Source organism: Semicossyphus pulcher, unplaced genomic scaffold (assembly GCF_022749685.1).
Source record: "Semicossyphus pulcher isolate SPU_LCO1_2020_fin unplaced genomic scaffold, fSemPul1.0.p SCAF_8, whole genome shotgun sequence".
Lineage (NCBI taxonomy): Eukaryota > Metazoa > Chordata > Actinopteri > Labriformes > Labridae > Semicossyphus > Semicossyphus pulcher.
This window is the reverse complement of record NW_027211759.1, coordinates 29,045,077-29,146,518: the sequence shown is the minus strand read 5'-3', so window position 1 is coordinate 29,146,518 and position 101,442 is coordinate 29,045,077. Positions and strand designations below refer to the sequence as shown.

General features: G+C 41.5%; 4 protein-coding genes across 6 annotated transcripts; all 4 read left to right on the top strand.

Moving 5' to 3' along the window:
* The first annotated feature begins 9,480 nt into the window (after positions 1-9,480).
* On the top strand, positions 9,481-16,883 carry LOC138613501 (monocarboxylate transporter 2). The gene is made up of 5 exons (XM_069687192.1): positions 9,481-9,706; positions 10,193-10,336; positions 10,407-11,068; positions 11,626-11,866; positions 16,705-16,883. Exons 1-5 carry the CDS (start codon positions 9,481-9,483, stop codon positions 16,881-16,883), a joined length of 1,452 nt encoding a protein of 483 aa, XP_069543293.1.
* Positions 16,884-30,750: 13,867 nt separating this feature from the next.
* wfdc1 (WAP four-disulfide core domain 1) lies at positions 30,751-48,645 on the top strand. Of its 2 annotated transcripts, none has more exons than XR_011309719.1 (7): positions 30,751-31,240; positions 45,387-45,582; positions 45,765-45,848; positions 46,469-46,609; positions 47,220-47,279; positions 47,368-47,430; positions 47,511-48,645. XR_011309719.1 is itself a non-coding variant. In XM_069686613.1 (7 exons), the coding sequence occupies exons 1-6, from the start codon at positions 31,148-31,150 to the stop codon at positions 47,427-47,429; spliced, it is 627 nt and encodes a 208-aa protein (XP_069542714.1). In that variant the 5' UTR covers positions 30,751-31,147; the 3' UTR covers position 47,430; positions 47,511-48,645. The 2 variants fall into 2 exon arrangements, 1 of the variants encoding a protein (XP_069542714.1); XM_069686613.1 differs by having other exon boundaries at positions 47,220-47,270.
* Positions 48,646-70,114: 21,469 nt separating this feature from the next.
* Positions 70,115-82,545, top strand: dyrk4 (dual-specificity tyrosine-(Y)-phosphorylation regulated kinase 4). Its single transcript, XM_069686307.1, has 14 exons — positions 70,115-70,249; positions 72,862-72,945; positions 74,357-74,509; positions 74,616-74,766; positions 74,989-75,152; positions 76,040-76,176; positions 76,918-77,058; positions 77,838-77,976; positions 78,168-78,249; positions 78,380-78,552; positions 78,639-78,699; positions 78,870-78,999; positions 80,007-80,188; positions 80,773-82,545. The coding sequence occupies exons 1-14, from the start codon at positions 70,226-70,228 to the stop codon at positions 81,048-81,050; spliced, it is 1,899 nt and encodes a 632-aa protein (XP_069542408.1). The 5' UTR covers positions 70,115-70,225; the 3' UTR covers positions 81,051-82,545.
* A 739-nt stretch (positions 82,546-83,284) lies between these two features.
* On the top strand, positions 83,285-100,565 carry ndufa9a (NADH:ubiquinone oxidoreductase subunit A9a). 2 transcript variants are annotated; one of them, XM_069685904.1, is made up of 11 exons: positions 83,285-83,346; positions 84,630-84,803; positions 85,194-85,291; positions 92,309-92,400; positions 92,533-92,674; positions 93,204-93,306; positions 94,300-94,370; positions 95,191-95,267; positions 97,050-97,145; positions 97,416-97,482; positions 100,302-100,565. In XM_069685904.1, exons 1-11 carry the CDS (start codon positions 83,292-83,294, stop codon positions 100,470-100,472), a joined length of 1,146 nt encoding a protein of 381 aa, XP_069542005.1. In that variant the 5' UTR covers positions 83,285-83,291; the 3' UTR covers positions 100,473-100,565. The 2 variants fall into 2 exon arrangements, with proteins under 2 accessions (XP_069542005.1, XP_069542004.1); XM_069685903.1 differs by lacking the exon at positions 100,302-100,565 and adding an exon at positions 97,641-97,904.
* The last annotated feature ends 877 nt before the right edge of the window (positions 100,566-101,442 follow it).

Here is a 101,442-nt window from a genome sequence, read left to right as displayed (position 1 = left end):
GATCATTGACTAAGCCATTTTTCGCAGAACACTGAGAGTGGAAGGTGCCGAGGGCCAGTTTTAGAGAACCTGACTGGCCTAAAAATGAGCCCACAAAAAAAATGTCTTTAAACTTTCCTTAGCCCTGGAACCAGCTGTGCAGAGTTTACAACCAAGCAGTTCTTCTAATTAAATCATCAGAGACCAATCAGGCTCTGTCATGCTGCATATATGAATATGATTTATGGCTTCAGAATCACATTTCTTACTGTCTCTGAGAAGCAAAAGTGTAAGTACAAATCATTCTGTAAGCATTTGCAACCTGATGGACACACAAAAGCACCAAACTGGCTTTAATCGGAATAGATAAAAGGAATCACTGATGAGGTCACTGATGAATATCCAGCAGGATATTAGATAAGACTTTTCTTTTATAGCATTATAATATACAGAGATGAATGAAAACAAACAGGGATTTGCAGGACGTTTGGCTCCACACTAATCAGAGAGCAGGAATGAAGTCCGGACTGTGAGCCTGCCAGTCGATGCTCGTCTCCTCCCTCCCTGCATGATTACCACCTCATTGTTCCTCTACAATGACCTTGGCTCATCACACAATCCGTGTTTGATTGCATCACACACACTCCCCGGCTGCCTTGTTAGCTTTTGCCGCAATTACTGTGTTGCATGTGTGAGTGGCCGGTGGACACATTCAGGGTGCATCAGTATTCAGAGATTTTCTGTCTTGTGTGACATTGTTATTGCTCTGTGCTGTTTACATCCACAGATCTGTTTTGGTGTAAATAAAAATCTGACACCCTACCAGCTCATGATCGCATTACTCGAGGCTGGTGTTGCTTCAACTGTTGAAATGAAAGTCATTTATCGTAACTTTCTTTCATTGTCAACCAGGGCTCTGATCAGGATCAGTTACTAAGAATAAACAGCCAAACTAGCAGCTTGCAGAGGCTGTAATAAGGTGCAGTTATGCTTTAAGCTAAGTGCTAACGCCAGTGGCAATGCACATATGTTTTTTAGGTATAATGTTTACTGTTTTAGTCCTTCAAATTAATCCGGATGGGAACATGAATGTCTGCACCAAATGCCAAGAAAGCCCATCCCAACATTGTTGAGACATCTCACTCACCTCACAAATGACAAGTACATGGTGGCAATAGGGCTGCTAGAAGGTTCCTGGTTCGAATCCCTGTTTGGACGTAGTGTGTTCAGTTTGCATGTTCTCCCTGTGCATATGTGGGTTCCCTCCATCTGCTTCCTCCCACAGTCCAAAGACATCCTTGTTAGGTTCATTGGTGACTCTAAAATTGCCTGTAACAAAAACAATAACAATAACTTCATTGATCCCCAAAGGGAAATTCACTTGTCTGGCATCTCAGCTACCATTTACTGAAGAATTAAAAAAGTCTGATGGCTGTGGGTACAAAAGATCTTCTACATCTCTCCGTCCTGCAGCGAAGAGAGAAGAGCCGTCCACCACCGCTGTTTCTTTGGTCCATCAAGGTGTTATGAAGTGGATGATCTGTGTTGTTTAGAACGGCCTCAACTTTCTTCAGTGTGCATCTCTGCACCACATCCCCCAGTGAGTCCAACCTGGCTCCAGTCACAGAGCCAGCTTTTTTCACCAGTTTGTCCTGTCGCCTTACATCCTTGTGTCTTAAACTGCCTCCCCAGCAGACTGCAGCATGAAACAGAACACTTGCCACCACAGACTGTAGGTGTGAATATGAACGTGAAAGGTTGTCTGTCTCTATTACCCCTTTCCCGCCCAATTTAGCGTGTTGACAGCAGTCTTTTTTCCCATTGCCATTGTATTTTCTGCTGCGTCACCATCTGACATCACAAATCGGCCACAAAAAGGGTTAGTTAACAATAGTATGCACAAAGAACTGACATTATACTCTTTGGTAAGCAGCATGGAGGCCAGTAAAGATGTTACGGTGGTTAGGTCTTTATTGTATCTATTACCCATTCAGTCTGTTTATCAAACTTGGCGCCGACAGAATTGGAACGATGTTCGGGCGCTGCTTGGCGGCAGCATCTCACCGGAAAGGAGATTAGCGCGTCGGCACAGGTTTTGTGTTCCCATTAATGCCGATTGGATCCGAGGTGATAATTACCCGGGTCTACTGCAGAGTCATTTGACCCAGGTCTGAATGCCGATTGTAGCCTTTCACACTAAGCAAAAAAGCCAGGTGTTAGCGGGTTTTTTGACCAGTGGGAAAGGGGCTTATGTGTCGGCCCTGCGATTGACAGGCGACCTCTCCATGGGGTACCCTGCCTCTGGCCCAATGGGATAGGCTCCAGCCCCCCCATGACCCCAAACAGGATAGGCAGTATAGATAATGGATGGATGAATGGTGGCAATATAGAGGAGTCAAAGGATCGTTAGGATTTTTCCTCTGGGATCATGAAGGCCGTTGTTTAAGTTAAAAAAACTTTGACCTTTTGATTTGCCATGGACCAGAAATGACCTCATGTGTCTGAACTAATTTGTCTTTGAAACCATCCAATAGTTGTTGAGGAATTAAAATGTTAGACAAACCAATAAATACTGCCCTCCTTCGAGCCATAGCAGCAGTGCTAACAGGGCTAATCTCTACTCTGCCCTTTCCATACATAAGTAGAGAGAAGAAGCCGACTGTCAACAAACTCAAATAGCTTTCATTCAGAGACATGGAGTTAAAGTGTATTTCAGAGTTGTTGCATCACTAACTTGCTGAAATGCTTATGTTTTCAAATTTTTGAAAAAAACAACACAGGCTTAGTCAGCAGTATTTTCTCCAAAGCTGGATGCTGAAAGTCTCAGAAATAGCTCTTTCATGTGTTACTTTCAAACATTTTAAATATGCTCGCTGAATGAAAGAAATACTGCCAATTTGGTTGTGCAATAAGAACCCTGATAAAAATTTAATGGTCTCTGGGAAGGCCAGCGCTATGGCTGCATTTCTTTCACATGACACTGTATGAACGGCCGAGTGTAGCATTATTTCTTCGGACGTTTAGGGGCAGTTTGGACAGACGAGCAAGTCCCTGCTGCAGAAACCGTTCAGACATGAAGCCAGATAGAGTGAAACCTCAGGACCTCAGCCGTCAGTGAAGGAGACAAACAAAAAGACATCAGAAGAGTCCGTCCTCCTTTGAACACACAGCTAATAACATTTCTCACAGTGCCCAGTGTGTCAGGCCTCTGCAGCATGTATTCATTATTCAGAGGGTGTTTCTCTACCTCTACAGTATACCACTGCCCTACCCTTCCCAGTCATCCCCACCATAGATTTATAATTTATCAGCCGTTCCTATGAATCTTTAATTGTTTTCAGAACACCCGCTGGGGATGTATAATTCAATGTTCGGTGGACCAAAAGCGAGCTTTTTCATGAAACTACCGAAGGGTCCACTGAAAGGCCGGGATGATGTTATGTAACGCAGAACTATTGCGGGGATCTAGACCCATCTAAATTATAGTCTGGTGGTTGGACAGGTGCAGGGAAAGAAGATTGATTCTTTTTTTCCACCCCCTCTGTCTGTCTGTCTGTCTGTCTGTCTGTCTGCCTGCCTGTCTGTCCGTCTGTCTTGCTAAGCTCTAATACCCAAACAGATCAGCGACACAGTGACCTTCACCAGAGCACAGAACCCAAACAACACTTAAATCTCTCAGACTAAAAGTGTGATTTGTCTCACAATAACCTTTAGAGCAGAAACATAAATGTACAAATCCACTAAATGGAACATTGTACTGTTTTTTATGACTGTATGAGAAGAAGATTTTTAGCACTTGGCTTTGCATTAAAAATACAACATTATACATTCAAAAGCAGACCAATGAGTCACCCAAATACTTACATTAAAGTGGTTTAGTATTGTGATGACAGTTCCAGAAAACCTAAAGTGATCAATAGACCATGAATAATAATTTGTTGTCCTTTTAATGCAAAACTACTTTTTCTTTGCTGCTTTCTGTCTGCTGACTCAGGCGTGCAGAGAACACTTGGCTTTGCAAAGATGCTCCAAGTAATGATCTGTTACCCCAGCGCCATCAAAGAGGCCGTTCATACACTGAATTTATTGTTTTGCAAAAGTTTATTGGCAGGCTGTACAGCCGAGGCAGTTAGAGGGAATTTATGAGACATTTGTCCGAGTAGTTTGTGGGATAATGAAGCCATCTGAGCGTAAGATGTCCATCTTTACCTGTTTGTGACTCAATAAAGAGCGGACAGATCTTAGCATGGTAATTCAATAGCATTTAGAAATTAAAAATGCATCTTCTTGAATCTTTCTTATCAACAGCATATACATGTAAGCAGTATATCATGTATATTGTATTTTTGCTTGATGGCGAGCCAAACATTAAATGCTTAACATCTTCAATCAGGAAGTGGAGGGCTCGAGTTTGTTGAGTGCAATCTTGAGAATTATCTCGGGAGGACAATGATGAAGATATTATTTGTGTAGTTCTGAATGTTTTTCATTTATTAGTGATTTAATGGTGAGACAGCGTCACATCTTGGCTCCATCCCTTGTTTACAAACTAAGAGTAAGCGTGCACTCCGAGCACCTTGTTGGTTTGCTTCGGTTGGTGACACATTTTGACACATTGATCATCAGAGGACTTAGCTGCCTGTGAAGCAGCAGGGAAGATGTGAACATGGGAGGCCTTATCACATATGAAAGGACTTTCTTGGCACCCCACTGTGTTGACTTGCTACATGTAGAACATTGTCTCCGTTATCTGAGGCAGTAGCCTGATCTCTGACTGAGGGGGTTTATTATGTGCCACTTAATATTGTTTTCTATTTCTATGAAAAGTTGGCATTCACGGTGCGACAATTCTAATTTTCAAACCCATCCATACATTCATACATTATCTTCCGCTTATCTGGGGCCGGGTTGCGGTGGCAGCAGGCTCCATAAGCCCCAGCAATGTTTTCCAGCCCCTCCTGGGGGATCCCAAGGCGTTCCCAGGCCAGACGGGATATATTATCCCTCCAGCGAGCTCTGGGTCTGCCCTGGGGTCTCCTCCCAGTTGGACGTGCCCGGAAAAAACTTCCAGAGGCGCCCAGGAGGCTTCCTAACCAGATGCTTGAACCACCTCAACTGGCTCCTTTCGATGTGAAGGAGTAGCAGCTCTACTCCGAGCTCCCTCAGGTTGTCCGAGCTCCCTACCCTCTCTCTGAGGCTGAGCCCAGATATGTATCCACGATCTGCACTGATCCGCCTGTCAATCTCACGATCCATTTTACCCTCACTCGTGAACAAACCCACATGACCTTTATGTTGCATTGTTGCATAGCAATGATCAGTATGAGCAGAACATTTGACAAAACACTCACTTTACTGCTTTGCCCTCATATGAGCCTTGAAAACTGTCTTCTCGATTGACTGTTCACTGAACCCTGTTTCTCATTCATAACTTGGTACAGCTGTCCTGTCAGGCTTTGAATTTCTGCAAACTGAAGAGGTGTGTAGTAAGAGAGATGCTCAGTAAAGAGTCAAAAGCCAAGAACACAACAGTCAAAGTTTAAGGAATGTATTAAACACTGTGTTTTATCTGCTCTAGCATACGCTGCAAACGTCAGCATGTTCAGCTAACTGGCTTATTACGTACAGAAGCAACACATACATTGCGTTACTCCCAAAGCAAACAGCGCACTATAGGACATGACGACATCATTTGTGTGCTTACATCACTTTATACCAGCAGTGTAGGCTATTATTAATTCAGTATGTTGATGCCAGTTCTAAACACTATCAAGTTTAGATTAATGCCTCGACTCGATCCTGGTTTGGGAAAGTGTACATCCCAGAAACCGAGCCCAAACATAAAACCTGAGAAAACACCAAGTTTGTGTTTCGTCCATCCTGAAAGTCCTTTTCTTTTGTAAACTAAAAATGAAATATACAGTTTGGAAATATGAACAACAAAACAATCATTACTGTCTTGATGGTAGAAGGAGAATAGTCGTATTGAAAATGTTCCCCAATGCCTGGTTCGTTAAACACAATATCAGGCTGATTATAGCCTGACCCGACCGACTCCGGGGCTTCACGAGTGTGAAAAGTTTGGGTGCTAAGAGACATTTATGTCTAAATGATGTCACTGTCTATGTCAGCCAAACATCTGATTTGTCAATTTAACTTTACACTGCACTTTAGTTGTGACAAAACAAATTGGACAATCAGATTATTAAATGTATATTGATTGTAAACTGGCAGGAACATTTGCTTGTTTCAACTCAACCAAAAACTTTTTGTTTTGGTGATGTGGTTGCACGTCATTCTGATGTCCTCCGGTGTGTGTCGTCCTTTTTCCACGTGTCATGTTTTCCGTCTTGTTTTGCTTCGTCCCAATGTCTCGTCCTTCTGTAAGTTACATTTTTGTTTAATGTCAAAGTAGTGTGGGCTTATTTTAGATACACTTTCTTTTTGTAGGCTGTGTTTAACGTTATGCAAACTGCCTCTGTCAAAAGTTTGGATTTCTTTACGTTTTGTATTCACAGGGCAGGTGAACATCTTGAATTGATCAGCATCTCAACTTTTTAGCTTTTAATTTCTGACCCTTTTATTTGTTTCTGATGGTGAGCTCAGTAAAGATTTTTGAGCGACAAAGTTGTCTTTATTGCAGAATAATAGAAGATGAGTATAAGTAGCTCACAACTCGAGTATGGATCAGACCAGTGTACAGAACGTAGCTGCCTAGCTGACTGAGACAGAAGTTCACAGCTCTTCACCCCAGACAAGACCACTAACTATATCTCTCCTAGACAGAGAAGCAACAGTAAATCATGCACAAGACCCTGGAGAGGAACAGACACTATATCTAAAATAATTATAATTTTTGATACATCTTGTGATGCACCTGGACACATCATCAATGATGTTACCCGGAATCATTGGGTGTTCCGGGTCTTTCAACAATTGTACACCCTCACCCAGGCGACCCAGTCGGGGTTGATTAGGCCCCCAGGCCTCAAACCAAGGGCCAGATGAGGCCTGGGCCTCTCCAAACACCGACAATTTAAACTCTATACGTATCTAAAATCTGGATACAAAAACCTATTACAAGTAACTGAAGTCACTCTAATATGAGATGAGAAAAAGCAGGATCTGATGCAACAAGGTTTATTGAGTCCAAAACAGAACCACAATACAACCAGAATCTAAGCCTGGGCAATAGAGACTGAATAAGCATTCACAGAGCATGGTCTTATGTTCCCTAAAGACCCCCGCATGGGGGTCTCACACATGCACAGAAACTCCCATTTTTTAATATTGCGTCTCGTCTCGGATTATTTTTAACCGTGTCAACGAAACTGACCTTTTAGCCATTAGCTGTTTGGTTTCGGTGTTGTCTGGTTTCTACTTGTGTACAAAAAAAAACCTGCTATTGTCTGAAAAACAGCTGACTTGTGACACAGTTATCGCTGACCAAAGGTTAGGGTGGATTTTTTTTAAATCAGTATGACAAATCACGTTTTAGCATAAAGCACATTGATTTCTAACATTTTACTTGATATATGTTTTAGCATGTTGATTTCAAACATTCTACTTGATTCATTCTACTTGATATATTGTTATAGGTTCTTCACTCTGATGATATAGTTCAATTTCACCTTCAAGGTGGTTGTACAGGCTCTAAGAATTTGTCCAACAACAGCTTGTGTCCAGGTAGCACTACCCTACCCATGGCTCTCCTCTCCTGATCCACAGCCACCTTGAGGACACTGCTCCCTTCACCTACTGGCCCCTGTGATCCCAAGCAAATTGTAGGCCCTGCAGAGGGCTGGCCTGCAAACCCACCACTTTTCCACAAGCTCTGTGTACTTTGCCCTCTTCTTCTCATTGGCCTCCTTGATGCGGTCCTCCCAGGGAACGGTGAGTTCTAATAGAATGACCTGCTGATTCAGCAGATTAACATAAAATATCCTCACCGTCATTACCAGTTTTCTTTGAATATATTTTGAGGAAGGAAAATTGACGTTGATAGAAGTTTCCTTTAGATCTTCTCTCGCTCTTGACCTCGACTCACGTGCACACACAAAAGCTTACTAAACAGAAGCTGAAACTTTGCCCTGCTTTTGTCTTTGTCAGTGTCGACACAGCGGGGACCCCAAGAGGTTACAAAGGTCTGTCCGGGTTAACTGCTCGTGTGCACGTGTGCTGACCATAACCTGCCCGGGATTTTACACATGTGCTCTCTTTGTCACTTCTCCTCGTCTTTGACCCCTGCACTCCTAAACTGGAACGTGATTTCTCAGAAGATGACGTGTCACTGCTGTCAGGTAATGACACCACAGCTGGAGAGCCAGCCTGCACAGGAGCATGAAGGCCTCAATTTGACCACAAAAGGTAGGGTTACATGTTATTTTACATAGCGTGCACACATTCTTTTCATTGTATTATGATTGTTGTCATGATCTAGATTTTGATGTAGATCTCGTTCAAACCAATCACACAGGAAATGCATGAAAATCCTTTGTACAAGTTTGAAATCAGTCTATGAAGCTCCATTCTTATTATGTGTGTTGTGTATTATACATCAACAGAAAAAGGAAATGAGCTTAATCCTATCATTCCTGCTAAATCTAATCTGCTTGCTGTGCTGAAAAGAAATGACAAGCAGCTTACAACATCCTATACACCACATTTGGAGCTGTTTCCTCCTGTAGATGTAAACACGGTTGTTTTTAATTTCTCACAGGCTGCTTGAGATTTCCAAGAACTGCCTCCTTCTGTCATAAATGATCAACTCTGCTTCAATAAAGATGGATTTAACTGTGAAATGTCATATCCACTTCCTGGAAAATTCATTTATAGACCTGAAATTCATAAAAGCTTAGAGACCAGATTATGATAAACGTTGGTGCCCAGTGTTTTACTGATCAGTTCATTGCAGATTCATTAGATGAAGAAAAGACTCTTGGTGTAAATAAATAAAGACTTTTGTGCAGCAAATGTGCAGTCTGCTTGTTGGAGAGCAACAAAGAAGGGGAAAATGTAAAAGGAAGTGCTCTTTAATCAATGTTTTTATAATGCAATACGTTACAACACCAGTGTCATGAAAAATAAACGAGCAGTGGCTCTGCTGTTTTTCATGAATGAAAAACTCACTCTGAATAATGAATGTATTATTATTTATCTCCATACAGGCGATTGTATCTTGTTTTAGCGAAGTGATATTTTACAATGATCCAAATAGACTGCACAGTAGTGCAGTGGTTAGTGCTGTCTCCTCACAGCTGGAAGTTTCCTAGTTTGACTTCCAGTTCGGACGTGGTGGGCCTTTCTGTGTGGAGTTTGCATGTTCTCCCAGTGCATGGTACCCTCCAGGTACTCCGGCTTCCTCCCACGGTCCAAACACATGCTCATTGGGTTCATTGGTGACTCTAAAATTGCTCATTGGTGTGAATCAGAGTGTGAAAGGTTGTCTATCTCTATGTGGCTCGCCCAATGACAGCTGGGATAGGCTGCAGCCAGATCACCATGGACTCCCCTGTGAGGGCGAGGCTACCTGAAGCACCAGCAGCAGCCCCTGATGGAGGCTTTGCCTGGTTCATCCTGCTTTCCTGCTCCCTGGTCTTCGGCTTGACGTTTGGGGTCATTAAGGCGTTTGGTGTATTCTATGTTGAGATAAACCAATACTTTGACACCACCGCAACAGGAACGTCTTGGATCATCTCGATTGCGGTGGCTACCATGCACGTCCTGGGTGACTATCACAATCTTTTTCTCTTAAAAGTACTTACATCTTTGTGGTTTTTTCCTTTTCATATCTCTCAAAGTCCCTCCACTCTCTTTGACCTTGAGGTCAAGTCATTTTATATGACCTTGCACACGTTACTTCTGACCACCAGGTGGCTCTCTCCTACATCTTAAAAGACAGTTCCAAAAAGCCAGGTCTGTTCTTGTGTTGAATTGTAACACCCCAATTAAACAAGAAACTTCTCTTTAGCCTCTTTAGCTTTTCCAATAAATGAAGACAACATGGCCAAATATATTTGTGGTGAAAGTAAATGTCTGTTTTCACAGAGAATATTTGTCAAACAGGATTTTATTTTAAGATAACTTCTTCAAAATGCATCTTAAAAACAAAACCTCTAACCTGCTGAGTATACACCCTGTGTTACCCTAAATAGAATGACTGTACATGTCCTGATTAGGATTATTAATGAATGTTCCGTGTGTCCCTCTGCAGCTCCTGTAGCTTCTGCTCTAAGTGCTCGCTACAGCCATCGCTCTGTGGTGATAATGGGAGGACTGATTTGCAGCATAGGAGTTACATTTGGGTCTTTTTCTCGTAACGTGGTTGAACTCTACCTAACAGTGGGGTTCATAAACGGTGAGTGGTCAAATTCAAACACAAACACACGATATATGCATAAGATACTCAGTGTTTTCCTTTGCTGCAGGTTTCGGCTTCGCATTGACATGGACGCCCACAGTGACCATGCTGGGCTTGTACTTTGAGAAGAGGCGTCCGGTGGCAAACGCCTTGGCCAGTGCTGGAGAGTGCGTCCTCACCTTTGTCCTTACGCCCCTGTTTCAGCTGTTGATTGACAGCTACTCCTGGAGGGGTGCTTTGCTTATCCTGGGGGGGCTGCAGCTTAACCTGTGTGTGTGCGGGATGCTACTGAGGCCCCTAAAAACCCCCAGAGATGTGACTCGTGAGGTCAAAGAACAGGAGGAGGATGACTCTGCAGGGGCCTCTGCAGGGCCTCTGGGGAGCAGCGTGTCTGCTGATCAGGGGGCTTGTCTTAAGGACACTGAAGAGATACATAATTCAACCATGACAGACTCAAACAACAGAACTAAGAGGGCTGATCTGAGGCCAAAAATCCTTCACTATGTAGATTACACCCTCATCACCAATCCTCGATTCATGCTCTACTCAATGTTTGGAGTGTTTGCTGCTCTGGGTTTCTTTGCGCCCGCTCTGTTCCTGGTTCCGTATGCTCGGAGTAAGGGAATTGAAGAATACCAGGCGGCTGCACTCATGTCCATCTCTGCAGTGTTGGACCTGTTTGGAAGGGTGTTCTTTGGCTGGGTGGCAAACTTGAGACTGGTGGAGACAGTAAGTTCAGTTTAATATCTAACTTGAGCCACAAAGCAGTCCAAAATTCACAGCCTCTGTATTTGCACCGTGTCGCATAGTGCATGTGATTTTATTAAAGGAAAAGTTGACATTCAAGGAAATATCTTATTGATGAGGAGATTGATACCACTTTCATGTATGTAACAAACAACCTCAGCATAAAGACTGGTACCAGGAGGAACAGCGAGCCTGGCTCTGAGCAGAAACGTAAAAATTCTGCAAGTTTTTGTCAGTCAGAGGATAAATAATCTCCTGGACTTCGAGAAATAGTCCCAGCACATACAGAGAAGGCCGACCTTTGGAGAGGCCACGTTAGCTGTTTCTCTCTGCTGCCTGTTTTTTATGGTAGGCTAAGGTAGTCAACTTCTGGTTGCAGCTTTAATATATGCAGTTTAACTCTGCAAGAGAGAGAAAGAAAGTATTTTGCATGTTGCATGTAAAGAAGCAAAGTACTGCCTGCAGGAAAAGAATGTATGGCTGTGGAGGCGACTGACAGCTGATGCACAGTCTGTCTCCTGTGTCGATGTTCCCACCAGGTGCAGCAGCTGACAGTGACAGCGATTCTGTTGGGTACTGTGCTGCTCCTCTGCCCCCTGGCTTCCTCCTTCTTAGAGCTGGCTGGTTTCAGCGCAGTGTACGGCCTGGTGTACGGTGCCACGGTCGCCATCCACATCACGGTGCTGGCCGAGGTAGTGGGCGTCCACAGGCTGGGGAGTGCGCTGGGGTTCTTCATGCTCATACGCAGCAGCGGTGGCCTGCTCGGACCACCCATCGCTGGTGAGTGAGAGAGATGCTTTGATAGTCAACTGCAAGTACAGACTGTTCCTACTGTGCATATTAGATAGAAATGGATTCCAGCTTTGAGTTGTTGCTGTAAAATTCCCTGTGATCTGTCCCACCATGATATCTGTCTGCAAGCTAAAGCAAGAAGCTGCACAGAGTAAAAAGAATATTTCACTCACAGTTTGTAACATTTCTGTGAGCGCCGGAAAAAGACCCGAATCATTTGCTCAAGGTTACAGCGTCATTTTCCTGGGCCTTTTCTTCCAGCACATTAAATCTCACACACTTGATGTGCTTATACATTGTTCTGCATTGTAACTCCAGCTCAGTGAGCCCATTCACCCAAAATGAGATTTTTACACCTCCATGACATGCAGCACCTCCCTTCAATTAATCATGAATTATGTCAATGATCCGTCCCAAAGGATCCAGGGTTTTTTATTCAGAGAGCAACTGTGCAAAAATTCTAATATCATTCTTCTTTATGGATGTGTTAATTTCACGGCTGATTGCTTCCCAAAGATTCTTTTTTTCCCCAATGACTCTCCTTTATGCTTCACATGAAATCTGTCCATATTCACTCACTGTGTCCTTCAGAACATAAGAACAAATGTAATGCCATAGTCGCATGAAAAAAGGAGTAGAAAAAAATAAAGCCTCTTGTCATTGCAGAATAGATTTTTTCAAACCTGATGCTTTGGCTACTCAGGGTCAGCAGTAACAAGTGATAAACACAATCTGCAAATACTGATTGCTTTCAAAACCCCTAATTCATCCAATCTATGTTGCCTCAGGCGGACAGTCTGCAGACTTCCAGAAAGCCAGTTCAGATCATGTGGGCCAGAAATAATATTTGACCACACCAAGATACAGAAAACAAATGGCCAGCCTTTGGAATCAGCCATGTTGAATTTATTAGCTGTTTGCACACCCAGCAGTCACAAAGCAACATAATCATTCATTCAGATTTGTTTTCCTGGCCACCAGGCAAACTCAAGTCAAATATTCACTCTCCTTCCACTGACTCTGAGGGTAAATTGTCTGGCCCTACAGCAACTTAATGGTCCACTTTGTTCACCAACGAGTTGTTAACTATTAATGTTTGCCTCTTGGTGCATACCAATGACTGTATGTATAGATGGACGATGAGTCTGAGTCTCCATCTGCTGTCATTGTATGGAATTGATGCCAAAATAGTCCCCGTGATAGGCGCTGCCATCTTGCGATGGTGACGTCATTTGGAGCCAGGATTGCACAGTACAGATCGCCGCAACTTCTGCTAACCAAAACACTTAACGAAACTTCCTGAAAAAACAGCAAAGATCCCACACGTTGAGGCCTTTAACAGCTTCTTGTGTTGGTCTGAAGCAGACGTTCACAGGTATGTAAAGTTCATTGACTGTAGTGTTAGTGCTAGTTACGTCTCCTCTTGCTGTTATTCCACTACTCTGCTAATCTGGAAGAGATCACTGCAGGAGCTGGATTTGTCAACAGTGCTGTCAATCATCCTTTTTACAGCATACATCATTTACGGTGTAAATCAGCATGATAAGAACTAACTATAACGACAGAAACCATGTGTGACGTGTATTTTGATTTTATAGTTTGACTCATGTCCCATCTGTTAACAAGGAGAAGGCGGGCTTTATGACCTATATTGCAGCCAGTCAGCAGGGGGCGATAGAGAGGCTTCACTTTTAGGGAGCTGTCATGTCAGCCATCTTTTATGCAGTCTGTGGTGCAAACAGTAGGTTTAACAAAGCTTTTCACTGGCTGATTCTGCTGGATAGGTCACTGATGACAGCTGTGATAGTCTAAAAATAGTAAAGTTGTAGGGTGTAAAATAAATGATGCTAACTTGCTCACTTGCTGAGGGAACTGTAGAGCCAAATGATCTGTGGGTTAATCACTACGAGCATAGTCGAGTGATCCGTAGTTTATCTAAAAATATTAAAGCAGCTTTAAAGTGGTAATCTTGAACATTTCACTTTCTTTCTCTTTGGTGGCACCTATGGTGATAAACAGTAATAGCAGGAGCACACTTCCCAGATATCCAGACAGTGCTGCATGTGTGACGTCCACGGCTGGCAAAAATTGTAACTCTTGATTTTCCTGGCTGACGGTCGCTTTCCTTTTTAGACTGTTTACCTTCATCTGAGCGTCGAGTTTGTTTCTTTTTCTTTGGATTTTCACTTCTTTTTGCAGTTGTATCTGTAGTCATTCATCTTTTCTTTGTTTGTTCAGCCATAGTAGATTACTGTTTACTCGCAACACTTGCAGAGACCAGAAAAGCAGCCGCTTAGCTCCGCCTACCCTCTCTGGCAGACCAACCACTGCTGGCTGATGGAAAACGTGTCACTAACTGGGCGCCGCTTGGGATTTTTTCAGTGAAAGTCGCCACAGACAGCCAGTCTGTAATACTGCAAATGCAAAGGCTTTCATCAGTGGGGCATCGGCTCAATCACCATTGTGTTACCTCATTCGGTGATAGATAGTGACTTAACAGACATTTATTTGCATGAAAATCTTTGTTATTATTACTTTAAGGTATGAGCAGATTCATAAAACACCCAGAAAACATATGCAATAATATGAACACCTTTTGCACAAATCTCATCCCTCTTCTCTCAGTATAAAAATCGTCCTTGTCTGCTTTTCATGTACATTTAGTAAGAAATTAAGGATAGTGAGTCATCTGCTTATCTGTGAACTTGTGAGTGTAGGTGTTCTTCTTTGGTAATATGCTTGCACTTACTCATTAATCTGTTCTATTGTGAAAAACAAACAACACTTTGGTTACTATTCAACTTAAATTGCAAATGAAATGGCCCTGTTGTCTGTTGTCCTCATCCAGAAGAATAAAGTCTTTATTCATACCCTCTGTGTGCAGCCACACCACCCACAGCACTGTCCTACACACCAGCGAGCATTTGAACCTGATTACTGAGGTTACGACCCATTTTCACACACAACTCCAACAAACAACAGCCGTAAATAAAGGCTGAAAAACACCCAGCTTGACTTTGGCACCCGAGTAAAGCAACTCCTGCCAGCGAGTGTCCTGCCTCAGAGCACAACCAGGGAAACCTCTCCAGCAGAGTGGAAACATAACACATTCACATAATTTGGTTTGGATTCGTTTGATGGTATTCATGGATTTCCAAGAAGGGTGTTTGTGGGAATGAGGGATTTTAGTGTAAGAGGCGGTCAGGCTGCTATTCTTTCACTCTGCAGGACGCAGATGTAGAGGAACCTGGACTTTAGTGCAGTATGTATTATCAATTCTGTATTCAGTTTGTCCTGTCACTGGTTTGATGTATGAGGAAGGCTAGAAGACCAGAAAGACAAGAAATACTTGTCATTCCCCTGTTCAGTCATCCTTCTTCATTTCCCATGTAATATTTCCATTACTCTCCATTTAATCTCTATTTATAGATTTGTCATAGAAATGTAGAATCTGTAGGCAGTGGCGTGGATTTTTAGTATAGGAAGTGTTCTCGTTTCCACTCGCTTGTAGTCCTAGTATTGACCAGTCACGTATCAGCAGGCTGCCACGTATGCAAGAAAAACAGGAGAGCAAAAGCAGGCGGAACGTAATACACCGTAATGTCATCCCGGCTCAGCTTCATCTGACAACGATTAATCTTCTTATTAATCTCTATAAACAGACTGCAGCAAGTTCAGCTGATAATCCGGAAACATCAAAATTCAACTTCAGATAAATTCCCTGGTCACTGTGTCACGAAAGCCGTTCAGCATTTAGATTTCCTGACTTTCTTGAACGCATCAGAAATGATATATCCGCCCTCCGTTCAACAAACTTCATGTTAAAGTAGTTTTCTTCTCCTCTTGAGGACAGACCTGACAAAGCTTCATGTTGACTTGTTCCTAATCTGCATCATGATGTTGTTATTTCAGCAAACTGAAGAGCCGTTAATTAAAGTCAGTCACAAGAAAATCTGTTTCTGTTTGGGCTTCATCCCGCTGAAGTAAGCCAGAGTGCAGCCTCTGTGTAACTTACTGTTTATAGTGAAACTGAGACTCAGCACGAACGGGCTCTCCTCTGGGGGATGTAATGAACCAGGAGATGATGCGCTGACATATCTGGAGGGGAGAATTTCACTTCACTTTGATCTGAACACACAGTCGCTCCTCAAGCTGCTAACTAGACTGTAAACAATGCAGCTTACGGAGAAGGAAGTCTCGGCTGTGAGTCCTGACTGCTGGTTTAAACCGGACACACCCGACATGTTCACAGTTGTCCCCAGAGGCTGTATCGCAGTCAGACTAAAGCAGAGATTGGAAGTTCTTTGAAACCTCCTAGCTTGGATCAAAGGTATCTCAATACAGGTAAATGTTAGATTTAAAATAATGCTATTAGCTGAAAGTGACCCCTAATAAAGTTAAGACCTAATTAAAGTGTTCTATTTATAACGTTACATGGTCCCACTGACACAGGGGCTATTTCTAACTTCTTTACTGTAGCGCTCAGTACTTTGCTCACTTTGAAGAGCAGAGAGTTGATGGATGTTGAGGATTCATCAAAGCGTTCTAATTATGTTTCCTGCACGGGAGGACCGCACTGGCATTACTGCCTCAGGATAAAATGAATGTTCATGTTCGTGCAATCCTTCTTTTCCTTATCTCTGCCTCTGTTTTTTTAGGTCCTTCATAACCATCTATCTTTAAATGAAGAGAGCATAACAGCGATTTAACTGTGTGTGGCCAGAGGTGTTTTACAGTCAGAAACACTGAACGCTTTAATTAGACTTAAAGGTTGTAAATACATGAATGTGTCAGGTTGAAAATCACTCACACACTTTTTCCTTCAGGTTTCCTCATTGACAAGATGAGTGATTACGGGACGGGCTTCCTCATGGCAGGAGTGGCTCTCATCGTGTCTGCTCTGTTCCTACTCCTCCTGCATCAGATGAACCACAGGGGTCAGAGGTCAACCACCAAGAACCATAAAACACCAAAAGCTGAAGCCAAACAGCTGGACACGACATGAACGGGAGAGAATAAGTAAAGACAGTTTGATAGATGGAAGAACTGAGAAAACTATTTTGAAGACTGAAAAGTAGGGTTTTATTTAGGAGTTCAGCGGTCTCAAGTCAAGTGCTGTCCGTCTGTCTGTCTGTGATTCTGTGGATGGTTTGGAGTAAGTATCTCTCCGTCACACAGAGCAGAGAATGTGTTTGCTAGCAGAGTCACAGTCTGCAGGTAATCTGTTCTGTTTATTATCAATGGACAGGCACTGAAGGGGAAAGAAATGTTGCATAACAGAGGCAGAATCAGTGAAGTCATACCTCAGGTGTTTTCACAAATAAGGGACTGTTTAAAAATGATTAGAGTGGTAGTTAGAGCAGGTAAGTGGGGGGGGGGGGGGTGGTCACTTTTGAACGTTACGCTTAGCTCTGCAGGTGCATTTTCAGTCAATTGGCTATTTGAAGCCACTTATCAATCTTATATACATGTTTATATATATTTTTCAATTTACACAAGAAACCAAATTCCCTTTTTGTAAACTAAGAGTTTAGGTGTAGGTGTGAATGTGAACCTGAAAGGTTGTCTGTCTCTATTACCCCCTTTCCCAAAATTAACGCGTTGACGCAGGTTTTTGAGACCCGGTAAGACCCGCTAATAGATGACAATTGTCTCTGTTCCCACTGCCAGTGAAGTATCCTCCTTTAAGTCTCTTTTCTGCTGTGTCACAAACGCGCCGGAGACAGGGTTAGTAAACAGTGAAGATGTTACGGGGGTTAGGTCTTTATTTCTATTACTCATTCAGTCTGTTTATCAAACTCAGTGATGACAAATGTGGAACGATGTTCAAGCGCTGCTTGGACGGAGATGGGCGGCATTTGTAGCTGAGATGACGAGGAGTCGTAGAAGTTACCGACGGAGCATAGCATTGCGCCGGAAAGGGGGCGGAAAGAAACACAAATGTGGAATCAAATCACGAGCACGACATCTACAAACCAAACAAAGACACTCAGCTCAGAGAGGCTCATGTCGTCCGATGAAAATAGACATGACGGAGGGGAGACCTCCAGCATTGGAGCCGAGGCGATAACTACCCGGGTCTACTGCAGAGTCATTTGCCGGGTCTGAATGCCGATTGTAGCCTTTCCCACTAAGCAAAAAAGCCGAGTGTTAGCGGGTTTTTTGTCCAATGGAAAAGCCCTGTGATTGACTGCTGATCAGTCAATCACCTCTTTTACCAATGACAGCTGTGTTCGGATCCAGCCCCCTGAACCCTGAACAGAATAAGAGATGTACATAATGGCTGGCTGGAGGTATCTTTAGTTAAAAGATCTTTACTCTGGTATAATTTGAAGATATTTAGAAGTCGGTTGCAGCTATTCACTCCTCTCTACCTCAATAATTTTCATTCAGTCTATAAATGGTTTGTATAGAAATAAACTTACTTTCAAAAAACACTGCAGCTACTGGAATATCTAAAACTAGTTTTACTTTAATTGTTGTGAAATCACTCTTTGTTTGTCTTTTTGTTATTTGTCCTTTACTGCATTATTGTCATGCATAATACAGTATACAGCAGAAGATAGCTGAATTACAAAGTGAAAATGTGTCTTTGGCTCCCTCTGGTGAAAAGCTACTGGTATTACATAGCTGCCTGTTACAGCTGCATGAATGAGCTGAGCAGTGCAGATGAATGCAGAGAGGGAACTTAAAAAGATGTAGACCAAACAGACAAATTACAGTACGTTGCATCAGTTTTTGGTTCAGTACTTAAATTGAATGCATTTTCTTTTGATGCTGCAAGATAAATTCATGAAGCATGCTACAATTTATATACAAGCTGATTTTAGAAACATGACATGTTGAATAAAGTTGCTGAAGCGAAATAATAAGTTAAAAATGGTTCATTGAATTTGGATACCGTTGCAGCCTGAATCCCAGTGAGAAGGCTTTCCTTCACTCCTCCCTCTGCTCTGAAGCAGAACGTTTGGTGTGTGCAAGCATCAAGAAAACAAGCCTCGGGATCTCAAACCAACAAGCAGCAGATAAACATCGTCAACCTGGTATAATGTGAGTATAACATATAGAAATAAACATGTCGCTCTGCATAAATCTGAAATAACAAACTCCAAACCGAGGTTTACAAACAGTGGCCCACACTGTAATCCACACACACACACACACACACACACACACAGTTAACACACACTCGTACACACTTGAGGAAAGAGACTGCAGAAAAGAAAAACTTGCCACAACAAGGGATCTGCTCACAAAATACCACAAAGCTTTGATCCGGCAGACAGGAACTGAGACATAATCCATGTTTCATAGCAGCTCAACATGAAAACCAAACACACAGAGACACACATACACAAACACACACAGTGTGCCATGGGTGACTGCATGGAGAGGGAAGAGACCACCTATTATCAGAGAAAGGTTCAAAATAAGCAGAGGTTTCAAATCCTTTAAATGAACCCAACATCTTTTGTTACTGGATACATGAGGAGGGTTGATCTTTTGATTGCACATCAGCCAGCCTGAAATCCGCAAACCTCTGTTTACTGTGCTGCACTCAAAGTCAACGACTTAGCAACAAACAAAGCATGAAGACGCTGAGTCACATCAGTCTAAGATAATACTTTTTTTTAACTTATTTTCTTAGCTGAGGAATTAATACATGCTCTATAACTATAACTGGATGTTCTTGATCTTGCATGACGAGAAAAACTCACCTTATAAAAACAATCTGATGAATTCTTCTGTGGATCTGGAGGGACCTTTCCAAAGATTGACAATGATGTCATTGCGACGTGATCAGAGTAATCTAGGCTTGGGTTTAAGAACTATTACCAACATATTTACAAACAGTTTTTAACAGAGTGCATGAATAACTGGAGGTCTGGAGCTTGAAGAAGTTGCTATTTAGGAGGCCAGGAGGGTCTGATGAAAGTTACTAGAGAGTTGGGAATTGCATGATTTAGCCATTTTTAAGCTCCATGCACTCAAGGAGCTGGAACATTTTTCAAATATTTCTTTTGCAAATCCTCTTTACTTTATGACACATACTAATGTTTTTTCTTATTCAGAATGATGTAAAACTGGTGAGAAGTCCATGAGCTTCAACTTCAGGCATGTAAGTGGGAAAGTTTTCATTTTCACCTTGTCTACAACCATGAACTATATAAAAGGAGTGGACATAGCCGATGGTTATTGGTTTTTGGACGACTGTTTTCAAAAGTTGCTGTTTTGGATCATCATTAGACAAGAGAGTGGAGCTGGAGAGGATACATGTTGCTACTATAACAGTCAGAATATAGTAATTGTACTATTAATGCAGTACTAAATAGCGCCACAAGGCGGTGTCTTCTTTTGTTTTGGTTTTGTGCTAGTGAAGCTTGTCACACTCAAGCGGCAACCTCTGGTCTTAAAAAATGAAGCCAATGCTCAAGTGCAAAAAAGTGCAGTTCCTCGAGTGTCCACTTGAGGCGCCAGAAAACAAGAAATAACATTACAGCAGGTGGGAAAATGCCAATTTTTACAGCAGAAATAAACATGTTTACAGCCTGGTTCAAAAAACGGTTTTGTTATAAATAGCTAATTTTATCGTTCAGGATAACTGTATGGGGGATGAATTCTTTTATAACAAACAAGTTTTAATTATATTTATTTTAAATTATAGGGGCCATCACTTGATTGACAGGTGGATACTGCTGGCTGTCTGCTAGACTTCGACACAGACACACAGACATTGAACTTAACTTCTGTTTGTGTAGTTGGAGCCTTTTGGGACAAATAATCTGTCTCTGTGGGATTTAAGGAACTTTCTGTTCATGCAGGAAGTCTGAGCTCCAGTTCTCCAGCTTTCGGTGAGTTAAATGCAGGACTTTTTGCATTGATACATTTTTAGCACTAAGTAGCAGGTATACTGTGCTCACTATAGCTCGCTTGTTAGCCTTTTCAGTGTTTATCAAACATTTATTTTTTTAATCGTCGGTCAGTATATAGGAGTCAGAAGTGCTTGGCTTTTCCGCAGAGAGATTACAGCGGACCATAGTGACGAAAGGTTTGGTTATTTCCCCGTCACGCATGGACTCACCGCTATCGTAACAGGCGAGCGAGCAGCGAGTCCGCTACTTCCGCTACAGAATCTCCTCTGTGGGAAACACAAAGTCAAACTAGCTCATTCATTATTTACACAGTCTGTGGCTAATAACCGCTAGCTACACTGAGGAGCATATAGCCTAGCTTCATAGCTGTAGCTGACCGATTCATGCGCTCCGCCTCTTTGCCCGTCTCTGGATTAAGACAAGTTACTAAATGAACATCATGCTCTGTTGAAGAAGACTTGATACCATCAACTCATTAGGAAAATGTTTACTGATGTATGTAATAGGTTCATTTTCTCATCTACTTGTACAATCCGACCACTTTTTGCAACCTCTGGAGTCACCCCCTGCTGGCCGTTAGAAGCACTGCAGGTTTATAGCATCACTTTTTAGAAAGAGAAAGAGAGGAGCAGATGGATAGAGCATTGTCTACGTTTGACCTTTTCAGCATCAACTCCAATAAAGCAGCAAACGCGGGAAGAGCTTTGAAGTCTAACTCGAGTTATTGAAGCGCCTCCCGGCTGCTTTGACCCCACAGTCAAACCCCTGGGCTCGGGGTCGCTATAGAAACAGCTGAAATAGTTTTTCCAATTTTTTTTCCTCTTGTGTTTTTTTTTCAGCCGACCTTGCTCCCGGGGGTCATGTGGAGGAATGCTGCACTGCTACCTGAGTTCAAAGCGCTCAGTAGCTGGACGGGAAAGAGGAGAGGTGAGAGAAGAGGGAGGAGGGAGGTGAAGAGGGAGACATAGAAATGAGGGGTGAGAGACAGGGGAGAACCAGCTGGAAGACAGTTGGGAGAGGAAAGCATGAGGAGGTAAACTTAAAACAGAGGAGGAGCACAAGTGGGGGAAGAAACAGCAAGCTACAGTAGAAAAGGAAAAAAGAGAATAGAATAGAATAATAAATAAGAGAGCGGAAGAGGGAGAAGGAGAATGACAGAAAAGAAGCGATTACTGTATGCTGGGGAAACCCTCTGAGCCGGCCCAGTACAGTCAGACCCTGAGCTGGTTGAGGCCTCGACAGGATAAAGGATAATGGTACAGAAATGAAAAAGACATGAAAGGGCAGCAGTTGAGATCGGGCATGGCTCTAACCTCCTCACTCATTAGAGGAAAAGTGACAGACATGGTGGTAATGAGGAACGACTACAGTAGCTACAGGGGGTTCAGCTTAATGAGCATTACTAGCAACCTGAACCCCCAACCACCTCTACCGCAGGCAGAGGAGCACGCTGAAACGTTGGGTTACTGCATTACACACGGACTGTCTCGTGTGTATAAAGCCTGTTGCTAAAATGAGAAATGATTATGTATGAGGCTTCAGGCTCCGAAACACTGTCAGGATATAATCTACATGCAGAAATAATGGTGTTTTTATATTAAAGACCCCCTCCAGTGAAAATCCAGTGATTCATCTTGTAAACATCTCCATGTGGTGTTCTTCATGTGCTACAAGACATATCAGGGACAACATCAGCAGTCATCTCCATGGCTGGGCCTGTCTGCTTTTAAACTGCAGTGTACCAAGGACAGGCTGAACAACACGTTTTCAGATTGGCAGGTTTGAGACGTCACAAACCTAAGGAGCCAATCCCGTTAATGGACGGGGTGACGCTATACATATCATTATGTGTAACCTATGGCAAGTCCTTTGCGATGCGCAAGCCAGCTGTAACCGTCATCAGAATTTTTGCAAAATCACTACTGACTACTAACGTTAACATTACTACTTCTAATTACTACATTTCAAGCTAGATACGTTTCAACAAGTTGCCTCTAAACGATGGCAGAGATGTGTTTTGTTTTCACGACGGAGGGGGCCGTTGTAAATTTGCATAGTGGGCGGGGCCTATGCAGAATTTTTTTAATGAGGGAGAAGGAGGAGATGGCTTTTTAAGATTTTTATGTTATTTAAACAGATTTTGGAGAAAAAACATATCAGACACAATCTATTAGTCCAAGCAGAGCATTTTATCTGACTCAAAACATGAATGGAGCGGGTCTTTAAATTGCTCAATGCGCAAGATTTTGGCAGTTCAAGCTTTAGATTTAAAGAGTGGTTGGCATGTTTGCTCAGCATCCACTCCAGACCAGGCTCTCTCCCAGTTACAACTTGCTTTTAATGCTGTTCAACCACATTTTTATAATCTCAAACTACAAAATCAAGCTCACGAAATCCTCCTTCAGTCTCTACTTTCCAGGATACACAGATTGAGTCTGTGTGTCAATATAAATACAGCTTCGGAAAAAAATTAAGAGACCACTCCAAATGTTTCTTAAATCAGCAACTCTCTCTACATGTCATGGCCAACGCAATCCAAATCTGTACCCCATTGAGAACCTCCTGAATGTGATCAAGAGGAAGATAAATGGTCACAAGCCATCGAACAAGCCAGACTGCTTGACTTTTTCCGCAAAGAATGGCCTAAGATTACCCAACAGCAATGCGAAGATATTCCAAGATGCATGGAAGCTGTATTTAAAAACCAGGCTATTCCACCAAATATGGATTTATGAACTCTTTCTGAGTTAAAACATTAGTATTGTTTAAAAATGAATATGAACTTCTTTGCATTATTTGAGGTCTGACAAACATCTTTTTTGCATTTTTTTAACCAGTCGCCATTTTCCTTTTATTTAAGACCTTAATGAGAATATTTTATTTGGAAGTAGGGAGAAATGTTGTATAGAATAAAACAAATGTTTATTTTACAACACAAACCTATAAATAGAATAGGAATAAAGAACCAGAGAAAAACATATTTTTTGCAGTGGTCTCTTAATTTTTTCCGGAGCTGTATTTTCATTGATGAATCTCTCTTTTACACCACATGTTCAGCTGTTGGTGAAAAGATCTACTTCAGAATCAAATCCAGCCTTTCTTTCGTGTCTAAAGAAAGACGGTTGCTGCCACTTTTATGTCTGTGCTGGACTATGGTGATGTTTTGTACATGCATGCCTCTTCCCAAAGCTTACATGCTCTGGACACCGTGTATCATGGAGCACTGAGGTTCATTTTAAAGCCGTCACTCATCACTGTTTGCTGTACGCACGTGTTGGATCGCCTGCTTTGTCCACACGCAGACTAAAACACTGGCTTATTCTTATTAACAAGCCTAGCTTAGGTATGCTTCCCTCGTACCTTCTAAGCTACATCAGTCAGTAGAGTGCAGGAGCTTCCAGTCTTCGGTCCCAGGACCTGTTCTTACTGTCTGTCCCAAATGACAGAACTGGACTGCGGTAAAGGCTTTAGTTTGGTTTAAGTTTGCTTCTCCCTATACTTGGAACGAATTACAAAAAGACCTGGAACTAAAGGAACGTGTATCATTGGATACTTTTAAGGTGCTCTTAAATAACTGAGGCAGACACATCTGGCTGATGTTCTGCTTGATATATTTATGATTGTGGTTGTTTGAGACAAACATTGACTGTTTTCACTTGTTATTTAATGTCTTTATTGTATTATAGTCATGTATTCTGTGTTATGTTTGTATGTATGGCTGCTCATTGTTTGTCTGAAGCTTTGTTCATGTGCTGCTGTCTGTCTTGGCCAGGTTTCAGATTTCATACATGGGAAATGAGACAGAAGTCAGACAGATGTTTGGTCTACATGAACTCCTCTTCGTCTGGTGTCAATCGTTCCTTACAACCCTCTTCTGCCCTTTTTAAACACGTCTGTATATCTCTTCTCTTCCAACTTATTATTCTCTTACATTTCCCCCTTGATCTTCATCCGTCAACACCAGCCATATTAAAGAAATACATTCATAAAAAGCAATAAACGGAAAGCATACATATTTGACATGTCACAAAAAGATGGAGAAGGAAATTATGAAACTTTTCCATTTCGGTGTTGATGTATCTACTTGATGAGTGCAGTAAAGTAAAGCGGATGGCGCCATAATACTCTGCGTGCCTCTTCAGAGTCAAATGAATCCACAACACAATCTTGTTCTGTCTGTGAATCCATACTTTGTGTGTATGTGTGTGTGTGTGTGTGTGTTTTCCACTTTATCACATCACACTGTATAAACAAGACAAACACACATCCCCACACCGACTCAAACAGCCATTAAGTCAGAGATTTATCTGCCCTCTTCTGCTGCTCGAGGTTTATGTCCTATCAGATACACATTAAAAGTGAATCCTGGGCCGATGTTATTGCTCTCTGAACTTTTCAAATGAGAGACAAGAGAGGCAATAAAAGAGAGTAAAGTAGACTTTTATAGCTGTTGATGTACAGCGCATCAAAGGGAGAAAATTTGTTTGGAATGACTCAAAGTGCTGTAAAGTTCTTACTTTGTGCAACATGACGTATAAAGCTGTTTGTTTTCTCTCTTGGCACAAAACTACAGGATGAAGTCACATCAGAAAAAACAGATGACTGAACAAGAACAGGAGTTTGATTGTATTTTACTTTCTGTATTTGTAACGCATACGCCTTTCTGCATATCTGCAACTACCATTCTCCTCCAAATCCAGCAGCCTGGTTCAAACCAACCAATCACAGCTGACCTCTGAACCCTCAGGCTGACCTCTGACCCCAGCTGACAGCCCTGATTTGGAATGAATGGCTTTGACAGGCTTCTGCTTCAGGGTTCAGCACACTGACACAAGAGCAGCCCACCAGAGAAGTGTGCTAATAAACATTTAAGTAACAATAAAATGATCAATAACCTGCTCACCTGGTTGGCTCGTTTTGCTGCAAAGACTTGTAAATGCCAAAATAATGATAGAATTATTTATGCTGTGTATTTTTAGCTCTGCCATAAATGTGCCTCAGCAGGTGGTGACAGTCTTCTGGTCTCTTGGTCTGTTGTGCTGACTTTAATGTCCCCACAACTATTGATTCACCAACCATGACACTTTGTATAGAAATTCATGGTCTTGTGAAGATGAATCTATCTCTACATAATCCTGTATAAATATAATAGTGGCGGCTGGTGCATTTTTCTCCGCGGGGGGCTATAACAAAAATCAAGCAAACATGTAGTCAACGCCATATAACGTAATACTTACCTTGCTGATAAAAAATAAATAAATAATATAAAAAATATTTTCAAATTAATTTTAAGTCTTATTAAATGAAGGTCTAGGATGTCTGGTGGCGCGGCCACCTAGTGCCCTCTATTGGCCAGCCGCCACAGAAATATAAGGTGCCCAATGGTCGCCTGAGGATGAACCTTGATGGAGAAGTTCTGTATTTTTAAACCTGGGCCCTACTTTATTATTATTATTATTTTTTTTTTTACAAATGTGGGCGTCGAAATGACTAATAGGAACCAAAACTTTTGGAATTGGTCCAGCAGATGGCTTTAGCCGTAGCCACGATGCGGGAGCAATGGCTGCAACATAATCCCCTGGGGCGATTGCTCCGGATCAAATGTATAAATGATAACAGGTTCAAATGCATGTTATTGTGTGTGACATAAGCTCTCTTTTCTCACAGATACCTGTGCTGCAACTTCAGAGGCGTAACAGTCCCGTCTTCTTCTTCGGCTGTGTTAAAGGGACATTTTCTACAGATAAAGATGTTGAAACTTTAGCAGAATACCCTTAGCGGACATGCATCCATACTGTTTTCCGGTGATAACGAGTTATTTCTTTATTTTTATTTATTGATTATTTTCTTGAGACAACAACGCTGCACCACCGTAATGTCAGAATATCATAACTTGTATCCCCAGAGCTGCAAAAGCACAAAACAAACATAAAAACGGGCTTAACTTACCTCATTAGTGTGGGCGATGGCAGCATGGCATGTCCTTCTCTGTAATATCACAGTGCCTGTTGTTTTGTTTTCTAGATGGCTGGAAAACAGAAATAATGGGAAAAATAAGTCGAGATCTCAAGAAGACGACCAGTAGTAACTTGTCACGGGAAAACAGAGTAAATAAATGTATGGATGCATTTCCGCTAAGTGCTTCAGTATTCTCTTCAGATCATTTTTCCAGAGAACCGAGCAGGGCCTGCAGGAAACAAAAGCAAGATGTCTGTGCATGTTGAAGTAAAAAAGCTCTTGTTCTACACAAGCTGCAGTGTGGCCTGGTGGACAGGTGTAATATGGTGGGCATGGCAGTCATTAAAACTGCTTAGCATTAACATGTAAGCAATAAGCATGAAGACGTTAGCATTTAGCTCAAAGCACCAATGTGCGTTCAGATTTACAGAGCTGCTTGTATGACTGTAGATTTAGCTGCTACATATTGTACAAAATAAAAACTCCTCCTATGACAAAACGTTTTTTCCTGTCAATGAATAAAATGTTTTTGTTTGAGTCATAATTAATGACAACTTTAATCTTAGCTTGTTGACATATTTGTGAGCATTCCTCTGTGTTGATTAATGTCATAGTGTTTATGTGTCTATGTCGGAGCAATAGCGATTAACAGAAGCAACAATTACCAGGTTTATACACTCAGAGATACAATAAATGTATGCTGTGTATACACACGACACCTTATAAATCTTTAGGGTACACAGTCACAGAAACCACACACCATCAACAGAGATCACATCTTCTGTCCAGATGCACAGGCTGGACTTCATTAGAAAACACATGCTGCATAAATTCCCATTCAGCTGAACAAAATGGTTCTTGTATAATCGTCACATGTGGCTGAGGAGCCGCACTGATCACTGAGCCAGATCCATCCCTGGACAGCTACCAACTATTTAGTCATGAATCAGACTGGAATAAATGTTGACCATCACGGAGCAGAAGCGTGTTATGAAGCCCGCTGAGACTCGCGGACACTCCACCCTGCAGAAACATGTACAATGTGTGTCTGCCTCCAGAGGACGCCTCACAGATAAAAGGAATTCATGTCTTTGATGAATCTTTGAATCTGTCTCTGATCACATTGATAGTTGGCAGACTTTATGTGAGGTATTCCTTCCTCTCGCTCTCATTTCTGTCTTAAATAACGTTTGAGATTCACACTCTTCTCTCATTCATAACTGTAAGGATGGAGGCTGGGTCCAGACTGAATGCTATGTTTGATTTAGCTTTGGTACAGCACAGTATGCAAGAATGCATGAGGCTGGAATGTGTGAATGTTTCACCCCTGATCCTGTTCATGAATGCAGCTGTGTGGTTTACTTAATATTCATGTATACATTCCAGTTATAGAGGGGAGACAGGATATGGATGATGAACGTGAGAACATGTCTGGGAATATTTGAACACTGTCTACGACTGGAAACTGTGCAGCTGCAGTTTTTCAGCTTTAATTGTGGAAGAACTGAAGAAAGATCAGGGTGTGGTTTAGTTTTAGAAACATGTGACAAGATGATTCAACACAGAGCTCAATCTTGATTTTATTCTCTTGTTCCAGGCTCATCAAACACATGTAGCATGTTGGGTCTCTCTCTAAAATGCTATTTGACTATATCTATTTCTTTCTTTGAACTGTGAACAATCGGTTCCTATGTTGCGATATTATTATTATTATTATTATTATTATTATATTATATTACCGGGGCATCAGGAGTTTCAAACAACTTTTTCTACAGTTTATGTGCCAGAAGAAAAGGCTTTTATAATCAACATGCTTCAGCGATTACCTGAGGTTTTTGTAAACAATCAGAAAATCACAGACATATAAAAATCAATTAAAAAAAACTTTTGCAGTACAATGAATATTTGCTATAAAGGCAATTGTTATGTATTTTGTGCCAAATTCTAACCAAAGTTATTTCAAGACACTTTACAAAAAGAGCAGGCCTAGACTGTGCTCTTTAGTATAGAAATATTCCTGCACCTTGTGCCAACCAGTTTTAGTGTCACTAGAAAGCATAGTTCTGTTGGATATTGATTTCCACATTTTGTGTGCAACACTCGATATGTGAAGAGTTTACTGAATTATGTCTTTTTTAGGTTTTCCCAAATCAAAAATACAGACAAAAAAAACTGTAAGGAATTGTTTTCACATTGTGTCCGACTGCTTCAACATAAGGTGCAAATATCACCACTTTAACACGCTATAGCACGCTAAGCTTTACAAAGCCCCTTTCATAAGCCCTTTTCTCACTGGTCAAAACACACCCAGCTTTTTTGCTTAGTGGGAAAGGTTACAACCGGCATTCAGACCCGGGTCAAATGACTCTGCAGTAGACCCGGGTAATTATCGCCTCGGCTCTGATCGGCATTGATGGGAACACAAAACCTGTGTCGACACACTAATCTCCACCCCCTCTCCGATGCTATGCTCTGTCAGTAACTTCTGCGACTCCTCGTCATCTCAGCTGCAAATTCCGCCTGTCTCCATCCGAGCAGCGCTCGAACATCGTTCCAAATTTGTCGGCGTCGAGTTTGATAAACAGACTGAATGAGTAATAGATACAATAAAGACCTAACCACCATAACATCTTCACTGTTTACTAACCCTGTTTACGGTGCGTTTGTGACGTCAGACTGTGACGCAGCAGAAAAGAGACCGACAGGAGGATACTTCACTGGCAATGGGAAAAGAGACAATCAGCATCTGTAAGCGTGTCTTCACGGGTCTGAAAAACGGGGTAATAGATAAAGCAATTCAATGTGTTTGACAGAGTTAAGAACGTTAAGAGCATTATGAAATATGACAAACAAAACATTAAAATTCAGGATATATTAAAATATTAGCGATTAAATTAAAATAAGTAAGTAAAAGTAGACATACAAGTACAACCTTGCTTGTTCCAATGCTAAGAAGCATTTTAAAAGCCTATTTCATTATTTTGTGGAGCTACAGGTCAGCATTAAGCCTCTTCTGTTGCAAAGTTTGCAAAGTGGACAGAAATAAAAGTTTATTTCCAGTATATCGGCACCATGATAAAAATGAATGCTACCAAACTTTAATTAATGGACAGACTTATCTCTCTGTCTTTCTCACATATTCATTCATGCAGGCTCTTCCACTACCTCTCCCCCCCTCCCTCTCTGTTGTCTCTCCTTTCTCCCGCTCTAACTCTTTACTCTGCCTTTTGTGTAAGTGAAGCCGGGGCCTCCCAGTGACATGAGCCCTGCTCCTGTAAAACTAATAATGACCGAGATTTGTGCAGGCTTAGCATTCTTTCTCCCTTTCAGTGCAAGACACTGAGAGTTCAGCGAGGGGAGGGGACAGAAGGGGAGAAAGGTCTAAGGGGTAAGGTGGGGGGTGAGACAGGGGGGGAGATGTCCTAGTTTGAGAGGGTGCAACTTGTGAGAAGGGGAAAAGGAAGAGAAGTGAAGCACAAGATGGAGAAAGAGATAGAGAGGCCCCTTTCCCTGAAACACAGCACATGCTCTCATTCTTTATGGGTCAATGGCACTGAAATCACACTGCGTCCTCTCCAAACATAATGTACACACACAGACACACACATTCAGGTGTGTTCAAGTATTCCCTGTCAGATAAATCATGCACATCATGTCGCCGAGAAAATCAGGAATGTAAACAGGGATGTTGAACAGTTAATAGCCTAAATGCATGCTGGGACTGTAAGCTAGCAGTCAACAAGTACTTTCAAACCCAACAATTAGCAAGCCATTTATTTTCCCTCCTACATCACCGCACGCAAGCAAAACATGTGAAGCAAAGCCACAGAAGATAAAATACGTCCCCACAACACATTGACAGAACTCTGTCAAATTCACATAAAGATCACCAGATGTGCTGGGAGATGCAACACGAGGGCAAAGGGGAGGTCTCACACAAACTGCCCTCTCTAACACTCTCCCCTCCCTCCTTTCACCCCCTCCCATCCGCTATCCCAGAGACATGTGCGCACACTGTGCCAGCACACAGTTTCAGCTCTTCGCAACTGATGCACAGACAGCTGCTGTTCCTCCCTTCCCCTCCTCTCGCTCCCCTCACTTTTCTCCTTCTTTCATTTCTTTCCTACACTGCCTCCATTCATCCCCTCTGTACTTTCCCCTTCCTTCCCTCTACTTTGTCATTCTGATCTGTACTTTTCCTCAGGCGGATAAAAAGGCAGGTCCTGTTGGAGGGAGAGGGCTTGTGTAATCTCTGGCTGCACATGAGCACCGGAGAGTTATTGCTTCAGCTGGAAAGGCAACATATCAGAGGACCCACAAACGCCTAAAGGACCAACTTTGGAATAAGGAGAGGAAGAAGGAATACCTCTTTGACAGGAAGGGAGGAGAGAAAGGGGGACACAGAAGGAGTTTGGAGTTGGTGTGCAGGACACAGACCATGCCGGGATCTGTGGTGCTGCTGCTGTCCCTGTTGGTCCTGTCCACAGGAAGTGATGCCAGAAGAATCAGGAAAAGAGGACTCAACCATAAGGTGGGACTGCTAATCTTCCTCTCTGCCTTTGTGTATGTGCTGAATTAGTGCAGGTCTTTCTTTGGTTTCTGGTTGTTTCCAGAGTCTCCTGCGAAGTGGAAGTAGGTGAAAGCTCACAGCATTACAGTACAATACCGGCTCTGTGACAGAGAGCTGGTTTCACACAGTGAGGGCAGTTTTGTGGCTGAGGTGAGAGGAGGTTGACCTGGTAGGAGTGCTTTAATCCTGTAATGAACAGTGAAAAGTGGTGTGAATTTCCCATGTATGAATAACTAAGTAATGTGCTGCAGAAACAGGTCCATATTTAGGGACGGTTTATTTCTTGCAGAGTTAGATTTATTCTTATATCTGTCTGGTAGATATAACTCTGCAGAGAGAGGTGACTAGCTTAGCTTAGTGTACACGCTGGATGCAAAAAGCATGCAACAGTTAGCTTGGCTTTGTCTAAAGGAAGTAAAATCCATTTATTAGAACCTCCAAAGCTCACTGAATAATACATCACATGTTTTTAAACTAAAACAAGAGGTCAGATTATTTCTTGGCTGGGAGCAGTGACATCAAGAACATAACTACAACTTTTACATTTTATTGTAGTTTTTGTGTGAATAATACAACCAAGAAACGATTTTTATAATTTAGTTTTTCTATGGATTGCAAATTAAGTGTTATGCTGTTTCCAGACTTTATGCTAAGCTAAGCTAACCGCCTGCTGGCTGTAGCGCTGTATTTACAAGATATGTGTGTTTAAGAGGATTTTGAGGAACTTGTACTTTATGCTCCTTTTTTATTTATACTTTTAGAATAAGGCAAATACATTTATCCTGCCCATATAATGACATCTCTACTGATTGAGCATTGTTTCATCACTTATTTTACAATCATATAATGATGTAACACTTTGTAAAGCAGATTTTGCTGAGTCATTTTTGATTCTTGTTCATATTTCTGGTAATGACTCCGACAATGTGGCGTCTTTAGCTTAAATGGAGGACCTGAAAACGTCTCTCACCCCGGAGAAAGCAACAGTTTGGAGCAGCTTTGATTTTAAAGCATGACAAATCTACACTGACGGGATAGTTTTTCAGTTTTGATGAGCAGCAGAGATTTGAGTTCAACAGGTTGGAATAAGTCGCTGATTTTCCCGTTTCCATATGAGTAACTGAAGTGCACACTGGATGTACGTCTACAGCCTGTGTGTGTTGTAGTGTGTGTGACTTTGTTGTGGATTATTAGGGCAGGAACTGAACTTGCAGACCGGGCCCCTGCTTGTTAACTCAGCTCAGTTTGGCTGATTGATCATCTCTAACAAGGGCTCACTGTAGCGTGCTGCCGCCTCTCTCTCTCTCCCTCTCGTGCTTCAATGTTCTCACTTTCTCACTGGTTTATGCCCTTGTTGGCCTTCTCCCTCTCTCGCTCTCAGCCTTCATCTATCTTCCCCTCTCTCATATAAAGTAGTTACCCTTTCACCTTCTCCCCACCCTGCTTTTTATATCCTCTACCCCATGTGCCTCTCTCAGCATATCGCCCCAGAGTTCCCCTCTCCCAGATCTCTTTTCTCTCGTCGTCTCCTCCCGCTCTCAGAAAGCACCGTCTTGCTGGACTCTGCTTCAAAGCTGCTGTAATTGGAACATGCTGAGACGGCTGTGCAGATGGAGTTTGTCTCTTTCCCTCTGAACCTTTTCATCTCTGCATCTTTCAATCTGTCATTTTTTTTAACCACCTCCCACATGTGCACTTAAACACACACAGCCTCAACTTTATTCATAACACCGGGCCGTGTGGAAAGGCAAATTATAGTCACTGACTATTTAGTGGAATAGTGTTTGGAAACAACATCAAGGCCTGGGTGTGCTCAGTACCTGTCTTGTGTTTATGCTCCCTTTTCATCTCTGAATATGGAATAGTCAAAATTGAGACAAGGCCGAATAGTGATGATGCTTTTCAATATGAAATTTGGACTTCAAATGCTTAAATATGTTTATTGTCACTTGATTATTTGTTTTGCATGCTGGAAAACCTTTAAGAAAATGCAAACAAAAATGATGAAAACTAGAAAGCAGTGTAAACTGGGATGTCTCTGTTTTCTTTTCCTGGAATTTCCTCATTATAAAGCTTTATTATTACAAACATGGTCACCCCAATCTAGACAAACTGCCTTTGCAGGCCTTAACGCCTTCCTACACCTGACTCTTATGTAAAGCTCAGCCAGGTTTCTATTTGACCTCTGGGTCAGATGGTCTTAGGGGTCAGAGTCATGTCTATCTCTTATCTAGACCACAAGGTCTAACAAGTAGCACTTTAAGTTCCTCTTTGGGTTTGATGGGGAAACTGTCTGCCAAGTAAAACATGGCATGTCAAAAGGGGAAAAAAGCATTAGACTAAACTTTCTTTAGCTAAGAGAACATGGCCATGAAGGGAAAGAGAGGTGGGGAATGACACAAATAATATCAACAGGGATTTAAGGTTTATTCTCTCTGGCTACTCATTGATTGGGCTGCACGGTGGTGCAGTGGTTAGCGCTGTCACCTCACTGCTAGAAGGTTCAAATCCCGGTTCGAATCCTGAGCCTTTCTGTGTGGAGCTTGCATGTTCTCCCTGTGCATGCCTGGCTTTCTCTGTCTCTGTGTGTCAGCCCTGTGAGTGACAGGTGATCAGTCCAGGTGTAACCCTGCCACACGCAACCCCGAACAGGATAAGCGGTATAGATAATTGATGGATGCATGCTTAGTGATTACACACAGACAATAACAGATATTTTCACCCGGCTACATTAAAGTAATAATCTCTAAGATTTTGATTTAAATAAATGTCACTATCTATCGCTGAATGAGGTAACACAATGGTGATTGAGCCTATGGCCCACTGATGAAAGCCTTTGCATTTGCAGTATTATAGACTGGCTGCCTGTGGCGACTTTTGCAGAAAAAATCCCAAGCGGCGCCCAGTTAGTGATGTGTTTTCCATCAGCCAGCAGTGGTTGGTCTGCCAGAGAGGGTAGGCGGAGCTAAGCGGCTGCTTTTCCGGTCTCTGCAAGTGTTTCGTGTAAACAGTAATCTACTATGTCTGAACAAACAAAGAAAAGATGGATGACTACAGATACAACTTCAACAATAAGTGAAAATCCAAAGAAAAAGAAACAAACTCGACGCTCAGATGAAGCAAACAGTCTGAAAAGGAAAGCGACCGTCAGCCAGGAAAATCAAGAGTTACAACCGGAGCCAACCGTGGACGTCTGATATGTAGGAAGTGTGCTCCCACAATTACCGTTTATCACCATAGGTGCCACCAAAGAGAACAAAACTGAGGTCTTTGAGATTGAGAGAGACCACTGTAAGGAACAGCAAGAAAAAAAATATATATATTCCAAAACAGTAATTACATTTTGCAGGAACTATCGTGATGCTCATACAATTTTTGATCCACATTCTGGTCGTGAAAAGGTTTCAAAAGACTGACTGAAAGTGAAAAGTTAGAATTCAAAGTAAAACATTTTCTCCAAGCAGCTGCAATACAGAAGTCTGAACGCCCCAAGCACCTCTGTCCTCCTTCCAAAACCATTGCTCCAGATGTACAGATTCCAGATTCCCAAACACACACACACACACACACACACACACACGCACACACAAACACACACACACACACACACACACACACACACACACACACAGAACAGATAATTTTGTCTCCTACAGCCATAACACAGTCTGGCTCAGACACCTGCCTGGGCTTGTCAGTGAGCACGGACAGTCTGAGGCTTCCATCAGAAGTCTACACAGTTTCATTTATTTGATGTTATGCGGGTCATCTGAACAGCACCTGGTATTAAGATGGGGCCCTGCAGATGCTCACTAACACATGTACTTCCTGTTCCTGGCTGTTTGACTTGTCCTCTGGCTTATACTAAAACAGATTCATACTGCTGTTCACTGAAGGACATTTGTAGCTTTTAGGCAAGTCATACTTTGCAAAGATAAGAGCAGACTCTTACGCATAATTTATGTAAGGCAAGAGATTCATAACATGCATTGAACTGAAGGGAATTAAAGGTCACACTTTTATTGTAATGGTTGAGAACCAGATCTTATTAATATTTATTGATTAATATTAATCATTTTTAATAGCGTATCTTCTTACATGTGCTGTTGTGTTTACTAACTAACTTACTTGGCCAATTTCCTTCAGCCTGGTTGGGACATAAGGCTGTGACAATCTTCCTCACTGGAAGCTGTCCTTGGCATCATCATCATCAACCAGTCTTCAGCACAGTCGTTGTTGTTGTCACAGTTTGTCCTAAATCACAGCCCTTGCATTTCACTGCAAGGGTTGTATTTTAGTTCATTAGCAAAATATTTGTCTGAGACAAATCATTGGAATGTAAGACAAATGCAATGCAGCCATGAGAAGCATCTGAAAACGTGTTCACGTCTACATTTAATCAGCTACATTTCAGTTCATTTAAAGAGTTATGACATGGTGGATTTTGTTGTGAGGGTATAGTCCGAACAATGTTTTTGCATTTAGTTTAACTTAATATGGTCTAAATTATTACCTGTGAAATTGGGCCATTAATCAATACTAGGTCTTGACATTTCTGACATGTGAGCAACTACACTTAAAAAATCCGGGAAGCCATTAAACTGTGTTTGAACTTTCACTTATTCATCATACAATTTCCACTATAACTTAATTCTTAAAATTCCTAATTCCTAAGCTAATTAAACAAGTCCGCTGAAGTTTGGAGAGCTTTATTTTCTCTTTTTAATTAGCTTTTATTGGATGTTGTACAATGGTAAACAACATGTCAAGAAAAAGTAAGAAGAGAAGAAGAGCAAATAAAATAAATAATCAAAATACCCTGCAAGAGTCACCAGGCTGCATGTACAAATCAAATCAATGGAGGTTCTGCGTGTGCAGTGGTAGCCAGCCAGTCATCCAGTTTAACAGTAGTCTTGTGAACTGGTGTGTGCAGCTCTAAGCGGGCTAATCCCAGTCAGATGATGTGAGCCTGCTGGTCAGAAGCACATAAGTGGACACTGGAGGAGTTCTCCAAACAGGACGACAGATACACGCACAAAAAACAGATTTTTTTCCACATACATTTCTGCATCACTTTTTCACCTGGAGCCTCTGATGTTCCAGACATTCTTATTACTTGGCAGCAGATTATTTTCACAATTTATCTCTTCAACTACAGGGAGGAAATTCATAGCGAGTCTGGGTATGTGAGATCGCAGACGTGTTTATATCAATAACTCTGCATACCGAGGCAGTCTAAAATGTGGCTGCTGAGTTTACAGAGAGCTCTTTCATGGCCATCCCTGCTACCTCGTATTATGACTGACAGATAGCAGACACTCGTTGAGACTCTTTCCCACCACTAATGAGCTGCTTTCACAGTCACTTTACGTCTGTCCTGTTGTGTGACAAACCACAGCTCACATGGGATCAGTCAGTTCATCTGCTTTTCAAGGTTAGACGTCGCTCTGCTGTTATGTTCACAGCACAAGGACTTTTCCTGCTTCCCAGCTGTGCGTGTACCTGTTTGTCTGTCAGCATGTCTTCACATCACTCATCGAAACTCTCATCTACGGCTGATTTACAGGGTTTGTCTCACAGCTTGAACTGCTGCGTTTCCATCTATCTGCACGTCTGTCTATCTTTCTGTCGAACTGACTTCTGGTTTTAAGACAGGAAATTAGTCTTGACAACCTTAAAGCTAACCAGATGCGTGCTGTGGGCTACTTCATTTAGTAGACATGGCAGATCTGACACATTTGAGTCGACACCTATATGAAAGAATGTTTCCTGTAGATGTGTGCACAACCCTGACCCTGCTGTTTCGTATGTGAGTGTGTTTCTGTGTGCAAAGGCAGCAGAAAATCTCAGTATCTGTCTGAGATCTCTGCGTTGAACCATGAACGGCCTGATCTGAGTACAGTTAAACTGCCCATAAACCACAGAGCAAGAGTGCTAAAAAAGATTGCCAGACTGAAAGAGTAAAAGAGCAGTTTGGGATCATTTGTTACAGCCACCCTCGTGCCATTTCTTTTCAACACCAAGGAGAGGAAGAGAGGGAGAGGTAAAACTCATGAAGATTATAAAAGACGAGGAGGAAAACAGTCAGCGAGAGTGATTCAGACAGAGAGGGCAGAGAGCAAAAACATGCCCACAGATAGACATGAACATCACACACGGGCCCGCTGGCAGAGTCTCTACAGGAGAGCGGCACAGCAGACAGGAGAGTAAATAAACAATGTGGAACATCAGAGAGATGAGTGCAGGATAGTGTGATAAAGCTCAGGATGTGAAGCATGGCGGCCCCTCTGGCATACAAAGACATGAAGGCAGCAGAGAAGAGACAAGACGAGCCTTCAGAGCGAAGCAGCTACTGTAAGAGATGACGACAGACGTGAGGAGAAGCGGTGGAGAAAAGTGGAGAAAAGAGTTTATTAGAAGTAACATTTAAAGAAGAAAAGTCTTAGGCTCAGGAAACAAAACAGTAAAGATACATTACAGAAAGGCTTCTGCAGAAAACTCACACTGAACACACGCACACATAAACAGGAAGGGCACACTTGACCTTCTGTAGGAGACGTCTGTAGGAGACGTCTGCAGGAGACGTTAGGAGCAGATCGGATGTGAGATAAGAGGAGACGGTTGTAGTCATTATGTCATTATCCAATCACAGCGGGCTTTATAGTCCTCATTCATAGATCAAACTGCACCAGGAACCAGTGTGGCTCCACTGAGAGGCATGAATGAAGAGTATAAGACCAAGTTTACAGTGTGTGGAAGGATGTGCATGCAGACAGTTACGTATAATTGTTTTATTTTGTCTTAAGGGGAACTCCTCCAGATGTTCACATCCAAGTCAGGCATGTACTTGTGCATATGTAAAAATAAAGTTGTTTAAAGTCTTTAGTGGCTGTTGGGAGATCTGCCCAGAGTCTGATAAATTGCCTCTGTAGCTCGCCCCTCATTCCTGCTTAAGACTAAAAGCAGGAGCCGGGTTGTTGCTATTTACATAACACGACCAAATCTGCAAACTGATTGCATTTAAGTTGGTAAAATGTAATGCATTGTGTGGTAATGTAGGGTCAATTGGAACATAAATAGAGAATATTTTAATTCTGCCGCATCAATTTGTTGTTTTTACTTATCATCATGAGTCTTAAAGAGCAGCTCCAGTCATGTTGTACGACATTTAAAATGCTCTGCTTGAAATAATAAATTGTGTCTGATATGTTTTTTCTGCAAAATATGTTTCATTACCTTGTAAAAATCCTCCCAAGGCATCTCCTCCTTCTCCCTAATAAAACATTTCCAACCGCCACCTCTGTCGCAAAAACAAAACACATCTCTGCCATCGTTTAATGGCAACTTGTTGAAACGTAGCTCGCTTGAAACTTAGTCATTAGTAGTAGTAACGTTAAGTTAGTCAGTAGTGAGTTTGCAAAAATTACGATGACGGTTACAGTTGGTTCGCGCATCACCGAAGTGGTTGCCATAGGTTGCACAAAATAATATGCATAGCGTCACCCTGTCCATTAACGGGATTGGCCTTAGATTTGTGACATCACAAACCCTGCCAATCTGAAAACGTGTTGTTCAGCCTGTCCTTGGTACACCACATGGAGATGTGTACATGGTTAAACACTGGATTTTCACTGGAGGGGGTCTTTAATGTTTTCAGAGTGGAATGTCACATTGGTGGAGAGTCCTGTTCAAGTTCAGCTGGAATAAAAAAAAGATTTTTTTTAACACTTTTAGATCACATTGCCGAACATTTTGAGAGCCTATTTTATATACGGGGCAAAAAAATGTATTCTAATATCAAAATCCAACCATATTTCCCCCTTAAAACATGACTGGCAAGTGCTTATGTAAGCTGGAACCAACCAAACTGAGCTAATAATATCATGACAGTCACCCATTAATCAATATTCGAATTTTGCAGCAGAGAGCTAAGATTCATTTGTTAACTAGCTTGAAACAGCATGACTCATTGGTTTGTTTTTGGATCCTTTCTAACTCCATCCTTGTTCTGTACCACAAACTATTGGGATTCTACTTGGCTATAATTCATTCACTTAAAAAGTGGTATCTGTGACAGCTTCAGATAATACACAAGGCATTTTAAACTGGACTGCTTTAGCCACTACACAGAGCATACTGTGCCTCAACTTTTTGCCCTGATGGATACTGCTGTCACTGTCAGTGCTTACCTACTTTGATTAAACAAGCTCACACTGAAACATGAAAAAAATGCATGAGGCCCTCTTATACTGAAAAAACTTCCACGCAAAAATCTGTAAACACAGCATTAAGGTTGATGATGTTGAATAGGCACAACACGATCTGTTGAATTGATGCGTGTGCAAGTGAACTGTAGCTTATTCACTGGACTTACAAGGTGTCGCTGCCAGAATGACATAGATGCTGTATACTCGCACTAACCAAAAAATGCATTAATTATTTAGATCTGCAGCTTCACTCTTTTGCATGGAGGCTTTTGCAGGTTCCTTTCATTCCTTCTATTTGGCAGCAAAGTTTTATCATTTGCAAAAAAGTTTCATATATTGTCAACAATATTTAAAGCAGCATTTGCAGTCATATGGAGTAATGTTTATACTAGTAAGTCCAATGTTCACTCTTATTTAGATCTGATTTTGTCTCCACACACTCCCAGGGAAAATATTTGGCTCTTTAGCTAATGAATTATCCACATGCAGGCTACTTGCTTACGTTGCCACAGTGACACAAAAACAAAGGTTTTTTGCAGAAAACATCTGTTTTCATGAGAGCAGCGAACCAAAAAGTATGGAGGTGTGATCGATAACAAAACAATGAGTTGACAGATGCAAACGTTTAGAAGAGCTGAGGGGAACTGTAGTATCGGATGGTTAAGCAATATCACATGAGAGGGAGTGATGTTGCACTGAATATCATCACGGCTGTGATTTAGTCGTAGGCACAAACCGCAGAGGGTCGAAGATAATCACAGCCATGGCAAACAGTTATAAAAAGTAACAATCAATAGCAGATTATTTTTTGTTACATCCATCTCAGCTAGTTCCACAACTTAACTGAAACTGGACTTTTGTTGCCAAGCAACCCAAACGTTGTCCTGCACAGTAGCTGTTTCCCAATCCACAGGCTCCAGCCTTCAGAGGAGGCGGTCCACAGAGGATGCTCCATTCATAGCCTGCGTAGACCGTTAAAGCCAAACTGAAATGTCTGGTCTACCCTTGCGTCATCAAACGCCGCTCCTATCGCCTAGCAACAAGTAGCTAGCGGGCTAACTAACTAGCATTACTAACGTTGTGTAAATTAACCTATTATTTTAAAGATAATTTGTTTTAGGGGCCCTTTTGTTTTCTTAAACATGTGTAACACTAGCTATTCGATTGAGTTGAAACCAAAAACTTTTACATTTAAAAGCGTATATTTAAATAGTTTGAATTGGTGTGCAGTGCATCTGGTATCTGATATGGTGGGCCGGGGAAACGGAGGACGCATTTGTCGGCCGCATCTGAAGGAGCCTTCGACACGCTTCTGTTACGCAATCGGTCTTCAAATACAGCCTTTGAAGGCTGCAGCCCCTGGATTGGGACACAGCTTGTGTGTCTACAGGTTACCACAGATCAGCTGTTTTTTATCATGTACATTTATCAATTTGTTTTAATTTAAAAGGCAACTGAAATAAGAGTCTGCTGTGTGATTCAGAGGTACCAGCTTCATTAATGTAGACAAACACGGCCTGCCATAATGCTAATTAACAGTATTCAGACCACCTGGCTGAGGCGGAGTGATACAGAGAGTAAAAGGTCCCACTGATGTGAATATCACCACTCATAGAAGGCCTCTTCAAATTATTATTATTCAGAACTAACTGTTGTATAATAATTGTTTTTGGATTTGTTGATTTGTCACTATGAGTGACAACTTTGACATTACACAGTCATTTGATCCATTGTTAAGAAAAATGAATTTGTTATCTAATCAAGAAATATCTGAAAAACAAGTTAACATATTTTCAGCGTCTCAGTCAGTAAGCAAAAAGTTTTGTAATTTACCCAGCGCTACAAGTGGTGTGCAATGACAATCATTTATGCAGGATCTCAATTAACTGTAAGAGCTGCACATTGTTCCCTCCATCCCTCCACAGTGTGAATCCCCCCTCAAAGAGCCCTCCAACCACTATGCTGGCAGCTGCCAGAGCAAGTTAATGGGTATTTAAAATTAACCCACATACAGTGTGAGCGATACCAACGCAGCGCCAAACATTTGCTTTCGTTTTTCTGGTTGGTTTGTATGAACTGTCAGAGAGGCTGCCAAATAAACAGCACAGTTTAATGACTGAGTGCAACACGCAGGCTGGTTATCTAACTACTAATCTAGTGTAGAAGTAACACCAAAGTCTCTCTCTCTCTCTCTCTGGGACACCCAGATGAATGGCTGAGGCTGGGAGGTCAGAGAAAGTCACCCGACTGAAAAGATTTACATTCAGAAAGATGGAGACTGTGGTTGTGCTTGTTTTCCAGTGACACAGCATGTATTCTCGGCCTTATGACAAACAACTCTGCAGATTCATAACAGAGGACTAATGATCTATATCTTGAAATATGTCAGTAAATGGAAAGAAACATTTGTCCTTCAATGGTAGAGAATGGGCCCTTGAGGCACAACAAACTTTATTACCACCTGTGCAGCAGAGATTCAAGGAGTTCAGCCTTACAAAACAACTATCCCTGGATTATTCCTCGTTATGTTCTTCAGTGGTTGCTGTAAAAGTGATGTGAAACCAGGCAGTAACATTTTGTTAAAAGTTGTTTGTAACAGTGAGAAGAAAACAGAGAAATGAGCATGAAACTTGATCACAGTGCAGCTTGTTAAACAAAAGCAAATACAGAGTTTGAGAAAATATGAGTCAATGTTTAGTCAAGGGCTGCAGTGCTTCTTGGGATTTGGTTTTTAATATTCCCCATGTGTAAATAACCCAGAACAAATAATCACTGCTTATTCGTAGGCACAGATCTTGTGAAATTCAATACCAACATTGTGAAAGAGTATAAACCCACACATGTCCAACCAATGAGCAGGAATAAATACAGAGTTGCAGCTTGGTAAACACTATTAAACCACAGAGACCGTGGCTGTGATACAGATCCCATTATGTTAGCATCTGCAAAGCATGCAAGAGCAGATCCTCTCTGCAACAGCGTAAAAGTATGCGCATGTGGGCCCACGCTTTGAGTTGCCAAAGCCGACGTAGTGTGTGAAGTGTGTCTTTGCTTGGCTCAGGGTCCCGTGGCCTACTTTCACCCTCTCTGACTCGCATAGGAAGTGTTTGTTCCCACAGTGAATCACCTTCCCGATCCAGGTCAAGACGTGAGCAGGCAGGCATGCATACGAGAGCCAAACCGTCAGTGTCTTTGCTGTAACTCTTGCGTGCTGACAAGTCATCACTCAGATCCGTTGCTGCCCTCTTGTGGTAAAAAAATTAAGTGAAACTCCATAAGCACTCAGTTTCCACTGAGGAGTTTTTTGTCTTTTCACCATGGTAACAACACTTTCCTGGCACATTATCTTGTAATGTATTTATATGTCCGGTGTGATGTGGTGTTTTTGTACATTAGTGTGTTTCTTTTATGCTTTATGCTTTGTCCGTGTGAATGATTTTTAATACTGTATGCATGCGTGTCTTTTTAACCTTATGCACCAACCAGGAGTGGCCACGTCACCTTGTTGTATCCCGTCATACAGCAACAAAAAATGCTTTAAATTCAATCAAATCAATTCAAACAGTTTGGAACCAAATTAAAGGAATTTATAACAGTTGTTCATGAAGTTTAACAAAGATATTTAATTTTGTTGCCTTCAAAAATGACTCTACTGATCTGAAGTACTGGCTTACATGCATGTTCACCTACATTACATCTCTTTAGTCTCAACTATGCCTTAGATTTTTAGCCATGCATGATCTAAATGCATGCATATCTTCAACTTATCTCCTGAATTGTGTGTACCAGAAGTTGTCGAACATACAGTAGACTTGTGGTTCTCAGACAATATCCACCAATGAGTTCAGTGATCACATGACACAGGGTCAGCTTTTTCATTTTCCCAGTACTTCTGGTTAGTATTTAGTGTTCAGTGATAATGACTGACTCATTTTAAGCCAAAATAATTAAACACCTTATCCCCCAGTCTAACTCAGCTCTAAGACCCGTGTAACCACGGTAACAATCAGTGACACCTGCTGACCAGTAGCACCAAATTTTGAACGTCTTTGATGATCCTCTCAACAGTCGGATTAACACTGTTTACTGTTGCTGCAAATTTTTTCCATTTCAGGTTTTGTTGTTGTTGTTGTTGTTGTTGTTGCTACACTCTAGGCGGAATTTTCCAAGTAAAATGCCCTTATAACCTCCAATAGACAAACATGTTCTGCTGGGGTAAATGGACTTGAGTGGTTAGATGCATTACTCGGTCGGCCATTTTTTTTGTTTTGAAAAAAGTCTTAATTTACCCAGAATTCAATGCATCATAGTCCTGCTTAAGATAGACAAGAACTAAACTACTTTGAATGAATTTAGACGTCTATCTGAACTCTGAAGCCATAGTCAAAGTCTGTCTTTGTGAAGCATTTAGCTAAAATCACAGCTCTGCCTGATAAAAAAAAACCTTACAGTCTCAGAGCCACTTGCATGGCTGCAGAGTCTAAATTTGTGTAAACAGCATGACAAAGACATTTGGCTGCATTATTCCAAAATTATAGAGTCAGCTTGAATTGAAGGTGTGTGTACAATTTGTTATCTTTTTCAACTGTTTCCAGGGGTGAAGATTGGGATTTGTGAGGAGGGGTAGCACTTGTCAAATGCAGTTAAGGGAATTTATTTTATTCATTTATTTAGGATCCCCATTATCTTTTTTCATAGTAACAACTATTCTTCCTGGGGTCCATACAAAACAACACAAAACATTCAAGAATAGACAACCTTCAACAACAGAAAAAATGGTTATTTTGGCTTAAGTTCATGTAAATTAGTCCCACTTTCACATACAGAGTGTCATCTTCAGGCAAACTGATTTCTTTTTTAATAATTGCATTTCTTTTTAAAACTGATCTTATCTGTAATTGAAATGTAGTGGTATTTTATTCCACTTGGTTGTTACACTGGTTGTGTATGGATTTAAATACAGCTGTGTGTGTATTTGCAGTAACTCAAATGTAACAAATGTAAAAGCTCAGTACAAAAAATTGCCTTATTTTTTATTATCTTGACTTTTTAGAAAAGTTTCATGGTTGCAGAATATAACAAATACAATAAACTTTGCTGTTCTAGCTAATCTTTACACTTGTGTACCACTATTATTGGCATCATAACCATAAGTATGTATTACCTGTTGTTGTCGATATAACCAGAACATATGTTGTTGTTGTTGCTCTCTTTGCCTGTCTCTATCCTGCATCTCCTTCTTGACCCGTCGAGGCAGACGGCTGTTCAACATGAGTCTGGTTCTGCTCGAGGTTTCTGCCTAAAAGGAAATCTTTCTGCCAATGTGCCGATTGTTGCTAAGTGCTACTCAGTGTGATCCATGTTGGGCCTCTCTTTAAATAACATAACAAAGAGTCGGTCTAGACCTGCTCTTTCTGTAAAGTGTCTTGAGATAACATTGGTTATGATTTGGCGCTATACAAATAAACTTTATTTGAATTTGATTGATTGATTGACTGACTGATATAATATAATATAATATAATATAATATAATTGCATTTAAACAGCAAAACTGGTTCTTCCTTCAATAATCTACTCGGCTCAGCAATAGACCAATATGACATCAGATGGTTTAATGGTGTTGTTGCCTTGTGTGACCTCTTCCTGGCCTGGCATTATTACATAATCATCTACTTAGATTTTATTGGTGTTCCCCCTGCAGCTGCTCATCTACTAAGCACTTGAACTATTCAAGATGGAGCATGTCACAGCTTTTTTATAGACCCTGAACGCCTGCTGATCATTTTTAGAACATGGATCTGATCCTTCAGTTGAGGGAGGGTATTACCCAATACATGAACACACAACATCCATATTCTCATTCCTTTATTTGACATTTCTGTCTTGTTACATCTCTCAGGACTACGAGTACCCAAACCACCCCCAGTCCACGCAGCACCAGAAGAATGACCGGTGTCCACCACCACCACAGATGCTGCCTGAAAGGGCCTGTGAGGTGCCCGGCTGCCGCTCAGACTCGGAGTGCGAGCGCCATAAACGCTGCTGCTACAACGGCTGCATCTACGCCTGCCTGGAGTCTGTCCAGCCGCCCCCAGGTCAGCAGAAACAACAGATTACACACATAGTAGATAACATAAAAGAGAGAGTAAAATTGGACATTAAATGATGTAAGAGATTTGATTTATTTTTGTGCTGTATTGTACTAGGCCTCTAAGTGTTTTCTTGTTTGTAAATAACTGTTAATTTTAACATCCTTGTGTGCCTGTGTTGTGAACAGTGTTGGACTGGCTGGTGCAGCCCAAGCCTCGGTGGTTGGGAGGTAACGGCTGGCTGTTAGACGGTCCTGAGGAGGTTCTGCAGGGTGAGTTCAGCTTTGCCCCAGAAACCAGAACAGAGCAGGTTTCATTTAACACGTCTTGGTTTGTTTTCACCTGTTATGTGTGCACAGATGAAGGCCTTTTGAGGTTATTATTTTACTGTTGCACAATTAAAACTATAAGATGTTTTCAGTCCAATTACAAGCTTTTAGTGATCTTTAACATAAGCAGTTAAAGTCACATTTTGATGTCCATCCTTTAGACAATTGGGCATCTAACCATGATGAAAAAAAACAAACGTTATGAGATATAGCAAAATGCCCAATTTGGGGTGCCGGTTTAGCTCAGTGGCTACAGTCCTCGATGCAGTGTCCAGGGCTCAACCCTGACCCTCGGCCTCTTTCTGCAGGTCATCTCCCACTCTCTTCCCAATATTTCCTTATCTCTTCAGCTGACACCTGTAAAACACCTCCACAAGAGGCATTTAAAGTCTTCCGTTTGCAGTGTTGGCACTCTAAGTGGGAAAGATAGCAAATCAATACATGAAGTAAAAGTATCATAGCAGGTTTAGGGTGAGCAAAAAATCATAATATCCACAGAAAAATCTTGGCGTATTTACTGTTTGTGATTTCTTCTAATGCATGCTATGTTTACTGTCTACCAGCTGAGGCCTGCAGCACAACTGAAGACGGAGACGAGCCTCTTCACTGTCCCACAGGCTACGAGTGCCACATCATCAACCCAGGAAATCCTGCCGCAGGCATCCCTAACCGAGGACAGTGCATCAAGCAACGTGGAAACTCTGGTCTGACTAGACTAGATTACCTGCAGTTACTAAAATTACTGAATGATTATAATTATTATAATTATAATAACTGTATACATAAAGTGCTTCACAATTAAACAAGACACATTGTAAAATCAAGTGATAAAAACAAATACCAAACATCAATTATGGCCTTATAATTTTAATATGGCTTTGATCCAGGCCTTAAAGACACATAACCTCAAGCTTAATTTTATTTATGTAGCTAAACTAGTTTGTCTGCTCTTAGTGCAACTTCCCTCCCAAGCTTGAACTTCTGTAAGGCAGCAGGGGAAGGAGACAGGATGCTGGGAGGTGCCAGCAAATGTCTTTCAGTATGGCTTGGTTCCTTTTGGCAGATTGTATACTGTTAGGAGCCAAGAGTCTCCTATTAATAGGTCCATAAATAATATACAAATTGGAATGACTTGGCTGCTCAGCAGACTACCTCAGTTTATGCTCTGTGTCTGCAGCTGTTGGCAGAAAAGTAAAGATGGAAGAACATTATTTTGTATCTTTATGTACCTCTTATATGTCATGTAAGCAAGAATTTAAGGTGCAATTTGTTTCATGTGGAGATCAGATGTTATTCCAGCCTTTTTTTTTTCAGATGGACGGGGTCTGAGGCACAAATACTTCAAGGACTACAAGGACTACTTGGGTAAGTGAGGTAATGTAGACAACATGAAAGCCCGCACTGTTACTGAAGCAGAAAAAGCATCAGTCTGCCTGACATTAAGCTGTCGTTTCACTGACAGGTACCAGCTCTAACAATGCAGTAGGCTATGAAAAACATCACCACAAGAACCTGCAGGGATAAAGTATGTTTTAGTCCACTTTGAGAGATCATAGAAATCTCCCTTTAGACACAGTCTTATGTCTCTTTCATATCTTCTCTCAGATCAGCCTTGACCTCAGCCTCAGCGACGACCACAATACAACCTCAGACATCAGCCCACTGCTCTTCACCTGCTCTCAGCACACCTGAACCAGGACCAGATTGGACCTTTTTCTACCAGACCTACAGCAGCTACCTCCTCTTTGCAAAGCTCTCGCCTCAGTCACAAAGTCCTTTGTAAGACAATCTCATGTACTTTCAGTAAACAACCAAAGAAATGCTCTTTTATTGCTCTCTGTCTGGTGTCTGTGGAACGAAGGAGCAGAGGATGTTGATGGTGAAGCAGAGGAGAGGTGAGCGGGGTTTGCACCAAAGCTGTTTTACAAATGCCATTTCATTATATGTCATTTCATCACGTTACTTCCCTTCACTGCGCTCTTATTCTCACAGAAACACACGCTGTAACCTTAAGGTCAGTCAGCAGATAATCAGGACCATATGGCCCTCGGATGGTGCTCAAATATCCTGATCTGAGATCTGGAAGGTTTTACAGACAACTGGGTCAAATTCCAGCTGAAGTGTAGTGCATCTTTAAATCAAATACACATGTGGTTTATTAATCTGACTAATAACTCTGATTTAAACCGAATAAATACCATATTAGAATTTGTTTTTAAAGAAGTGGAATAGCAAACAGATGCTGACTTCATTGCTCTAAAAAGTAAAAGGATAAAATAGTTTACTTGCAAAGTTCACTTTGACTACTGTTTAAAAACAAGCTAAGCCTACAGAGTACACACGTTTGATAATAAGAGGACTGATTTGGGTGAAATATCCCTTTAAATTTAAACTCTAAACATCAGTAATTCATTTTATCAATGTACTGTTTTCACTTCACTCTCTCTTCCTCTGCTGCAGTACAAATATAAAAAAGGTATTTTGCACAGAGAGGATATCTCAAACTGGTCAAAGATCTTTTGTTATTCTCAAACTCGCCTTGCTTCAGTTCAGCTCTTGATGTTTCATTTCAAATGGTGCTCAGTTTCATTGCTGCCTATAATAACAGAATAATAAGCTGGTCTCATAATAAGCTGAAGGTTTAAACTAAAGCTGTTACCATTCTCTGTGTGCAGAATCAAAGTGATGTCTGAATGTTGCCTTCTGACTGGTGCTCTAATGTTGTTCTAAATAAACCACATTGTTGAAGTCTAAGACTGTTCTGTGATGTGTTTTTCAGTTTTAAGTTATTTGAAGATAAAGGACTAAATGTATGTTCAACAAATGATAAAATGTTGTTACAATGACACCACAGATTTCTGTTTGTGTCTGGAAAAGTGTTGTGATGGTGTTTGTGAACGTTTCCTGTTTAGCCGTAGATTTTGTGAAAACTAAAAATTAGATGATTTCATTGTTAAGTTTCCACACATGCTTCTAAAACAAGGCGCAGGAGTTCATCCGTTATCTATACCGCTTATCCTGTACAGGTTCGCGGGGGGGCTGTAATCTATCCCAGCTTACATTGGGCGAGAGACGGGGTTACACGTGGACTGATCGCCAATCAATCACAGGAGACAGACAACCTTTCACGCTCACTTTCCCACCTACAGGCAAAATAATGTGAACAGCCAAAGAAAAAAATCAGATCTGAGCAATAAATCGGAATTGGGCACAAAGGCTAATAGTGTGAACATAGTCTTAAAGTCACCAGTGAACCTAACAAGCATGTCTTTGGACTGTGGGAGTAAGCCGGAGTACCCGGATAGAACCCACGCATGCACAGGGAGAACATGCAAACTCCACACAGAAAGGCCCACTACGCTAACCACAGCAACACTGTGCAGGGCTTCGATTGAGTCTTTCTGACAGTTTTAAGACATCCCAAGTAATGAATAAATCCCTTAATTTGACTTTTATTTCACTGCCTATAAACAACACAAAAAAGAAAAGGTGTGCCAAACAATATTTTTCCTTGTCTTGCTTTGTGTAACTCGTCTTTGACTGGAGACTGTAACATGAAGGAAGCCCACCTTTCCTCTGTTGATCAAGGTGGGAAAATAGCTCTTCATTCCTGTTTAATGTGTCATCTGTTGATATTTATAGCCTTTTTATAGGCTTGTGTTTTATCACTCTACGTTACATCAGCCATGTTTCGTGTGCCTCTTAGCAACCCTACACCCTGTGTTGATCTGCAGGCCGTTAAATAAATGTTATTTAGGTGATTGTGTGCACTCAGCAGATGAGATTTATAGGGAACATATCCTGCCTGGTGATGTTCTTGGCCGGCACGGCTGAACCATCTGAGAGAGGAGCCTGTTTTTTATCTGCATGTCAGGACAACAACCCAAGTCAGGGCTGTAGGCCACATTCAGCCACATATGAGGTTGGTGTTGATGCCACCTGAGTTAACCCTGTCATCTCCTCCTGATGGAAAGTTTCACCCCTTCTAGATCTGCACTACAAGGTTATATTCTTCACGTAGCAGTCACATGCAATCACCTTTTCCTGTCCTGCGTGTAGGGAGCAGAGAGTTTCAAAGCTGCTCAGACCTCCATCACTGAGCTCCTATAGAAAACCTTACTACCTAACAGTATTATGACCAAGTCATCTTTGCCAAGCAAGTCTCGAGTCATTTTTTCTTGGGCAAGTCAAGTCAAGTCACAGGTTATGTCAAGTCAAGTCGAGTCCTTAGTTAAGGCAAGTCAAGTCACTTATTTTCCACCCAAGATCCAGCACTCTTACCTGTAGTATCCGGTCTTTATAAAGAGAAAACACAAGGTGTTAGCAGCCCGTCTAATAATGATATTATTGGCCAATTAATATAACCTGTTCAAAAAGTATGACAGTGAATTGTATCTGTGTTATCTTGGCAAAGACGCAGCCATGATGATGGTCTACTATGAGACGGTATTGAGTAGTAACGAGTACGACTGATGAGGCTTCTCTTTGGGGTCTTTGATGTTGCGTGTTGCCATAGCGAAGATTTGACTGACAGCTAGCCATCCAATCATGACAATCACATACCGAGGAGCTTTTTGAGTCGTCCAATCATGATTCCCAGTTTGCGCTGCGTACATACTTGATAGTAAGACAGGAACTTGACAACACTGAATTATATAATTTTATATTTAACAGCTAACATTCAAACTTATGAACACACACAAGTCATCTGAGTCATCACGCGTCAAGTCCAAGTCGAGTCTCAAGTCATTGATTTTTTGTCAAGTCAAGTCACAAGTCATCAAAACAGTGACTCAAGTCGACTCGAGTCCAAGTCACCAAGACTCAAGTCCACATCTCTGCTGCCTACTGTTGATTAAACTTTCAATACAGTCTGGACCTCTTTTCCCCGAGCGTGTAAGAGCCTTTGGAGCAGGAAAAAGTGAATCTTTTTGATGTGAAAATGTGTATAGGACTCTGTCGTTCGTCTCACTCTGAGGCTACCTGTGCTCAGGATTTATTCACACGTCAAATATCTTATTTAGAAAACAAAATACGTCTTGATAGAAATGCCTTAATTACTAGCTGCTAAACATCAGGCGTGGTGACCCACAACAGTGCAGATACCTCCTCACTGCACAAGTCGTCTCATATTGTATATTCCAGAAATCATATGTATGAAAACATACAGTATGACTTATAGCTAATAGCCCCCGATTAGCCATAGTGGTATGAAACGTAGTAGGTCTGCTCCGTCCCACTGGTTAGAATACAGGTGGTCTACATTAGGGCTGAACTGAAGAGGCTCTCCACACCTGTTGCTAATCAACCAATCACTGATACAGAGAGGAGAGGTGTTTGTTTTCACTAATCAAACCTTTGACAAAAACATCATGGTGAAATGATGAAAGGCGCCATGCATATTAAATAAATAAAAAGTGTTTTTTTTAACTGTAAGTTGTTGAGGTTTTCATTCTGGGAAGTTGCTGCTTTACTTTCTGTTGGATTCATCTACATGTCATATCAACATCATCAGTGTAAGTTCAGTCCAAACCCCTTTTGAACAAGGACCAACAATGCTTTACTGCAGACTGTGGGCACATATCATAAATTATTTATAAATTATTATTATGAAAAAAGTTTAAAGGATTTTAATTATTTTAAAGAATAGTGGCTGAATTCCATTTAGCTGCTTCAGTTTCAGGGTCCTGGTTGTGTTAATGCAGCTCAGCTTCAGTGACTCCGCTGGACAGCGTGAGTCTCAGTTTGCAGTCTCCTCTGAGTGATTAAAGGAACTCTGTTTGGACTTTAGGGGATGGAGGAGAGTTTCTTTTCACAATACAGAGACAAATCCCTCATTAAAGATTCACGATATATCCATTACAGGTTATACACCGCGTGCTCGCCCAGCTCATCTTCAGCTTTTAGCTATAAATCACAGGCAAACTGAGATATAACGTATATTTACTTATTAATATGCATTTATATTTTGAGCATATACTAATTTCTGTTATACATTTAATTGACTCAAAATGTAACAAACCTCCAATGTCCTTCATAATCTTTCTCTGCCATCTTTCTTTTTTCCCTGGTACAAATACAGGAAATAAAAACAAAGAGAAATAAATTGCCATCACGTTGTACCGAAAACTGATGCGTTAACTTTTTAAATTTATACACAACTTTTGTCTTTTCAAGTTTGAATTTCTACAAAAAAAAATCATCGTTACACAGTCAGAAGGTTTGTTTAACTTTTTATTTAGCATTTATGGCCTACAGCAGTTATGTGAGAAATGTATAGCCGTGTGGGTGTCTGTCTCTTCTTTTGTCTCGCGCTTTGTGCCTGTCGCCCTTCTCTGGCATGCACACGCGAGCAATTACGCACGCAAGCACCTGCCTGAAAGCTGCGTCAGAAAAAAGGCAGAATCACACTGTCAGTGACTGCTTAGTGTGGAGAGTTTACCGGTCATTGTGTTTGGGATGGTGACGCTCCGCAGCACGCAGGCTGACATTAGCGGGTCGGAGTCTGCAAACTAACTGTTGGGCATGTCGCGCATGGACGCTTCATCACCGCCAGCTTGTTGATTTAGCTCACCATGAGCGCGCAGAACAAATCATCAGAGAGAAGGTTAGTCAAGTCTCATACGTTTGTGGAACAGCTTCATTTCAATTGTTTATTTTAGTTTCAAAGCAACTTTGCATTATTGTTTAACAATGACAAGTCAATTTCCCTTTGCACATGAAGATTTAAAAATTTAGCCAAATTAATGTTCTCTTTTATGTTTTTTAAAAGTTAAAGGCTATGTGTTTATTACTCGTTAGGTACTATTTACTAAAGTTATTAATCGTCCAGTCAGCTTTCCTACTTTCTGACTTAAACTACTAACTCTTTGGTAGTTGAGCACCGGAAACACCTCTTCAAAAACACAAACAGAGCTGACTGTGTTTTTTAGAAGACAAACTAAACATCCCCCAGAAGGTGTCAGTGTAGTTTAATGAAATGTTTCCTTATCTCACAGCTCTGTCTGTTCTGCACTTATTCATGTCATCTAAACATTGTGTTTAAAATGAGCTTCTCATGTCAGATAGCATCATTAAAGAATAGTTTCCATGTTTATGCAGTGATCCTTGTGCGATTATTTAACTCAGATTTTCCTTTTGCAGAAATTTCTCCAAAAATAAAGTGGATAAGCTTTTAAAGGAGAGAAAAGGCACCTTTCCTCTTCTGATCAAGGTAGGATAATAGCTTTTTATTCCTGTTTAATGTGTCATCTGTTGATATTTATGATGTTCATGTTTTATGCGCCTCTTAGCAACCCTACACCCTGTGTTGATCTGCAGGTTGTTAATTAAATGTTATTTAAGTGATTTTATGCACTCAGCAGAAGTGATTTATGGGAACATATCTTGCCTGGTGATGTTCTTGGCAGGCACGACTGAACCCTCTGAGAGAGGAGCCCTTTTTAATTTTCTCTTCAGGAGACAGAATGACCCTGACCAGGCCATTAAAAGGTTACATTCAGCCACATATCTGCGGTTGGTGTTGATGCCATCGGAGTTAACTCTGTCAACTTTGCTTCCTGGAAAGTTCCACCCCAAACAGCAATCACATACAATCACCTCCTCCTGTCCTGCGTGGAGGGATTAAAGAGTTTCAGAGCCCCTCAGACCTCCCTCACTGAGCTCCTATAGAAAACCTTACCTACTATTGATTCAACTTTTAATACAGTCTGGACCTCTTTTCAGTGAGGATGTAAGAGCCTTTGGAGCAGGAAAAAGGGAATCTTTTTGATGTGAAATTTGTAAAGGACTCTGTCGTTCGTCTCACTCTGATGCTATGTGCTCAGGAAAATATTTGTGAATATGGGACGTTAGGCATGTCATGAATGAATGGCTCCTTTGTGTGTCTGTGTGCATGTGTACATAAATCATGACCACTGTCAGGTGAACAAAGCTCGGACTTGTTCTTTACATGTAGAGGTTTGTTTCTGCAGGCTGTGTTAGCCAATCTTATTCATGTCCTTTTGTTGCCTGTGATCTCAGCATTTAAAAAACGCTCCTCACGCAGGTATTCTCATAAATTAGCAGAAGCACTGCCAACAGGTTGTAAAGCCAAAAGACAGTCAAGATAAGAAAGCCTTTAAATATCAATGAGGAACAGAAGAGCCCTGTATCTGACGCATCATTAGAAGCTGTTACTGTGAGCAGACTCCTTGCTCGGGATGTCAGTTCAAAAGATTTTCTCTTCTTTAAGTTGGGATATCAATATAGAGCATGTGCGTCATAACAAAATTCAGACGCAAGCAGCTGCTCTCAGCAGATGCATCGCAAACCTTCAAGATGTGAAATGCCTCGAGTCTGTAGCAGGCAGAGTGTTTTCATGTTTCTAGCTCTTACGTGATACTGGATGACTCACCACCGAGGTCCACCTTTGGCATTCAAGCCGTCTTTTTATATCAGAAAGAGCTGTCAGATCCTCCCCATAATGTGGTATGTTCTGCTGCATGGACATGACTTATTTCTGGGCATTCGTCCACTGGCTGAAGATTCACCTTGAAGCTTCATGTATTAGAGTCTTACAATTAAATGTGGAGGGATTTTACTTCACTCTAACTTGACAGGAAACCGACTTTCAATTAGAGCTGCAACTATCAGTTACATGCATTATTGATTAAATTAAAAATGCATGTAAGAGTCCAAGAACCAAAGATGATGTCTTCAGCAGTCCACAAAAGATATTCAGTTTACGCGGATCCAAAGCTGCTGATCTTGTCGTTGGATAAGCTGAAACCAGAGCACAGCTGCTGGTTTTACTTTAAAAAATGACTTAAATTAATTTATCACTACTGATGAGTTTTCTGTGGATGGACTTACCTATAAATCAAACTCTACTTGCAAAACTGCTCTGGAATAAATGCACAAAAATACTGTAAAATGTAATGTTTACAGGTCTGCAGTATCCAGTGGGAGCCTTGCAGTCTTGCATTTGCAGATTAGGCTCCAAAGAATGATGTAATGTTAGCATCCTTGACAAAGTAGTAAACATGTCTTCCCTTCGAGTAAATATCTGCATCACTTTTCATATAAAATGCATGTCAAGTCAGTATTGCAGAGCAGTAAAAATGATTCATTTCTTTGTATCTCTCAGCATATCCATCGGGTGATACAATTTACCAAATCTGTAAAGCATGGGAAGCATGTGGATCTCCCTGTGTCTTCTCATGTTAACATAATCAATACCTGACTGACCCATAAACTTGTTTACCATTGGATCTGTCCCTTTGGTCTCTTTTGCCAGCGCTAGATAAAAACATTGTCCCAGCACAGTGTTAGATCCTGACTGTGATTATTTTTTGGGCCCTTGATGACCTGCTTCAGAGTGAGTGTGGTTTATGTGCAGGCAGAGCCGTGCACCTGGCCCAGCCTTCACCCCCGCAGACTGTGGAATAGGGAGTGTGCTGCCCCATTATTCTGATGAACCCTGCCCCTGATAGGGTTTCTCATCACAGCTTTGTCCCTTGTTGACACCGGACCCCTGAATTAAAGCCGGTCATTTAGAGAGAGAGAGAGAGAGAGAGAGACAGCGAGAGAGAGCTCACCTCTGCTGAATAACACGCTGATATCAGTGTCACAGAGCACTGGGTTCACTCTGCTTCTTCACCGTGCATCTCTGACTATTTATAAATCACATTAAAGCAAAAAAAAGCTCTCTCTCTAAAATTAGAAGTCATCTTTGCACCTATTTACACTTGTGCGTGTGCGTTAACAATTGTGCTGTCATGTGTGCATCCATATTTATATGTGCTTGCAAGCATTCATGTATGCCAGCTGAGCCTCTGGCTTGTCACATGGCCCATGCTTCTCAACATGTGAATCTCCACATTTGGTTGGAGACCAAGGCACAGCAGCATCTCTCTTCTGTGGATGACTGTTTTTCCTCCCACTGGTCCACACTGGGCAGCGCTCGGCCTCATACTGCCCAGGCCGAACCGACTGGTGCTGCCGAGTCGCAGCTGCAGGTTTCATGGTGAGGAGACTCGTGGTGACTCTTCAGTGAGGACAGCCGGGCGGAGACACTCCCCAAGTCTGATAAACATTAATTGGATTTGCAAAGAATGCTGGGTGAACAGCCACCCAGGGAGTTTTTGTTAATGAGTGCCTGACTTGGTTGCATGTGTCTGTTTTCCTTTAACAGTGAGTCATGCAATACAGAGCAGCTAAACAGGGAATGCCAGCGCCCTCCCCCGTCTCACCCTCTCCTTCCATCGCCATAGGCTCAGCAGCTCTGTTGTGTAATATTGTGTGAGGTCTTATCTAAAATGAACTTATATAAGAGGCTCCGGCTATTGTTACCTTGTAAGACTCATTGATTCTCAAATAGATTTAAATCAGCATGTGAGTTTAGCCAATTTACAAACATTTTTAACATAAAGTGCCATCGCTTGTGGAGCATACGTGCAGCAGCTTAATGTAGAAATAATACAATGATGGTATAGTTTAAATGATAAAGCATAGCTTTGCTGTATGAGGTATATAAAGCAGATCAATCCTCCTAATTGATACCTTATAATAATATTAATAAACTGTGTTTGTATAGCACCTTTCATACAAGAGATGCAGCTCAGTACAATAGTCCTGTACAATAAGGAAATGACCTGCCCTGAGTGCTTTGCATGAAAATAAACAGAAGAGAGATAAAAATGATAAAGTGCAATGATGACAATAAGATGGAAAGTAAAACTTGACTGATAACAAAAGTAAAATAAGATAAGAAATAAAGATGAAAAAAAATCCATAACATAATTTGGAAATAAAATATTTAATTGCAGATCAATGGCATCCTTCAGAGGCTGTTAAATTAGATATCTGTTATAACTGCACAAGTGACTTTGTATAATCATATATTAAAATTCCACATCTTGTGGGGGGGGGGGGGGGGCTAACCCTAACCCCGCCCCCTACAAGCCCACTTTCTTCTGATTGGCCAGCTCTCTGAAGCCTGCTGAGGCTGCACTTTGTGAGGTCACAAAGGGCAGCGTGCAGAACAAACTGTGTGAAACCTGGTGTTCACAGCAGCCTGCAGACTGAGCTGAGAAGCCTGGGGATTACTCCAAAATACTTTTATCTACAGGTTTGAAACTTCACCCACGTTAAGGCTGGACATCTAACATTGTAACATTATCTATGTGTCTTAAAATGTGAAACAGCTTAATAACACATCTTTAAATAAATAAGACGTTGAAGAATATTTATTTTTCACTGGAGTCATTAGGACTGATAATTGTGTTACATCATAGTTATCACAATAATTAGGATTAACCTGTGTCAGCCTCACAGGCCAGAGTGTTTCAGTATATACCTGTAGCCTCAGGTGAGTGAGAGAGGCCTGAATGCCAGCTCGGTAGATTACACCTGAGCCATGGATGATAAAGCTGTTAGAGTCTAGAGATCTTCTTTACCGAATCCTCCGTCTGCCGTGTTTTGGTGACACTGTGTGGAACAGTAGAGCCTCTCGTATTTGGCACCCAAAGACAACAAGCGTTCCAGTCCTCTTTGTCTTCATCTGCTGCACATGTCACCAGATTAACTCTAATTTGCACTAATTGTTACAATTTGAAGGCAGCGTATTGTCTGTGTCAATCTAGCTCGGACATCGCTGCTTTTGTGACAGGGTGGCGACAAAAGCGGATCACCTTGCGAGGTTGTTGTGGAAGGTGACAGGAGAGTCTGTGTTTATAGGGTCAAAAGAAGGGCTAACAATGCTCATCTTACCTGGGTGACAAAGCTCACCTCTGCCCATCACCCCTGCAGGACTGAGGAGACTGAGAAAAGGTTTGCGAGGGCAGGGTGAGGGGATCCAGGCAGTGATGGAACAAGTCAGTGACTCGCTGTAACTAAGCCGCTTTTAGCATGGCAGGAAGATTTGAAGTCGAGAGGGGGACATTAAAAATGGAAAATGCGATGTGGTGATTTGCACAGTGTTGCCTGGAGGATATGATTCATTAGGGGGCAACATCAGAGCCATTTGAGGACAAGGTGTGTGACCCCAGAGCTGCCAGAGATGCCAGGCCTTCATCACTCACACAGGCCCGGCTGCTGCAGCGCGTCTCCTCCATCCTCGGGTTCTCGGACCTGGCAGGGCAGAGTGTGGGGCATTCAGGTCAACACCTGACCCGCACATGATACGGGCTAAAGCCTGCAGTGTTGTAAGCATATTTAGCACCAAAACCCATGACACGCACATTTTGATTATGGAGATAAATACACAGGCCTGAGAAATCGCATACACACTCTGTGCTAGTCGTACGCTACACCTGCCTCAGCTGCAAGTGGGACCTTTTATTTCATGAGTTCGGCTCCATTAAAATAACAGTTACGTTGTGACATGGGGCCCTGGGTCGGATCTCACTCCAGGGATGGAAAAACGCAGAACTTAGACGAGGTAAGATTTCCAAGACTGTGGCAACTTGGAGAGAAAAACAGCTGATTATGTTGCTCTGAAAAGTATGTACATAGTTTTAAGTCGAGGTTATTTGAGGAGCGGGTGATGAAGCTTGACTACTTTACCAAATATGTTCTCTTGGGATTTTAACTCAACGGAAAGGATGTAAAAACTGGGTGCCAACAATGGTCCCATTGTGACAGCATTAAAATCAGTTCAATTTTCTCAGGCTTCTGTTTTTCATTATCAGACAGTGAATAAAATAATGAAAGTACCAACTTTAATGTGCACCTAATGTTTAGTTTCTTTACTGACTCCTTACACAGAAAGATCTTTAAATATTTCAGAGGATTTTGCCTGTGATAACTGCCCTTCTACCTCACATTGTCATAATGCCGTTGCCTCTCCTGAATGTTGTATTGTGTGGGGAAGAAGTTTCAAGACAAAGGCAAAAGAATTTGTTGCACATTTTTTGCTGACATTCTTCCGGGTCGCGTTTATTTGAACGCTGCTTCCCTATACGACTGCAGTGCAGAGAAATAAGAGATGAGTTAAGAGAGATGCAAATAGAGCACACACAGTAGAAACAGAGTATTCTGAGCACTGACTGATTGAGCACAGGACTGTGATTATGGCTGTTTGAAAGAGCTTTGTTTTTAGGGAAGCTGCATTTAGGCACAGGATTAGTTAAAAGCTCTGGGGTTTTTTTACATTATCCTGAAAAGTGAGGGATTAATTTTTCAGACACACTGTTGAGGAAATGGGCTTTTGTTTTTAATGCCAACAAGCTCCAATCATCAAAAATAATACCAGCGAACGTGACCTGTGACCTAATTCTGGTCACTTTGTGGCAGTCTGGGTTTGTGTCTGCTGAAGAAGACAGACAGGATGATGTTGTGTCTGTTCCTGCTTTATCCACAGGACCTGAAATGATGTGTCATGTATTATAGAGCAGGGGAGGATTATGTGGTGTCTGTGTGTAGGTGGGATTGTTGAGCTGCCACAGTTGACACAAATATGCAGCAGTAGGTCAGCCTCCGCCTCCATCCACAGCCCCACGCAAAAACACCTGCAGACACAGACACTGAAACGATGTCATTGTGCACAGAAAGAATGAGGACAAAGCACCAACCAAACAACAGTTTTATCTATTGACTTTCTCATGAATCATATCATGAAAATGAATGATTTCGGCAGTGGCTCAGTGGTAGAGTCAGTTGTCTCTCAAACAAAAGGTTGGTGGTTCGATCCCTCACTGCTGCAGTCACATGTCTAAGTGTCCTTCGGCAGGACACTGAACCCCGAATTGCTCCTGAAGGCCGTCAGAAAAGCGCTTTATAAGTGCAGCCCATTTATTGTTCTGTACGGAAGCCCTAAGCAGACATGCATTCATACATTTCATGTACTCCATCTCCCCGTGATAACGAGTAATTTCCGATTGTTTTCTCTGGATCTCGACTTATTTATATCTCGAGACAACAACGCTGCACCACTGTAACGTCAGATGATCATAACTTGTATCCTCAGAGTTGCAAAAGCACAAAACAAACAGGCTTAACTTACCTCATGAGTATGGGCAATGGCAGCATGGCATGTCCTGCTCTGTAATATCACAGTGAGCACCCGGTTCTGTTTTCTAGATCGACAGAAAATTATCCCGTTATCACGAACAAACAAGCTTTGTTATCTCGAGATAACGAGATACATAAGCCGAGATCATGAGAAGACAACTAAAAATAGCTCGTTATTACGGGAAAACAGAGAAAATGAAATGTATTGATGCTGCCTTAGGGCTATTTCTGCACATTAAAGTTGTGCAGATTCATTATCCGTAATTAAAAACTAACTGAAGGAAGTCATGATTTTCTATATGTATGTGATTTATTATATATTTAATTTATTGAGAAAGGCAAGTCAATAAGAAAAATATAATAATTCAATGATAGTGGTGTAGTTTAGTAATCAATCAACTTCTCGTTTATATTATTGGTTTTAGCTTTACGTTAAAGTCAGAGATTCAAGCAGCTACATGTTTGTATCATCTGAAGAGCAAACACCACCCTGTGTATTTATATGTTGCAGCTGAACTGAATGTCCCGTAACTGAAGCTACGCAGCAAACATATAGTTCAAAGCAGGACTGTGACTGATGCATCCGACTCCATAGACCTCGCTACAATCGAACCACCGCTTGTGTTCCTGCTGTCGGTCACCAGCTGAATGAAGGAGTTTGTTCTGCTGTCTCCCCCTCTTCACCGCAGTGGAGTGAGCCTCTCCACATGGCTAATGAGATTTGGCTTGGCCTGAGCCCCGCTTAATTTTCAGCTTTGTCTCCATCAACAACCACATGCGCTCAGATTTACTGCAACAAAGAAACACTCAGAATCACTCGGTTCTTTTGACCCACAATGAGGATAATCAGACAAACACTCAGAATTTGACTTGATTGTAATAACTTCACAATAATAACAGCTTATTGCATGTTCTTGTAATACACAGACTGTGTGCTGGGTGTAAGTCAGCTGCTATTGTTGCAGTAGCTTTAGCTGAGTCAGTCGCTGCTGTGCAAATATGAACCCTCTGTGGGACTGAGGCTGCCTCACGCTCAGACAAGAAACTATTTATAGCTATAGATTTATGAGAAATATTCTTTTCTTTTATTAGATAAACAGACAAAGAATCGACCATGACTTTATATCATATGGGATTAAAAGGAAGCGCTTCTATCGGCCTCTGTGCAATAAATCTAGATTCATAAGCAGCAAGAATAAAGAATAGACTGAGGTAGCATCACCAGAAACGCTTTATAAATCGGCACTTCCTTGCTGATCATCAATTATCACATGTAAGTCGCACTTGAGCCTATAATTGCTTCTATGCCTGTAAGTGTATTTGCTTGTGTCAACTTGTGAACTCGACCCACATCTCGCATGCTGTCACGTTGTCACTGAGAAGCTAAAAGTGCAGATGCTGCAGTCCACCTGCCAGCCAGGTCAAACTACCCACAAGTCCTCTCTGCCAAATGGAGGGAAACTCTGATCCTGTCTGTTTTGGCTGGCAGCTCGTATCGCTTCTCTGGGCCTTGTTCGGCAGCTGGCAGCAATTAGCCAGAGCCCGACAGAATGTAAGGCACCAGGTTATAGCCTCGGAGAGGAGGTAATTTGCTCCTGCTTTAACTCGTCTGGCCGGGTCACTCTGTGGGGATCCTGATGGTTCAGGCATGTGGGAAAGGTGTGGCTCTGGGAGGCCAACAGCTGCTCAAATGACTTTTGTATAGTTGTGCTTAGAGTTGACAAGGCATAGAAAGTATCCTCAAGCAGAAGCAGAGATCTTTGTGTAAAAATACATTTGAATGACCGATTCAACTTTTTACTGAATGAAAGGTGAAAAGAAGAGGCTCTGACGTGTCCTCACAGTGTAAGAGTAAAGAGTAACCCTTCGCAGGACATTTCTAACGGCTGTTTCTGTGCAAAGTTAAGTGAACCATCATACGTCATTTTTGGGAGTGTACTTTAGTCCTGTGTAAAACAGCTGAATTGGGAATGTCTTGCCTTGAATCTGCTCAACATCGTGTGTAGTGACTATCCAAACCAATGTTCCAACCTTCAGCTAGTCACCATGCATAGGTGAATGAAAACAGGTCTTGACGTGTATCCAAATGATATATGTCCAGAATGATATTGCATTTGGGTGATGTTCCCGTTTATTGCAATGACAGAACAGATGAGTGGTGATTACCAGTTGATGATGAGTGTTTATTGTTCCAATGACGCTGTGATCCTGCGGTTATGTCTGTGTGTTACGGTAAGAACCGCATGTTCCCTCCACCTATACCAACCAACTTCTATTCACATGTGACCTATAAACACATGACCTAGTCATGTGACCAATTACCCAACTCAAATACATACCCTAGTGGTCAAAGTAAATCATTATAACAATATATTCATCAAATGATTTACAACTGAAAACAACCATAACACACACGCTCAAAATGGCTCCAACATCGTGGTTTACTTTCATCTGTGATGCTACAGATTATCCCTGTTGGTCCCAGACATCGCTTACACTTTCTCCTTGTCGAGTTTCCCCTTTTGTTTGTTAGGTCTGATAACTATTTAATCATGTAACGTCTGTTATGCATGGTTTGTAATGATGGATACACCAAGGAGTTGAGTGTTGTGTGATATTGTTCCTTCTATTTAATCTATTTAATTAACAGTTAAACGTTGTCAGAAAAGTCAATACTAAAAGTACAGATAGCTGGAAACTCTAGTACAGTACAGTACAGTACAGTAAACATGTATTTGTTCTTGGTAACTTCTTACTCCTAAGACAAGAGATACAGCAGCTCGCACTGTGTTGTGTAAGTGTCAGGACTGGCTGACCGGGCAGTAATGAAATACAGTCCCCTGCTGCTTCATGCTACAGGAATAGCAACATTTTTCCTGTCACCAAAACAGGGTGATTTACTGATTGTATTTTGGGTAGTGGGGGAGAACTAATATGAGCAAAGATACTTGTAGTCGCTAAGAGGACATGTCCTTAGGAATGCAAACATTCAAACAGAAATGCTGCACTGTAACCAAACGACTTCAAGTTAAGCAGAGAGTTGGTGCTCCAACATCTTTTAGTATCCTTCAATAAATCATGTTATGATCAACAAGAGATAAAGAGCTGCAGAGAGGTAATTACAGCACTTTATTCCCCCCGACTACCTGCAGTATAAACTTCATACTCAGCCAATGTCTCCGGTCCTGCTGTGGACTCTGCAGCTCTCTGCTGCTGTGTGCAGCAGGCGGGAGGCCAGGAGCAGCCAGGGCGTGGTGGGATAAGCTTTCACCTACGCATTACTTGTCAGCATGACTGTAGCATCCCACAGGGGTTTGTGGCAGCAGCAAAGAAGGTGCAGAACAGTAGACGAAATGGAGGGGGGATAAGAAGCTGACAGCCCCACTGGTTTTGTCTCCAAGATACAGTGGCAAGTGAGCAGGCAGAGGAAAGTTGTCTGTGGAACCCCGTGGGAGGCCCATTGGAGCTGCACCTCCTCCCTGCTGTCTGACTTCCTCAGCACCATGATGAGCTCTCCTGGGAGGATCATGGGATCTGTATCTACAGTACCTCTCTTTATAGTTCCATAACCCTCCCCACCCTTCCCTCAACCTGCAGTCCCAGAAGCCCTTTTTACAGGAAGCTAAGTGCCAGGCCCCTGCTGCTGCGTCTCCGGCTCAGGATGGGTCCCTTGTTGAGTCCCATCCGTACGTCACCGGCAGCGGCAAAGACAGAGAGCACTCCCTCACCGATTATAGCAGCAGCACAAAGCAACCTCTTGCTGTCTGTCTGCAGCTGCCTTTCTGCACTGTCTGTGTCCTGGAGCAGAGAAAATAGTTTAGAGGAACCTGAAGAGGAGGAACACAAAGAGGCACCAAGGTCTTAGGTAAACAGAATATATGAATATGTGATGCAGACAAGTGCAGAGTGTAGGGGAGAGCTATGTCGAACTAGTTCTGCATTAAGAAGAAGTTATTGATGTTTTCTGGATTTGTTCACATCTGAAGACGACAGTGGAAAGTCTGTGTTACTGAACTTCAGAGCATCAAAGTTCCGTGACTTCAAGAAGAATTTGTTTTTGTAAAACGGAGTCGAGAAGCAACATCCTGACTTACAGTTCCTAAAGTAAAAGTCGGAGGAAATGCAACGCAGGCATCATCGTCATCACCCTTCATATTTCTTTGGAGGCTGTCTGTGTGATCTCTGACCTGCTGAGTGAACCACCTGTCTATAGGCTGTGGTGGACTTAAGGTGTGGTGGTGGCAGCATGGGGGAGATGTGCTATGTGGGAAGACGGGACCTCACCTGCCTGCTGTGGTTTTAGCCTCCTCCAGGGCTGCTGCTGGGGCCGGAACAGGAGGGTCCAACCCGAGGTATGTTTGGAGGCAAGAGAGGAAAGATGGGACGGACAGATATCTGTTCCACATGCTTTGTTTTGGTATACGTCAGACATACAGAAACTGTGACTGTGTTTCAGCAATATTTGGTTGGCATGGTGAGATATACTGTATCTGCATTGTGTTGCTCCAGTGGCTCCTCCTAACAAATGCATTGTCACCTGGGTGACAGAATGCACACAGTACAATGACTCTCCCACATGAGCTGTGGCAGGTAAACAGTGCCTGACTTGCATACAGTTTAATTATGTGTTTGACCTCTACATACCCAAACATACCCAACATCCTGTATAAGAGTTCAGAGCTAGAGCATGATTTCTTGTTCTCTGCATGCTATAATATAAAAGGAAAAGTTTGTCACTTCTGGAAATGCACTTTTCAATTAATTTCTCTTTTAGATGAGAGGACTGATATTGTCTTCATGTATCCTAAATATGAAGCTCCAGCCAGAAGCTGGTTAGCTTAGCTTAGACTGTGAGAAACAGCTAGCCGAGCACAGTCCAAAGGTAACAAAAGATAATACAGATAAAACCACAATGTTATATGTTTACACTTTGTTTTCTGTCCAGATTAAACAAACAAGATGTAATGTTTTACCTCAAATGGGGCCTGTGCTGGCAGCGCTTATTTTTCATACAAAACCAATGTAGTTCAGCGTCCTCAGCGCAAAAATGCCCTCAGTGTCAGCTGTGTTTTGTCGCTGCGCTCACAGCGCTCTCCTTCGAAAATAGCTCAACTTTTTGAAAACCACAGAGCCCATCGATGTTACCTCTTCCTTCACCGACCAATCAAAATCAAGCAGGGACGGGACATCTAATATCAACTGTGTCAATAACAATGGCGGAGGAGAAGCTAATCCTGGCTGTCACTTACATTTATCTCATGTCTTTTTTTTGAGGGTACAATCTCCAGTTGTAGGGCGATTCCTTTACATTGTTTTTACATTTCTTTGTCAAATTGCCATGAATAAAAGCAAATATTTAGTAGACAGAGCAATTTAAGTGCTTCCAGACAACTTTCGTAACCTAGCAACAGTAAGCGCTGGTGAGAAGCGCTCTGAAATTGAGGTTGTGGACTCGCTGTTAGTGGACACAGGTCCTTAAAGAGTTTCAATGGTTCTGTAAGGCGGAGTTTGTTACAGTTGGACAGGCCCAGGTCATCTGTGTTCCCCTGTGTTCCCCTGTTTCCTGTCTTTGTGCTAAGCTAATATGCTGTGTACAGCATACAGACATGAGGGTATTTATGTCAACTGACTCTCGGCAAGAAAGCAAGATTTTGGACTAAACCTTTAAACTAAATGTCCCTGCTTTTACCCTTTAATACTTTCAGGCAGTCATGTGTGATTTTATCATGAATGTTGTCACAGCAGCGTAGGTGCAGAAGCATTACTAGTGCTTTTCCCTTTCTTTGCATAATTCAATATAAAAGGAAAAGTTTGCATTCATCCTTAATATGAAGCTATAGCCAAAATGCAGTTAGCTTAGCTTACCAAAACCTTTGGATGCAATTAGTGCTCCCAGGCATAAAATAACACCAGTAAAACTACAGCTTTTGGTTACACTTCTTAGATAAAACAAACAAGAGCTAGTTTGTCCTAATTATAGAAAATATATAAAAATAGAGCGTTTGCAAACAAATAATCCTCAATGCCTCTGCACTTAATGACATCGAGGATGTAGTTTATGCTGACTAGAATTTTCATGATGATGATGATGATGACTATATTGATCTTGTTGATATTGCTGATGATTATTATTAAAAAAACAAAAAACGCCCTATACACGGCCTGTCAACACCAGCGTCTGATCGCACTTGAAGCTGTGTGTTGGCTCTTACTGACTTCGTTCCCTCCTGTCCTGATCATTGCTTGTGTTGTAGCTATGCTAAATGAAAATTCTAATGAAATTCTAACATTGTAACATTTTGGAAAATAGGCCCCAAGAGAGTTTTTAAAAAATCCAGATGGAACTGCTGGAAAATGGAAGTGGGAAACTAATTTTGGTTTGTTGTTTTCTGGAAGTATCTGCCCGGGGGAGTGGGATGATTGTTTTCTTGCAAGGGTTGCTGATGTTAAAAATAATGTAGATGCTGATAAGGTTCTTATTACCCTAATCAATGCTTAAATTCTCCTATTACTGCAGAGGAAGAAAAAAGGACTTAAACTAAGAAAAGCAGCGGGTCTTCTACTGAATGAATTATTGAAACTCCCGTGTTTTATTTATATTTGCTTGGAGTACAGCCCGGTTCCCTCTGTTTGACACAAATCTATATTAAAACCAATCCCCAAGTCCCAAAATAATGGCCCTGTTAGTTACAAACTCTTAATGAGCGATTGTCTTGTTATTTGGAAACTTTTGGTTTGTTGGCAGATGAACAGAAGGCTTGAGAAAGAAAAGACCTTGTACTGATATATATATATTCTTTATCCATGATCATGAATGCTAGAATCCAAGAAGGGCGACCTACTTTTACTGACGGTATTAAAGGGGCTGTATGTAAGATTTTACATATATTCATCAATCAAATCTAATTTTTTATTGCCAATGTGTGAAGGGATAGTATGGGAACTGATAAATTGAGACCTTCCCCAACTTCCTCCATTGCCTCTAACAGCCTGTAGGCTGATTTTTATGTAAAGCACTCAGGACGGGTTTTGCGTGAAAGAAGAGGATGTGACATATCTACGCGTTCGCGAGTACCTCTGATCGACGTCAGGGGGAAAACTAGAGTCAAGGCATGACTCGGCAGGGCATGCGAATCATGGAGAGACCTTGGATTGCTTTAAGGGATCAAAACAGACCCACAACTTATTGTTGTCATAGAAACAAAACCATGTTCCATCACAGTACAAGTGCTTCATCCCAGCTCTCTCCAGCCGCCCTGCCCTGCCTGGCTAATGTTCACTAATGCTTGTGATGACTTGCTGGTTCGCGTAATTTGTCGTTTGGTTACAAAGCACAATGCCGGAGTCATGCAGTGTATTTATGTTAGAGCGAGTTGGCTAACATTAGCATGCTCACTAACTATAGTTGTATGAAAGTTGTGAGGCAGAGTTTGTTACAGTTCGGCAGAGCCAGGCAGGCATAGTGCATACAGACATGAGGGTATTGATGTTATCTAACTCTCTGCAGGAAGCAAAACCGGTATTTTCCAAAACCTAGTTCCAAATCATAAAACTGAATATCTCGAAAATAATTTGAGAAAATTCACTAATTATTCTAACCCTTAAATACATCAGTGAAGTGAAGTAAAATGACTTGCACAGCAGCATGGTGTAACACAAGCATTTTACAAACCAAATCTACAGCAAAGACTGTACTGCAGCAGCGCCGGGAGCCATAAACCTGTACGCACTGTGCATATAATATTTTCTATGAGCATGAACGGCGACCTCAGAATTTAATCTCTGCTTTGTGCAGATGATGTTGTCCTGTTGGCTTCATCAAGCTCCACTGCCAGTGTGCATCACCTGGTTTGTGGATTGCTGTTCTGAAGTCTTTTTGTGAGCCAGGAGTGACCATATTTTGATGAACTTGGGGTTGTTAAGTTATCAAAGTACTAAAGCATGCTCAAGGCTTATTCAGTGGCTGGGTATTGAATGACATTGTTTCCCACACAATGAGATTCTGTTCACGGCTGTTTCATTAAAAAAAAATCTAAGAGACATTTTGGATGGAAGCAAACTAGCCTACTCGTTGAACAAATCAAACCGGGCTCCTTCGTTTTATTACTACAGCCCCATCTCTTCTCAACCCTAACTCCAAACGATGGCTGCCACAATAAATCAATGTAGGAGAAACACTGAAAGCGCTCACAAGCCAGGTAATGTGGGCACAGTTACTTGTTCATCATTGTTAACATTTTAATATTATAATTCACTCACCAAACTGTTTGGACTGTTGATTTTCTGCAAGCCGGACGTCTTATACTGCATGAAAATAATCTCTGAAAGTCACCAACATTGCAAAGAGCAAAGATCAGTCAAGTTCAGTGATTGACATATAGTAGACAGCGAAAGGGACCCACCTGTAAGCAAATGCAGCCACGCCCCTAACTATGCATTACGTTAAGCCTGAGTATAATTCAATCAAAAAATCCATCCCAGTGTAGTAATAGAGAACAAATAGTTTTTCTTTCAAGCCTGCAAACATGTTTATTTCTGCTGCAAGGTAAGGCATTTTAACACAGGGCTCTATAGGAAATTACTCTCTTTTGGAGCCAGCCTCAAGTGGCCACTCGAGGAACTGCAGTTTGAAGCGCATCCACTTTCCCTGCCCCAGAGGTTGTTGGTTGTTATGAAGCGTGAACTGTTCTTATGTGGCTGTAATCCAGGTTGTATAATATGAGTGCCTCCCACTGTTGACCTTGTCATTATTAATCAGCGCAGATTTAAAGGAGCCTCCCACTTCCCTTTCTCCCTCTTGTTGTCTCTCTGCCTCCCCACTCTCCTGAAAGGCCACTCCACCAGCAGGGGCCCATCACATGTATGAGTCTTCTGCTCCATGCTCCTGTGATTTAACTTCATGATTATTTAGTGCTTTCATTGAACTTTTTAAATGCAACAAGAGATTGGGGAATATTGGAGATTAGGAGAGTGCAATAAGGAGGGCAGCAGCAGCTTCCTCAATAGCTCATCTCGTCTCATCCCGTCCCAAAGCTGAGGCTGATTACTGAAGTGGCCTCCACTGTTGCATAACAGCTGTCAGCTAATCATATTCATCTCCTTCCTGGGCTCTTCATCACATGGAGCACCTGAGTTGTTTCCTCCCCTGTGGTGGCGACTAATTATTGGAAAACAAATGTCCTCTTCTTCCGTTTGCATCATAACAACAACACTGAGCTGATGCTGTAACGTCTGGTTTCTTGTTATAAGAGTTGATATTGTGCAGTAAAACCATTTCAATCTTTAGTCAAGATTAGACTGACGTGTCACAATATTTCCTGCTCTGATGAAGAAGATATGCAATCTGTTTGAATTCTGAATCTGTCTCTGTTTTTGCCAATGCTGCCCCCACACTGCCTGATGTTGCATTTTTGAATACATTGAAGGATTCAAGAAGAATAGGGGCACATTATTAAAATACTACATTATTATCTGCGCTGGAAAAAAAGCAATCCATCCTTAGACATCACCAGTGTTGAGAGCCCCGGGACCATATAGTTAAATAAATATACCATAATACAGCGTGGGAGCACCTTTATTAAACAAGTGATATTAATTTACTGTTGTGATATCATATAATTTGTTTTCTACGGAGCCTAACTTCAGAGTGATCAGTCTTCTTCATCCTGCGGTCCTTTGACATCTTGCAGCTCGCTTGGGTGTTCAAACACTTGACATTAGTGACGATTCGCTGGAAACAAGAATTATTAGATTTCCAGAATAGCAGAGGAGTGTATGACACCGCTTTGCACAATGGAGATTCTCTCTAGAAGAGAGCGAGCAGTCTACACAACATTACTGTAGAATAAGTGTGGCCACGACGTGCGTGCGTCGGTGTAAAGCTCTCTGTGGCTGCAGCGTCGGTGTAGGAGAGCGCATCAGTCACACAGCATGGTGTAGGTGGACGACAGCAAACGGGTAAAAACAAATCTATATCGGGAAAGCCCCAGCTGTCAGCTGCAGAAACCTGAACAGGTGGCTCATTCAGTGTCTTAGCTGCAAACGCGTCAAGGCGCATAGACCCTCAACAGCTTGCCTCGCTCGCTAATCTCCTCTCTGACGACAGCGCATTCACCTCGTGCGCGTAAAACCGTTTGTACGGCAGGTTTGGGTCGGTGGATCAGTCATCGGGATTTTACTCATCAGTGTTGTTTCAGTCGGAGTTGGACTGGTGGAAAGAGTGTCTCTCAGACTGGACAGAGTTGGATACAATGAGTCTTTGTTGGATTTTATAATCTCTCTTCTGTTTGGATCCAAGCTGCTGCAAAGACTGAAACTGATATCACAAAATGTTGCCAGAAATTAATAACAAGGTGAGGCTCTTTGATTTGTTGGTGAAATATTAATTTCCTGCACTTAATTGTGATAGTATGTCTAGGGTGGACTGGTTTATATTCATAGTCGATATCAGTGGGATTTTCCATCAATGTCAGAAGTGGTCTGGTTTCTAATCATTGAAAGAGTTTTGATGTTGTTGTCATACCACACTTTTTCTCACACAGTATCACTTTTACATTTCCCTGTAGTGACCGGCTAGCTTTTCCATGGAATAAGAATTTCTTTTGCCCAGATACAGGGCTTCACTCCAGACTAATTCCTTTTTGGGTAAAACCCTCCACAGGTATCATTTTACAATGATAAACTAAAATGGAAACATTTTACTCTCCATTCTTTTCTTTATCTGTATTGATCCCTGCCAACAATTATCCCTTTTGAGTTATTTCCATTTCTCCTCCACAAGTTATCCCACATGAATGCTTATTCTGTAGTCCGCCCCCTTTCTCCTGACCACGTGCCAAGTTATGATGAAAAATCTGATCCATTTCTATTTCAGTCGTTCTTTCGCCTACTTATTCCAGCGTTTGTTGTGCTGACAGATTCTGTAAGTCTATATGCGTTCTGGTGTATTTTTCACACCTTACATGGAAAGTGATATAAATTTAACCCTCGCTGTGTTTGGATCTTAAAAATAATTAAATTGGTCTTATTTTTTTTCTGTTTTTAACACAAATTTGATCACATGAATTGATCAGTGATTATGCACACAGCACATGCATCCCTGTGGTCGCATTCAGTGCCTACATGAAACAACTTGGTGCATTGACATTGACGGGAAGTGTGATTACACTTTCAAACATGCATGTCCGACAGTTGATGGTGTGCATGCACACAGCTTTACACTTTGTTGATGTTTACCCAAAGTTTTATTGCTCTGCTGACCCTCTGACCAACTGACCCTGGAGGGTCTAATGAGCCAAAGCTGCTCTCACACTCCTGCTGCGATGATCTGACCTCCAGCAAAGACCCCGGGTCACACAGATACAGAGCTGCAGGCATAACTCTTGACGGCTGATTCCTTGTCTTCACTTCTTACTTCTTTATTTATGTGTGAAACCTGATTGTCACTGCGAGCATTACACAACATCTCTTTTCATGCATGTTCTATTTGTGCAGAGTGTAAGTGGTCTGCATTAAAGTGCACGCAGGAAAGAGTTTATAGTATCAAACATTGAAATCATGTCTGTTTGAAATATTATGTCATTTGTTTCTTTTGCTCGAAACTTGAAATTTAGGTTCTTATCAACAGCAATATGCCTATTAAACCTTATCAATGTTGATCTTAAAAAATGAGACAAAAAACTTCAAGTTGTAATACAGAAATGTTTGCACCCCGTCACTCTTTAGTCCCTGAACAACTGACGCTCATTATTCATATTCACATTCTGACACTCAGTCATCACAGTGCACTTAAAGGTCACAGTCACTATTTTTTTCTGCGCTTGGGCATATGTTATGATGTCACTGGCTTTCCACTGGCTCAGTGCTCATTAGGCAGGCTTACCGAAGACCTTTACAGGTGATGTTTTAGAAGCCAACCTGCCACATTAACCTACATGGCTCCTGCTGTCACCCATCATGCTCCTGGGATGCAACATGACCTCTGTATGGTATTGCATGAGTCTATGACCATGTGTTGGCTGCTTGTCTTACTGAAAGACTGTATCAACATCAATGTATGAACGAAGCTGAGGAGTTTTTGCAGGATAAGTGTAGTTTAAACCTGTAACCAGTAAGACCAGTAGGGAGTAAGAAGAAGGCAGTTCAGTGTCTCATCTGCATCTACAGGTGGACCAGTTCAGACCCTCCTCCCACTGAACTGCTGCTTCACGGATCTGATCACTGATCAGTGGAAACAATAAAGAATATGATTAAACAACCCCCCCCCCCCCCCCCCTTGCCTGCCAGGCTGGCAGAGTGGGTGTAGCACGTATCCCTACTGGGCTAAGCTTTATCTCACCCATATGTTCTCTCTAAACACAGCTGCACGCTCATCCGTGGATTAGTAAAGCACATGTTAGCTGGTTTGGTGTCAGAGAGAAGCAGACACAATCATCCCAAATGTATGTGTCCGGAACTCTGTTATTAAGAGTCATCACTTCCCTTTAACGCTTTGAGGCCAGTGTATCTCCGCTGTTCACAGGCTGTGCGGCACGTGTACCCTCACTGCTCTACACATGGACGTGCACATGTGCACACACCTGCTCAAACAGGCAGGAGCACCACATAGTGAGAGGGTCGTTGTTGCTGGGTTTTTTTTACAGAAGCAATCTATTTTAAGATCACATTGCATTATTTTTGCTCGTCTGGCTGCAGCGTTGCTGAGCTGCCCACAGGCTACGTGTTTCTGCGGAGAGTGGAGAATCCAAGCAGCATTAACACTGGAAGCAGCTTTATTATTATTTAAAAGGACTGCTTTAATGTATCTCTTGTGATGTAAAATAGTTAATCAATCCGACTTTAGAGATGATGCTGTCATGCATTTTGCAGTTCACTGCAGACCCACAAAAATAGAAAAAATGTGCATATGTGATCGTGGCTTACTGTTCTCATCTTATTTAATGAACTACTCTGATTCCTCCCACAGACGTCACGACCGGAGGCCTTCCCTCACCCTCACAGACTCCCATCAGAAGGCAACCGTCTTGGATCAAACCGACCCTGCTCACAGGTCAGTGCCTCCCTTCTGCAAGATGCATCTGTATGAACAAACCCACCATTTCCCTTTGTTTATAAACTGCGTTAGGCTCTACCAACACCTTGTCTACACATTGACATGTTTTTCCTCCTGGGATCTTAGAAAAACATGCATGTGACTTTAAACATCTGTGTGCACATATGTGGTTCTGTTGTGTAACGCATCACAGATACAATCGCACCTTATTGGAACAGCATGCCCCCAGTTATGTACGGGCACGTAACTGTGTTTACTTCCTGTGCCTGTTGTGGCAGGTGCTTGCAGCTATATTTAGCACTATCTCTATGCGTCATAACCAAGTTGGCAGATCCTGCCGCAGCTGTTAACACGTGAGAGCAAATAATTTACTGTATAAATGAGAAACCTTTTTGTTCCTGGAATGCTATTAATTATTAATGCGAAAAAATGTATGATGTTGCTAATCCATCAGTGCTCAAGACTACAGGGTAGCATGCAGGAGATGGGGTGGCTCTGTTTTGAAAATGTCCCGCTGAAATATGAGAAAAATTGCAGCTCAGTAAGATAAAGTATATGTTAGATATACTCCATAAAGCCCCTCTTAGCAAAGCCTCACCTCTGTAGGAAATCTCATATTTCCTTGAGAGCTTGGCATGAGACAGAGGTCTAATTTTGCCCTTCACTGCCATCTTCATTAGCCTGTCGAGGCTGGGACACATGTAATCGTGCTTTCAGAGCAAGCAGGATGGCAGGAGGAGAAAAGCAGGTTGCTGCTCCTCTCCTCCCCCACAGAGCCTCCACAGACAGACTCTGTCAGGGCCCAGCCTCACAGGCTTTGTCCCCATTTCACGTTAACCCTGATCAGTAATTCCAGCCACCACCCGCTGGGGGTCCAGGTCACCCGAGCCTGCACAGACCAAATGCATGTGAAAGGGATGTAGATCACTAGCTAAGAATACAAACCAAAACCGACAAGACACAAACACATACTCATGAAACAATGAAAGGGTCTGTAACAAGCTTGTAGCTACAAAGTAAAAAGAATAATACATTTAGACTTGACACTCACTGACCAACTCTCTCTGTAGCTGCTTTTGTTGTTCAGTGTTTGTTATTCTGCATGAAAAGGCAGAGCGAGATATTCCCTACGGGGAAATATCTCAAAGCCTTCTAGCTGTGGAAGTTGGCAAACTTGTTTGTTTATTTTCCTAAATATTCTCAGTTTTTCTTAATTAGACTCCAGTTTGCTTTATCTAAATCACTCTGCCTGAAACACTGAGCTTTCAAACTTTGAAACCCCTGACTGATCATGTTTCTTCTGTTGTCTGACCCAATTTGATTTCTCTTTGTTAAATCTTTGTCATGTTGTTTATGTAATTTTTTTATTGGATGCATTCAAAATAAAAACAAACCCTCTGCTTTACAGAAGTTTGGACCTGGTGTCGGGACCTTACCTCAGCTTGAGCCGCCGGTGGTGCAGGTGGTGGTCAGCAATGCTAAAAACCAACACCAGCAGTCCGACAACATCCTGCCACAGATTGCCATTAAAGGGGGTCAAAACAACTTTCAGACACACCCGGTGAGACTCTCACTCAGCAGCAGCCTGTGATATCTTACTGCAGCAGTATTTTATCTTTGCTCATTATACAAAGGGGCTTCTCCTCTCTATGTGTTTGTTGGTACAGGATGAGAGGCCGAAGCCCACCCAGCAGTTCACCATGCGCTTTGGTGCAGCAATGGACAAAGTGTCAGTCTCCCGCAACAGCAAGATTATCAGCAACAAGCTGGAGAAAGAGAGATCGTATGAGGGACAAAGGTTACCCATGTCCCCTATCGGTAAGTTGTTAAAAGAATACAAACAAAAGTAAAGCACAGAGATGTTATTTAACATTTAAATCTTTAGACGGTATTTCAACAAAAATATGTAACCAAGTCATATTTTTCATTCCACTAATGCGGTAAAAATAACCCGCTGGCATTCATAATCCTCTGTTCTTGGCAGAGGAGTTATTGATATAAAAGTGACTCATCCTGTCCTCCTCTTACTTCCTGTTGCAGAGGCACTGAAGAACTTCCAAGATCGGCTGACGGAGTTTGAGCAGGAAGAAATCATGGACTACGCCGAGATCTGGTTCCTGGGTCTGGGCTCGCAGAAAATCGAGGGTTCCCAAGGCTCACCGCAGAACTCTGGATATGATGACGAGCATGGAAGCTACATCAGGGTAACAGAGATGGAGAATTACACAACAATCACTTTGGTCATCTAAGGGTTAACTACATCTTATTAAAGCAGTTTAACATTGTGCTGACAGTTTTACATGTCAGTATTGTAATAAATCAACGTTGCTTACTGTTGGTCAACACTTGCAAATTGTCAGCCGGCTGCAGCGACAACACTCACCAGACACATAACATACATCATGAGAAGAGATATGTGTCAACATCCTCCACTACGTTGTTTTACTCCCAAAGGCATGTGAACCAAGACTTTTCAAACAGGCCCAGCAGTAAAATAAAGAGTAATGAAAGTTCACTGTGATGAATCAAATTGCAAATTGCAACTAAAAAGAGCTAATATTCAATAAATGCTTACAAGAACTACACTGATTTAAGCTACCAGGAAAGTAGCTTAGAAGATACAGTTTTAATGGATTTAATTATTTAAGTATACAAAATGTTTGTTAATTTGCTGGAGTATCCAAAATCACTATTACGCTTCTCAGTTAGAAGCACAAATCACATGCATATGTGCAGATACATGAAATTGGAGTACACACACACACACACACACACACACACACCGGCTTTCCATCGGTCTAAGCTGAACTGTGTATGACCAGATGTCTTCATGTGGCCTTAATCCAGCACCTGCCCACGTTTAATACTGGAAACAATAAACTGCTCTGAGGTCAGCAGACCATGTGACAGCAAGCTTACCTGACCTGTTAAACCAGGTGACTGACAAGCAGTTTTGTAAGTGACAATACATCATTTCAGGCTGAGTGACACTGTTCAGATTCATGTCTCTATTGAGGCTCAAAGGCCGTGACAGTCAAACATAGCTCAATATAATAATATTAATACAGTGCTCTTTGTGTTGCTCTTCCAGGTGCTGCATGACCACATAGCCTACAGGTTTGAGGTGCTGGAAGTGATCGGGAAAGGCTCCTTTGGGCAGGTCCTGAAATGTCTCGACCACAAGACCAATGAACTCGTAGCCATTAAGATGATACGCAACAAGAAAAGGTACGTCCAAACACTTCATTCTGGTAGATCTCATTTCATCCTGACCTTCAGTTGAACCTGTTCCTGGAAAAGATCTAAGAATTATATGTCCTGTACTACTCATTTAAATCCCACTACACTTTACCAGATGCACTTTAGAACAAGTTATTTGTCACATTAAAGGAGGCAACTCTTTCGCGAGAAGCGATACTCATTCTGCAGCCGGATCATTTTGCATGTTAGGAGTCTGCCAAATCAATGAGATCCTGATTTAGCATGATAGAAGTCGGCACGTTATGGTGTTATCTTACCTGTCCTACCTCACCGAGGATCACAGTGGCAGCGACTGCGCTGAATCCTGCAGGTTAGATGCAGGAGCCATCAGGTTTAAGAAGTCTCTTCAATAATGCAGAAAACAAAAAGGGGGCAAACTGCCAAAGCAGAACTCTGCACGCTGTTAGCTGATCTTATCTCACCTGGGAGAACATTGTGAATTGTTAGAATTAAGAAATAGCATTAGAATAAAATGGAAATTAGTTCGAGAAAAATGACAGATGAAGTATTCATATAGTTTGTTAAAACTTCCCAAAGCATCCTAGTGTTCATCCCCTTTTGTCAGAATTTAAAACTCTTGAATAGACATATTTATTTCATTATCTATTCCCTCCCTGTTTTCCTTAAAAATGCATTAATAATGATGTTCAAATAACATGATATCTTTGGATTTCAGAATGTTAACCCCTCCCGTAAATCTGTCTTCAGGTTTCATCACCAAGCTCTGGTCGAGCTGAAGATCCTGGACGTGATAAAGAGGAAAGACAAAGACAACCTCCACAATGTCATCCACATGAAGGAGTACTTTTACTTCAGAAATCACCTTTGCATCTCCTTTGAGCTTCTCGGGTCAGTCAGTATGCTTACATTGTGCATGCATTTTAGCAGCTCTTAATCAGTTGTTCAAAAGGTATTTAAGAGGAGCCACCCCTCTCAAAGGTACAAAGGCAGGGTTAGATCACTGATCCGTCTTCAACGGAGCTTCTTTTTGTCTCTATTCATTGCTTGTAACGCTACGTTACTGCAATTAATCAGGAGTTAAGTGATCTCTGTGTATCTTATCTGTGTTTTAGCGTGATCTGATATCTATTTGAGTGGAGATAGTTTTGTGTATCACTCTGGCTCAATGACCTTTAGAGGACGTCTTGGTCTACCACCTTGTCTAACATTACTGTCACCGAATCCTTTAGTTAAGGCCTTGATTGGGGACCTATCTCTTACCCCTTCTTGCTTCATGGTGTGAAGGCTCCGGTTACACAGTCTAAAGACGTTAACGCCTATCACAAGTAGCAAGAAATAGCTGGAGGACACATCCTGAGCCTCTCCCTCTGACTGTGAGCACAATCATAGATTATTTTCAAGTGTGAACTTGGCAGTCAGCAGGTGTTTTATTGGGGGTAATGTGAGGTGTCAAACTGAGCAGCCTTCTTTTTTCAGAGCGTTTATTTGAGGAATATGAAGCTGTTCTTAATGTGGTGCATCTTTATATAAGTGAATCTGTATTGAGCTTCCTCTGCATGCCATCCTTGCACTGTATGACCAGAGTACATATATGGGAAAAGCAAAAGTGTTGTGTTTTAAATAAGTTATGCAATTTTTGTTTATGCAATATTTGTTTCTTTCTACAGGGTGAACTTGTACGAGCTCATAAAAAAAAACAACTTCCAGGGCTTCAGTCTCGCTCTCATCCGTCGGTTCACTCATGCCCTCCTGAGGTGCCTGCAGATGCTGCACAGGGAGAAGATCATTCACTGTGACCTCAAACCGGTAATGACAATATATTTTTTGAATATTGAACATGAGACACGATTTAGGATTTAGAGATTTAAACAATCACTGTAGTGCTGTTAATTCTATACTGCAGGAAGTGCAAATTTGCCCCATCTTGAAGTGCAGAATAACAACGCAGCAGCTTTTTATAGCGAGTGTTGAATGTTTTTTCTGCTACTTTCAAACAGGAGAACATCCTTCTGTCTCAGAGAGGACCCGGGAACATCAAGGTGGTCGACTTTGGATCGAGCTGCTATGAACAACAAAGGGGTAAGAGAATGAAACATCAACAATCCCTGCTCCCATGTTGCCAGAGAAAAGGCCCTGCCTACTCCAGAAAATGTTTACCTTTATCTTAACACTATTAGTCCTCACCACTTCTGTGTTTTTTATCCATCAGTCTACACATACATCCAGAGTCGCTTCTACCGTTCTCCAGAAGTCATCCTGGGTCACCCCTACAGCATGGCCATAGACATGTGGAGTCTGGGGTGCATCCTTGCTGAGCTCTACACAGGCTATCCTCTCTTCCCCGGAGAGAGTGAGGTGGAGCAGATAGCTTGTATCATGGAGGTAAGAATGGAAGTGATAAGAAGTGTCCACATTTATTGCTGGTTTTATTCTAGTGTGTTAAGGTGTCCCGTTGTTTTAATTTACAGGTTCTTGGAATGCCTCCAAATGATTTTGTTCAGTCTGCATCGAGGAGGAGGCTTTTCTTTGGTGAGGATTTAATTTAGTTAGCTCTTTTTATATCTTATGTACTACTATTATCTGTTACTGATATCTCTGTATGTTATATATGCTTCACAGTAGATACATGAATAACTAGGCTTTTACTTTGCTACAGGAACAAGGTGTTATAATGATAAATAAGTATTGTTTGTGTGCAGACTCAAAAGGAAACCCCCGCAACATCACGAACAGCAAGGGGAAGAAGAGGAGACCCAACTCAAAGGAGCTGTCAACTGCGCTGAAAACGAATGATGCTTTGTTCTTAGACTTCATCAAACGCTGCCTCACGTAAGTTCACTCTAAAGTAACCCAGCCAGCATTTTTCTGTTGAAAAAATACGTTTAAATGACGACTTTGGCCCCCGTTGAAAAGACGTTCAAAACTGGACTATTTGAAGACGTTGATTAAACGGTTATGTTTACACCAGGTTTGACCAACTTCTGTCACTAGATTCATCACACATTACACACATATTAACGGCAATTTTCAAGTCTCACACCCAGCTGGAAATAATTTGTTCTAAGAAAGTTCTGAGAATGTTACGTGCGATGTTCTTGTAATGTTTTGAGCAGGAAGTTTTTATTAGTAGGAGAACGTTTTTACTAGTGGTGAGAATGTTCTTTTGTTATCAAATCACATTTCAGGACTGTTTTATAAATCACGTTCTGATAGTTCAGGCCGTACTAACATCCTGAAAATATCTTCAGAATGTTGATGTTAAAACGTTTTGTCTTAGTTTAAGTTTTAACGAACTTTATTTGAAATGATAAACATCCTTAAAACGTTCTTTGAATATTAGATTAAAACGTTTTCTTTCAAACATAATTCCAACTTGTAGGTAAAGTTAGCCAATGTTATGGGAACGTTCCCTGCTAGCTGGGTAGCGACTAAAACGATTATAAAATCAAGCAGTGCATCACAGTCACAGTCAGATTTTGGAGAAATGCCGCTACAATCATCACTTTCGTAACCCTTTCATTGCTAAAATGAACAAATTAACAAAATGATAATGATTTCTGACACGTTGATGTGGTAACTGTATATTAGCCGGTTGAAAACAAGCTGAAATGCTGAACACATACAGAACTGATTTCATCCTGTTTTCAACCAAATTTCAAAGTTGAAATCCCGGTTGGTGCTCACTGGGAAACATCAGTCTACAAGCCCAGGCTTTACTTTTATCTATCAGATATGAATTTTTCATGAAAACCTGCTTCACCCATACTCTTTTAAAGATCACATACCAATATGCGCTCGCAAAGTTATTATTAAAATTATTTTTCTGTTCTTTTCAGTTGGGATCCAACCAAGCGTATGACCCCTGATGAGGGGCTGCAGCATGAGTGGATCCTGGAGGGAAATTTCAACAAAGTGCGGCCTAGAACCCGGCCAACACTGAAGAAGGCCTCAGACGGTTCAACCAGCACAGAAAATGGCAGTGACCACAGTTTCCGCAAACAAGCTAACGGCAAGCCTGGTAAGACTACAGTCAGTTTACTGGTTTTATTATTTTTTTATTAGTTAGTTTCATTGTAGTCAGAATTACCTGGCTAAAATAGAGTAAACACTTCCCTTACATCTATATTTTTTTCAGTTCAGGTTGAATAGATGCTTGGTGCTCACTCAATTATGGTGTGTTGAGACCAAACACAGAGCAACTTTTTATGCAGCACTGTATGCAAAGTCAAGACGCCAATAGAAGCAAATAAGCATTGGAGCAGGTTGAAATTATTCAACATCAGCAAAAAAATTTACGCAACACAGCTGACGAAAAATCATAAAAAGCGCTCTGACTCACCTGATGTCACACTCAATCAGAAAAGGATGGATAATTTATGGTTGTGTGTGATCACAGCTCTATAAGTAAGTGTCTTTACTTTCCAGAACAGAAACAAATGCTGTGCCAAAGAGGAGACGGAAATTTGCTTTGCGTTGGATCTGAACACACTAATTGAATGAATATTTGCAAATGGCGGCCGATAATAGCAGCAAACAAACCTCAGAAGTTCTTTTGTTTTATCCTTGAGCTGACATTTAATGCCTTTTGTTTCCTCTGTACAGCAGAGAAGGCCAGCTCAGACAGCAGCACTAATGACAAGCTGAAGAGAGACAGCTCAGCATCAGGAACAAAGATGGCCCCTGCCGAGCGTCTGCGGCCCATCGGGGCCTCAGCGGAGGAGGAAGTGTGTGAGAGTGAGGGCAAGCACTCCACTGAAACCCAGCAGCCAGAGGGAGGTGGAGAGAGGCCGGTTCACATCATCATCAAGCCTCAAGAGGAATTGGGCACAGAGAGAAAAGATAGCCAGGAACCGTCTCAGTGTTTACCACCTATTGTCTAACAGTGAAAGGAAACCGTGCTGCATTCATGACAAGTGGAAAATGGGGTTGCTCAGACTCCCACTTCCCACCTGTGAGCAATTGAGTTGTTGAAGTGGAAGTTAATGGACACCTGAGAGAAAGTTTGGGCCTGCTCACACAGAAAATGTAAAGATTTCTAATGCTGTTTTTTTGCTACAAACACTGCCATGTTGGTCCTGTGGCCTCAGCAGATCACAAAACAACATGTTAGAGAAGTCAGACCCAAGACTTGAGTCAAGTTGAAAAATAGCTCAAGCGAATGCTTTCTCCTGATGGGAAGGAAACTTTTAGTTCCCACATTAAGTAAGCACAGAACACTGATCATCAGCAAAGAGGGACATCTTCTATTTACTGTTTTAAGTATGCAGTCTTAGTGTTTTGCTTTCTTCTTGGGAACTTTCAGTTTGAAAGAGAGAGTGAAGTCAATCAACCAGTTATTATTATTATTATTATTATTATTTTTTATAAAGGCGTTAAGATGCAGATGCAGGCAGGCATTTTGTTTAAATGTCACGCTGTCTGTCACGTGAGAATGCACTTGTTGAATCGAGATCAAACAGTTAAAAACCTCATTAGTAGAACAGCTCTTGAAATCTTTGATAGACTTAACTTTTCTCAGTTTTCCTTATTAAAACAAATAAGTTGACATAAAAAGGTGCATGTGTAGAAAACGGATGACATTTTAATTTTTTGCCGTATGATCGATTTCTTTAGAAGTTGTAATAATGGTAACATGAAGAAATGTGTGCAATAAAGGCTGAGCCAAAAATGTTTTTTTATTTTAATGAAGTTAACATATAATTGTCATATTGTTTTTAAGTGAAGAATGCAGTTGCTGAGATATTGATTATTATTGATTTCACTTATTTATTACAGAATGTTTCATATTTGTTCAATCATTTAATTCAACAATCATAAAATATGAATTTGTAATAGATTTTATTGTATATATTTCTGCTCTGATTCCTATGTATGTGTAATACAGGCATATGTTAAGAAAATATTTCAGATATTTATCGAGGAGTTAGACAAGGTTTTACTTGTTGTGTTGTTTCTGTATGAAAACATTTTGTATGTCTGTATAACTTTTTTATATTAGAAACGAAAAGACAATCCTATAATTGATAGTTGTGCCTTGCAGTATTAGACATCTTGCACTTTACTATCGTGTGTGTACACTTGGATTAGAAACAGTTGGATTCTTACCTGTCAAACAGACCAGGGTTCAGACTACTCTGCCAGGATCCCTTTATTTGAAAGGATAATGTCTCATCTAATGTTTCAAACTGTTTAATAAGTAATCATCAAAATTATATTTGATTGATGTCTTTAGTCGCCAACAGAGATCCAATCTAAACTGAAGATAGACCAGGGCCCTCATAAACTCAGCTAACAGAGATGCTGACAGGGTGGATTGTAGCTGAAATGAGAAAAGTAAAAAAATAAATAAAACATTTTTATGTCTCTTTTGATTAAATAAAAAGTTGTTTCAAAGAAAAAATCACATGTTTTTATATTTCATTATTTTGTCCTATTTATGTTTCATTTCTTTCCATCACTTAACAGAAATAACATTGATATAATGTGATGTTGTCACTTGTTGCAAAGGATCGCATTGGTTCTAAATCGCAGTACAGTCGCCCACCAGTAGTTTCTAGGTAAGTATTACATTGTAAATTGGATTTGGAAAAATAATTTTTAAAACATGATTAAATTTAACTTGTTGAATTCCCTGTAGTAATGTATCATTATTATATTCCATCTCAAAATAAATTAGTCTCTCACTTGAACATGCACTTTGCTCTTCATGTGGCCAGTTGTTATGTTGTTATGTATGTTATGTTATGCTGCAGCCCGCAGTGAAACATTGTACACACAAATGTCAACTAATCTTTTTGATGATGACAAATTATTACATTTTACATAAATAAAGCTCGATATATTTCTGCCATGAATATTATCACTGATCACAAACTATTACGTGGCCCTAAGGCCTTCCATAACGTGCAGGTCGCTTATTATTAATTCATTTATGCTGCTGGATACATTTCAGTTTAAGTGTTTTAATTTTGTTAAAACTTACAAGCCTTTTCATTAAGCTTGGTAAGGTATATTTAATTCCCCTAAACTTTTTTTGTGGCTTTGAGTATGTGCTACGCTACAGCGCATGTCGAATTGACGTACTTGTATTTTGGCCCACACGTTTTGCCGTAGTCGTAAAGATGGCGACCGTGGCGCTGGTTAGCCGTCCTGCGAGTGCCCTTCCAAAGATTTTAAGTGAGTAATGTCAACACAGCGGACATTTCAATTGACAAAACAAATCATAGTGTAAACCGCCGTTATTTCATCTTTATCCATGTGTCATTGTTACCCAGGCTCTTTGTTAGACCACACACTTGGCTCGAGTGACCTTGCTAACAGACTCGGCTAGCTAGTAACTGCTAGCAAGGGCTTTAGCAAGCTAATAGCTCACATTCGGTCCTGTGAGTAATTCAGAATAACTTTGTCATGTAACCATCCACATCACTTTGTGCACAATATGCGTCCGTAAATAAAGGAAAATGCATTAAGCTAGCTAGTCTGTGTGATAGCCCTGATTCGGTACTCAGACGTGACGTTTGTGAAAATGAAGGTGGCCCAAAACACTTGCTGCTTTTAAAAGAAAATGAAGTCAATATGTTGTCACTGTGAATTTATAACAGCAGTTTAAGGTGTCTCACTGACAGATATGTTGTTTTGTTTATAACGATACAAACGATATGCGTCTGTTGACACTTCATTCATGTCTGCTATAAGTTTCACAACGTTAATTTGATTGATTTTATTTAATATATTATACAGTATTCATCCACTCCTTCTGTACCAGGCCACAGCAACGAGCCTTTGAAAATGTCCTCATGCTCGAGTTGTTTATTTTATTCTGCTTCGCTTTTCTATTCTTCTTACCATGAATAAGCGCTTGACAATATCGGCAAGGTAAGTTTGTTAATAAAGCATCATTCATACATAGAGCAATTCAAAGTGCTTTACACAGTTAAAACAGAATTATGACAGATAAAATAAGTAAAATATAAAAATAGGTCCAGTCAGAATAATGCAACAGTATATGCTTTTAGAATTCCCAACTCGTACAACAGTGTTTAAAAAGAAGTTAGTTCCCTGAAATTTCCTCTTAGAGGGAATTTGACAGCCCAGTGAACAGACCATTGCAGTAATCTAATCTGCTGGAAATAAAGGCATGTATAAGCTTTTCAAAGGCTTGCTTTGACATTATTCCTCTGACTCTAGCAATGTTTTTAAATGTAAAATATAAAAAGCAATATGTATAATACAAAATATGTACAACAGGTGTAATTAGAAAAACTACAGGTGTGCAGGATATTGAGCAGTACAAAAAGCTTACAGTATAAAATAAAAGACAAAAATGAATGTCCATTAACAAAGGATTTATTGCTTTATCATCTCAGCGAGGTTTGCCTAACTAATTGGCATGTGGCAAATAAGGGATCTTTCCTCTTGATGCGGATCAAATGCTTCCCATGTTCTTTTCCTCTCAACAGGTAGCTGCTGCCCTGCTGTTCTCTCAGCAGCCTCAGTCTCCACAGTCCAGCAGAGGAAGCTGCACCATGCTGTCATCCCCAAAGGGAAAGGAGGACGCTCTTCCTCCAGCGGAATAGCAGCGACGGTGTTTGGTGCCACAGGTTTTCTGGGTCGATATGTAGTCAACAGGTTGGGTGAGTTAAAAAAAACACAGCCCTTTCAACAATTAAAGTTAATAGTATCTCACCTATGAAAACTTTCTACATGTATTTTGCTTGTAATAATGTCTGAGGTGCTGTCAACATGATGTCCCATTAACTCTTATTTTGTGGAAATGTAAGTCATCGTATTTGAGTGTGAAGAGCCAAGTGAAGTTATTGAGGTCGTCACATGGCACAGTTACCAGGGCTGTACGTTAACTTTTTTTTGCACATAGCACGAGGGCTGCACGATCCTGGATAAAATGAGAATCACGATTTTCTTGCTTAGAATTGAGATCACGATCCTCCCACAATTCTTTTTCTCAATGCCAAAACTGTGATGAAAGACGTGATTGTGTTTGTTTATTTTCTGATTATTTGCAGGTCGTATTGGCTCTCAGATTATTATTCCTCACCGGAATGACCAGTATGACATCATGTACTTCAGGCCCATGGGCGACCTGGGGCAAATCATTTTCATGGTAAGATGTAGACAGACGCAAAGCAGAAATGTTACAACACTAGATGGTGGAATCTTAAATCTGCATGTACTTACACTAGGGCTGAACGATATGTTTGAGCATTGCCATCCTTATGTGTGCATGTGCACCAGCCACATAGCAGGACATGCAATGTCAAGCAAATTGACTCAAACACTTTATGATGCTACTTTTTCTTTGCTTAGGTTCTCATTTTCAATAATACATTGACCAGAAAAGTCCGTCTGATGTTGCATTACAAGTGCAGCCCTTCACCAGGGCACACAGAGAACTGGCCTCTCCATGCTAGGGCTGAAAGATTTTGAAAAAATATGTAATTGCGATTATTTTTGCTTTATTTATTACGATTTCAATATGATTTGTGATATTGAATTGAATAAAAAAATGTAAAGGTCCCATATTATGCAAAATTAACTTTGGAATGGTTTTCTAACAATAATATGCGCCCCCTGCCTGTCTAAAACCCCCCCCAAAATAAGAAAAGTCTATCCTCTCCTCTCTTGCTTGCTCCACTTGTCAGAAAATGTGTGCTGAAACAGCCCAATTGCAGCTTTTCCCTGCATGACGTCAATAAGGGCAATAACACCTCCTCCAGGTTGGTGACCCCGCCCCAGATAAATGTTTGGTCTGCCCCCTGAAACTTCCTCGAGGGCGCTATTTTTTTCTTCTCGCAAACACTGCTCCGGTAAAATAAACAGGGCGAAGGTACCGGCAAAGCACGGCAGTTGCTCTGTTGTTGGCTGCACAAATGAGCACAGGACTCTATTTTTACCTCCTTCGTCTGAGGTTATGTTGCTTTACTGTATAGGCCAGGGGTTCTCAAAGTTTTGATAGCTGAGGGCCAATTTAAGAACCCATCATTGGACTGAGGGCCGCCGAAGGGGAAAAAAATGGAAAAAACAGAAAAAAATCCCATTTGTAATCATTTTAATGACCAGGTTGCATCTCTACAATTCACATTTATTGGTCTGCATCCAGTAATGTGCAGTAAACACATTTCAATTAATAAATGAGGCTAAACCTGGCAAAACTTGAGAAAACCTTGAGAAACATTGTAATACACATAAAATCCCTGGGGTTTTCTGCCCTCTACAGTAAAATTTGGGATATAACAGTCCTGTGTGCAGTCCATTTCAGAATATATGTAAAAACTTATTTAGAACAAAAAGTCAGTCTCAGTGTGCCTTGCTTCCTGTCTTATCAGCATGGACCTTATTCAGGAGCAATTCCAGCTACTAAAGCACCACAGGAAAACCTGCAGAGACAGACAGACACAAGGACACACACACACAGAGGGAGGGGGAGAGAGAGAGGGACTTTTAAAATAGAAGCTCACCAAACAAGTCATCATCATTACCATCATTAATATCTATCATTGCCTGTCATCAATAAGCTTGTCATTAAGTCACACAGAATATTTGTTATTTATGGTCAACATACCTTTTTTTATTGGCATGGGATTTGTGGTGCTGTTTTCGGTTGGCCACGATTCCTCTGATGTCCGGCTCCATCTCCGTCGTTGCGATACGAAGGACAGCATGTAGATGGCCATCTGTCAGCCTGGATCTCAGCTTGGATTTGTTGATGGCCATGGTGGAGAAGGGCTTCTCACAAATGTATGTGCTTCCGAATAAAGAGACCATTCTGATAGCATGCTGGCGAAGTGCAGGGTATGTAGATGGGGAAAGTCCTTTGTAGAACTCGATGAGATTCTTGTCACGATATGCTGCTCTTGCCTCGGAGCTCTCCTGCAGGTCGATGAGCTCCAACTGCATTTCTGCAGGCTCTTCCTCAGGGACACATGAGAAAGGATTTTGGAAGAGGTTGAATGACTTCTCATGGTCCCTGAAGTCGGAGAAGCGGTGGTCGAATTCCTCTCTTGAGTTTTTTTATGAGGTTATGGTTCTTGTCTGAACGCAGGTGACGTAAAACGTGGCGCCCATCTGTGTCTGTGTCATCTACGAGTGCCTTGCAGGCGGGAAAATGGGTTAGATCTCCCTGTTTGAGCTGTCCCTGCAGCAGTTCAAGTTTTCGCTGGAAAGCTTTGACATTGTCAAATAGTGTGGAAATGAGCTTCCCATGGCCCTGCAGCTTCACATTGAGATCGCTGAGCCAAGTATTCAGGTCAACAAGGAGCGCTAAGTCACAGAGCCATTTAGTGTCACTTAAATGTGTCACATCTTGTCCTTTTGACTCCATGAACTCTCTTATTTCTTTTCTCAGGTTAAAAAAACGCTTCAGTGTGGCACCTCTGCTCAGCCACCTGACGGCAGTGAAGTATATGACAACACCAAAATCTGCCTCTGATTGCTCCAGAAAAGTCTTGAATTGGCGGTGATTCAGGCCTCTGGACTTAAGGAAATTAACTGTCTTCACAACAATATCCATGACATGTTTCATATTAAGCGTTTGGGCAGCAAGAGCTTCTTGGTGTATTATACAGTGATATTTGATTAGCTTCTCACCTCCGTTGTTGGCCACTTTCTCAGAGAGCAGCGACACTGCACCTGTCTTTCTCCCGATCATTGCCGGTGCTCCATCTGTCGTGACACCGACCATAGACGGCAGTTTCACATTGTATGCATCGAGACTGCGACACACAGCATCACAAATGTCGACTCCCCTTGCTCTGTCTTTGATACTCTCCAAGCTTAGTAGCTCTTCGCCTATTTCAAAGTTCTCCGTGACTGTTCGAATGAAAATCAGCGATTGCGCTGTATCGGAAATGTCCGTGCTTTCATCCAGTGCGATAGAAAAGGTTCCCTTTTCCAGGCCCTCCACACGTTGTCCCAGTTGCTCTTTAAGATCGTTGGCCAGATCTTCGATTAGTCATGTCACTGTGTCATTTGACAGACTTATGTCACGGAGCTTTGTTTTCTGCTCCGGGCATACAATGTCGGCCACTTTCAAAATGCAGTCTCGCACAAATTCTCCGTCACTGAACGGCTTGCTCCGCTTGGCTATTTCTTGAGCTACCACGTAGCTAGCCTGTGTCACAGCTTCACCGGATTTGGCCAGATTTGTGAAAACTGACTGCTGTGCAGTGTAGCCTCTTTTAAGTTGTTCAAGCTTACTGGTGCGCTCCTCGCCGGTGAGTTTGTCGTAGGTTTTATGGTTGGTATTATAATGGCGTTTTATGTTGAAGTCCTTGAGCATTGCATTAACCTGCTTGCAGATCAGGCAAATGACTTTATCCGACCCGTGAGGTACGACAAAGTAAGCCTTTGTGCACTTATCTTGAAACCGCCTTTTTTCCTCGCCGACACAACGTTTTTTTTCTCGAGGGGCCCGGCTCCCGCTCCGACTCCATTGTCACAGCTGCGGTCACAGTCTCTTCCCCGAGGCAGAGTGATGCGGGAGACACCGTCAGCACCCCAGTGGTTAAATAAAACATTGCACCGTGGACTTCTGGGAGTGAGGTCAAGTGAGGTCTAAACCACACCTGCAATTACCGCTTATCCCTATAGATGCCGCTAAAGAGATTCATCCTTTCAAATCAATGTACAGTTGGATTAAAATTAACAACTGTAATTCATTGCGGGCCGCCAGAAATGATTCTGCGGGCCGCCATTGGCCCGGGGGCCGCACTTTGAGAATCTATGGTATAGGCCTACCGAGCGTGATAGCCTGTTGAATGTGGTTTTAGCATAGCAGCTAACGTAAGTTACTGTTGGTTACATAGTTTCCTTATACTACGTTAAAACCCGTTACCACTCTACGGCCCGCCGGCGGGCCGTCATCGCGATTACTACAACATTTGCCCTGCAGCTACAATGATAACTTTATGTTGCCACTCATGTGTCACATCGTTGGAAAGCTACGATCAAGCTCAAGATTCGATTGATATTAACCATTGAAAGATCCAATCACCACAGCGGGTGCAATCAACGTTAACAGAACATCAACAAACATTTACAAAATTGACCACTGTTCAATTGATCTTCACTTGATCACTGTATTCCACTGATGCATATTATTTTCATAAATTCACTCCTGGTACATTGCTTAAGGTCCAGATTATATAATCCAGTAAAGTATTTAGTCCAAAAGCATTATTCCATCAATAAGTATCCATGGATCGCCGTTCTTCGTTACTAATCGGCCGTCAGAAATGCCTCATTTCCCCGTGTATTTACTGTAATAACTTTATATTCCCTTTGAATTGAATTATGGTGTGTTTCTGCAGGGATCTATGGCAAACAAAGGTATTTGATACTTGCGTCTGTGTATGATGTGTAGGCCAGAACATCTCTAGAGCACAATATTTAAATTAAACTGGTATCTTAACACACATTTTACCTTTAATGAATATTGTGCCTCCTGTGATTTGAAAATTGCAGCAGGCCATATTGGGATTAATTGTTCAGCCCTACTCCATGCAGAGTCTGCGTGTCACCTGCTTTTAAACAAGCTCCTTATTCTGCCACTGGTTAACCCTGTGGCTACATATGCAGTCCGTTCAAGGAGCCAATGTGCTGCAAAATGCATTCTTTTAGTGGCCTGACCTGCTGCACAAAAGGTGTAATGTTGTGTTAACAAGAAGTAAGAGACACTGAGTTATTATTTCAAAAAGTTACAGGGCTGGTCCAACAGGTTAACAAGACTAGGTGCGCCTATTTTCATTGTGAGCCGCATGCGGTTCTCTGCCAAAATACACAGTGAAAAAGGAATTGTGATGAGTCATATTGATCTCTAACAGCAATATTAACATCTCTTCCTGTTGTAAAAGTCACAGGCATGGAGAGTAAAGTACATCAACACTTCCAGTATGCTTTTTCAATGTAAAAGTCCGATCTGGAAATCTGACTCCCCTCGTCTGAACACAATGCTTTTATTTTGAAGTGTTTAAAAAATTCATCTCATGAATTACAGGCTTTGTAGTTAATTAATCGCAATTAATCTCATATATAATAATAATAATAATAATACATTTTATTTGAAGGCGCCTTTCTCAGCACTCAAGGACACCGTACATAGATATATATATATATATATATACACAAAAGGAGTATTAAAGGTACAGTACCTTGTGCTGCTTTCATCCAGTTTCAGCTGCCAGAAGCCTTGTGAGGCATATATCATAGATTTCTGTGAGAAGCACATCACATGTAGACTCACTCACTTGAAACTGATGCACACAGAGGGCGACTTTGGGAAATTCACGGCCCCTTAATGGACGTGAATATGTGCAAAACTCAGATGGCACACTAAATATAAGGAATATAAGCAATATTGTCAGGCATTATTTACACGATGAGCATCAGTAAAAATAGAAAAAAACACTGATTACTTTGCATGACATGTCCGTCAAAGCTTTGCAGTGGCCAAAAGGCCGTCACTAAACAGACTACTGAGGCCGACACAGCTGCACTTGAAATGTTTTAAAACAGAATAAGAAGGGAAGTATTTAGAGGAAGACGTCGTACCTCAATCAATGCGTTGGAAGGACGGACGCGCCAGTAGACGTGTGTGTGCAGACAGTGCTTCAGGTAATGGAGAGAGAGCGCAGGGGGAGAGTGTACAGTTAGTTAATGGAACGTGGATGACTATCTTTTTGACAGATGTAAAAAGAAACATGATAGAATCAGTCGCCAAATACACTTTGGCTGTCAGAGAGTTACTGCGGGGCCGCGCTCTGGAAACTTGAAATTGGCACGCGAGAGTGGAGTGAAACGGAGAGATATCGGTAACCAATTAAGATGTTATTTGCGCGCGTGCGTGTGTGTGTGTGTGTGTGTGTGTGTGTGTGTGTGTGTGTGTGTGTGTGTGTGTGTGTGTGTGTGTGTGTGTGTGTGTGTGTGTGTGTGTGTGTGTGTGTGTGTGTGTGTGTGTGTGTGTGTCTTTGAGACCTGCAAGTCGTATAATTTATGTTAACATTCATATAATCCAGTGTTGTGTAGCAAGACATGTCCAAGTTATTGCACAACATGTCACACATGTGTGACATGTTGTGCAATAACTTGGACATACACATTAAAAGAGAGAGATTTCTGTGAGAAGCAAATCACAGACTCACTCAGTCTGGATGACCCTCTTTCTAGATGGTTATTTCTTACTTCCTCACTTTAATTGTTCTCTCTTCTTCACCTTATTAAGTTTTAATTCACAATCTACTTTAATCTGATCTCTTTGCTTTGCTTCAGTCCCCCCCAACACACCTGCACCTCTGCTCTCTGCACAGCTTCTGGCCCTGCCCCCCTCTTTCTGTCCGTCTCTCTGTTTGCTTTGTTAATTGTCTTTATCAGCAGCCTGTTTAATTAAGTCACTAAAGTTACAGATTTTCTCTCGCAATTCAGTTCTCACAGCCCGTGAGCCGCATGTGCACGAAGGACATTATTAATGACGTAGCGATCAAAACGATCGATCGATGCCAAATGACATCTGCAACTTTTATGAGCTTTATAAACAGTGACAGTCAATGCATTTAAGATGCAGAGATACACAATAGGGTTGTTTACAGAAGGAGTCCGATGTCGGACCCTCTTTTGCCGTTAGAACACTGTGTGAGGAGTAAATTGGTCCCGCTGTTGTTTATTTGGTTGCCACGACTTCACGTATGATTGACGTCCTGTGACGTCCTGTCCAACTTCGGGCCACGTTATAGAAATCTGAAGCAGCGGTGGCAATAATTTTGCCATGGCGGGCCGCAGCTGCAAAATGTATGTAGCGGAAACATTGATATTTATATATGTTGTGATCTGCAACAGTTGCTCTGTCTTTCTACACTGTTTTATTTGCCACTGTGTTGACTGACACCAGTTAGAAGAAAAAAGACTTGAAGTGCCCTAATAATGAAAATTCAGGTTATTTGTGCACCTGCATCAATGACACAATGCATTAATCTGATATAATTTCCTTTATTTAAAAGAAATAGACAAAACAAAAATATATGTCAGGAAAATATATATCAAAATTATTTTTACGATATAGTGCATTCCTTACACATTAAGAGCCTTAAAGGAAGTTTCAATATATTGTATTTTTTCTTTCTTGCTGCAGGAGTGGGATGCCAGGAACAAAGACTCCATCAAACAGGCACTGGAGCACTCCAATGTTGTCATCAATCTAGTGGGCAGAGAGTGGGAGACAAAGTATGTATCAAGGCTGGGGAAATGTTCTTAAATCATCTAATTTATATCATGTCGTTTGCATTAAATCAAATTTTAAGGTGGTTTGGATAAGTGGGAAAACATGCAAATATGTTTTCTTCTTTGTGTGTTAAGAAACTATCGCTTTGAGGACGTCTTCGTGACCATCCCTCAGCAGATCGCCAAGGCAGCCAGGCAGGCCGGCATCACAAAGTTCGTCCACATGTCTCACCTCAACGCTGACATCCGCAGCCCGTCCAAATACCTGAGGAACAAGGTAAGGGGCTGTTTCCACACACTGCACATTTCTTTTACTCCGTCAAACTAGTGGATCTAGGTTTCCATTGTACAGGATATATTTGGGATGGGCATTTTAAGTAATGTCCATATCTGATTACTTGCATTACATTATTATAACGTACTTAGAAAAAAGAGCGGCTGCTCCAACACGCCCCAGTCCTCAGCTGCTGCTTTGAAGTGGGCAAGTCTTCAGATCTGCATGTCCATAGAACAGCAGTAAATAGTGACTTTCCACTAAACTAAGTAATAGCTACTATGTCATCACTCTGCAGATTAGCCCCCTTATTTCATAGCACCTTCTACCAGATAATTTAGTTTTATATTATTATATTTTAAATGTGAGTGTGACTCTATAAGATGAATGAATAATGATGTTGAAAAAGAGTACTCGAGTACTCATGCCCATGCATGTATATGCATATGTATAAATGTTTAAAGCAGTGTACATTAAAGGGCAGGATAGGTGAATACAGCTGATCATTGTGTATAATCCTCCTTTACTATAGGCTGTAGGAGAGACGGCAGTGAGAGATGAGTTTCCTGATGCCATCATCATGAAGCCCTCTGAGATCTTTGGGAGGGAGGACAGATTCTTTAACTATTACGCAAGTAAGACAGTTGTTTGTGTGTGAGTGTGAAAGAGAATGTGAAAACGTTCACTGTCCTTGTCCTTTGATGTTCTTGGATCCCATCGGTTGTAGTCTAACAATAATAGCGTCTGGGTACAGCGTTGAACATTCCAGGCATGTAGCCAACCAACTGCCAACACTCCCTTTATTTATATAGCACCTTTCATGCAAAAAGAATGCAACACAAAGTGCTTCACAGAAAAATTTAAAACATATCACAAGAATTAAAAAACATATCACAATAATACAAATACTGGAAACTTGCCCCTCCCGACCCACCCGCAGAGGCACACATACACTTTATCACACACAGATACAGACAGACACACATGTACACGTATGCACATACACACTCACACACATACACCCACCCACACGCACGCACGCACGCACTCAGGATAAAACATGGTAAAGAGACATGGCAGGACACTGAGGAACAGGTGAGGAAAATGCCACCTATGGGAGCCATCCACACTGGGAGGGGTCACAGTCTACGCCTGCAGGGAGTGCCACCCACAGAGACCACCCCTACCCGGAAAGACCGGGATAGACTCCGCACAAGGTGCAGAGCCCCACGGTCCTCCGGGCCTGAGGGATCTCCAGGCCGAAGTCCCCGTGGGCAGACCAGACACAACTCCCATGAGGAAACACTGGAGCTAAAAAGTAAAAGGCTACGTACGCTGCAGCCTGCCGATACGTGATTGATCAATATTACTTTGACTACAAGCGTAGTACAAACGGAAACCAGCCCTCCCTAAAGTCCACGTCCCTGCCTACAGATTCTACATTTTTACGTAGAATCTGTAGATAGAGATTAGTCTCTGAGTGATGGCCATGTGACATATAAAGTCTGTTAAAGTATGTTTATGATGTTGGTGTGCATTCAGTGCTCTGTCACAAATGCTGCTACTTCACTTGTGCTGTTTATTAACTGCACTGCTGTCTCTCTATTTCAACTATAAACCTTTTTCAGACATGCGCTGGTTCGGAAATGCTGTCCCACTCATTGCCATGGGCAAGAAGACTGTGAAGCAGCCTGTTCATGTAAGTTTGCTGGAAGGAGGCAACTATTCTTATATTTTCCCTTTATTAGAAAAAATGTAAACTTTAAGAAAAAATGTTGCCCTTTGGACAAAGAAGTACCTATTATCTCTTTTCTGATCTTGCCCTGTAAACGTGTAAGTTGTGTTTTCCGGTGAAAATTCTACTCCTTCTTTCTTTTGTCGTTTAAAGCTGCTATATGCAACTTTCAGAAAATCCTCATTCCTAGCAACACAGTCGGCCGTTGAGGGAACTGCAGTGTACCTTCTTGTACGCGCAAAATCAACACTGTTTGTTATAATACCTGTCATAAACAAACAAAAGCTGTTTCATCCACATGCTGTTAAATTTCTTGTCTCCGTGGCATCGGTTACAGGCTTTCAAAATATCTACGAAGAAATAAGCAGTCATGTCACTGTTGGTCTTGCTTGCTTTTGTAGGTCACAGAGATGTGTCCGTATTAATTTCAGTCTGATTCATCACCACCAAAAAACTCCTCACAGGAGCTTTAATAAAAGTGTTTACAATGAAGCCATCCTTTCCCATAACAGAAACTGATGCCAGACATGCCAAGAGGGCTGAGCCTGTGTTTGGTGCCTTTTAGGATGGTGTGTTTAAGTTGGTATTTGGTAACAGGGTTTTCTTACTTCGGATTTATAGTACGTCAGTAGATGTCAGCACTATTACAGTAATTACAATTTTCTGTTAGATAAACTAATTACCTAATTAACTCTGGCATCAAATATTTAGCCACATTGTATCTAAAGTAAACAAGACACAGCGAACAAATCCAGTTAACTAAACTGTCTCTTTTCTCCCACAGGTGGTGGATGTGGCCAAGGCCATTGTCAACGCTATTAGAGACCCTGATGCTATTGGAAAGACATATGCATTAGTTGGGTAGGTGGTTAGTAGGTTTGGACAGTATCACGGTATGATGATATACCGGGGTATTTAGAAAGCCACACGGTATGAATTTCAATACCGTCAAAAAGGGGCGTATTACAGCGAACAACACGTCACCCTATTTACAGAAAGTTATTTAATACCATTATAACTGTGCTTCTTTCTCTCCACCATATGTGTTTGTTCTCAAAACTACTTTTATCTGCTCACCTTGCTTCTCTTGCTTCACACCTACACCAGTCTGATCTGTTTATGTTCAAAGCATCGTGAGCGGTACGTTTTACAAAGTTGCTAAAATAACAACAAAGTTTTGAGTTTTCAACCAGGCGTCAGTAAAAACAATAGAAAAAATATACTTTTATGAGGAGATAATATTTGCATAATCTCTTTGATTTTTTATAATCTTTTTTTATATATTTAAAATATTCATGCAAATAGCTAACTCTGGCTGTTATCCATTGAAACTGATGCACACAGAGGGCGACTTTGGGAAATGCACGGCCCCTTAATGGACGTGAATATGTGCAAAACTCAGATGGCACACTAAATATAAGGAATATAAGCAATATTGTCAGGCATTATTTACACGATGAGCATCAGTAAAAATAGAAAAAAACACTGATTACTTTGCATGACATGTCCGTCAAAGTTTTGCAGTGGCCAAAAGGCCTTCACTAAACAGACTACTGAGGCCGACACAGCTGCACTTGAAATGTTTTAAAACAGAATAAGAAGGGAAGTATTTAGAGGAAGACGTCGTACCTCAATCAATGCGTTGGAAGGACGGACGCGCCAGTAGACGTGTGTGTGGAGCATGTGTGGAGACAGTGCTTCAGGTAATGGAGAGAGAGCGCAGGGGGAGAGTGTACAGTTAGTTAATGGAACGTGGATGACTATCTTTTTGACAGATGTAAAAAGAAACATGATAGAATCAGTCGCCAAATACACTTTGGCTGTCAGAGAGTTACTGCGGGGCCGCGCTCTGGAAACTTGAAATTGGCACGCGAGAGTGGAGTGAAACGGAGAGATATCGGTAACCAATTAAGATGTTATTTGTGTGTGTGTGTGTGTGTGTGTGTGTGTGTGTGTGTGTGTGTGTGTGTGTGTGTGTGTGTGTGTGTGTGTGTGTGTGTGTGTGTGTGTGTCCTTGAGACCTGCAAGTCGTATAATTTATGTTAACATTCATATAATCCAGTGTTGTGTAGCAAGACATGTCCAACTTATTGCACAACATGTCACACATGTCTGACACTGACTTGCCCCTCCAACCAGCCGCTCAGCTCCGGTTTACTGCACTGTTTTATTTGTAAACACTGTATATCCCCGTATTATGGCATGAAGGTAATACGATATGAAAAAATGGAATACCGCCCAATCAATACCCTGGCAGGAGTTCAGCAAACTTGAAATGTGAGTTTGCTCATTAATTGGATAAGACTCAAAGTAAAGACACATTGTTTCAAAATTATAGCAAATATTTTCACAGTCATGACGCCTGTCATCTTTACTGAGTAAGACAGTGTACTCATTGTGTTGCAGAAATGTTCTTTTGCTGGTTTTTTTTAGATATAAAGTCTCCACAGTTGATTAAACTGTCCATCAAACAATTGAGGGTGAAGAGAGAGTTGCTCGTACAGGGGTGGAAACATCACACAAGGATGCTGTGACTGTAGCTTAAACTGTGTTGTTAAATGCAGTGAAGGACAGCTTTTGTATGGAATCATGTCCAGATGAAACCTCTCCTTCAAAAATACTTTCTTTTCTTTTCTTATCTAGTCCCAACCGTTACCTCCTTCATGACCTGGTAGAGTACATCTACGCAGTGGCACACAGACAGTACTTGCCCTACCCCTTGCCCCGCCCACTCTATCAGTAAGTGCTTTCTGTTGTGTATTTTTTGTTTTTGTAACATTTGTCACGTACAAGTTATCTTTCATAACCAACTCCAGCGCTGAATCACATGATTCTTTGCACACCCATACGTTCCACACAAACAGGTTAGATTAGTTCCTGGGAGTCATCAGAGAACTGTTTGCATTCTTCAGAAAAAGGATCTCATAAATGTTAAGTACATTAGCTGGTTGAGTTAATACACAAAGTGCTAACCTACTTATTAAAACGTCTTCTGATTTTCCCTCCCAGCCTTGCTGCTCAATTTTTCGCAATGAACCCATTTGAGCCCTGGACAACTCCTGACAAGGTCGAAAGGGTAAGAAAACCAAGATATTAACATAACGTAAAACTTGAGGTTTTGTTAATTCACTCACTCGACACTAACCCACTCGACAGCCAACACTCAGCAGTGATGTACCTCTTTTTCAAGATGATCAGTTGATTACAATTCTGTACTGTGCTTTTGTTTTCCAGTTTCACTTAACAGACATGAAGTACCCAGGACTTCCTGGTCTGGAGGATCTTGGTATCACTCCTTCCACTGTAGAACAGAAGGCTATTGAGATTCTGCGTCGCCACCGCGGCTTCCGTTACCTGGAAGCAGACCTGGATGAGACAAAGCCAGCAAAGACCGTCAGTTATTAAACCCTCCAACATCTTCCCAACATCACGTGGGCATCCATAGGATGTCAGTATATCTGCTCTTTAACTGTTCTGTAAATAAATAAAAAATATCCTCTGAGGGTTTTCTTGTTTTTCTTTTCGTTGATGGTCACATTAACATTTCATCGTTTATCTACACTTGAATGGACTGTACTTATATAGTGCTTTTCTAGTCTTGCGACCACTCAAAGCTGCTTTTCCACTACATGTCACATTCACACACTGATGGCAAAGGCCGAAGTCTCGGTGCCAATCTCCAATCAGGTCTATGCCCATTCATACCCGACGGCTATGCCACCGGGAGCATTTTAGGGTTCAGTGTGTTAATCAAGGACACTTTGACCTGTTACTGTAGCAGTCAGGGATCGAACACTGACATCTGACACATCATCCCCACCATAAGCTTGGATCGGTGTGTCATGCTGCCACTTTTATATTTTCCATTAAAATAACAGCAAACTTTAAAACAATAGTTCTCAGGTGTGAAAAGCCAAAGGTGCGCTTTTATTAACCCCAAAAGAAAACAGCAGCTGAGTGACAAACCTTACAGGTAAAAAGCTCCACCACTTACAGTAACTACTAAACACTTCACACAAAAGAGACAATAGTCTAACTTTAGTTAATGTGTTCTTGGATCCCATCGGCTGTAGTCTGACAATAATAGCCTCTGGGTACAGCTGTGAACATTCCAGGCATGTAGCCAGCCAACTGCCAACACTCCCTTTCACACAATTTTTATCAAATCATCAAATCAAACTTTATTTATATAGCATCTTTCATGCAAAAAGAATGCAACACAAAGTGCTTCACAGAAAAATTGTCGAAACAATCTAAACAGACTACTGAGGCCGACACAGCTGCACTTGAAATGTTTTAAAACAGAATAAGAAGGGAAGTATTTAGAGGAAGACGTCGTACCTCAATCAATGCGTTGGAAGGACGGACGCACCAGTAGACGTGTGTGTGCAGACAGTGCTTCAGGTAATGGAGAGAGAGCGCAGGGGGAGAGTGTACAGTTAGTTAATGGAACGTGGATGACTATCTTTTTGACAGATGTAAAAATAAACATGATAGAATCAGTCGCCAAATACACTTTGGCTGTCAGAGAGTTACTGCGGGGCCGCGCCCTGGAAACTTGAAATTGGCACGCGAGAGTGGAGTGAAACGGAGAGATATCGGTAACCAATTAAGATCTTATTTGCGCGCGCGCGCGTGTGTGTGTGTGTGTGTGTGTGTGTGTGTGTGTGTGTCTTTGAGACCTGCAAGTCGTATAATTTATGTTAACATTCATATAATCCAGTGTTGTGTAGCAAGACATGTCCAAGTTATTGCACAACATGTCACACATGTCTGACACTGACTTGCCCCTCCAACCAGCCGCTCAGCTCCGGTTTACTGCACTGTTTTATTTGTAAACACTGTATATCCCCGTATTATGGCATGAAGGTAATACGATATGAAAAAATGGAATACCGCCCAATCAATACCCTGGCGGGAGTTCAGCAAACTTGAAATGTGAGTTTGCTCATTAATTGGATAAGACTCAAAGTAAAGACACATTGTTTCAAAATTATAGCAAATATTTTCACAGTCATGACGCCTGTCATCTTTACTGAGTAAGACAGTGTACTCATTGTGTTGCAGAAATGTTCTTTTGCTGTTTTTTTTTAGATATAAAGTCTCCACAGCTGATTAAACTGTCCATCAAACAATTGAGGGTGAAGAGAGAGTTGCTCTTACAGGGGTGGAAACATCACACAAGGATGCTGTGACTGTAGCTTAAACTGTGTTGTTAAATGCAGTGAAGGACAGCTTTTGTATGGAATCATGTCCAGATGAAACCTCTCCTTCAAAAATACTTTCTTTTCTTTTCTTATCTAGTCCCAACCGTTACCTCCTTCATGACCTGGTAGAGTACATCTACGCAGTGGCACACAGACAGTACTTGCCCTACCCCTTGCCCCGCCCACTCTATCAGTAAGTGCTTTCTGTTGTGTATTTTTTGTTTTTGTAACATTTGTCACGTACAAGTTATCTTTCATAACCAACTCCAGCGCTGAATCACATGATTCTTTGCACACCCATACGTTCCACACACACAGGTTAGATTAGTTCCTGGGAGTCATCAGAGAACTGTTTGCATTCTTCAGAAAAAGGATCTCATAAATGTTAAGTACATTAGCTGGTTGAGTTAATACACAAAGTGCTAACCTACTTATTAAAACGTCTTCTGATTTTCCCTCCCAGCCTTGCTGCTCAATTTTTCGCAATGAACCCATTTGAGCCCTGGACAACTCCTGACAAGGTCGAAAGGGTAAGAAAACCAAGATATTAACATAACGTAAAACTTGAGGTTTTGTTAATTCACTCACTCGACACTAACCCACTCGACAGCCAACACTCAGCAGTGATGTACCTCTTTTTCAAGATGATCAGTTGATTACAATTCTGTACTGTGCTTTTGTTTTCCAGTTTCACTTAACAGACATGAAGTACCCAGGACTTCCTGGTCTGGAGGATCTTGGTATCACTCCTTCCACTGTAGAACAGAAGGCTATTGAGATTCTGCGTCGCCACCGCAGCTTCCGTTACCTGGAAGCAGACCTGGATGAGACAAAGCCAGCAAAGACCGTCAGTTATTAAACCCTCCAACATCTTCCCAACATCACGTGGGCATCCATAGGATGTCAGTATATCTGCTCTTTAACTGTTCTGTAAATAAATAAAAAATATCCTCTGAGGGTTTTCTTGTTTTTCTTTTCGTTGATGGTCACATTAACATTTCATCGTTTATCTACACTTGAATGGACTGTACTTATATAGTGCTTTTCTAGTCTTGCGACCACTCAAAGCTGCTTTTCCACTACATGTCACATTCACACACTGATGGCAAAGGCCGAAGTCTCGGTGCCAATCTCCAATCAGGTCTATGCCCATTCATACCCGATGGCTATGCCACCGGGAGCATTTTAGGGTTCAGTGTGTTAATCAAGGACACTTTGACCTGTTACTGTAGCAGTCAGGGATCGAACACTGACATCTGACACATCATCCCCACCATAAGCTTGGATCGGTGTGTCATGCTGCCACTTCTATATTTTCCATTAAAATAACAGCAAACTTTAAAACAATAGTTCTCAGGTGTGAAAAGCCAAAGGTGCGCTTTTATTAACCCCAAAAGAAAACAGCAGCTGAGTGACAAACCTTACAGGTAAAAAGCTCCACCACTTACAGTAACTACTAAACACTTCACACAAAAGAGACAATAGTCTAACTTTAGTTAATGTATACACTGTATAAAGGTAGTCACATTGTTATACTATACTAATTCATGTAATAGAATCACCAATTCTATGCCAAAGAACAGTGTTGTGACCATTCATCTTTGCTCAAGTCCCAAATAAGTCTCAAGTCATTTGGTCAAAGTCTGGAGTCATGTTTTTCATGAGCAAGTCAAGTCATTTTTTCCCACCCAAGATCCAGCACTCTTACCTGTAGTATCTGGTCTTCATAAAGAGAAAACACAAGGTGTTATTGGCTCGTCTAATAATGATATTATTGGCCAATTTATATAACCTGTTCACAAAGTATGACAGTGAATTGTATCTGTGTT

What these genes read in the sequence shown, in the direction of transcription:
- dyrk4 (XM_069686307.1), top strand. Translation starts at nt 70,226, where the DNA reads ATGTTGCCAGAAATTAATAACAAG. An exon ending in TGCCAGAAATTAATAACAAG is followed by an intron (nt 70,250 to 72,861) that starts GTGAGGCTCTTT and finishes TTCCTCCCACAG; the next exon opens with ACGTCACGACCGGAGGCCTT. An exon ending in CTGCTATGAACAACAAAGGG is followed by an intron (nt 78,250 to 78,379) that starts GTAAGAGAATGA and finishes TTTATCCATCAG; the next exon opens with TCTACACATACATCCAGAGT.
- wfdc1 (XM_069686613.1), top strand. Translation starts at nt 31,148, where the DNA reads ATGCCGGGATCTGTGGTGCTGCTGCTGTCCCTGTTGGTCCTGTCCACA. An exon ending in AAAGAGGACTCAACCATAAG is followed by an intron (nt 31,241 to 45,386) that starts GTGGGACTGCTA and finishes TACATCTCTCAG; the next exon opens with GACTACGAGTACCCAAACCA. An exon ending in GGACTACAAGGACTACTTGG is followed by an intron (nt 47,271 to 47,367) that starts GTAAGTGAGGTA and finishes TTTCACTGACAG; the next exon opens with GTACCAGCTCTAACAATGCA.
- LOC138613501 (XM_069687192.1), top strand. Translation starts at nt 9,481, where the DNA reads ATGGACTCCCCTGTGAGGGCGAGGCTACCTGAAGCACCAGCAGCAGCC. An exon ending in AACAGTGGGGTTCATAAACG is followed by an intron (nt 10,337 to 10,406) that starts GTGAGTGGTCAA and finishes CCTTTGCTGCAG; the next exon opens with GTTTCGGCTTCGCATTGACA. An exon ending in ACTTGAGACTGGTGGAGACA is followed by an intron (nt 11,069 to 11,625) that starts GTAAGTTCAGTT and finishes TGTTCCCACCAG; the next exon opens with GTGCAGCAGCTGACAGTGAC.
- ndufa9a (XM_069685904.1), top strand. Translation starts at nt 83,292, where the DNA reads ATGGCGACCGTGGCGCTGGTTAGCCGTCCTGCGAGTGCCCTTCCAAAG. An exon ending in CCAAATACCTGAGGAACAAG is followed by an intron (nt 92,675 to 93,203) that starts GTAAGGGGCTGT and finishes CCTTTACTATAG; the next exon opens with GCTGTAGGAGAGACGGCAGT. An exon ending in CTGTGAAGCAGCCTGTTCAT is followed by an intron (nt 94,371 to 95,190) that starts GTAAGTTTGCTG and finishes TTTCTCCCACAG; the next exon opens with GTGGTGGATGTGGCCAAGGC.